Source organism: Phascolarctos cinereus, unplaced genomic scaffold (genome assembly GCF_003287225.1).
Source record: "Phascolarctos cinereus isolate Bilbo 61053 unplaced genomic scaffold, phaCin_HiC Scaffold_2;HRSCAF=192, whole genome shotgun sequence".
Classification (NCBI taxonomy): domain Eukaryota; kingdom Metazoa; phylum Chordata; class Mammalia; order Diprotodontia; family Phascolarctidae; genus Phascolarctos; species Phascolarctos cinereus.
In genome coordinates, this window is record NW_027555625.1 from 95,348,416 (window position 1) to 95,486,323 (window position 137,908).

General features: G+C 39.5%; 1 protein-coding gene across 2 annotated transcripts; it reads right to left on the bottom strand.

Moving 5' to 3' along the window:
- Nucleotides 1-10,334: 10,334 nt before the first annotated feature.
- On the bottom strand, nucleotides 10,335-94,590 carry LHCGR (luteinizing hormone/choriogonadotropin receptor). 2 transcript variants are annotated; one of them, XM_021001328.2, is made up of 11 exons: nucleotides 93,979-94,589; nucleotides 62,655-62,726; nucleotides 60,353-60,427; nucleotides 55,568-55,642; nucleotides 52,862-52,936; nucleotides 52,696-52,773; nucleotides 32,199-32,267; nucleotides 25,770-25,844; nucleotides 22,538-22,723; nucleotides 15,217-15,297; nucleotides 10,335-10,478 (listed from the first exon to the last, which is right to left on the bottom strand). In XM_021001328.2, exons 1-11 carry the CDS (start codon nucleotides 94,107-94,109, stop codon nucleotides 10,460-10,462), a joined length of 936 nt encoding a protein of 311 aa, XP_020856987.1. In that variant the 5' UTR covers nucleotides 94,110-94,589; the 3' UTR covers nucleotides 10,335-10,459. The 2 variants fall into 2 exon arrangements, with proteins under 2 accessions (XP_020856987.1, XP_020856983.1); XM_021001324.2 differs by lacking the exon at nucleotides 10,335-10,478 and adding an exon at nucleotides 11,699-12,920 and having other exon boundaries at nucleotides 93,979-94,590.
- Between the last annotated feature and the right edge of the window lie 43,318 nt (nucleotides 94,591-137,908).

The following is a 137,908-nucleotide window of genomic DNA, read 5'->3' on the forward strand; positions in this document are numbered from 1 at the left end:
TAAGGAAAAGTCCACTTATGCTTTCAAGTATTTTTAAAAGTAGAAACCTGTGTTGTATTTTGTTGAAGCCTTTTCCACATCTATTGATATAATCATGTGATTTTTAAATTATTTTGGTCATTAATATAATCCAGACCTATACAACTTCGCAGTAGGTAGGGGCCAAAATTAAAATAGGCTAAACAACTTTGAGGCTCAGGTTTTCAGTGGCTTACTTTCCAAGTAAAGGTATAATTAGTGATGAAACTATTTTGCAAATAAACCATGTTAAAAAAGGGAAATTTCAATTAATGTCAATTAATTACATTTATTACTTAAGATTATTTATCATGAAATCACATTAATGTTCAAAAAAATTACTTTGCTAAGCAGTACAAGTTTTAATACATTTTTCAGTTTTTCTTACTGTTTACATTTAGTTAATGGGGCTTATTACACTTCTTGTCAGCAATCAGTTTATTGTACTCTAGAATCTTGTTTGGAATCTATTTCTTTAGAAATCTGAAAACTAACCTTAGTAGCTGCCTCATTTTCTGAGTTTACTTTCTTGAAAAAGTTATATCCCAGTGAGATTTTTCAACAATTTGGATGCTTTAATTTGTTTTTCATTGGTGTCCAATTTGCTTAAGTCAGGATGTTGTGATTTGAAATGGCGACGAAGATTGTATTCCTTCAGAATGGCTATTACTTCTTGGCAGACAAGACACAGTGTTTTGTCTCTTGTGTCAGTAAACAAATAACTGTTCACTCCAGATTAAACGTTCTTTGTTCTGCTTTGATCTTGTTTCTTTTTATCACCAGTTTTACAAAGTCAACCCAAAAACTCTAATGTTAAAACCAAAAAAATCTCCACAGCAACTGCTTACATACATAGTGAACTGAGCGTCTGACCTTGGAGAGAGCGCCAGACACTCATGTAACTTGGAGGGCAGCCTTGCAGCAAAGGAAGGGAAGAAGCCCTCTCCTTATTGCGGCTCATCACATAGCGGGCATCAGCTGCATTGGCGCGTGGCTGCACTCACTTTGTCCCTGTTCAGTGCCAGTAACAAGCGAAAACACAGTGAAAAGATAACGACTATCACTCCTCTCAGACTAGAGACAGACTGACCATGGTTGGTTGTCGAGGGTCACATGACAAACAGGAGAGAGTGCACAGTGGCAACCCACCCGCCAAGTTACGTAATGGGCACAATGCTGCCTAATGGAGGGCCTGTTAAGTGGGGCATGGACAAAACATTTGTTATATTTTTACTTTCTTTTACATCCTCTATGTTTTTGCTGCCCAAAATCCCAAGCAGCGCACGGGCTGTATGTTGTGCAGGCTTGATGTAATCTATTATGTCTACAGGTGTTTTTTTTTTTTAATGTCGAACCAAACCTGCATTGGTATAAATCCAGCACAGCCACATTGGATAATCTTTTTTAATATGTTGTTATAGCCAGATTCAATATTTTATTAAATTTTTTGGCCAATATTCATTAGGATATTGATTTATAATTTTCTTTCTGAACAAGTCAGCAAGGTTTTAATAAGCATTATTTTGTGCCAGACACTGTGCTTAGCACTAGGAATATAAATACAACAAAAACCAGACAGTCCTTTCCCTCAAGTAGCTGACATTCTAATGGGGAAAGGCAGCACTAAAAATGGCGAGGGAGGAAGGTTTCCACACAGGACTGGATACAGGGAAAGAATGAACACAGCTGCCCTGGGCAAAGGAACCTTCAAAATGAGGGTTCTGGAGGAAGTTATCAATAGGAGCAGTGAGCCATCAAGTTGGAAGGGATCTTCCAGAGTGAGAAAACTACATGGAAGGAGAGATCTTTGCTTTGTCTTTGCCTGTCTTAGCTATCAAGACTATTTGCCTCAAAGAAAGAGATTGCAATAGTCATTTTCCAATTTTTGCAAACTCTTTACATAATATTAGAATTGTTCTTTGAATGTTTAGTAGAATTCACTTGAAAAATCCATCTGGCCTCAAGTTTTTTTTCTTTGAGAGTTCGTTTATGTCTTGTTTAGTTGTTTAATACTGGATTAGTTAAAAAAATGTAAAACATCTAGAGTAAATGAAGAAATAGATCATTTAAGTATACATTTTATTGACATTATTGACTTTGTTGGCTAAAAATAGTTTCTGATGAGTATCTTTGTTTCCTCTTCAATTGTGAATTCACATTTTTCATTTTTGATAACCATTTTAACTCAGACTAGCTAATTGTCAGACTAACTAAAAAACTTAGATCCTAGGCTTTTTTATTTTGTTTTCGCTTTCAATTTTGTTCATCTTTTTTTTGGTTTTTAGAATTTCTACTTTGGAATTTAGTTAAGAAGCTTTCATTTGTTGCTTTTCTAATGTTTTAGTTGTATGCTTAGTTCATTTATTTGTTCTTTTATTAAAAGAGCATTCAGAGATATGAATTTTCCCCTTAGGATTGCTTTAGCTGTCTCCTATAAATTATGGATTGTTGTTTCATTATTAAAATTTTCTTTGCTAAAATCTATCGTTTCTATGATTTGTTCTTTGACCTATCAGTTCTTTAGGATCAAGTTAGTCTTCAATTAATTTTTGATTCTTTCTTCAAAGGTCTTTTAGTGAAGATGTATTTTTATTACATTTTTGTCAGTGAAAATGTAGTTAGTATTTCTATCTTTTTGCATTTGTGAGGGTTTTATGTCCCAGTATATAATCAGTTTTTGTAAAAGTGCCATGCATAGCTGAAAAGATGTAAACTTCTTTCTGTTGCATTTGCCAGAGAATTGCCTCTTCTAATTTTTCTAAAGTTCTATTCAGTTACTTTATTTCTTGTTTAACTTTCTGTTAGATTTGTCAAAGTCTGAGAGGTCCTCTATCTTAACTTTAATTTTATTTCTTCCTGCAATTCCATTTATTTTAAGTATTTAGTTGCTATGTAGTTTGGTGCATTTATATGTTAAATATTGATTATTCATTCTCTATGCTGCCTTTAAGAGTAACATAATTTCCCTGCTTTATTTTTTTTTATCATGCCCATGTTTATTGTAGCCCTGTCTAAAATCATGATTTCTACTCGTATTTTTGAGTTCAGCTGAAGTACATTAAATCCTGATCCAGTGCCTCATTTTATTTGTGAATCTTTATTTTTCAAGTGTGTTTTTTGTAAACCACGTGTTATTGGGTTCTGTTTTCTAATCCATTCTGCTGTCTTTTTCCATTTTTTGAGTGAGTTTATCCCATTTACATTCAAGGTTTTGAGTATTAATTATGAATTTTTCTCCATCTTCTCTTCTTATACTTTCCCCTCTCTTTGCCTTTTACCTTTACTTTACAAAGTCAATTAAATTAATTGAATGAGCATTAATTAAGCACTTAATATTTGTTGGGTACTGTGTTAGAAGAACATGGTAAGAGGAGTTTGCTCAACGTTGTGATTTATAAATGACATTTCCATCCCATTGTCCCTCTTCTTTTTCCCTTATCCTGCCCCAATCACAAATTTTACTGTTTCTTCTCTTTAAATTCTCCCTTCAAGCTCCTCACTCTGATGTTAGAGTTTGTTTTGCTTATGCCCACTCCCTCACTTATCTTGCCCCCTCTTTTACCACTCTTTTGCCCTCTTGATTAAATGAAAAAATAGATCATTTAACTAATCCAGTATTAAACAACTGAACAACCTAGGTGTCAGACTTTACATTGGCCCCTGTTGAATTTCATCTTACTTGATTAATTCCAATGCTGTAGCTTCACAAGATTGTTCTGGGCTGACACTGTCATCTAGTATGTTAACTGTCCCTCTCAGCTTTGTTTTTATGAAATTTGATGATTGATCCATCTTTGCCTTTAGCTAAGTTGCTGGCAAAAACCCCACTTGCTTCAGTCGTTGTAGAACTCAAACCAGGTACTTCTCATGAAGAATTACAAGTTCTAGAATTGTCATAACCTCATTGCCGGGAAGCTCTTTAATGTAACTAAATATATCCTGTTTCATTTTATAATTTTGAAAATGCATGCCTTTCATATAAGTTTTCCAAGTTGATCAGCTAAGCATTCATTAAAGACTGTGTGTCAAGCAAGATGTTAAGTACCAAGGAGACAAAATAAGGTCAAAACAGTCTCTGACCTTGAGCTCACATTTTAATGGGAGAGACAACATGTAAATAGTAACCAGTTATAGAGAAGATACATACAGAGTACATAGGAGGTCATCTTAGAGGGGAGGGGCCAGGGAAAACCAACTGACAAGGGCAGAATTGTATTTTAGACTTATAGGAAGCCAGGGAAACTAAGATGTGAAGATAGGAAAGACAAAATTTGGCAATGGGTTAGATCTATAGGGTCAGCAAGAGACAGATATTAGAGATAGTACTGGGGTTATGATCAAGAATGACTAGAAGGATGAGTGTCATGGACTGAAATACGGAAACTTGGAAAAAGGGTAGGTTTTGGGGGAGATATGAGGCTATTTTGGACATGTTGACTTTGCTATTCCAATGGGGATTCTAGTTTGATAGGTCAAAAAGGTAATTGGTGATGAGGGACTGTATCTCAGGAGAGAGACTAAGGCTGGATATATAGATCTGGGAATCATCTGCATAGAGATGGTAATTGAACACCTTGGTAGCTGATGAGACATCACCAAGTATGACTGTATTGAGGGAAAAAAAGAAGAGGTCCCAGGACAGAGCCTTGGGCAAGAATTCCCATGAATAGTGGGTGTGGCATGGATGAAGACCCCACAAAGGATACCCAAAAGGAACAGTCAGGAGGAGAATGAGGAGAGAACAACAACATCTAAGTGTCACATTGGTAGAAGACATATATCCTCATTTTAGCGATGGATTAAATGAGGCCTATAAAGGTTGTATTTTTCTCGGCGTGAGACAGTGTAACAAATGTCCTGACTTTTATTCTAATTAACCCTTCCTCTATCTAGACTCTCCTCTTTTGGACTGGGTCAGCTACTTACTACTAACACCTGCTTTGCCTGTTTTATTTAATATGCAGAATAACTCAGATGACACCTGTAATATTTGTACATAATTATGTATGCAGCTCGAACAACCTTCATAGGGGTAATAAGACTCAAATTCCAGTTGATACACTCATTTTTGGAGATTTAAGCTATGTAGAAAACTAATAACTTTCAAGTAAACAGCATCAGTTAATTGGGGTGGTGAAGTGGGAAATTTAGAGGGGGTTTTGTTTTGACTATCATGTCAGCAGGTTAATTTTATGCTGTTTTTCATGTAAACACACTCCAAAGCAGGTGGGAAGACTGATTTATAATTGCAAAGCTAAATTATAAGTAAGATGCCCATGGTGGTACCTTTACTGAAAGAATGGAAATGGTGTATAATGTTGTATGCCTTGAATACTACAAGATAAATTTCTGATTGAAATGTTTATGAACACTGTTATATTGGAAACTTTGTGGTTTAAAGATTCTTAATTTGCGTGTGAAGTTAATGATAGATGTTTGCAGGAACTAAAGCAAGTTTCCCGAAGTGTCTCACAAGTGTTGAGTGGAAGAATGTAGTATCTCTGATATTCCATTTCTATAGCACTTAATCTGGATTAAGCTCTTTTGAACTATATCACGTCTTGCCAGGGTTGATACTCTCTGTGGCAAAAACCAAGCTAAATATTATGTGAGAAAGTGGTAATATGAACATTCTTGTGCAGCAACCATTATGTTCTTTGTATATAGAAAGTACAGTTTTGTAGAAATTATGTTGGTTGAGGAAATTCACCCTACTTGTTTTAATCCCAGCCTTAGTGGTGGTGGTGGTGAGGATGAGATATTTGAGTATCATAGGGATTCCATTTAATAAGGTTTTGTTGTTTTTTTGGTACTTCAGAAATAAAAACTGACCCAACTGACAGATATTAAGCATCAGTTATGTACGAGGCACTGTGGTAGATAGAAAAAGTATGATATGATACCTACACTGAAAGTTTATTCTCTATTCAGGGAGATAGACATATATGAAAAAATAAATACAAAGCAATATATAAATGCCAATTTGTGGCACAGGTTAGTTTTAAAGGATTTTAGAGGAGAGATTACTATGACCTGGGGTGCTTAGAGAAGTTTTAATTGGGTTTGAGGTAGGCTGTGATAGATGAGTGGGATTCACATGGAGAGAAGCGAGGGATAGGGTACCAGGTGAAGGGAATGGAATGAATAAAAACTCAAGAGACAAGGAATATTCAGCACAGAAAAGGTGGGCCTAACTGGAGTGGAGGCTTTATTTAAGGGGAATAGAAAAAGCTAATGTTGGGAAAGTATGTTGGGGCTAGATTGTGAAGGACTTTGAATGCTAGCAAGGAGTTTGGGGCAGTTGGGAGGTGCAATGGATACAGTGCTAGGCCTGGAGTCAGGAACACCTGAGTTCAAATCTGGCCTCAGACACAAGCTGTGTGACTCTGGGCAAGTTCCTTAACCCACTTTGCCTCAGTTTCCTCATATGTAAAATGAACTGGAGAAGGAAATGGCAAACCATCCTCGTATATCTTTGCCAAGAAAACCCCAAATAGGGTCATGAAAAATTGGATACAACTGAAATGACTGAACAACAACATGACCTTATGAAAGCTAGCCTTCCTATCTCTGCTCCAAATCCTGTCCCTTCTTCAGGGAACTGGTCATCCCTTCTGTCTTCTGTAACTTCAATTTCTCCTTTCATGGCTTTTCTTTTTACAAACTTGCCTTTCCTAAAAAAAAAACCCAAACAAACATGAACCCCCAAATGACCTTACTTTTGAATTACTATCCTATCATGGCCCTTTTACTGCCAATATCTTATAAACTTCTGGAAAGCGTACACTGAAATCACAGCCCCTACTTCATCTCCCACTCCTCAACCCCTGCAATATGGCTTATGTCCCAGACATTTTACCAACTCTGTACTCTCAGAGGTCAGTGACTTCCCCATCACTTCCTCATCAAGGCTAGTAAGGTAATGAATTCTTCTCAGTCCTCATCTCCTAGAATAGGACAGCCATAATGATGAAGAGCCTTAAGTCTATGCCAGATGAGAACTGACTGAAGGAAGTGGAGATGTTTAGGCTGGAGAAGAGAAGGCTAGTGGGAAGGGCAATACCATCTTCAAACATTTGAAGGCTCTCATGTAGGGGAGGGATTTAACTTGTCTTTTTTCTGTTGTGAAAATACTTGCAAAATATGAACAAGGGATAGAAGCTGCAGAGAGACAAACCTAGACTTGATATCCAAACACATACATACACACACAACCTTCTTAATAATTATAGCTGTCCAAAAGTGGAATGGTGGAAGTAGCGTTCCTTATTGGAGGTTTCCAAACAGAGGTTGGATGAACATTTATTTGCTATGTTGTGGTGGGAATTCTTCAGATATGAGTTGGACTAGATGGCCATGGAGCTACCTTCTGAGGCTGAATTCTGTGATTCCTTGACCTTCCTTCATCATAGGACACTAATGATCACCCCTCCATAATGAATATGGATGGCTCCTGTGGCTTTTGTGACACCATTCTGGATCTTTCTACCTCTGATTATCTTTCGATGACTTTTATTCTTCTTCCATGCCCCTTGATGTAGGCTAATGTTGTGACCCTTTCCCCCCCTCTACATTTTTTTCCTTCATGCCCTCTTTTCACCCAGTAGTTTTAGCTTTCACTCCTATAGAAATGACTCCCAGTTTTGTATTTCTAACCCTGAGTGTCTTATCCATGCTCCCTCTTTTCCCACTTTGTCAAAAAGAGGGTATGATGATCCAAGTCATTTTCAGAGAATGCTATGTTGTAAGGTGATCACCACATCAAAGGACTAGGTAGGAGTGACAAAGGAGTTTGTAGCAGCAGTCCAAAGATGGCAATTGCAGAGCAGGTCAGGGAAAAAGCGCACTATGGAGAGAGCAGTAGGCATTGGGGGGAAGACCATTTTTATCTCACAAAATGGGATGAAGAGTTCTTTAATTGTAGAAGCATGTTGTCCATACCCCTTCTTTGCTCTGATGTGGTGTGATATTACCGTGGGCCTAGACTTCATAACTGTGGCATATCTAGACATTCGCCATAGGGGTCTCAAACTCAAGAAGATATTATCTCTCTGCAACCCCCCATAAAATCTCATTCTTCCTCTCAATTGTCCTTTTTTGTTAATCACACCATCATTCTCCTAGTCACCTCTGCTTTGCTGGACACTTCAGCCATTCTTGACTCTACCTGCTCCCAAATCTAATTAGTTGCTGAGTTTTTTCAGAATCTTTTGTCTCCCTCTACAGGGTCTCCTATGTCCACTCCCTCTATTCCAATGCTGCTGCCTCTACCTCCACTTTACATCAGACCCTGATTCCTTTTTGCAATCAATCCTAAGCAATTTCTCTTCCAATCACAGGATCATAGGATCATTGATCTAGAGCTAGGTGGGACCCCAGGGGCCACCTAGTCCAACCCTTTCATTTCACAAAGGAGTAAACTGAGGCCAAGAGAGATGGACTGTCTTAACCAAGGTCACACAGGTGGTAAGTGGCAGAGTCAGATTTGAGCTATTGTCTGATGACAGAGCTGGTACTTTTCCCACAGTACCACCTACACCATCCATCCTACACAGCCCTGTTGGGTTGCTCTTTGTAATGCCTGTGTCTAATTTTGTTAGTCCTTGCTCAGAAGGCTCCCCACTGCCTAAGTCCTAGCTCCTTAGCTTTGCATGCTAGACACTGCGTGTGCTGGTTTTAATTTCCTGATCCATTTTTACTCCAGAGCATTCTCTTTCACCCATAATAGATATGAGTTAAACTGGAACACTCTTCCCTGAACATACCCAAATTTCCCCACTTCCATTCCTCACTCTCTGGACTTTAGTCCTATACCCAGCAAGAGAGTTTTCTCTTTCCTACCTCAGCCTTTTAAAATATCCTTTTATGTTTTATCTTCTCCCATGAGAATATAAGCTCCTTGAAGTAGGGTCCTACTGCCTTTTTGCTTGTGTTTGTATTGCCAGCATTTAGCACAGTGCATGACACATAGTAAGCACTTGATAAATACTTACTGCCTTGACTTGACACTATGCTTCTGTTTATGTGATGCCTTGGTGGTTCAGTGGATAGAGTCCTGGACCATGAGGCAGGAATGGGTTCAAATCCTGCCTCAGACACTCATAAGCTGTGTGCCTCTGAGCAAGTCAGCCTCCCTCAGCCTTAGTTTCCTCAACTGTAAAACGGAGATATAATACTAGTACCAGTCTCAAAGGTTGTCATATGTAAAGCACTTTGCAAACATTAAAGTTCTACATTAATGCTAGTTGTTATAATCATCATCATCATCATCATCATCAATTTTGTTATTATGCCATTACCTATTCCCAGAATACTGTCCCTAACATCTCATGGGTTATGCTTCAAGGCTCAACTTGAATGCAACTTCCTCCACAAAGCCTTCCTTGTACCCTCAGCCAGAAGTAGTCCTTTCCTCCTTTGAATGTGTACTTATCTTTATGACATACAAATTAAGATATGAAAGTGTATTTGTGTATGTATTAGCTTTCTACTAGTATACTATAAGTCCTTTGAGTTCAGAAGAGCTCAGAACCTTGCATATAGCAGATGATCAATAAATGTTTGCTGAGTTTAATTGAAAATAGAATTTTACTGAGATTCTGGTAGCAGTGTTATGGGATATATCGAGGGTAAATACTGGAGGCAGTGAGGTTACTTAGGAAGCTTTTGATAGCAAAAGTCCAAGTGTGAGGTGATGGAGTGAATGAGAGTGGAATTAGTCGGAAAGAAAGGAGTTGATACATTCCAAATAATATGAAAGAAGAATAATAAGACTTGGTGACTTGAGGGGTGGGGGAGAGAGAGAGAAATAGGGTAGTGATGAGTCATAGATGACTTTTCAAACCAATGTTGGAGAAAATGATGGTATATTTCTTATACTTGTTGTAATATAGCATAATACAGATAATCAAGATTAATGTGTGTCCAATGTCATGAAAGTAATTTTCAATGTAGGCATACAGATTTTCACCTCTCTATATATGTCCAGTTTAAAGTAAATTGAGGCCTATTTCACGTGAAATACCTAGAGAAGAAGGAGTGTGATTATATTTTCTACTTTCTTGCTTACTTTGTTGTTTTGGGTCTTGAATTTATATATGAATCAAAAAGATTATAGTATATTATTATAGAGGCCTGAGAAATTAGCATTTTATTTTCATGTTATTTCAGGGAGAAACTCTTGAATGCCAGCTCATGAGGGAGACATTGAAGAATGTATTTGGATAAAGGCAGTAGACTGTTAGAAGCAGAATATATGAAAATAGGAAAAAGAATAACCACAGAAGAGATTTAAAAAATCTCTTTATTGATGTGTGTGTTTTTTAATATTGCTATCGGCTCCTTCCTTCCCCTCCGTAGAAGCTTCTCTTATAAGAAGGGACTGTACTTAAGTAAAACAAATCCTGTATGTTTCCCCCACCTCTTAGCAGAGGGTCAGCTGTTATGTTTCACTCTCAGACCTATGAAAGCAGGAGAGATCACTGCATCACCCAGAGCTGTGAAGTTGCTTAGTGTTATTTTCCTTTACGTCACTGTGGTCATCATGCAGATTGTTCTGGTTCCATTAACTTCATCCTCTCTCAGTTCCTACAAGCATTCCCAGATTTCTCAATTTGTCACATTTATCATTTTTTTAAAAATAATTTTTATTGATATCTTTTGTTTTTTATATCATTGACTTTCCCACTGTGTCCCTCCATCCAGAGGGCCACTCCCTATAACAACGAATAAAAAAAGAGGAAGAAAAAGTTCAACAAAAGTAATCAATACATCAAACAAGTCTGACATTCTATGTGGTGTTGCACACCTGTGGTCCCCAGCTCTGTAAAGAATTGGGGAGAATGGTCTTCTCATGTCAAGAGAGAGATTTTTAATAAGAATACAATGTATATAAAGAGACAGTTTTTGTTGTGCCATCGAATAAGGATGAGGGGGGTAGAAAAGGTGTGTTGAGAAACAGCTAAGTAGTGATGACTATAATGTATTTAGTGAAAAGTCAAAAGAGTCTACAAAAAACCCCACTTCAGATGAAAACCAGTATGTCACATATAGTAAAGATACTATCAAATAAAGCCCCTGCCTACCAGAGATTTAACACATTTGTATTAGTTTGCCACCAAAAAGTATAAAAATTACAGCACATCAAAGTTTTCTTCTATTTAAAGTCAAAAGATGGTGCCTCTAAAGAAGATCTATTTTCCCTAATACATTTCGTTTACTAAACAACAAATATAACATTTCCATATCCTCAGGGCGCTTAAAAGCTGCACAGAGCAAATAAGAGATGTTAAATGCTTTCATTGTTATGAACATCTTAGAAGTATAATACCCTATGGAAGGAGAATGGCTATGATGTTCTGGAGGTTTAGTTCAGCCCTCTGAGTCTAAGACAAGGTTGGGGATAAGACCTGTGATCTCAATAGTATAGAGATCTCTCAGGTGAGGAAATTCCCTTCACCAATGCAGGTTGGCAACCTCTTTGTATCTTACAGTCTTAGAGACCTGTCCATTGCATTGAGAGCTTAAAAGATTTGCCCAAGCCAACACTGCCAAAGTATGTCAGAGGCAGGACTTGAACGCATGTCTTCCCAACTTTAGGTCAGCCCCTTATCCACTACTCCACATGGCCACCATTAAGAGCAAATGATTGTGCAAAACAAATACTTTGTGTAAACATCCCTGATAGCTAACAAAATTGTAGAAGCATACTTTAATTTCTGTAGTATTAATATAGCTCTGACCCTACGGTGCTACAGTTACATTATAGCTAGCATCCTTTGCTACAAGTCTCTCCCAGGACCGTAGTGTACAACTTCAGTGTGTTTTGAGGGGCCTTATTTGCTCCATGGGAGCTATTTTTGCAGTTGGAGGTATAAGCTGAAAAATTCTCCACTCTATAAAGTTCTGCTCTGTTTTTACAGTAGCCAAACTTGCTCAGTAAAAGAAAAAAATCCCTTCGGAAGGCCTTTGTGAAAATTGCATACAGAAATGGATTTGCACAGGAGTTAACTGGGTAAAATAACACCAGTAAAATTTTGGAGTTGGTCACTGTGATGAGAGGTACTTTGAAAGCAGCTGAGATGGCAAAAAATGAGATAGGTGCCATGCAGGTGAAATCAGTGAATATTAGTATTGCCATTTTCTTGGCAATCTTTGTATCCTTGTTGGCTGCTACAAGCTCTGGATTCTGGACTGCAAAGTAAATTTTAATATAACAAGCACAAATGATGATGAAGGCAGCCACATTGATTACCAGGATGATCAGTATGTATGCTTGGGAGAGTGTGGTCTCAATATCCATGGGGAGACAAATGCTGACCTTCATGTAATTGCTAATACCCACAAGGGGCAACACTGCAAATATCGTGGAGAAAAGCCAGCCTCCAAGCATGATCAGTACGGCATGTCTTAATTGTAGCTTTCGATCTAGCTGCATGGCATATGTTATAGTGTGCCACCTTTCTAGAGTGATTACAGTGAGTGTATAGACAGAAAGTTCACTTGCAAACACAGTGAAAAAACCAGCGGCACTGCAACCACTTCCTGTCTGCCAATCTATGGCATGGTTATGATATTGGCCTTTGGTTTTAGAATCGACTGAAGCAATAAGCAGCAGATAGAGCCCCATGCAAAAATCTGCAAAAGAGAGATTGCACATGAGGAAACGGGGCACTGTCATTTTGTAATGACTGGTCAGCAAAACAAAGAGGACAGTGAAGTTTCCCATGATTGCTAGGAGATTTATGAGCCAAATGAGGACTCTAAGGAAGTCATAGCCCATGATATCTTCACAAGGATTAAAGGCATCTGGTTCAGGAGCACATCGAAGTATTTTAGGTGAGCAGAAGCCATAGTCATAATCCCAGATACTTAGTTCACTCTCCGCAAAGATGGCCGAATAGCTGTAAGAAGAATATCTTAATTGGTTGTAAACTTAAGAAATTTTCTTTGGTTCTGAGTACAAAAAATGCAAGAATTATCTTCAGTACTGTTTTTTAAGCCAAAGAAACAAAAGGAAGCAAAACCACAACAAACCCTGTTCTACATTTATTTGTTAAATTATCTCAGAACTCTGAATTGATGTAGGAGTTCTTTAAGAAAAAAATAAAACATCATTTAGACTTTTTTTTTTATAGATTGTGCACATTGATGCAAAGACTTAACGAAGCTGTTTACAGAGGATGATTTTCTTTGGAAAACAAATTTAGAGACACAATATATGCTTACTAAACTCGAAAGAATCCTTTCTTGGCATTTTCTTAGCTATTTGTCTCATTTATTTGCCAGCCAAACTACTATCAAGCTGTTATTCTGTAGTAGAGTACAAGCCTCATTGCAAGGCTTATATTGAAAATCTGCAACAGCTCCTGGTAGACTTGTCTTCCTTCAAGATTTCAAGATTTCTTGAACCAACAACAGTGTAGTATGTAGAAGTAGGATCAGTGATAGATCAGGAGATATAGGAGGCTGGGTAAGGCCATGGATGATGGTGAGAGATAAGTAAAAGGCATGGTGAAGAGTGTGTGTCAAGCAAAGGGAGACTATGAAAATGGTTCTACTGCCTAAAGGACACATTTAAATGGAAAGAAGTTTCTCATCTGGACCAGGTAAAAAAGATGGCTCTAACTCTGAAGGAGTTGCTATAACGCTCAGTGTTTGGGTAAGATTATAATACTATGATGCACACAGGCCCAATAAATATTCCTTTTGGTGGGGAGGAATAGATTATTATTAAAATAGTGAGGCCATAGAAGCTACTATTATCCTGTCAAGGTCCTTGCAAATATCTTAAATTAGGGTTGGTCACTTACACTTTTCTTCTTTCCCCTGCCCCAACCCAGTAATCTACCTTATGAAATAAGAAAGTGATAGGGGAAAAAGTTTTAAGAACTGGGCCTTTAAAGAGATGTTTGATGTGAATAATAATATAGAGAGCAGTTTGGAAAACAGATGTTAACACATGAGAGAAGGGAGATGCTCACCAAAGGGATACTACTCTCTAAGTGCAGTTATGGAGATGAAAATAACTTGATATAGGAATCTTTGCCTCTTTATTAACTGTGTGATGTATCAGTTCCCATATCATACATTTCAATTTTAATAAGGTTTCTGCCTTTAAAGGTGTGAGACAGGGATAAAAAAAGATTTACAAAAGGAAGAGAAAAGAGTGAACTGAAAGAGAAGAAAATTAATGATATAGAAGAACAAACTAATTATCTTGGGGGCACTTGGTTTTGGTTTTGCATGTAATGGTAATTCTGAACCTCAGAAAATGTAGGGATGGAGCAATGATTATTTTTCTGAGGCAGTAACATCTATATTTGAAGGAAAGTCTATTAGAAATAAATAGTTAAGATATGTCAACAGACATGTAGTTACAATATAGTATAGATGAAGTTAGAGGATATGGGTCAATAAAAGGCACACTTTATTAAACTATGAGTGCCTTGCCACATATCTTGGAGATATTTCTTCCATGTATAAATGCCCCCAAGTCTCTCCCTTCTCCCTAAATTTCCTTGTATAGAGCTGTTAGACACCCATTTTGGTCCATAGTCTCACTGCCAACGATGACTCAGGGGGATGGGGCCTTTGGTGAATGGGGAAATTTGGTTTTGCTTTCATTATGAAATGACACAGGGAAAACATTCCTTGTTTCTTCTGCTTGTTTTCCTCTGCTTCAAAATATTCAGACCCCAGGATAAGTCACTGAGACAACTTTAAACTAAGGAGGTTGGTGATTTAGCTAGCCTAAATCCCTATTCAGAAAGATGCCTCCAGGGTACTTATATTGATGACTTTGGAAACCGTCTAGAATTCATTAAAACCAATTTATGACTTATCTACTACACACACCAAATGGAGAAAGGTCTCTCCTAGTCAAATCATCACAAATTAAGTTATCATCTGGCTATTAGTGACTTCAAAATAGGTTTGAATAAATCCATTAATTTTTGAAATATAAGCAGTGATCAGTTAGACACAATGTGCCATTTTTTGTGTCTTGTCTAGCCCAAGAGAGGTGTCACTTAATAGCACAGGTGACACTTGAAAAGAGAAATTCCTGTTTTACAACTATTAAAACATCCTTTGCAACACTCTTCCCTTCCAAGATTGATCTGATATTAAAAAAACACCTTTGTATCAAAAATAATGAAGTGCATTCAGAATTGTATTTCTTTGCATGCAAATACTTACAATGTTTCATTATTTGGTTTCCTTGCTGTGCTTTCACATTGTTTGGAAAAGTTTTCAAAAATGGAAAGTGAAATATTCTGGCTAAAATAGAAGAAAGAAGGAGTTAAGCTTTTGGTCTTTAAACGAAATCTGATCATGTCTATTTATGCTTTGTTCCTCCAGTTCTTTACCTATTACACCGGCATCTATGTTCTGCACCATTGTCCTAACTGAAGTGCTTCCTGCTGGGAAACTAAAGGCTTCTGAATTGTCATTATAGTATTCTCAGCTTAGATAAAACACTCCTGAATGCTAAGTATTTTGTGTGGGCTCTAGAGAGAAAAAATCTTGTATTTGTCACAATGAAGCATGGCTCTCTCAATGCTCATTAAAAGCTTCCCTTGTAGTGTATTAAGGCTTGCTGTTCACCACTATCCTCTCTACTTTGGCCTTGGTAAGTAGGTAACTAGTAAAAGTTCATGGCTTTGAATCATCTTGAGGTCTGTTTTGCAAAAACTGAACAAAAGTTGAGGATTTTGGACCCCTACATTCTAGTTTGGATATCAATGCTTTTATATTTATGGACTGAAATGTTTTCTACCCACTCCGCCACCCCGCAAGTCCCTAAATGGATTAGCCAATGGGCATCTGGAAACATAACAATAACATAAAAGAATATCAGTATTTGCAAACCTAAAAACAAGCTAGGGCTAAGCACAAAGGGAAAAAGGATTAAGTAAGATGTGAGAATAGCAGTATTTCCTTAGAGAAGTGCAAGATAACCTTTACATCTTTTTCAGCCATGTTGACTGGAGAAGTCCTAATATAAACCCTGTTGTACAAAAGTGAGGTGGGTTAAGTGTCAGAGTTAGGAATGAACTATCCTTTACAAAACTATGGATGGGTGCCTTTCCGTGTCGACTTGTAAGATTACACTTCATGGATGCAGAATCACAAAATGTTAGCGCTGAAAGAGACTTTAAAAATCATCTAATCCAATTGTCTCATGGATGAGGACACTGAAACCCAGAGAATAAAGGAATGAAATAAATTTTAAAAATCTAAATATTTAGTATTTACACTGTGCCAAGTACTGTGCTAAGTATTGGGGGTACAAATACAAAAGGAAAAACAATTTCTCAAGGAGCTTATAGTTAAACAGAGGGGAGAGAGGGAGGAGCAACATACTAGAAAGTATGTTGTACCAATGGTGAGCGAGGCCCCAGGGGAAAAGACACATTCCATCCAGGAACGATGTAAGAGTTGATTTGATGATGGTTCATGGTTCCAGAATTGGAGTGGGGGTGGTGGTGGAGCAGTAATCGGATTGGCAAAAAGGCTGTGGTGGAGGTAGCCAGAAAGGAGAGAGTGATGTATAGTGATGTGATTGGGGCTTTTGTGAAATAGAATTCTGAGAGAGCAGTCACCAACCAGGAGACAGGTGTTCCAGGGCAGAAGTTCCTCCAGAGCATTGTGGGTAATAGCTTGGTGAGGAGGTTATGGAGGAGGTACTCCAAATATGTCCAAAACAAGATTCATCTTTCTCCCCAAACTGTTCCCCCCCCCCCATTTCTCTATTATTGTGGAGGGCACAATCATCCTCCCAGTCACTGTCTCTCAACTTGACTTCTCACTCTCACCCCCTACATACAATCTGTTGCCAGAGGGCTGTCAATTCTGCCTTCCCATCTTTCCAATAAACATCCTCCTCTCCTCTGACGCTACCATAACTCTAGCATAGGCAGGACTACTGCAGTAGTCTGGTTGGTCTTCCTTCCCCACTCTCTCCCTGCTTCAATCCATCTTGAGCTGTCAGAATGATCTTGATAAAGTGCAGGTCTTTCTACATCACCTTCTACTCCACTGGGTGCCTATTACCTCCAGGATCAAATATAAATTCCTCTGTTTGGCTTTTAGGACCCTTCATCCCAGGTCCCTTCTTACCTTCCCAGTTGTCTTATATTCTATTCCCCTCCACATATCTTTTGACTTTTAACCCCCATGCCTGGGAATACTTTCCCTCCTCACCTCTGTCTCCTGATTTCCTTGACTTCCTTCAAATCTCAGCTAAATCCTACCTCCTGCAAGAAGCTTTTTACTGGTTTCCCTTAGCACTAGCTCCATAGCTACTCTGTATGTAGTTGTATGTTATTACTTCCATTAGAAAGTAAGCCCTTTGAGAAGAGGGACTGTATTTGCCTTTTTTGTATGTCTGATATATAGTAATCATTTAATGAGTGCTTTTTGGCTGACTAGTTAGAGAGAAGGGCATGATGACCAGAGTTACAGAGCTAGTGAATGTCAGTCAGGACTTGAACACAGGTTTCCTGACTCCACTTCTGATCTTTCTGCTATATCACAGCTGCTGCCCCAAACCCTGGATCAAATGTTTTGGGACCTTCCAGTCCTTATACTGTATTATGCAGGTATTTGTGTTCTCTAGAGACAAATCTGCTATTGAGAAGAAATGTGAATGTTCTTGGCTTTTAGATGCTATCCCTTGGCATCACTCTCTTTATCTTTGTGAAAACCTTAATGAAAGATACCAAGGGGCCTTTCAGGCCATCTGCTCAATACAGCTGTATGTTATCTAGTACATTGAAGCTGCAGGTCAGGGTTGTGACACCAAATTGCACAAACATTCCTTTGGCATCCAACTTAAGCCCTTCAACACCCAGCAGCATCCAAAGTGTTAGTGCTTCAGTCCGGAATCCCGATCTAAAGAATCTTTCCCTTTGAAGCTATTTCCTTCTCAGTCTGAAATTAATATAACAATAGCTAGCATTTGTGCAGTGCTTTAAATTTTGCAAAGATCTGATTGTCTCATTTGATCTTCACAACAACCCTGGAAGTAGGTTCTGTTATTCTCATCTCCATTTTGCAGATGAGGAAACTAGGGCCTAGAAAGGTTAAGTGACTTACTTGTACAGGGTCACATAGCTAATAAATGCCTGAGGCAGGAGTTGAAGTCAGGGCTTCCTGACTCCCAGGCTGGTGCTCTATTTACTGCAAAACCCAGTTGTCTCTAAGGAAATGCTTGTTGACTTCCCTGGCAGTGTAGGCTTGGAAGTGTAAGATTAGGGAATCATCATCATCATTATAAAAAAATTTTTTTTAAAGTACCTACTTAATTGTATATGATCCTATGTTAAGCATTATGTCTGTCTTCTTTTCTCCCAGCTCCTTAAGGGCAAAGTTTCTGTCTTAAATTTATTTGTGTTGCCAGCACAAAAAATTCCCCTTTCCATAAACATGGCTCATATATGTCCAGTTTTTCCTTGAAGACCTCAGATGAGGAGGAGTCCATGACCCACTAATGCAGCCCATTCCACTTTTGGATAAGTATGCTTGTTAGGAAGTTTTTCCTCATATCAAACATAAATTGTCTTCTTTGTACCTTCCACCCATTGCTACTTGTTCTACCAGTAGGACGTATTTGTAAAGCACGTGGTGCAGTGCCTGGCACGTAGTAGGCACTCTGTAAATGCTTATTCATCTGTCCCCAACTTCCTCTCTAGAACCTAGAACAACAAATCTGATCCTTCTTTCACATTATTTCATATATTTGAATATAGCTATATAGTCTTCTCTTCTTCATTCTTATTTCCTTCAACTAAACCTCACGGCCCCAAGACTCTTCATTGTCCTGATTGCCCTCCTGTACTCTTATTAATGGGAGCAGCTGGGTGGCATGGTGGATCGAGTGCCAGGCCTGAAGTCAGAAAGACTCATTTTCCTGAGTTCATATCTGGCGATAGACACTTATTAGCCATGTGACCCTGGTCAAATTGCTTAACCCTGTTTGCCTCAGTTTCCTCATCTTTAGAATGAGCTGGAGAAGGAAATGGCAAATCACTCCAGTATCTTTGCCAAGAAAACCTCAAATGGGCTCATGAAGAGTCAGACGACTGAAAAGACTGAACAATAACAATAATCACTGTTATTAATGTAATTTCTAAAATGTGACACTCAAAACTGAAGACAATCTGATCTGATTTGACACACAGTATAGTAGCACTATCACCTATCTAGTACTGTGCATTGTGCCTCTTAATTCTAAAAAATTTGTGTTAATCTTGGATGCCCTAATACATTGTTGAACTTGCAGTCAGCTAGTCTAACCCCTTTTTCCTTCTCTTCCTTGCACCTAGATCATTTTTCAGATGAACTGCTATTTAAATACCATCTTCCTTTATCTGGTAATTGTCAGTTAGTCAACAGATGCTTATTAAGTACCTACCTCGTGCCAGGTACTGCACTTAATACCGGGAGTCCAAAGAAAGACAAAAGAGTCCCTGCTCTCAAGTTGTTCACAATCTAATGGGTAGACAGCATGCAAACAGCTCCATGTAAACAAGCGATTGGTAATATAAACTTGTGAAGTTGCTTTTTTGAACCAAGTATGAGACTTTCCATTTATACCTAGTAAATAATCTGGCCCATTGTTCTATCCGATTCAGATATTTTAAAATCTTTCCCCTTCTATCTAATGTGTTGGTGATCCCTCCCACGTTTGTGTCAACAGATCATTGATACAAATATGAAGTATTCCACTGGAGACTTCTTTCTAAGTTGATATGGGACTACTCTCTCTAGCCAGACTTTCAACCACCTATTCCACACAGTTTTACAATCCAATTTTTCACAGCAGAGCACAGTAGATTCTTAAATGTTTTACTAGGTAAATAGACTTTATTTACAGTGTCCCCTTATCTACCAGTTTAATAACCTTGTCAAAAAAGGAAAGAAAGTCCTCTTATTGGTGAAGCCATGCTGGCCTTTGTTAACCCTCTTTTTGATGCTGTGTTCTAGATTTTTGTCAGGAATGAAAGTCATTCTCCATGGCCCATAGTTTGCAGGCTTCATTCTTTTTCCTTCTTTCTTTTAAAAATCAAGACAAAATCTTCCCTTCTCCAATCCTACTAGTCTTTCCCATTTTCCAATGAGCATTGACACTGGCTTATTAATTACCCTTCACCAGATCGTTCAATAAGTGGGATGTAGTTTATCTGGGCCAGGTAACTTGAACTCATCAAGGGCAGGTAGGGGCTCTCAGTGTCTCCATAATTATCTTTATTAAAAAATGTGTATTGGTCATTTTTGCTGAGTCCCTTTTAGTGCAGAGATCTTTCTTGGCAGAGAAAATAGAAGCAAAATGAGAACTGACTCAGCTTTGCCTTTTGTCTGAATTAAGTTATCTTTGCCCTTTCCAATGGTCCTCTCCCTTCTTTGATTCTCCCCTTTTACCTCAATGTAGCTAAATTTTTTTCTGACCTACTTATATAATCTCAGTGATGATCCTGTGGGTCCAATTGTCTCCACGGAAATGACTCCTAAGTCTGTATATCCATTCCTAATTTCTCTAGTTCTAGCTCCATATTACCAATTATATATTAGACACTTCTATCTAAATGTCCCATAGGCACCTGAAACTAAGTATATACAAAATGGGGCTCATTATCTCCCATCCTAAATCTATCCATTCTCCAGACTTCCCTATTTCTGTTCATAGAGCAACCATCTTTCCAATTGCTCAGGTTGGCAATGTATGTGTCATCCTTGACTGAAAAGCAATTTCATTTATTTCCCCCACCCATCCAATTAGTTGTCAAGTCTTGCTGATTTTCTCTGTGTGACATCTCTTGTATCTTTCCCTTTCTGTCCACTCACAGCTACCACCTTAGTTTAGGCCCTCATCACTTTTTGCCTGGACTGTTATTGTTCCTTCCCTCACCAATCCATCCACAAATACTAAAATAATCTTCCTAAGGCACTGATCTGACCATGCTACCACTCACCTCCTCCCTCCAAGACCTTTTGCTGGTTCCTTAGGCCCTCTAGGACAAAGTACAAACTCTTCAGCCTGACATTTAAAGCCCTATGAAGTCTGGCTCTAGCCCACATTTCTAGACTATTTTCACATCACCTTTTTATGTGCTTTTTTCATTCCAGTCAGGCTAGCTTGCTTGCTGTTCCGCGAGTACAGTATCTCATCTCCCACCTTAGTGCTCTCCAAAATTTGGGGTCTCTAAGAAGTCTTAGCTTCCTTCAAGACTCAGCTCAGGTGTCACCTTCTCAGGGGAGCCTTTCTTATGCCCCCAGTTTTAGTGCTTTTCAGGAAAATGCTGGATCCTTCTGTAAAATATAAGTCCCTTAGGTCAAGGGCAGTTTTGTTTTTGTCTTTGTATTTCCAATGCCTAGCACTGTGTCACGCTCCTCGTAGGTGCCTAATAAATATTTGTTGATTTGAATTCACTTAAATCTATTTCTTTTTCTACATAGCTTCTGATTTCCTCCCAATTTGTGCCGGAGCACTTTCCAAAGTCAAGAAGGAGCAGGTCCTATGTCTACGTAATTAACACCCCAAGATAGTGAAGAATTTCTTTCTCATTGTGTCACACAGAGGGCAGCAGTGAGAGGACAGTACATTTCATTCCAGAGCCCACCCATGAACATGTTTGTTGTGGTATGGAAGAGGGAAGAGACAGAGAGACAGAGAGAGACATAGAGAGACATAGAGAGAGACAGACAGAGAGCTGATGGCAATGGTGGATTTCTGTGGAAAGTGTCTCATCCTCCTCCTCCTGCCCTTCTCCACCTCTACACCCCCCCCCCACACACCCATTTGCTTTGGGTCCTAGGTCTGGTCTCTGAGAATAGGGAAACAGGCACAGAAAGCTTCCTTCCCCCAGGGAAACTGGAGAAGCCGCAAGCAGTAAAGGGTCCAAAATTGGAGTAAACTAAATCGGTGGCCCTTATCAGTTTTGTTACTTATTAAGAGAATTAATCATGGGTGAGCTTCTGTGGGCTCCTGATCTGGGGTTTAAAGAAAAAAACAACTGGGAAGCACTCATCAGCATGCCTGGGAGAGGAATAACTGAGGAAATCCCCTTGCAGTATTTTGTGTCTGTTTTACTTAGAAGATTAAGACACTGTGTTAATTTAAACCTCTTTCCCCCTGCTCCCCCCCATCCCCCAAGGAAGTGGTGAACTCTGAGGAGGCATGGGGCTGATTAGACTTTGACGAGCCCGAGTTATGTCCTCAATCTTGCAATGACTAAATTAGGCTATAATTCAATTAGCCTAGAATGGTGACAGAGGCATTGAAGACATAGGGGGAATTAACTATTTGGCAGTAGTGTTCCCCCAGGGGAAAAGTTCTTTTCCTTTTCTTACTCTTCTCCCTCTCAGAGACCCCACTCACATGCAGCTGCCTAACACACACTCTAGGGGGTTGACATTGGCTAGTCTGAAAATGTGACTTTCTGGAACAGCTACAGTTGGTTTTCTTTTCTTTTTTTTCTTTTCTTCTTAAACAACAACAACAACAACAACCACTTACTCCTTTGTTGGCAGGTTTATAAATGCACAGCAGTGGCTAGGGTAAGTTAAGGTGGCTTCCAGAAGACTGACAAATTTTTCCCGGGGTGGTAATTTCTTTAGGGAATAGGATGATGTGGCAATTAACACCTGAACGGACTCCAGCCCATAGCTAGGTAGTGCCTCCAGCTTGGTAGAAGAAATATCCCTGTAGAGAAAGAAGATAACGTGTTTGTTTTATCTCATTAAATTTTCTTATACCTCACACTTTCCCAGGATGATGATATCATTCTGATTTTTTTTGAAGTTTGGGAGTTTGCCTTTTTGTTTGTTCTCCATAGTATCTCTGTCAGTCTCACTGAGTATAAACTTAAAGCAGTGATATCTTATTTTTAATTGTCTTAAGAAGCCATTATTCTGTCCTGTAAGCTTTTGTCTCAAGCCTCTAGCACCTGCTTGTGCCTGCATCTGTACATAACATTCAGCATTTAGGAGAAGTGAAATTACTTGTATTCTGAGATGGCAAGTTCATGCAATGCCATCATCTTTTGTATGCTACCCCAGGGAAAGCATTCAGGGCCTCTGAAGCCTTGCTCCCTGATTGATAAAGCTCAGTGGGATAGGTTTTCGTGAAGTACAGGTTTGTTATTCTATTAAGAACCATTGTATGGCATTAGCCATCTTCTACCCAGGAAGCAAGATGCAGTCTCCAAAGCAACCATTCCTCTAAACTCTTTTTGCAACTAATGCTTTGCTCCCAGCAGAGCTATGTGAAAAGTTCCCAAATAGGAAAAAAAAATCAGGCTGTATAAGCAGGTTCCTAATTCTCAAAATTTGCCAGACTTGTGAAAAATATCAAGATAAATTTCAGGTATCCAAGTCAAAGGGATTTCAAAAGCCTGTCCATCCTTCAGAACACAGTTGAAATCCCATCCCTTATATTGATGGCCTTCACTTTTCACCAGCCTAGCCCAGAATGGTCTGTCCCTCATCTGATTCAGAGCACTTAGTGTCTGTGCCATTTGTATGAACTTAATCACATACTCCCCTGTGGCTGCTTATGTTTTGTTGTTGATACGTGGTAGTGGATAGAATGCTGGGCCTGGAGTCAGGAAGACCTGAATTCAAATCAAGCCTCAGGAATCTACTTGCAGTGTGACCCTGGGCCAATTAATCAGTCTGCCTCAGTTTCCTCAACTGTAAAATGGGGATCATAATAGCATCTATTTGCAAAGGTTGCTGGGAAGATCAAATAAGAGAAGATTTGTACAATTCTTGGCACAGTGCCTGATACGTGGTAGGTGCTTAATTTTTGTTTCCTTTTTTCCCGTGCGTGTCCAACTAGACAACAAATTGCTTCTGAGCAGCATACCTTCTTGAAATAATGTGTCTAAAACTTCAAAAGCCTTAAAATGTTATATAAATGTCAATTAATATTATTATCATTTAATTTATATTCCCTCATGACACCCTTTACATGTAACGGACACGGCTGAGAGAATTTTAGAGACAGTTTGGCCAATTCCTTAATTTTACAGAGAAGGAAACTGAGGCCTAAGAAGGTTAAGTGATGTGCCCATGGAGGGTAGTACAGGGCAAGGGCGAGGTTGGAACCCAGCTTCTCTGGTGTTAGATTGTTGGAAGTAGAAATCTTAAAAACAATGATTGTTGTTTTCACAAAAATGACAAATCTTACAAAACCATTCACTTTTTACAAGCTTCATGAGTTGCTAGTGAAATTTTACGTTCAGTGTTCTAGTCTTATCATGGGCTTAGATGGGTAGGCTGATGCCTTGTTAACTCTTTGGGGACCCAGTTACCCATTTGTGTTTTAAAGAAGATAACATGTTTCCTACTTTCAGTTTTTTCACTAGTTCTCATCAGTCAAAACAAAGAATGAACATATAGGAGAGAGCACCAGGAGCAGGGCAGTGGGCATTTTCATCACTTTCCTGCAACCTGGTTACATGTAATACTGGACTTATTCTGCTTGTGTGAGGGGACGCGTAAGGATCAAGAATCAACTGTCTACAAGGACTCTGGCTGGTGAGCATCTCGTCTCCCTGTTTGTTGTAAGGCACTATAAACTTCCAGGATGAAGGCTGCGATGAAGGAGAAGATATGGAGAAAAGTGGCAGAAGCGAGATAGGTCCAATGTTGGCTTTACACACAGGAAGAGGAAGCTGCTCATGTGAGATGGTTTCAGGATATTTCCTCCACTGACTTTCACTCATATCTAAAAATTTCAGCATGATAGGATCATTCCTTTGGGTTAAGGCCTTGTGTTTTGCCAAAATATGGAATAGCATATGAAGCTATTCAGTATTAACACTTTGGGAGAGATCAATTTATTAGATATTGTAAGCCTCACCTGGTTGAACCTAGATCATTTTAGAGTTCTACAACTTACTAATTTAGATAGAGGAGGCAGCTGGGAGAGGGAGATCTAAAGATAGGGAGGACAGACCTGAGTGAGACATTGAAATAGAGCTCTCTGGGCAACTGGAGGCCCTGAGTACCTGGCATCAGTCATTCAACAAGCATTTATTAAGTACTTAGTATATGCCAGGCTGAGAGCTGGGGTTATAAAGAAAGACAAAAGATTAGTCCTTGCCCTCAAGGAGCTTACATTCTAATGGGAGACACAACAGGTAGACAGCTATGTACATATAAGATTATATACAGAGTTGATGCAAAGGAAATCTTAGACTGAAGACACTAGTGGGATTTGGGAGACTTATGGGGGGGGCAGGAACAGAACATGGAGAGGAGAAAAAAACAGCATAAGGAGAGGCAAGGAGACCAAAGACCAAATTTTCCAACCTCACAATTTCACTGAGAGATTTACCACGTTTCCCTGTTGCCTTCCTGAGTGTTCTCTTCCTGGGTACTATTCCATCCATACCATTCTATAATGATGGAGCCCCTCAACTCGAGGAGCAATAATGAGACTATTATTCTGGGGCGGGGGAGGTGTGTGACATGAGAACAGAATGTTCCACATGTCATGAGCAGTCTATACCTGGCCCTGGCTAAGTGGTGTAGATACTTTTAGGCAGGGAGACCTTCTTGATCTTTCTCAAATATTCTCTGCCTACTCCAACGTATTCTCAGGCTTCCACACCACATTTCTGATAGGGTCTACGTTGTCAACAGCTGCATCATCAGGTACAAATTGAGAATGGTGAGGAGGGTGTGGGAGCAACTGAACCCTGATAGGGAGGGTGTGGTAGGGGATGCTTCACCATACTCACAACACATTGGGTCCAGTGGCCCCTCTCAAGGCATCGTTGTGCATTTTCCTCAGGTTCTTATTCTCCTTTAAGTCCCTGTGGAAGAGAATGGTGTTTCTTTAGGACTTCATCTTTTTAATATTCCTGAGAAATGCTATGTGTATGTTGTGCCAATATTGGAATGTCAGTATATGCCCTCATACCCCAAATTATGCTTGCTTCTGCATATGTACCAATACATACCCCTGCATAAAGAGAATAGGGGGAAAAGAAAGAAGAAAATAGGTGAAGCTATCTTGCCAGATGGAGGAAAGATACTGCAGTCCAAAAACTCTTCCTTTGCCTGCTCCACTCTCCCAGCAAGAGATAGTTTGATTTAAGGTCCAATATAAGCTAGCAGATGCCTGGGAAATTTGTGCTCTAGGACCCCTGGAAGGCAGATGATGCCAGGCTAATCAAAGGAGGCAGGGTACAGCCTAGACTGAGATACTAAAAGCTATTTTGAACAGATAAGACCATTTCCCTTCCTTCTTCATTTCTTCCTCCCTCCTCCTGCTTGACTTGTCTGGAACTGCTGGCTCCTGGGGATAGGATGATGGCATGGGATGGGGTCTCTTTTCATTATGTCAAGAATTAACCAATAGGAAGCATGATATAGTGGAAAGAACACAAGATCTGGAACCAGAACCCTTGGCTTTGAGTGCCATCTTTCCCACTGACCACCTGAGTAAACTTGGGCAGGTCTTTAAACTTCTCTGAGACTGAGTTGCCTTATCTCTAAAATGGGAAAATATTACCTGCAGTATATTCCTCCCTGGCTTACTGTGAGGATCAAGTAATAATCTATAAAAATCACTATATACATGTAAGTTATTAGTATTAATAATGCTATTCAGCTCTGGTCCTTGGAAAAATTAAGGAGCCCTTTGAGAGGTATCTTCTAGACTCCTAATCTCCCTCCAGTCTTTCCTGTTTCCTGATCCCCTTGGTAAACATCTCTTACCCTTCAATGTCAGGTCCCAAGTTCCTCCTCACTTTACCCTCCCACTTTGTTTATACTTTATTGAAATTTTATTACTACTTTTCCTTTCTCATGACAAGAGAAAATGTGCATTATAAATCTAATCTTTGGGAACCTAAAAGCTTAGCCTCCTGTTAAGAGACCTCAAACATCATGAGGGAGATATTTCTGAGGCAAAAAAGGGTTTTCTCTGAACCCTTGAAATCATATTATACAAATAGCCGCCTTTTCATCATTGGTGAGAAGTCTTCAAGTTACTAATGATGAAGTAAAGATCAAGAAAGGAATAATGGAAACCAGATTTTTTCCTGATACTCCTCTTTTAGCCTTTTGTGCCAGTAAACTGGAAGTTGGCTAACAGGGGCCCAGCCCTTCAAGTATACATAGCCTGCTCTGCCTGGTGCCAACTCGTGCGGATATCTGGGGAATTTGTTTCTGGAAATGCACAATGGCGCATAATGTAGGGACCATGTCCCCAATTTAAAGCATGTACACAGGCATTCTGTGACTTTTTATCTGCTTGCTGAGAGGTAAAAAAAAGTCTTCTTTTGGGGTACTAAACTGGAACTGAGAGTGCGCACAGAAGGCTCCAGTGGAAGAATTCAAGCTCAATCTCTGCTCCAGTGGCCCTTATTTCCCCTGTTTTGGCCACCTACTTTGGCTATCACGTGGTCTTGTGCACATGGTAGTTTTATGTCTTCTCTCTCTTTTGCATTTCATCTTTCCCCCCTGATATTAAATGAATGAAGGTAAGAGACAAACAGACCAGGATATGACCTGATGAACTTTGAAAAGTCAGAAGAACCAACAAAAGTCAAAGAACTAAGTTAAACTTTCAGGCCTTCCTGATGAGGAGTCAGCCCTGAGGCTCACCTGTTTGACCTAGCCCGGCAATGAACCAACCTCACTTCCTAAGCACTATATCCTGCAATCAAGGGTGCAACTTACCCACTGACTATAATACACTGAGAAGGGCACTTGATGGGGGAAATATTTGTAGCAGTCACATTAAGATCAAGCACACTCTCTCCAGGGTCCAAGGTAGTAGAAGGAGAGTGTGATTTAGAGTGGGATATATTTGTGTTTCTCTTTTTCCTCTATCTTCTCAGTAAATATCTCTTTGTAAAAGTTAATTGGTATTAATCATTTATGATATTGAAGAGATCAGTTGTTGAAGTAATGGGGTGATAGTAACTGGCACTGACAAATAATACTGGCGTAAAAATAATAATTTGATACTAGGGAAATATACCAGAGGGGATCGTGAGCTGAAAGCATTAGAAGAGCCCCGCTTCCCCATCCGGGATACCGTTAGGCTCTTGGAGAGAGATGGGGCAGTGGCCTAGCTCTGGTGATTTGATCCATTAGTGTTAAGGTAGAGCTGGGAGATTGAGCCCAGAGCCTATAAAGGCTTCACCAATGATTTTATCTCCTCTTTCCTCTAATCCATTGGTGTTTCAGGAGGTCATATCAGAAGACATAAGATCACATCATCATTCCGTAGTGGCTGTTCCTATGCCATGAGGGTCAGCCCTTCTGTATGAGGCTACATAGTGTCTGTTGGAGCATCAATTGTGAAGTGGGATATTGTGAGGGAGGAAAAAAGCAAAACCCAAAGTCCCAGACCTCTTCTTCCTGGGTCACCTAGTGAATTCAGGTAGCTCATTAAAAGTATAGATTGACTAGGCAGCTTTATTGAACCTGTGTAATTTTTTTGAGCAAATTCACTTAAGCAATAGTTATGTTTTCCAGATTGCAGATAAGAGTTGTTTAAAAACACAAATCAGTGTGGGCAAAGGAAGATGTCTAGATGAGCAAGAATTCTATCTTTTTGTATCAGGGCCAGCCTTTGCATTGAAAAGCATTGCTGTCTCACAGCTCCTATGTTGTTCCCAGGCCAGATGGCCAGTACTACTGGCTGAGGACTACCCCTGCTTAAGGTCTCTGGGCAAGGTGATCTGGGCAAGTCATGATGAAGCTAGGCAACCAGGAAGGAGGGAAGAGCTATGGTCCCCGCTCTGAGGTCCAATGTCCAGTAAATCTAGAGGAAAGCATCAGGAGCTGAGAGAGGAGTGTTATCAGCCAGTAGAGGTCTATGGCAGTAGCTACTTGGATAGCTTGCCTGAGGATTTTTGCTGCTTTTTTAAACTAGAGCTTAGTTTTAAGTGCTTAGTGCTAACTTGTCTAATTTGGCCTTGTGAGTTTAAAAGACCTCCTCACTGTCAGTGTACACTCTAGAAAGCATTTCTTCTACGAGCAGATGGGAATCCCAGTGCCCTAGTGGTTCAAGCCTGGGTTCTCCAGTCTTCTAGATGGCACAGTGGATGAAGTGCCAGGCCTAGAGTCAGGAAGACCTGAATTCAAATCCTGCTTCAGACACTTACTGCTATGTGACCTTGGGTAAGTCACTTAACCTTGTTTGTCTCAGTTTCCTCATCTGTGAAATGGGGATAATAGCACCTACCTCCCAGGTTTGTTGTGAGGATCAAATGAGATAATAATTTTAAAGAGTGTAGCACAGTGTCTGGCACCTAGTAAGTGCTATATAAATGTTAATCAGCTATGCTACTTCTCCCTGTTAATGTCATACTTCCAGAGTAGGAAAGGGAACAGGGTGCCTTGGACCCTGATTATAGAATTCCAGGTTACCCAGGAAGACAATTGACATCCTTCTAGTCATTACTACATGGTAAACAGCCCTGTAGTGAAGCCTTTCTATGATGTCTCATTGTAGTGAGGCAGCGTACAGGGCAGAGGGAGGAACAGATCCTAGGACCAAGCAGAAATGACCTTTAAATAATTACGCTTTTGATGAATCTAGTATTTGTCCTCTAAGAACCAATGTGGTTAAATCCCCAAAGGTTGGATTATTGACCAGATGACTTTTTGGTCAAATCAAGTCATGAAGATCCTCTATTAGTGTGCAGAAGAGGGTTGGGGAACTATATTGTTGGAGGGAGGACCCACTCTAGGGCAAGCAGGGGGCTTTAGAAGTCTTGAAGTAAGTAATGATTGGCTATTTAACTGGGCATTAGTCTCAAAGTGGGATGCTTTATGTCTTCTTCCCTGTCTTTCTGATGGTCTCCAAATCATTCCTGTCATCTAAAAATCATCAATACCATGGCAGCCCACTCCCCCAGGGAGTTTTTGAAATGCTTCTCCTAAGTGTGTTGCTGTGGAAACCTTCACTCCTTTCATATGTATCTCAGAACGCACACATTTTGCACATTCCCATCCCTTGAGTATAGTTCGACTTTCAAAGAGATCAGGTTGTCAGAGTCAATTGCTATTTGAAACCTAAATCAAATGGAGTTTCCTTTCCCAATCTGCCGCAGTTCTTCCTCAGCTTTCAGTTTGTTTTAATTATGTTCAGTTATGATCGTAAATCTTTCAAATTGGGCTATGTGAGTAAATAATCCCCATGACAACCAGTTCAAATTAATTGTTCACATTTTCGCAAGAGAGAGCTTTGCATGGTTTATTAAAGCTAGTTCTCTTCCATCTACCATAATTTTTTTTTATCTACACATTTTGTAATCCAGTCAAAAACCAAATAAATCGGCCATACTTTCCTGCTTTCTGCTTTGGGGAACTATTCTGAATGGAGGAGAGAGTCTCTTTGGTCTGCCAGCAGACATCACATGACTACCTTTTAAAATTCAATGGGAGAGGCTAAAAAAAAAAAAAGCCAGATCGTCCCATAAGCCAGCAGAATGCTAGGAATGGTAGATTCTGGTTACCTGAATTTTCTTTTTTCTTTTTTTTTTCTTTTTGGTTGGGCAATTGGGGTTAAGTGACTTGCCCAGAGTCACACAGCTAGTGAGTGTTATGTGTCTGAGGTCACATTTGAACTCAGGTCCTCCTGACTTCAAGGCTGGAACTCTATCCACTGCACCACCTAGCTGCCTCCTGAATTTTCTAGATAACTGTGAACAAATCAGAAAAACAGCAGCAATAATAATAATAGTAACAGACAGCACAGTGCCTGGCACATAGTAAGCACTTAATAAATGCTTCTTGACTGACCAATAATATTTCTACTGCACTTTAAGATTTACAAAGTTTTCCCTTTTTTGTGTTTAACCCTTTTCAATGAAAATGTTCTTAAAATCTTTCCTGACTTAAATATAGTCTAGTGAGCATAATTGAGCACATACTTGCTGACCTCAGCTCTTTCTGAGGTTTAGTATTATTGGTTCCAATTATTAGATAGTTGGAGACTGGATTGAATAAGTGCTGAGCATGGGGAATTAACTAGATGGTTTTTTTCCTTTTCTTTTTTTAAACAAAATCCTTACTATTAACTTTCTTCTTTTTCTTCACAGGTGGAAATTGAATTCTGATTAATTGGGATTTTGTTGAACCAAATATTAGACAAGGCATGAGTATCTGTGCATATTCATGGCAGAAACTGATCTAAAGAACCCAAATGAACCATGAATTAGATATGTCAACTGGACTCCTGCATGTGTCTCTTTAGATATTCAAACCATATGTATCTGTAGATACAGCTGTATATAGAAAGAGGCAAAAGTTATCATTAGGTGTGGAGAATCACATAAAAAACCATTTGATTCCGGTCTGAGACCAAACTAAGTTGCTTCTTTTATGGAGTTTTAACTTGTCATGAGGTCAAGATCTGCATGATTTGTTTAGTAACATGGGTAGTCTCCTTAATTTGTTTTATTTTTGTTTTTTTTTAAATAGTCAAGTTCTTATATAGATATACTTTCTGCAAGATAGTTTTTTTTTAAAAAAAATACCTTCCTGTAGACATTCAGTATGGCAATGCTATTTTAAAACACATTTTGTTTAACTTATCTTTCATCACTGGGTCATCAGCTTCACATGAGATCTATCACTGCATTTTTCAGGAGGCCAAGGGACCAAAGAAAAATGAAAAAGAAGGAGGAAACATGGCTGGGGCATGATTCTTCTGCGGAGTTAAAGGTGAGTGAGCTCTCTCTAAGCAAGGGTTGATCTAGGAACAAAGTGCCATGGTGGCAACTTGGAATTGAACATTAGGACTCTTGTCCAGCAGGCTTTGATTTCTCTACGATGGGGTCTAGAAAGAAAGCTCTTCAGAATAATTTTTCATCCTAAAATTGTGCCTTCTTTGAAATACCATCTATCTGAAAAGGGGCTTATAGAGGGAAGTTGTGAGATGAAGAAGGTATGAAGTGGGGCTGCTGAATGTTTAGCAAACTGTCAACCTCTATGTAGGGAGGCAGCCTGCTCTATCTTTGAAAGTAGGGTGCTTTGGGGTTTCTAGCCAGTCAGTTGCTTGGTAACATATTGAAGTGCTGATGACTAACCACTTCAAAGTTTATTTTTACCTACAGTTAGTTGCTGGAGATTGAATTTGATCTGGTCTCCAGATTAATGTTTCATTTTTATTCATGAGCTATGGGAATAAGGAGAATACTTACAGTGAAATCAGTGTCGTCCCATTGAACGCGTGGCTTTGTATTTCTTCAAATCCATTTCCATATAGTTTGCTGCAGAAAAGGACGAGGTGAGATGGGGAGAAGGGACAGAATAGAACCCAAAGAAATGAGATTAAGAAGTAGAAAACGAGTCTTCTTTTGGGCATTTGGTACTAAGGAAAATGACTGTAATTCACCATATATCTAGTTAACGTCTCCCTGACAGGGGGATGGTTTTTTAAGATCATCAGCTTCCAGAGGCCAGGGAACATCCTTTGCTTTAGTTTAGTTTCTGTGTATAGTGTTGTGGGAATGTGGATAAGGGGGGGAGTCATTTTGAGATAATTTAATGAAATAGAATCAAATAAGCTTTTACAGCTAAAAAAAAATTTTAGAGATCAACATGGTGCCCCATTGGAAAGAATAGTAATTGTGGAGCAGAGAATCTATGGTCAACTCTTGGCTTTGTTGTTTTTGACCTTTATAACTTTGGGAAAAGTCATTTAATCTAGGTGTCAGTTTTCTTATCTACAAAACAAAGGCTCTAAGCTGAGGTACATAGATTTCCTACGAGGTCCATGGAGAGATTTCAAAGGTCCATGAACTTACATGGGGAAAAAAATTACACCCTTATTTTAACTATCTGAGATGTGCATTTCCTTCAAGTATCAAAAGACATTATTCTTAGAAAAGGTCCATAGGCTTCATGAGGCTGCCAAAGGGGTCCATGATGCAAAAAGGTTAAGAACTCAAGCTATAAAATTTGAGGGTTGGACTAGATGACTTCAAAGGTTTCTTCCAACCCTAAATTCATCATCTACTCCAATGCCTTTATTTTACAGATGGGGAAATTGAGGCCCAGAGAAAGGAAGTGACACAGCTAGATGTTTTGGGAAAAAAGTTTCCAAAACATAAATTATCGAGGAGTTATTTGCATTACAAAATAACTCATGATTGTGAGATAGAGTTATGAAACAGGTTGTTAACTGTTATAGCAAACTTTCAGAAGGCAGTGCAGCTGTACCATATATCTATTTTAGGGATATTCTTCAAAGCACCCAACTGGTTTCCCTATTCATTTCCAGTTCAAGTCGCACTCATTATCCCTAGGGAGCTTCCCCTGCTTATTTATGTCAGCTCTCCATGAATTCTCTCTCCTATGAACTCCTGTAGAATTTTGCTCTGTGTTATAGCACAGCACTCAGATAATATTCTGAGTTGGGCTCCCTGGTGGTCTACTGGAGCTAGTCTTCTCTCCCCAGTTAGACTGTAGACCCTTTGAGAAGAGGGTCCATGTCTTGTGCTCCATCTGTAACTCCAGAGGGCCCACCACAGGGCCAGACTGATGGCTGGAGGTCAATAAATGCAAGCTGTTTACTCAGGTTGCCGTTATCAGATACCTTATCACTCAGTGCCCAGCCTCCTGGTGGGGATGAATCATGGTGAATTTGGCTTGGCTGATCCTGAGAAGGCATGAATAGCCTGTTCTGGGGAGCATTTTCAAAGACTTTCCAGTGCACTCCTCTAACAGAACAGATGCTTCTTGAGGGCAGGGGCTATTTTTATTTTTGTCTTTGGACCTCCAGTGCCTAGCACAGTGCTAGGTACATAGTTGGTGTTTAATACTGTAAATGCTTATTGATCAGACAGATTGATTAGGTGGACCTCCTGTGGAGGATTTATTGGAGAATATGGGTAAGAGTGGCATAGAATGTGATCACAGAGGTCCATCTAAGTATGGGCAGATGGTAACCTTTGTTTAAGGCTCATTAATTACTCGGTAAAGAGGTTGCAGGAGAAATATACTAAAGCATATAGGAATTAGTTGGAAATGAAGATGTGGCTTCTCCAGAATTACGCATATGTTTGTATATTGTCTCCTCCATTAAATTATGAGCTCCATGAGGGCACAATTGTTTTTTGCCTTTCTTTGTATTTCCAGCACTTAGCACAGTGCTTGGCACATAGGGAACACTTAATATGTGCCTATTGCCTGACTGACATTCTGGCATGAACTTTTTTATAAGCTATACCACCATGTTCATAGGATCTTTAGATCATAGATTTAGAAATCAGGGGACGTTAAAGGTCATTTATTCCACTCTGCACCCCCACTCATTTACAGATGAAGAAATTGAGGACCTGAGTGGTTCATATAGAGTTTGTAGTACATAAACCCCTAGTCTGTTCCTATGTGAATTTCTAAGCCTTTCCCTTTCTATAAAGGTAGAATGGATTTTTTGAGACCTAAATGCAAGACTTAACATTTATCTTTGTTTAAATTGAATCTTTTTAGTTTTAGACTGTCATATCTGGTCTTTCATGATCTGTCATCCAACATAACTATCTCTTCCAACTTTGTATCATCTGAAAGACTACACAAATAACTAGGAAAAATAAAGCAAGAGATTAAATGATGAAACAAAAGCTCTGGAGGAAATAATTGGAAAAATAAATATCTTAGAAGAGAAAATAGTAAAGCTTAAAGAAGTAATGGACTCTTCGAAAACTAGAAGAGATCACACAGCATTCAATGACTCCATGAGACATCAAACAATATTAAAACAAAGCAGAAAAAATGTCAATTATAAAAGATGATACCTAGGTTGTAAGCCTGAGCATGGTGGAACTTTCAGCAGTAATAGAGAAGTTAGGAAATGAGTTCTGTTTTGGGCATGTTGAGTTTAAGATGTCTACAGGATGGGCATCTTAGATAGTTCCAATAGGCAGTTGGAGATGTAAGACTGGAGGTCACCAGAGAAGTAAGGGCTGGATAAGCAGATCTGAGAATCATCTGTATAGAGATGGTAATTGGATCTATGGGAGCTGATGAGATCACCGAGTGAAGTAGTATAGAGAAAGAGAAGATGGCACAGGACAGAGCCCTGGGTCACCCACTATTAGTGAGTGTAACCTGGATAAAGATTGAGCAAAGGAGACTGAGATAGATCAGTGAGATGGTAGGAGAAGAGCCATGAGAGCAGAATTGCAAAGATCTAGAGACACAAGAGTATCAAGGAGAAGAGGATTATTGACAGGGTCAAAGGTTTCAAAGAGGTCAAGAAAAATGAGGATTGAGAAAAGGTCATTAGATTTGGTAAGTAAGAGATTGTTAGTAACTTTGGAGAGAGTTGTTTCCGTTGAATGATGAGGTCAGAAGGCAGATTGCAGAGTCTAGAGAGTGAGAGGAAAGGCAGTGGAGGTACTTATTGTAGATGGCCTTGTCAAGGAGTATAAACACAAAAGGGAGGAATAATATGAGAGTGAAAGGGAGAAGCGCTATCAGGGATGGATGGATCAAGGGACATCTTTTTTTTTTCTTTCTTTAAGACGAGGGAGACATTACATCACAGTAACATTCCATTCCATTAATGTACCACAATTGGTTTAGCCCTTCCTCAATCGATGGACAACCTACTTTGTTTTCATTTCCTTGCTTCTACAAAAAGTATTGCTATAAATGTTTTTGTGTATATGGAGTCTTTCTTTTTTGTCAATGACCTCCTTGGAGTATATCTTTAATAGTTCAATATTTGGGTCAAAGGGTAGCCACTTTATTTGCATATTTCCAAACTGCTTTCCAGAATGGTTATACACAGCTGCACCAACAATGCATTAGTGTGCTTATCTTTCCAAAACCTCTTCAACATTGACTATTCTCTTTTTTTGTTATTTTTTTTCCCAATTTGCTGGGTATGGAGTGAAACCTCAGAGCTGTTCTGAATTTCTTTTATTAATGATTTGGAGCATTCTTTCATAGTTGTCAAGAATTTGTAATTTTTATTTTGAAAATTGTTCATATATTTTTAGTACTTATTTGTTGGGTAGTACCTTTTTTGTTTACCATATTTCTCTTTGTTGTCTGTGTATTTTGGGTACAAGTGCTTATCTGAGAAATTTGAACTTTTTTTTTGTCCGTATGACTATTTCTTTTCCTGTCTTAGTTGCATTAATTTTCTTTGTAGAAAAGGTTTTCAATTTCATGGAATTAAATTATTTAGTTTACTTCTTGCAATTATTATTTTTTTTTTTTATCATTTTTTGGTTAAGAATTCAGTTTTCCATAGCTATGAAAGGAATATGATCCACTTCTCTTTCAATTTTTTTCATCATATGACTTTTAATATTCAGGTTGCTTATCCATTTTGGATTTATTGTGGCATATGGTGTAAGGTGTTGGAATAAGCCAAATTTCTGCCAGACTGATTTCCCATTTGTTCTTAACAAATAAGGGCTTCTTTTCTAAGAAATCAGTGTTTTCAGGTTTATCAGACATTGGGTCATTGAGTTCAATGATTTCTTATTCTCCTTTGTCTAGTCTGTTCCGTTGAACTACTTTTCTAATTTTTAGCCAATAATAAAAGGTTTTGATAATCGCCACTTTATAATTTACTCTGAGGTCTGGAAGTGCTCTTCCTCCTTCATTTCCACCTTTTTTATTATTTCCAGTGATGGTCTAGATCTTTTGCTCCTTTAAATGAATTTTTGTATTATTTTGTTGAGTTCTATAAAATACTCCTTTGGTAGTTTGATTGGAATAGTATTAAAATTATAAAATAACCTTGGTAGTATTGTTGTTTGTGTTATATTGTTCCAGCCATGAGCACTGAATATTCCTCTCAACTATTTAGATTGTTCTTTATTCCCTTAAGAACATTTTATAATCTGATCTGTTCAAATGTTAAGTGTGCTTTGGTAGATTGACTCTAAACTATTTTATGCATTGTGTACTTCTTTTGAATGGGATTCTCCTTTCCATGATGTCTTCTTGGATTTTGTTATTATTAGGTAAAAGCACTATTGGTTTTGTGGGTTTATTTTGTATCTTGTAGACAGTTGGGATTCAAAAGCTTTAGCATCAGGATAAATCCAGTAAGATGTAATTCAATAGGAATAAATATAAAACTCCTTATAGGGATTAAAAAAAATCAACATCCTAAATACAAGATGGGAGAGGCATAGCTGGACAGGAGTTTGTCTAAAAAAAAATCTAGGGGTTTAAGGGGACTTCGTTCTCAGTGTGAATCAGCAGCGTGATGTGGCAGCCAAAAAAAGGCAACCCACTCTTTGGCAGCATTGAGAGGAAGCACTTTCAGGAACAGAGAGGTGACAGTCCTGCTAGACTTTGCCCCTGTTGGATCAAATTCATAGTATTTTGTTTCTGTGTTTGGTTCTGGGTGCTTCCCCTGAGGAAGAATGTTGAGAAGCCATAGAGCATTCTGAAGAGGGAAGGGCCTCAAGTCCACATCCTATGAGGATTAGCTTAAGGAGCAAGGAATGTCTAGCTTGGAGAAGATTCATGGGGTGACATGATAGTTGTGTTCAAGTATTTGAAGGAATCTCATGTGGAAGAGGGTTTAAACTTGTCTGTTTAGTCCTAGGGGATAGAACCAGAAATAATGGGTGGAAGCTGCAATAATGCAAGTCTTAGACTGATGCCAGGAAACCCTTCCTAACAATAACAGCTGTCCGGGCCCAAAGTGGAATGGGCCGCCTCAGGAGGTAGGTAGTGGGCTCCCCAAAGTGGAAGGCTTCATTGACAGGCTGGATGACTATTTTTGTGCTGTGTTGTAGCAGGGATTCCTTTTTGGGTATGCATTGGACTAGATGGCTTCTGACCTTCTTTATAACTCTAAACTTCTCTGATTCATGTTTACAAATCCCCAAGGCCTCCAAAAGTGACCTGATAACTGGAGTAACGTGACACACTGTTTTAGATATTAAAGTTCTAGATGATGTTTTTGTAAATATATTTTCATACTTGCACACAAATAGCACATTCATAAACAAAGAGGACCTGGCATTAACTCTTTTCTTGTCTGTGTAAAGTACTGCTTAAGTTTCCCAGCATATTAGTGCTCTGTTAGGAGACCCAGCTTCTTAAATGAATAAGCTGATTACTTCCTGCTGGCTTGTGATAAGTTTTTCTACCCTTGCTCTTCCCTTTCTTCCAGAATGGATTCCTTTTCCCTCTCCCTTTATATTACAAAATCACTTCCAGGACCTCTGTTATATTTAATCCTTCCCTCCATCCCCCAATGGTTTTTGGAAAGCCCCTACAAAGCCAGTTTATTAGTATATTTATCTATGTAAGTGGTCCTTACTTTTCACATTAACTATGGGCATGAAAACTTGTGGGTAGATTATATTTTCATAAGGCTGGAATAATATGTAGAGCATAGTTCTTCAAGTTAGGAAGGCCTGAGTTTGAATCCTGCCACTGAAATTTCTTAACCATGTGATCCTTGGCAAATTATTTAAACTTTCTCATTCTCAGTTTCTTAATCTATAAAATGGGGAAAATAATACCTGCAGCACTCATTTAAGTGTTGTTGGGAGGATCAAATGAGATAATGTGTGTAAAGTGCTTTTTAAACATCAAAGTGCTATAGAAATATCTATTATTATTTATTGTTATTATAGCATTTAAATGCTTCGGGAGAACTTAATGTAAGGAAATCTTTATTTTTGCACTTTTGCAAAGTGAATCATTATTGCTCAACTAATCCAGTGGCTAGCATAGTGCTTTACACATAGTAGGCACTTGATACTTGTCTGTTGAATTGATTTAAACGTTGCAAATGCAGATTTTCATACATCAGGGTTGCTTCCAGTGAAACATATCTGTATGTATTGAAGGTAGGGGGAGACAGGGCTTCTGACCAATGCAAAAATGCATTCTGTGACTCATAATCGTTTACTTTTAGGGAGATATTGACATGAAAAACTAGACTTTGTTAAGCTAACTCTAGTGAAACTAACATATCCTATGCTTTCTGGCATAACACTTGCTTGAAACTCCTAATGGCAAAAGATTCTTTTCCCTAACTCCTTGCTCTTGACACAGGGTAAATGCTTTCTTCCTCAGCCTGGGCCAGAGTTTAGCACTGGAATGTCCTTGGCTAGCTAAAAGGAGACTCAGAAGATGAGCCACTCTGAATAGCTGGGCATTGATAATGATGTCATATATTTGAGTAGTAAAGACTGTTCATATACAGTCCTTGTAGCAACACCATTACACATGGTCCTCATGACTCTGAGAGGATCAAGGGCAAATTCTGGTTGCGGCTTGCCCAAAGTTACATAGTTAGCTCACAGAAGAGTCAGAGAGCTTCAAGCTTTGGCTTGGAGCAAGGAAAGACTGTCTCCAAATTTGAGCTGTCCAAAAGTTTAGCTTAGGCTGCTTTGGAAGGGAGAGGTTTCCCTCTCCCGGGAGGGTTTCGAGATGAGAATGGATGATCTGCAGCAGAGAGGCAGTTCAGGGCCAGGCTGGACTGGAAGACCTCTAAGGTCTGCTCCTGCTTCGAGATTCTATGACTCAGGACTAAAGCCTAGGTCTCCTGACCCTTCGTCTAGCCTCATTTGATCTTTATAGTACTGTAAAACCTGGGTTTTATTCCTAATTCTGGAGTTCTCAGCTAAGATGCTCCAAATTAAGCCTCTTGGGACCAGAGCCCTAACTAAGGAGTCCTACATGTGGGGCAAATACAACTGAGAGGAAGGGGTGAATAGGCTTCTCTGTGGTTGAAGTGGTTTGGGGACAGAGGTCCTTGAAGTTGGGGAGGCTGAGGAAATAGAAGGCCAAAGTATTAGAAGTGATAAGACAAGGGTGGGGAACCTGTGGCCTTAAGGCCACGTGTGGCCCTCTAGGTCCTCAAGTGTGGCCCTTTGACTGAACCCCAAACTTAACAGCACAAATCCTTTTATTATTATATTTTATTACTTATCTATTTATTCATTGTATTTAAAATATTATTATATGTCATTATTATAATCTCTTGAAGAGTAGAGAAAAACAGAGCCAGGTACTGAACTTGTTTGGGAAGAGGAGGAATGATTTGGAAGTCATAGATGACAGCAACAAGGTTCTGGAGAGAATGAAGTGAGCCTAAAAGGAGAAGAGATAGTAGCTAAGGGCCAATGGTGCAGGAGAGCATGTCTAAAAGTGGCAGCAGGGGATAAAGAGTATGTTGATATCAAAGTGTCTGACCTCGCTTGGGTCAGGAAGACCTGAGTTCAGATGCAACTTCAGACACTTACTAGTTGTGTGACCTTGGGAAAGTCACTTCACCTCTATTTGCTTCAGTTTCCACATCTGTAAAATGGGGATAAATGGCACATCACTTCCAAGACTGTTATGAAAATCAGTGGAGATAATTTATTTGTAAAGTGCTTAGCACAGTGCCTGATATTTAGTAGGTAGGCTATAAATGCTAGGCATTATTATTATTATTATTATTATTATTATTATTCCCAGTTCTTTGTGTGAGAAAAGGGACATTCAGGCTCCAGGCCTTGCAGTTGCATGTGGCCTTCTGCGTCCTCAGGTGTGGCTTTTGGACTGAGTCCAAGTTTTACAGAATAAATCCTTTTATTAAGGGGATTTGTTCTGTGAAGTTTGGATTTAGTCAAAGGGCCGCCCTTGAGGACCTAGAGGGCCTCAAGGCCACAGGTTCCCCACCCCTGGATAAAGGAGGAAACTATTGGAGTGGACAGCCAGATGGGACAATTGAGAAGGATGGTCTGGGAAAGCAGGGATTGGGAAGAATTAGGTAGGACTGAGCTTGCGACTGGGACAGGGAATCCCCATGGCTACTTGTCCCTGCCTCCTTCCTCACTGTTCTCATGCATATCCTGGCTGAGTCGAGTGGAGCGGCTGAGGTCAAGAAAGGGGGCAGGTGGTAAGAGCTCCTTGATTTCAAAGCTAATCCTCTCCCTGGCTGCAGCCATGAGGGTCTCCAAGTCAGGTGGAGCTGGGCCTAGAGGGCTGTGTGTGGGGCGGGATGGGAAATGGGGTGAGAAAGCAGGTCAGCCAGTGTCCAGTACTATGGAAGGGGAGGGGGAAGGAAAAGAGATCTCAGCTTTAGGGGGAGCCCCCCAATGAGAAACCTTAGATCGTCATTGTGATCTCCTCTTCTTACAAGAGAGAAGATTGGGGGTGCTGAATGAACTGTGGCACCATATAGAATGTGAGAGCTATACAAGACTTTGAAGATTATCTAGTTCATCCCTCTGATTTTACAGAAGAGACTGAGTTCCAGAATCCCAACGTTACACAGCTAATCAGTAGGAGAGCCAATGCTCGAGTCCCTGTCTCCTGGCTCCCAGTCTGTAGCTCAGGATCAGGGCAGATGGCTTCAGCTGTGATGCAGCTCAGTGACTCCTGATTAGTCTAAGAGATCAGTTTAAAGGCATCCTCTTGAGATGCCTGCATGAAAATCAAACATAGCCATATAGGAACATTAGCACTGACTTGCACAGCCCTGGCATTCATCCTACTGAGCTACTCAAGCATCTAGTGAAATGTTTTGTTTTTAGCAAATGAGCTTGGAGTTGGTATGGATTTGGGCTAGGGGAGGGGAAGAGGGGCCACACAGAGTGCAAAATCTCAAATACCACTAATGATGAGAAGAGAAGGTTTGCTCTTATTATTTTCTAATTATGGAGTTGAGCTTTAGAGCTGAGAAACCGATGCTTTTCTCCTTAAGCATAATACCATTACTTCACTGGGGTTCACTGCATGATCCTTCACTCACAGAAGGGCCTATTCACTTAGAACAAGAGGACTAGCTAGGTAAATGACTAATCTCTCCCATTCCAATTGATTTGCTAATCTCTGAGGAAAATGGGAGCCATGATGCCACCGTGGGCCATGATGGATATGGCAGACTCGTCATTAATTTTAGAGGCAGGGCAATTACATCCCATGGGGGCACATTGATAGCCTTACAATAATAACAATAATAAGTTAATGGCACCACAATAAGAATATTGTGCAGTGTTTGTGTGGAGGTGTGGAATTTTACAGTAACAAGAATTTCCCATTACCCCTTAGATGGAGTTTCCCTGATTGAGTTTCCCTGGAGTTATTTAACTTGTGCTAGTGCCTTTCCCCTTAAATTATCTTGGATCATCTACCTATAGCTATACATGTTATCTCCCTATGCTACACTGTAAGCTCCTTGAGGGCAGGGACCATTTCACTTTTGTTGCCCCACCCCCTACCTGGTACTAATAGGTGCTTAACAGATGCTTACTGATTTTTTTTTAATCTTTTTAAATTTTTTTTGGCTAGGCAATGGGGGTTAAGTGACTTGCCCAGGGTCACACAGCTAGTAAGTGTTATATGTTTGAGGTTGGATTTGAACTCAGGTCCTCCTGAATCCAGGGCTGGTAGCTCTATCCACTGAGCCACCTAGCTGCCCCCTAGATACTTACTGATTGAATTAACCTGTGACAATCTGCTACTATCCTCCTTTTCTTTTTCTCCTTCCCTTTCCTCCCTCCCTTCTTCCAACTCTGCATCAAATACTAATCCTTTTAGGTTGCATTATGTTAAGTTGCACTATATTCCCCTGCATACAGTTATCCCTTCTATATCAAGGGGGTTAGGGGCATGGTGCCTCGGAGATCTGGAAAATCTGTGTAAACGTTTTTGGCCCTTCCTTCGTAGCAGAGAAATCTGAATTTTTAAATTTTTCTTTTATGATGGTGTTTACAGTACCTTACTGTAAAATTTGGGTTATGTATTTGGTCATAGGCTATGTTTCATCTGTGGTTTCCAGAAAACAACCCCCAAAATTCCCATTTAATTTCTTATGCTGACCCACTATATAATTGAAACCATGATGGGGAGAGTCATGATATGGAAGGGATAATTGTATACTTTATATCCCTTTCATTTTTCAGTTTTTATTCAAAATCAGATGGGCTAACATAGGGGTGGGGACCTGTGGCCTTGAGGCCACATGTGGTCTTTTAGGTCCTTGGGTACAGCCTTTTGACCGAGTCCAAGTTTTACAGATAAATCCTTTTATTAAGGGGATTTGTTCTGTGAAGTTTGGATTCAGTCAAAGGGCTGCATGTGAGGACCTAGAGGGTCACAGGTGGCCTTGAGGCCGCAGGTTCCCCATCCCAATCGGTGGGGCCAGGCAGTTTTGCTGGGGGAACAGGAAGGTAGCAGTTGTTTCCAATAGAGCTAAAGAGAGCATTAACCTTTTCTTGCTTGGAAGCTGCATGTAGACAGTTAATGAAAAAACAAACATGCAGTATTTCTGGTCTACTGAGTATCGAGTTAATTGTCTTGATAGGCAAGTGAGAGAGAAAGCAAGGGAGGCGGTTGAAACTTCTTATGTGCAGTAATCTGTGTGTCTCTAGGGACAGCTCATGTACCGGGCTGTGCTATAAACTGCCTGAGGTGTTGTGCATGATGACAGCCTATTACAAGTTAGTGACAGCTGAGCCCTTGACCATGCTTCCTGAGACTTTATTCTCTATGGCAATGGTATTAAATTCAAATAGAAACAAGCAGGGGGCACTCAACTATACATATAGGTCTGTGAGGGCTGCATATTGACTTAGAAAAGTACATATTAATATTTTTGTTGTTGTTCAGTCATTTCCGTCATGTCTGATTCTTTGTGACCCCTTTTGGGGTTTTGGGGCAAAGATACTGGAGTAGTTTGCCATTTCCTTCTCCAGCTCATTGTACAGATGAGGAAATGGAGGCAAACAGGGTTAAATGAACAGCTAGTAAGTGCTTGAGGCCAGATTTAAACTCAGGAAGATGAGTCTAGTCTTCCTGATTTCTGGCCTGAAACTCTGCACACATTAGCTATGTTTTATTGTGTTTTTATTTATTTTGTTAAGTATTTCCCAATTATATTTTGATCTGGTTTGAATGACACTCAGGAGTGTTATATGCCACATGTGGTCTGCATGTGTTTGATGCCTCTGCCCTAGGGTATCCTCAGTCAAAGGTGACAGGGCCAGATAAAAGGTAGATGGGAGGCTTTTTGAGGTTTGAGCTGGGAAAGCTTTGAGTGTTGTCCCAGTGAAAACAAAGATCATGAATTTAGAATTAGAAGGTCCCTTAGAGGCAATATAGTTGAAACCTTTTACTTTAAAGATGAAAAAATTGTCTTAGAAGTTAAATGATGTGCCCAAGGTCATGGATTTGAACCTAGGTCCCTTGACTCTTGCGCTTTCCGCTGAATTATTTCCACTGAACTATGTGTATTGCATCTACTGTCTGAGGACCAGCTTACCTAAATGTGAAAGGTTTATCACTGGTAAGCTAGCCATTTAGTGACAGATTCTTTGGCTATGGCCATTCAGGAAGCAAAGAAAAAAATGCAATTTAGCCCTTAGTTCTGTGCAGCTACTTTCTGCTTTTGCAGTGATGATGGCAGAATAGTGGAAAAAGAGAAAGAGGTAGCTTAGAATTATGTAATTTTAAAATTGTCTATGGGCACTAACCTAACTGTCAGTTCCCTAAATATGAGATCCTTGTCCAGAGGCCAATGAGTAGACATACTGCTGAAGGAGTTTATTCAAATTAATCTTGATATTCTTGCTATAAATGAAACCAGAAGTCATAATGGAAAGATGCAGCTTAATGGAAAGATGACTCATAGGTCTTTCTTGGAGAAGCAAATTAGAAGCTGGAGGAGTTATATCATATGTCCAAAGACAAGAAGAGGCATCATTTCACAAGACACTTCATCTTAGTTGGAGTGTTTATGATGAGCATTTATAAAAAGACCACCAAAAAGATAATTGTATCTTATATGCCAACATTTAATGTAGATCATGAGGAGGTAGAAAAATTCTATGAGCAAGTGAATAAGGCCTTCTAAATTAAATCCACATATTTTAAAATTTAATGACTTCAATGCAAAAATGGTAATGGAGAAGAATTGTGAAAAAATATATTGGAAAATATGGCTCAGAATAAGTGACAAAACCATCAATGGCTTATAGAGAAGCCTTGCACACCTATTTATCACAAGGGCTTTCTTCAAGAAAAGAGTTGGAATGTCTCTAGACTTGACAGGCATAACATCACAAAAATGAAATTGATTATATCTTAATGGACAGGAAATTACTAGTTACCAATGTAGGAATAATTTCTGAATGAGCAATGAGCATACAATCAGATATCGACTTATTAGCACAAAGATAAAAACCAATGCAAAATTAGAATAATGATTAAAAATTAAAAGAAAATATGGGATACAAATGAAAGAACTTTATTTAGTCTATCTGAATAAGCTCCATACCACAAAATGAGAGGTGATGGGGAAAAAAACATGAAATCATATTATCATTCTTTAAAAATATTTTAACTGATGACCCATCACCATACTGAAGAGATCAAAAGGGACCCAAAACTGTCTCAGTCAGCAAAGACTTTATTTCTGTGCCAACTAGAAACATATGGCATTCAAATACAGCACTAATTTAGCATATAAACTCATTTATAAAGTCTCATGGAAGAGGACACTGGAGGATTATGTGCAGTGTAGTCCCAAATAATAGCAAGAAATATTGCAGGGAAAATTAAATTTATAAGAAGTGTGGCAAAAAATCCAAGTAAGCCAGACCATCCAAAGAATAATAAGGAATCAGACTGTAAGGAAGCCAGCAGATGAGAAATGTAAAACATCTCTCAGATGACTGTGACAAACTATTCTGTCCATTAATGACACTGGAGCCACCATATTTTCATTCTAACATAATGTTCCTCAGTGTGCCACATGAAGAAGTAGAAATGGTATTTAAGAAAACAAAGATGAAAGAGCAGATGATTTAGCCCAAATACACACAGAAGACGTTCATGCTAGAGGTGACAAAAATTTGAAAGCATTGAGGGGTCAATTGTCAAGATAACTGAGACAGAGGAGGATATGAAATACTTGGAAAAATAATATTCCTTGTCAGGACTGAGAAAATTTGGATAATTACCAACCCATAGGCCTGCTTTCCCAATTGTATAAAATCTTTATGAGAATAATCCACATGTATGTTGAAGACATCTTTGATGAATATACAAGAAGGCAACAGAAAGGATTTTGTAAATAATAATCTATAGCAGATTACATCTTCACAGCCATTAGTCAAGGCAAGTCAACAAGCATTCATTAAGTGTCTACGATATGCTGGGTACTATGTTAAGCACTGGACTGACTGAAATGCATGGAGAGAATACAAGATCCCACTCTGCTTGTTGTTTATTACTAAAAATTTGATTCAGCAGGGTATAAAGCTACTCTAAAGGCTCTTTTTCCAACAACGTATCACCCATACATATGTCAAAATCACACAAAATTCATTGAAAGTCAACATAAGAGATAGCATACTTTGATCCTCCGGTTGTCAATATCAAGTGAGGTATAAAACAAGGAGGTGCAAACTTGCCAGAGGAGTTTGACATGGTCATGAAAGATGCACAGCAAAGGATCTAAATTGAAGAGGATTCTCTATTTACAGATAATGAGGTTCTCCAATTGCTCCTATTTGTAAATGACCTTGTGCTGACTGTGTCAAACCCTGGAACGTTGCAGAGCCTTCTCCATGAGGGCCATAATAATTTAAAAGAGTTTGATTTAACAATTCACACAGAAAAGCTAAGTGGATAAAGTGCTTATTTTTCAGAATATGATAATGTATTGGCTGAAAAGCCCATAGGTATCCAGGTTTATTCTGGATCTGAAGTTGGGGAGACCTAAGTTCAAATCCAGGCTCAGAAGCTGACTAGTAGTGGGCAAATCACTTAGCCTCTTTTGGCCTCAGTTTCCTCATTTGTATAATGGAAATTGCAATAAGGACATGATGAGATAATGTAATAAAGTGTTTTGTACACCTTAAAGCACTATGTAAATGCCAGCTATTATAACTCTGTTGCTGTTATTAATACATTTATCTTGGAATACACTGCAGATGGATAATGAACTGGAACCAGAATTGAATAGAAGGAGACTGGGTTACACTGCATTTGGGAAATTATATTGTATTCTTAATGGCCCAAATTTTTTTTTGTAAAACAAAGGCCCATATTTTGGACATCTGTTTTTCCAGTAATGCTGCATCATGGGAAAATATGTAATATCATAGTCTACAAAGAATGAAAGTTACAAGTCACCCAAAAGACAATGGAGAAATACACAGTGAACATTAGCAGGTTGTTGCATGTTACACAATGAAGAATTGTACAAGAGAGGCAGTACAGAAAGAATTATTAAAAAACTGTATGATTAAAAAAGGAGATGGGCCAATAACATAGCGAGATCACGAGATAATAACCCATATGGTCCACTGGTAGTCACCCAATATCAAGAGATCTAAAAGAAGGCTGTTTGATAGCATGGCATTCGCTATTGAAGATTTATGGGAGGGATATAGAAGACAAGAGTCACACAGGAAGAGAAGTTGTGAATTGTTTCGGTCTGTACTACAGTGGGTGTTTCTACTTCAGGGAGATCATAGATCCATTGGAAACAATGAAATATTCAAGAATGAAGTGTCAGTGTAATGGAAGCCCCTCCCTAGGTTAGCCTTTAGCCACAGTCATTCATTTAAAATCCTTGTCCTGATATTTAATGCCCTCTGTAATCTGGTCCTAACCTGCTTGTCCAACCCCTGTTTCTCATTACTTTCCTTTTCCCATTTTCCTCAAATATCCCCTTCACATGCCATAGTCATTACTGCCATTCAACCTCTCTGAGTGCAGTTTCCTTATCCATAAAATGAGGGAGTAGGACTCTATGATCTCTAAGGTTTCTCCCAGCCCTGAGCTGCTAGGATTCCCTGACTTTAAGCCTCATCTTCTCCATGAAGTTGTCCTTGACTATTCTTAGGCTCCCTTCATTGAAGTCTGATAGCCCTTGTCTTCACCATACAATTTCACACTGTCTTGAATTACTTTCCCCTGATTTCATATATTTATTCACTCACTCAAAAAACATTGACTGAGTTCCTCCTAACATTTTTCTGGGCCTTGAGATATACGTGAAGATGAATATGGCACAGTCCCGATTCTCATAGGATCATAGATCTAGAACCAAAGGGAATCTTATAAGATATTTAGATTCTTCCCATCCTCTTACCCCCATTTTACAGTTGAAGAAACTGAGGCCCAGGAAGGTTAAGTGATTTGATTGTGGTAATATGAGGAGGTTTCCAGAGACAGGATTTGAACCCAGTTTCTCCAACTCTAGACCCCATGCCCTGTACCCTGCTTCCTCTTTCTCAAGAAGATTTCAACCTAGTACATAAGTATTGATTTCCTCATGTAGGTTGTGAGCTCTTTGAAAGGGGTCTATACCCTAGATTTCTCTTGTCCTCACTTCAGTGCTTACTTAATACAGTATATATGTAATAGACACTCAGTAAGTATTCCATTTCATGGATCTTCACTGCAGAGCTGGTAAAAGGCATCATGCATTCTAGACTGGGCTTGAAAATTCCTATCCCCACAAGTTCTCTGTCTTAACTGTTCACCAGATGCTTTGACCTTTCATTGTAATGCATGCAACTTGACTTATTACAAAAACAAAACAAAACAAAAGCATATTCTGTGTGAATATAATTAGTTCTAACATTGAAAATAAATTCACTCCTGAAAAGTAATATTTAAAAGTGACCCTTGTTTTCCCAGTTGATGAATGGTCAAAGGATATGAACAGGCAGTTTTCAGATGAAGAAATCAAAGCTATCCATAGGCATATGGATTAGAGAAATGCAAATTAAAACAACTCTGAGGTACCACCTCACACCTATCAGTTTGGTTCATATGACAAAGAAGGAAAATAATACATGTTGGAGAGGATGTGGGAAAATTGAGACAGTAAGGCATTATTGGTGGCGTTGTGAACTGATCCAACCGTTCTGGAGAGCAGTTTGGAACCATGCACAAAGGGCAGCCAAACTGTGCATATGCTTTGATCCAGCAATATCACTACTAGGTCTGTATCCCAAAGAGTTCGTAAAAAAGGGAAAAGGACCTACCTGTGAAAAAATATTTATAACAGCCCTTTTTGTGGTGGCAAAATACTGGAAACTGAGGGGATGCCCATCATTTGGGGAATGGCTGAACAAGCTGTGGTATAGGAATGTAATGGAATGCTATTGTGCAATAAGAAATGATGAAAAGGCAGATTTTAGAAAAACTTGAAAAAACTTGTACGAACTGATGCCAAGTGAAATAAACAGAATCAGGAAAACATTGGACACAGTATCAGCAACACTGTGTGATGATCAACTATGAATAACTCAGCTCTTCTCAGCAATACAATGGTCCAAGACAAGTGCAAAGGACTCACAAGAGAAAGTGCTACCCACATCCAGATAAAGAACTGATGGACTCTGAATGCAGATCGAAGCATACTTTTTTTTACTTGCTTTATTCTTTTTCATGTTTTTTTTTCTCCCATTTTAATCTGTTTCTTCTTTCACAACTGTGACTAATGTGGAAATATGTTTAACATGATAGCACATGTATAACCTATATTAAATTGCCTACCGTATTAGGGAGAGGAGAAGGGAGGGAGAGAAGGAGAAAAATTTGGAACTCCAAAATCTTGTAAAAATGAATGGTAAAAATTGTCTTGACATGTAATTGGGAAAAATATAAAATACTATGAATGAATGATTGAATTAAAAAATAGAGTAGAAAAAAGTGACCCTTGTACTTTCCCAATGTATTGCCCCTAGGAAATAATCCAACTTGTCTATTCCTACTACCAGCTCTGCCCAAGTGTGTTAGAATCACATAATCCTTAGGTGGGAAGCCACCTATCTTCTCTACCTATAGGTCATTTTATCCAAGTCTAATTATGATTGTTCTAAGTCATTCCAGGTGCATGCATCTAAGTGTATCTCTCCTGTTTTAAGAGATCTCTTAGGAAGAAGAAACCACATTTTCCCACCGTTAAGTAAACATTCACTTTATGTTGCCCAGAGTCAGGCCTCCATGCCACTTCTTGGCCATTTCCTCACATGCAGCTCATGCTCCAGTCATCATTCTCATCTCCCCACTACTATAACCTTGGACTTTGCCTCTGGGTTGTCTAGCTCTGATAGCTGAATTTTGCCTCATCTTGGCCTTTATGCCGTCTCCCAATCATCTCTACACCATGCCGAGGCACATATCCTTTCCCCCTTCTTTCCCCACCTCTTTCCATCTCCTCTTTCTGTGTTGTTTTCCCCCATCAGAATGTAGGATCTTTGAAGACAGATACTGTCTTACTTGCTTGTAATTGTATTGCCAATTTTTAGTATAGGATCTGGCATACAGCAAGTACTTAATAAATGTTCCATCATCTATCTATTTTTCTATCTATCATTGATCCTATACCTCCTATGTGGAAAGCACTGTGCTAGATGCTAGGGGGATATAAAACAAAACAAAACAATGCTTACCCTCAAGAAGCTTGCATTCTATATGTGTATTCATGTACACATGAGAAAATATAATATACCTATATATACACATAGATGTACAAAATATATTTTGTTGTTGAATTGTTTTAGTCATGTCTGACTCTTTGTGACCTCTTCTGGGGCTTTCTTGCCAAAGATACTGGAGTGGTTTGCCATTTCCTTCTCCTGCTTATTTTACAGATAAGGAATCAAGGCAAACAGGGTTAAGTGACTTACCCAGGGTCACACAGCTAGTAAGTGTCTGAAGAGAGATTTGAATTCACTTTCTGACTCCAGGCCCGGTTCTCTGTCCACTGTGCCACAGTGGATACCTACACATTAAAAAGTTTTGGATCTGTGATTCCATCAGCATAAATAGTTCCTGGTGAAGCAACTCTTCCACCAATGAAGAGCTGCAACTGTTCTGCAACTTATGGTCTTAGCCATAAATTGCAGAGACTGAGAGGTTGAGTCTTGGCCAGGGTCAATGAGCCAGTGAGTGTCAGCAGTGGGATTAAAACCTAAGTCACCCTTATTCCTGGGATGGCTCAGTAACCATTATGCCATGCTGCCTAATGCAAAGTCATATCAAGGGGAGAGAATATCATCAACTGGGGGAGTCAGGAGAGGCCTTTTGTGGAGGTGGCACCTGAGCTGTGTCTTGAAGGAAGGTCAGAATTCTGAGAGGTAGAGGTGAGGAGGAAGTACAGTACACACATGCAGGTCTACTTGTTCAAAGGCCCAGAGGTGGCAGATAGAATGGTGTGACTTGGCAACAGCTGGCAGTCCATTTTGACTTGGAGTGGAGAGTGTGTGATGGGAAGTAATGTGAAATAAGATTGTAAATGGAGTTGGAAGCCTGATTGTGGAGGGCCTTAAATGCCAGGCTGAGGATTTTGTAGTGTATCCTCAAAACAACAAGGAGATGTTGCAAATATTTGATTGGGGAGTGGGAATAGGAATGTGATGGTCAGATGTATGTTTTAAGAATATAGTTTTGGCAAATCTGTGGAAAATGAGTTGGAGAAGGGGAGACACTGAAAGCAGCGAAATCATCAGGAGGCTATTGCAAAAGTCCAGATGAGAGGAGAAAGGGTTAGCCTAAACCATAACAGTGTCTGTGTGAGAGGAGAGAAGAGAGTAAAAGGCAAGTGTGTGGAGATTGTTGAAGCAGTAAGATTTGCCAACTGATTGGATCTGGGGGATTTGGGAAAAGGAAATTTCAAAGATGACTACAAAGTTAGAAAACTATGTTACTCTGAGGATGGTACTGAATTCAAGAGAAATAATGAAGTTTGGAAAAATGATGGGTTTACAGAAATATAAGTTCTGTTTGGGGCATGTTGAGTTTGAGATTCCTATAGAACATCCAGGTAGAGATAGCCAATAGGCAGTTTGCAATATGAGATTGGAATTCAGGGTATAGATAAGAAATGAATCTGTAGATCTGTGACTCATCTGCAGAGATAATTATTGAACCTTTGGGGAGTGCATGAGATCACTAAGAGAGTAGAGAGAGAGAGGAGAAGAAGGCTCAGGACAGAGGTTTGGGGAAGCTTTTGTTTAGTAGATGTGAATGATGATGATCCAGTAATGGAGACAGAGCCATTTGAGAGAATCATGAAAGAAATGGGATTTAAGACTGACAGAAGTCAGGTAAAAATAATATTCTAAGAATAAAAGAATAATCTGTGATTTCTTCAGTGTGGGGGAAAGAAACTCTAGGTGCTGTAATTCCTTTCACTGACATAGATAGCAACCCATTTTGATTTAGTAGCTAATTTATAATAATAACAATACACTACCAAGGTGGCATAGTTCATAAAATGGTGGACTTGGAGTTGGGAAGATTTGAGTTTAAATCCTGCCCTAGTAGGTACTTACTAGCTGAGTAACCTTGGGTAAGTCACTTAGCCCCTACCTGCTTTAGCTTCCTCATCTCCATACTAGTTAAATGTGAATACAAAAAGTTGAAGCTGTGTCTTTTCAGTGCCTAAACATCTCACCAATGCTACAGAAGAAAAGAGTCAGTTAGCCAGATCTGTTATCCAAATAACTCCTTTGACTAAAGTTCACACTGAACCAACCCATTACCTTGGGATCATTTGCTACATGCACAATTTGAACAGATCATTATACCTATTCTTTGCTGTTAACTCCATGTACAGGACAATGTTAATAATGAGTGTGAATTTTAGTTAAGAAAGAGAAACCTTCCAACCAGTGAAAACCCTTGAGCTGGAGGTGAGAAAAGTACTTATGGTTGCCCAAGAGCCACTGGGTCTTGGAGTTTACTTACAGTGTAGCAGATTCATTATTCATCCCTTGGAAAGCATTTCCTGGGATGGTGGTTATGTGTAAATTATCACAAATTTCCCTTGAGGAGAGAAATAAAAAATATTTACTTTCCAAATTTTGACAACGATTGTGAAGCTGTTATGCATAGCAATTAGCTTAGTACTTACAAAATAAAATTAAATTCAGCTGAGAAAATCTTTGTAACATCTGGGAGCTTTTGTATGCCTGTGTTACAGATGCTCCTGCAAGAGAAAGGTGAAGGGGGTGGGAGATTAAGGCATTAACGTGAGAAAATGAAAAGAAAACCTATGAAAGACTCAACTTCACATGAAGTAAAAGGGGAAATTAGACTGTGGAGTTTGACTTCAATACTGCTTTTGGTTATGCAGATTCTCTGAGCTTAAAAGCACCAGAGCATTGAGGGAAGGTAAAGTTCAGATAGATGTTGCAGAAATGAAATCTAATCCCAGATTTTCTGTTTACTAGCCATGAGACCTTGGGCAGCATGAGCCTTAGTTTCTTCATCTAAAAAATAGGTGTTTAATAATATTTGCCCTGCCTACCTCAGAGGAAAGGAGATTGTGAACTGTCATATGCTATATAAGTATGAATTATTACTATGAATAACAATAATCATGGTGATGACCACAGACTCTGTGTAGTATTCCAGTAAGGCTTTGCCTAGTGTAGAGTATAGCTGAGAGATGACTTTTTTCCTCTGCCCTAACCCACCCAGCAGGATGAGTACTATGGCTGGTTTTAGCTCACAGTGAGCTGCTGGTCGGCTAAAATTTTATAAGTCTTCTACATAATTTGCATTATATTTTTCGCCAGAATTTCCCCACCTATTTTTATGATAGTAGCCTCCATTTCCAGTCTTCTATGTCTGGAATTCTTTCCCTCCTCATCTCCAGTTATTGAAATCCCAGCTCCCTTCAAAGCTAAGCTCACACAATCTCATAAATGAGACTTTCCCTGATGCCTCTAGTTTTTACTACTCTCTTCTTTACATACATTACTTGGTTATATCTTGTATTTACTTTTCTGTGTAGGTGTTGTTTCCCCCAGTAGAATATAAACTCCTTTTAGATAGGGATGATTTTGTTTTTGAATTTGTACTCCAGGACCTAGCACAATGCAAAGTATAGAGCAGGTGCTTAATAAATGTTTCTTGAATGAGTGAAGTCTTGCATATGATTGAGAACACTCATGTGTAGTTTAAGTGAAGCTAGGTGGCACAGTGCTAGGGTGCCAAGCCCGGAGCCAGAAAGAATCGTCTTTGTGAGTTCAAATCTTGCCTCAGACACTTAATAGCTTTGTGACCCTGGGCAAGTCACTTAACCCTGTTTGTCTCTGTTTCCTCAATTTAAAATGAACTAGACGAGAAAATGGCAAACCACTCCAGTATTTCTGCCAAGAAAACCCCAAACTGGGACATGAAGAGTTGGACATGACTGGAATGATGGAACAAACCACAAAATATTCTAAAGGGGTCTAAGTGGACAGGTGGTCTCTACTTTTTATTTCTTCTCCTGCCCCCATGCCTTTGCTCTAGTGGTCTTCCACATTTAGAATGCGCTCCCTAAACAATCAATGAGCATTTATCGAGTGTCTACTGTGTGCCAGGAGCTGTAGGAATTTATATTTCTTTGTACAATCTCGATTTTCTTTCAAAGCACAGCTCTAGAGGTATCTAGTGGCAGTGGATAGAGTGCCAGGCCTAGACTGAGGAAGACTCATCTTCCTGAGTTCAAATCTGGCTTCAGACCCTTACTAGCAGTGTGACCCTGGGCAAGTCACTTAACCCTTCTTGCCTCAGTTTTCTCATTCATAAAATCTAGGCCTTTCCTGATCCCCCATCTATTAGTGCTCTTACCATCTCCTGAAATCCTCAGTTATTTTGTTTTACATTTATATATGTGTGTGTGTGTGTGTGTGTGTGTGTGTGTGTGTGTGTATATATATATGTGTGTGTGTGTATAATATATATATTATACACACACACACACATATATATGATTTGTATGAACCTACTTGTATACCTACTGTATCCCTTGAGTAGATAATAAGCTCCTTGAGAGCAAGGATTATTTAATTTTAGCCTTTGTATCCCCAGTATTTTGTACAGTGCCTGGCACATAGCAGACAGTAAATGCTTATTGAATTGAAATGAAGAAAATCTAACATTAAAAAAAATTGAACTTAATAAAAAAAGAGGGAACAATTATCCATATAGCAAAAGGATTATTCTCCTTAACCAAAGGATTTAGCATTACATTTTTTTACTCCTTTTCCTCAACTGTAAAATGGGGACCATAACAGCGTCTACCTCACATAGCTGTGAAGATCAAATGAAATCATATTTGTAAAAGGGTTTAGCATAGTTCCTGGCACATAGTAGGTCCTCTATAAATTCTTCTTCTACTTTTTAGATAACTGGCTCCTCTAGTGAATTGAAGACGGGCTTGAAATGACACCCAGATTTTCAGGACCAGGCCTATGAATAACTTGAAGTACACCTGTCTAATGCTATGGGGCAGTAGAAAAAGCACTAAACTGAGAGTCAGATGGCCTAGCTTCTGGTCATTTTGGCTCTGCCACTTACTAGCTGTGTGACTTTTTGGTAAATCACTTAAATTCTCTGGCCTCATTTTCTTTACTCTTAATATGGGAATGGGACTTGATAATCTGTCAGAGCTTTTCTGGTGCCAACATCCTATGACTGTGAGCCTATGCATAAGGCCAAACTTACAAGCAGTGCTAAGTGCATTATTATCATTATGAAATAGCTTCTTTTCAACTTTTTAATTGATTTAATCTTTATTGGAAAGCAAAAAAAAATTCCTGTTTTTGAGAAAATGAGAATTCCTTACAGATATTTTAACCGTGGAAGGTTTGTAAAGGCTCCAGGCCCGATGTACACCAGATTTTTGGTATTCTGGATCAATCTGTGAAGATAGGGAAAATGCGTAGTTATCTAATAGATACATGTACTTCTGAATACCTGAGACTCTAGAGCACCAAAGGCAGCTGGCTGAAAAGGCGGGGACCAATCTAGCATTTTTTCATATATCTGAGAGGAAGTACTGAGGTTCTGGGGATGGTAAAAGCCATTAATGAGCACATTTCCAGTAAGCTTTCATCCTATTTTCTTTACAAGGCAGGAATCTCCCTCCTATGCTTTGCTCTGCTGTGGAGGGAGCCGTTGCCCAAAATTTCAGCAGGAAATTTGTTTTGTGGGAAGCAGTTCCAGCCCAAAGGACAGCAGGGATTAGTTAAGATTGGGGCAATTCCAGGGCTCTGTAACACAGCAAGTGATGTTTATGTTGTATAGAGTCTGTACACTGAAGGTTATGGGAAATTCAATGAACACCGGACCGGGGAGACCCATGAGTTAGCCATTTTCTGTCTGTTTCAAGGCAGGATGCTTCCAATGTGGTCGTACGACTTACACTTTAAATGTACAATGTATCTGTTACAGCAACAGTTCTCAAAGATTAGTGGTCAGGGACCTCTGGGAGGCCCCAAGATCCTTTCAGGGGGTCTATAAAGTCAAAACTATTTTCATGGTAATACTAAGACACTTTAATTTCTAGTCCAGTAAATATCCATAGTTATATCCCACATAAACAAGAGCTCTTGGTGGTGGTGATAGGGGATTCCTCAGTAATTTTTAATAATATAAAAGGGTCCTGCCACCAAAAGTTTTGAGAATGGCTGAGCTAGAGGAAAGGAGTTTGGACCAATATTCTATAAACCTGGGCTCTTTTTTTTTTGTTTGTTTTTTGGTTTTAGGCAGTTGGAGTTAAGTGACTTGCCCAGGGTCATACAGCTAGTAAGTAAGTGTCAAGTATTTGGTCTGAGGCCAGATTTGAACTCAGGTGCCTCCTGACTTCAGGGCTGGTGCTCTATCTACTGCACCACCTAGCTGACCCTGACCCTGGGCTCTTAATTGTGGCTTTGCAGTTAACTAGCTTTGAGACTCTGGGTAAAGACACCCATGCTTTCTGTAGATGATAGCCACTGTTGTTACCAATTCAGAATGAAAGCCAAAGGCAACTATGATGTAACGGACTTGGAGTCAGGAAAATCTGATTTTGAACTCAACTTCAGACACTGGAGTGAGTGTCTCATAGAGGCAGCTAGGTGGTGCAGTGGGTAGAGTGCTGGGACCTGGAGTCAGGAAGTTCAAATTTAGCCTGAGAAACTTAATAGCTCTAAGACCACGGGCAAGTCACTTAACCTTTGTTTGCCTCAGTTTCCTTATCTGTAAAAGGAGGATAGTAATAGCAGCTGTCTCACTGGGGCAGCTAGGTGGTGCAGTGGCTAGAGTGCCAGGCCTAGAGTGAGGAAGACTCATTGTCCTGAGTTCAAATCTGGCTTCAGACCCTTACTAGCAGTGTGACCCTGGGCAAGTCACTTAACCCTTCTTGCCTCAGTTTCCTCATTCATAAAATGATCTGGAGAAGGAAATAGTAAACCACTTTGTCAAGAAAATCCCAAATGGGATTGAGAAGAGCTGGGCATGACTGAAATGGCTGAACAACAAAACATAGGGTTGTTGTGAGGATCGGATGAGATCGTATTTGCAGAGCACTAATATACAGAAAGCACTTAGCAAACCTTAAAGCACTATATAAATGCTAACTATTTTTCTTACAGTGTCTGTAACAAAGTGCCTCAGAAAGTACAGAACAATCATGTAGGATGTTAGGATTATTATCCCTACCTTGGGCAGGTGCTTCCAAAGTGGCCCTCCCCTCTGAAAAGTCACTAGATAAGGCCTTTCTGTTTCTCTCTGCCTTCTTTCAGATACAATCCTTACATTTCTAAGGCTTCTCATCAGTGTGAATCCTCTGATGCTGAATAGGGTTTGAGCCATTACCGAAGGTCCTCCCACAGTCATTACATTTGTAAGGTTTCTTATGAATTGGTATGGAGCCTCTGGTGCATAATGAGTTGTGACCATTGACAGAAAGATTTCTAATATTCATTACATTGCCACACTGACCAAACTAATGACCTTGACCTTCTACAGGCCTCGAGGGATCTCATTGTTGATGACCTTTCTATTGTTATTTCTTGAGGACTTGAGTTCAGACTGATAATCTTCAAGCTTTTCTGATCACACATTCCACCAATTTAAAAAATTGGCACATGTATCCCTAATATGTGTATGTTTACATATTTATAAATTACATGTGTATATACTTACATATGTATACTACTATACTAACAAATATGTAAATTATGAGACACATTTCTCACTGGGCTATACAACTTTGGGACTTCTTGAAATGACCTCTCCACCATTACCCTCCCCTATGCCTTGTTTTCTTTTTTCCTCACTCTTTTTTAGCTTCCTTTGGTGTTTTTCTTTTCCCCATTAGATTGTAAGTCCTTGAGGGCAGGGATTGTCTTTTTTTATATTTGTATCCCCAGCACTTAGCACAGTGCCTGACACATAGTACGTGCTTAATAAATGTTTATTGACAACAAAATTGGCATATTAAAAGGATGCAATAAAGATGAAATAATATTTGATTCTAGAGTCAATAAGGAATCCTTGGAGTTTACTGAGAGAATGATATGGTTAGATAGGAGCTTTAGGAAAATTACTTTGGCCCTTGTGTAGGGGAATGGTTTGGCTAGTAGAGAGAGAAGGCAGGAAAGCCATTTAGGAGGAATAGTCTAGTGGAGTTGTAAAAAGGGCTGAATTAGATTGGTGGCTGTGTAAGTAGAATCTTTCTGTTCAGTCAAATGCCCCAAATAAGACAACACTTTACTGTATTTGTACATACTGTACAGTTCAGCATCTATGCAACGCTGTCTCATCTGCTAAGGTCTAAACTCCCTAAATACGTAGTGAGTGAGCTTCTGGGAAGCTGCAGTGGCTGCACGTTGGAAGCCCTAGGGGTATTTAGCCCAGAAAAGAGATGACTTGAGGTAGAGGGGTGAGAGGAGGAAAATGATAGCTGACTTCGAGTATTTGAAGGGCTGTCATATGGAAAAGGAGATAGACAGACTTGTTCTGTAGGAGCAATGAGTGGAAGTTGCCAAGGGAACTGATTTAGGAAAGATGTCAGGGAAAACTGCCTAACAATTAGAGCTATCTCAAAGCAAATGGGCGATGGTGAGTTCCGTTCACTGGAAATCTTCCAGGAAAGGATGGATGATTAATAATAGTTAACTTTATATAGTCCTTTAGGGTTTGCAAAGTACTTTACATGGACTGTCTCATTTATTCTTCCCATCCACCCTGGGACATGGGTGCTATCATTATCCCCATTTTACAGAGGAGGCTGAGCGGTTAACTATCCAGCATCATAACTAGGGAATATTTGAAGGCATGATTCAAACTCAGGTTTTTCTGACTCCAAGTCTAGCACTTTGTTTATTATGACAGCCTGGTGCTAGATGCATCTTATTGAGTGTGTTTTGTGTTGTAGAAGGAATTCACTTTCTGGAATGGGTTGGGTTAGTTGGCCACTGAGTTTACTTCTAACTTGAAGTTCTTTGATTTTGTGATTGGAACTTATCCTTCTCCCCTGTCCCTCACAGTCAGTCAGCTAGTAAACTAAGCATTTATTAAGCACCTGCTATGTGCTAGGCGCTGTCCTCTGACTGATTGACTCTCATAGTGCTTACAACACTACTGGAAACATACAGGCATATTTAATAACCATTTGTTGGATGACTCATCTAATTATATTTTGAAAATGAATGTCTAATTTTTTTGCAAGTGTTAGCAGAAAAGGATCATAGATTTAGAGCCGGAAAAGACTTTAGCAATATCCACAAAAGGTAGGGCCAAGATGCTATTTAAGTTTTGGACTCAGAAACTTCTGGCACAGTGTGGTAAGAAGAGCACAATCCTTGGAATCACAGGACTTGAATTCTTATCCTGGCTTTTCCACTAACTAGCTGTATGACCTAGGGTCTCTGGGCCCTAGTTTTTAAAACTGTAAAACATGAGGATCAACAAAATTATCTCTAAGGTCCTTTTGCCCCAAATTTCAAAATGAATCTACGATCTTGGAATACAGAGATTTTTGTTCCACATTTACAATAAGATGGAAGGAAACCTGAAAGTGACCCTCAGCCCAAATTTCCACACTGTCTGTTGCACTCCAGACCTAGAAGGAAAGGCATCATGGTCTGCTAGACTAGACTTGGAGTTAGGAAGACCTGGGTTCAAATCTTGCTTCAGACACTAGCTTTGGGACCCTGAGCAAGTCATTTTACACCTCTATATGCCTCTGTTTCTTCATGTATAAAGTGAGGGCATTGTGCTTGATGGGCTCTAAGACTCCTTCTAGCTCTAAATATGTTATCTGTGATCCTGTGACCCCCCTCCCCCCAACAGAGAGATGGAAGCTGCAGGCTGGACTCTGACATGTCAATTTTAATTTCCAACTTTGTTTTGTGATGTTTCAGAGTTTATACAGCACCTAGGGAGAAGCAGTTGTCACCATAGCAACCTCTAGGCCACTGTGGTGAGAGAAATTAGAGCCTGCCCAAATCCAGTAATTGAGGTAGTCTTTTTTTTTTTTCCTCTTGGATCCTTGCAGCAGGTGCCTGAATACAAATATGGAGTGGGCTCTAGCTAGCAAGGGTACTAGTGTACAGCAATAAACTATCTGTTAGCCGATGCTTACATTTCAGACAAATTGAGGAGGCTGTCAAAGGCATTAGCTTCCATCCTTTCCAGCGAGTCACTCTGAGAGATTTCACTGGGGGGAGAAACAAAGAACACAACATGAAACAGATGATCATGTCTACATGAGAATGAGCTGTGCGTGACATGAACAATTGGGGTAAAAGAAGCGAATATGTGATGTGTTTTCTTTGAAAAAGAACAGAAAATTCGAGGCATCATAAAGTGCTAATGTCTCCCTTTAGGAGCTTGGGTGAGTGAGTGCCTGCAATACAGGTATAGTTGAAATGCACATTTTTCAGTTCCCATTGCAGCTGTCGACAGCCCAGCTTTATAGGTGATTGTGTTTCTTGCTCTGCTATAAATGAAAGAGCATTAAAATTTTGTCCAGATTAATCATGACACAACTTAGGACTAAGTCTCCTAAAATGGAATTCTGATATGCATTTAGATGATGACCTGGGATAGTTGTTCTTTGGATACTGAGATCAGTGCAGCTGGCAGAGTGCCTCAAAGCATGTGTCTGGGTATTTCTTATGACCAAAGACCAAATGCAAGATCATATCTGTAGCCAGAAGGAAAATAGCAAATTGATGCCATTGTATTTTTGTATGCTTTTGTATTCCTAAGGCTAATGGCTCAGTTAAAGGCTTGTGCTTTGACAAAATCCAGAAAACGTCCATTATGAACAATAGAGTCTATACAGAGCCTGTTCTCAGCTTGATGATTCATTTATTGAACCTATGGCTGCTCTTCTAATTAAGGGTTTTGTCTTTGTCTCCCCAGCCCCTAGCTCAGTGCCTGGCACACAGTAGACACTTAATAAATGCTTGTTGATTGATTGACTAAAAGAGAGATAAAGTGTCACTGGAAGCTTTGGGGACAAACATCGCTTGCCTCAATATAAACCTTCAATAACTTTCCTGACTCCTTCCCATTTGCACTAAATTTCTTATAGTTGGCATTTATTCTGGAGAAATTTTTAAAAAGTGTCATCAGAATAGTAGCAAGACCTAACATTTAGAGTTGGTAGCCTGGGTTTGAATCCACCTTAGACACTTTTTAAGTATGGTGTTGGGCAAGGCACTTAACTCTAAGCTCGGTTTCTTCATCTGTCCAATAGCAGTAATTATGCTTGTGTTATCTACTAAACAGAGTGGTTGTTATGAGGAAAGGGCACTACAAAACTTCAAGCTATATACATTTGCATTGTTGTTATTAATGATCTCCATATTTTAAAACTACTCCTCAAAGGAAGCTAGATATCCCCACCTAGGCTGCCAATGTGGACTTATCATCTTCTATGGATATGTCTCCTCCACTTCCACTATACTAATCTAATATACTGCCTTTAGGAGATGAATTTTGGGCTGCTGCTAAAACTATCATTAAGAGGGGAGGTAGAAAAGTTTACCTCTCAAGAAGGCTCTGTCTACAGTGGCTGCTTGAATTACTCACCATAATGTAGTTTATTATTATCGTGAATATTAAAGTACAAACAAGATGCCTGCCTAGACCTAGCAATTGAGGAGTCTTTTTCTTTTGAATTGGCCTAGTCAGTTTGTACCTTTCTGTTTCTTGCAATGTTTCCTCCTGGCCCCCTAAAAAGAACAATATGTGGAGTTTCACTCTTTTCAAAATTCTAAGCCATCTGCTATACCATGGTCATGGAAGGAGACTTTGGTCCTAGAAGGCCTATGTATGTGGATGGAGGCTTGGGTCTAGAAAGATGAGGCACAGGGGACAAAGGAGGAAAGGTCAGATCTGAGAGGACACAAGATAACATGGTATTATCAGGCTGTATTATACTTTTGATAAATTCCTTTCATCAATATGGCTATAAATATTGTGTTTTTGTCATAAACTTATTATATTTTAGATACAAAGATTATTCTCAGATGCACAATAAAATACCAGACACATTTTCTCTGATGTGGGTGTTATCTAAAAACGTGTCATGGGGGAATAGCCATTCTATTGCACAAGAAGAGTTTTTATGATTGGAATCTATCTCCTTTTCCACTTGGGAAGTTTATCATCACTTATCAAAATGCATTCAGTTCTCTGAAGCGAGGTTAATTATCTGGATTTTAATGACTCCTGAAAATCATACCTTTCCTTCAAAGGTCCCTAGATGCTAGCTGTATGGATATAGACAGAAATAATAGGGTTTACTTTCCTAAACACATTTCCCCCTCCACAAAAATTATCCCCTTTCAGCCATGCTTTCTCTTACTGCTTTGAAAGAAAAGAAACAATCATTGCAGTTGTGAGTGTCATTTTGCATAAGGGAACCAACTTACATTATTAAGACATCACTAAGTCCTCTGAAAGCTTGTGAAGGGATGACTTTGACAGGGAGATAGGTAAGTGATCTGGAAAGGGGAAAAAAAAAGCAGGCATTTCAAGATTGGATGCTTTTAGATTTTTACATAAATGTGGCTTTGTGTGCCTTCCTTCCTCTCCCCATTGCCCCCCATCAGACCACCTGGTTCTCAAGCTCCCCATGACAAAGCTGATCTTCTCTGAGTAGTGTAGCAGTTGGACTCTTGACTGCTGCTTAGACTTATTCTCTGTTAAAGGCAAAGGTCATGGGCCCAGCTTGGTCTCTTTTGAAGAGCCTTAAATCTGTGCTGATGTCAGGTTACTTCAGGTAGGGAAGGAAGTTTGGGAGGGGGTGGTGGTGTTTGATTTCTTAGAGGGAAGGTTGGAGAAAGGCAGACAGGAGTAACATGATGGAGGAAGCAGGGGTTTTTGACAAAATTTCTCCTACCTTTGGGACTTCCTCTTTATCTCCAGGAACCCACATCATCAACTAGGGATGCTTCCTTCAGGTCATTTTGACCTTGGAACACCTTCATGGAGAGACAAACCTACAGATGCATTTACTTCATTTATCTATCCAATTGTTCATTGGATAAGCATTTATGGATTGACCAATCTATACAGAACCTTGTAGTAGGTACTCTGGAGGGGAGCTAGAGCTGCAGAAGAGATGAGAGGCAGCATGCTGCAGGGACAAGGATGTTTGCCTTGGAGAGAGAGGGCAGAGACTAGGTTTGTAACCTGCATCTGACACTTACTAGCTTTGTGACCCTGAACAAGTAATTTAACCTCTCTGATGCTGTTGTTTCATTTGCAAACATGGATAAATACACCTGAAGTACCTATCTCACATGGATGGTAAAAGGATCACTTTATACCTTAATAAAGAACAGACCTTTGCTATCTTCCAAATCAGACTTCTTATATAGAAAAAGATTAGCATAAGGAAGAGGCAAGGGCTATATTCTATACCCTAGACTCTTGGTTGAGAGTAACATTCAGAACTTTCTATTTGCACATATCAGAGAAATCACAGAATTTAGAGTGGAAAGGATCCTTGGATGTAATTTAGTCTAACTCCTTCATTTATAAGAAAATAGACCAGCAACATCTGCTGCCACTGAGGGGGAACCACAGACTGATACCTCCTCCAACCAACACTCATTTCTCCAATAAACAATTCCTACCAAATGCAGGATACCCACTATTGGCTCGGTACCTGGAGATATCCCAGAGCCCCACTCCATTGTAACTGTTGAACCCCCTGACCCTTTGGTAGACCATCTGCTCTGTCATTACTCCCCAAGATCCCCTTAGCCTTGTTATTTTCTCTTTTATTTTCCTTGCTTAGGTACCATCTGGCCTTTCCATTTTCCATGAAGTGAACATAAACGTGAACTCTCCAATGTGTTGCCTGTCCCATTAGATGTGAGCTTGCTTGAGAGCAGCTCACTCTTGTGTGAGCTCCTTGAGAGCAGGGAGCATCTCAGATTTTCCTTTTTGGATTCCCAATGCTTAGCACAATGCTAGGCACATAATATGCACTTAATAAATGCCTTCCTATTCCATGAATGTCAGAGAGGCTAAGTAACTTTTTCAAGGTTATATACATCTATAGTACCTGGCTCATGGAAGACCCATGACTAAAAATCTGGATCTCCAAGTCCAATGTGCTTCCCACTACATCACATTACCTGCAGTTAAAGGCCAGCTCATCAGATGCTTCTATCTAAACACAAAACCTGTGAGCATGTAACAGATGGGTAGTTCCACTCAATAGCCTTGCAGGTAATAGGACCCCCCAACAAGAGGCAAGCAAGGCTTTGTACTCTAATTCCATTTCTGAAAATGGCCCCATTAAATATGTCTTTCAACACTTGGAAATATTTAACATGGATTAAAGTAAGAATAGTGACGACGGGGAAGAAAAAGTCCCCTTGTTATGGCATGTTTGCTTCCTATATTTCTTCTGAATCATGTCTGCTTGGCTTACTGATTAAAAACACGGTTTTATTGCTCTCTGCACTGCCAAGCCCATAAATTTCCAGAAGAGAAAGCTGTATTCTACTGTACCCCCTGCAACATCAATAAAACTGACAGCCAAGTTCTGATCCCAGAATCTTTATTACTAAGGGATAATGTAGAACAGAACATATTTTGGAGAGAGTTTATATAACAGCTTCAGCCAAACTCTTCAGAGCTGTTTATTCATGCAAATGGGAGCAAAACAGTCCCAGCCTCTCTGCAGGCAGCCTGGGAGAAGGATGGCAGTGAGTGTAGGGTGTGATTCCCAGGAGGGCTGCAGAGCTCAGGTGTGAACAGGGAGGTTACTGGAAGGTACTGATAGATAGAAGCCAAGGGGGCTGGGAGGAAGGACAAAGGTCAGAAAAAGTAGGAGAAATGCTGGATCACTAGGAACAATGCCGCAGAGCTTTCCTGGTGCCAAAATGAAGCTGGTCTCAGGTAATGCTGATGTCAGGGGGCAGAAAAAGCAGCAGGAATGGAGGTAAAGATGAAGAGAATGAGGGGGGTTGATGCTGACCTAAGAGCAGATGACCGGGCAGGTGACTCTGATTGAAAAGGAGCTGAGTATCAGAATCCTTGAGCAGAGCTGCAATGATACACCTGCACCCACTTGACTCAGCGTGTGTTTCTTAGGACGCTGTATGCAAACTGAATTTTTGTCAAATGAATCTTGTGCTTACATTGCATTCTTGAAATGTTTGTGAATTAAATCGGTGGCTGGGCCAAAGCTCTTCTGTTTAAGAAGATTCAGAACAGAACAGAAATCGTTAGAGTGTGAGCTCCTTGAAGGCAGGGACTATCTTTTGCCTCTCTTTGTGTCTTAGCACAGTGCTAGACCCGTAGGTGCTCAATAAATACTTGTTCACTGATTGAAATCAGAGACAGCATAAAGAAAACAAGACAAAGGTAAGGAAGGGGGGGTAACTGCTCAGGGGCAGAAAGACAATGAGGGAGGTTCTAGAAAAACAAAGTGAAACAATTTGGAGGGGTTGTTTTGGGGCCAGAAATGGAGATGTAACCAATTTTATGCCACTTAATACCCAGAGGAAAGAACCAGGTCTGGTGTCCAAATAGTATGATGACCATATAGAACAGACAGTTTTCAGTAGGTAAGAGTGGGAATCGATGGTATCAGTTACAGATTCATATTCCCCCCATTTAAAGTCAGAGGGTTCAAAACACCTATTTTTCTTTTCTTTTTTTTGGGGGGGGAGGGGGTAGAAGTTGGAGGCAATCAAGGTTAAATGACTTGCCCAGAGTCACACAGCTAGTGAGTGTCTGAGGCCACATTTGAACTCAGGTTCTCTTGACTCCAGGGCTAGTGCTTTATCTACTGTGCCACCTAGCTGCCCCTTAAATACCTATTTTTCAAAGGAAGGGAAGGGAAGATAAACCTGATCCTCTCTTGGATTCCATATCTTGGGGGATGAGAGGTCCCTCAAAAAAACCCAAGTGTTTATGAATAAAATCCCAAGATTGGAAATTACAGATTAAAAAAGTACTATCTTTAGATAAACCTGATTAGTCCAGATGAAATAAGGCCATTTTGGTCATTTGGAGAATTTAAAAATCATTTACCTCCTCCCTTAGTACAGTTTCCTCTAATTCCTATTGCTTAACCTATTTCTATTGCTTAATTGGATGTGACTTAGGAACCAGTGATGTGGGGGAGAGAGTACTGTTGTAGAGTCAGTAGATGTGGGTCTGAGCTTCAGTTCTGCCTCATACTAGCTATATGAGCTTGAGCAAGCCATTCTTCCCTGGTTCTCTGTTTCCTCATCTGTAAAACGACTTGATTGAACTCGATGATTGCTAACATTTCTCTAATTTTGCAGCTCTCGTGTTCTGTAATTCCCTTATTTCCCTATTTATCTCTTTCTTTCTCTTTTCCTTTTCTCCTGGGGTGTGTGTGTGTGTGTGTGTAATGGTGGTGGTGGTCGGGTTCATCTCAATTAATGTAAATACAGAAGGTCAAAACTTCTTGAATGAACCAGTCAATCAGAAGTGTAAACTAGATGCAAACAAGGCCTTAATCAGCTTGGAAGAAGTGTTTTGATCATTGGATGAAAATGGATAGTATCATACAGGAAATGCCTCCATTGGGCTCTTATATAACCCAGCAAGCTAGTTTGGCACCTGGCATTCTAGTCTAGTGATGGAGCAGCCTCTGAGAAGGAGTTATTTGGAGGAAGAGGAAGAAAGGATCACTATGTCCTTCTTTTCCTATATGAAGGTAATTGTGTGAATTCTGTCCCTCAGTGTGCTTGGAGAGCAGTGGTTGAGGGAAGCTTCTATATTGGGTGCTAAGATGTGACACTCAATTAAGACTGAAGACAAGCCAGGTACATTGAGGAAAGACAGCTTTAAGACTCTACCAGGTTACCAGCACTCCAAGCCCAGTAGAATGCTGTATTGACCTAAGGGGAACTTTATGAAGAATCTACAACGGCAGAGAAGGACTTCCAGTAACCAGGAACTATAAGTTATCTCATTTTTAAAATATTTTATTTTTTTCCAATTATATGTAAAAACAATTTTTAACATTTGTTTTTTTTAAAATTTGAGTTCCAAATTATTTTCCTCCTTTCCCCTTATTGAGAAGGCAAGCAATTTGATATAGGTTATCCATGTGTAGTCATATAAAACATGTTTTCATATTAGTCATGTTATGAAAGAAAACACAGATCAAAAAAAAGCAAAGAAAAATAAAGTAAAAAAAGTATATGTAACTCTGCATTCAGATTCCATCAGTCCTTCTCTTGAGGTGGAGAACATTTTTCATCATAAGTACTTTGGAACTGTTTTGGGTCAGTGTACTGTAGAGCAGAGCTAAGTCATTCACAATGATTATCATACGATGTTGCTGTTACTGTGTACACTCTTCTGGTTCTGCTCACTTCACTTTGCATCAGTTCATGCAAGTCTTTCCAGGTTTTTCTGAAAGCATCCTGTGCATCATTTCTTATAGCACAAGTGAATTCCAACACAATCATATACCACAACTTGTTCAGCAATTTCCCAGTTGACAGACATGCCCTCAATTTCTAATTCTTTGCCACCACAAAAGTGCTATACGTATTTTTGTATGTATGGGTGCTTTCCAAAATCTATTTGGGATATAGACTAATAGTGGTATGGCTGGATCAAAGGGTCTACACAGTCGTATAGCCCTTTGGACATAGTTCCAAGTTGCTTTCCAGAATGGTTGGATCAGTTCACAACTCTACCTACAGTTCTTTTATACCACATGTATGCCTCACCACCTTTGTACTTTAAGCTTGTGCCTACTATACTAATGAACTCTGAGTATTAGTTGTAGGAGAATGTGCCCCAAACTTTTGGGGGATTGTCTTTTATATCATTTTTCTTAGAATATCATCTCATTAAATATTTTTTTCCTAAAAGCTTTTCTAAGATATTGACTTAATAATTAATGAGAAATGCAATGACTGGGGGTTTGTGGGTGACAATTCACTACTAGAAGTCCTACTCCTTCAGTGTAACTAACCTCCTAGAAAGAACCCTGAGGAGAAAAGTAGTTTTCTACCTTGCGACCCAGCTTGCCATTATGAATGAGAGTAGGGAAATTCGAATTTTCCCAAAGGTGGGGCATATTTGCATTTTCTTCTCTCTCTGTCTATGTCTCTGCCACACATTCTTACTTCCTGCCCCCCCCCCCACATACAGACACACAGATTCTTTGAGAAATACTCTATTCACTGACTTTTAAAAAAATAGTTTCATACCAGTCTCACAGCTATACATCTTCAGAGGGGATAAGGCTTCCATGCCAAGAAAACCTGAGCTATGAAAAATACTTACAGATCAACCCAATAAATTAAGGAGTGTTCATCTGTATTTAGAAAGTAATCTTTTGTAAAACAAAGATTTATTACAGGCTTTCTTTAAATAGGAAACTCTTCACTTGGAAATATGGCTCAACTTCCAAAATCTGTCTTACCCTAACCTTTTTAGGAAGGTGGCCATTAAATAATGCATGTTATAACGGTGGGTTTGGAGCTAGAAGGAGTCTTAGCATTCTCCTCAATGAGTCCAATACCTTCTTTTTTATAGGTGAGGAAACAGGTCCGTAGAGGTGAAGAAACTTGTTCCTATCATGCATGTCATATTAAAGTCTAAAATTTAAACCCCAGCTCTCCAGTTCTTTTGGCAATGTAGCCTGCTTCTTCTCTTGCTCAAACATGTACAATGCAAATAAGACTGTCAGGAAGATAGGTTTCCTAGAATTTATAGATGGAAGAAACCTTAGAGATAAGATCATAGAGTCAGAACCTAGAAAGGACCTTATAGGTCATCTAGTCCAGCCTCCTTGTTTTTCCCATGAAGAAACTGAGGCCCGGAGAAGGAAAAAAGGTACCAAGTATTTATTAAGCACCTGCTGTGCTCTACACGTTATGCTAAGTACTTTACAAATATGATTTCATTTGATCCTCACAACAATACTGGTAGGTAGGTAGGTGTTCTTTTATAGTTGAGGAAACTGAGGCAGGTAGAGATTAAGTGACAAGCTTAAGGTTACACAAATAGTAAATGTCTGAGGTAAAACTTGAACTCAGATCTTATCCACAGCCCCGCCTAGCGGCCAGAAAGATGAAGTATCTTACGCCAGGTCTCTAGGTAGTAGATAGCAGTACCTGCATTTGAGCACATGGCCTCTGCCTCCAAATCCAGTGCTCTTCTCCCTGCAACACACTTCTTTGCCAGACTCTTGTGAGGAAAGTGCTTTGCAAGCCATAAAATAGTACTTAAATGACAGTTGTTTCAGTGGGATTCTGAATTTATAATTCCATCTGTGGTGGTGGTGGTTGGGGGAATTTGCCAATTCTATACTCAGGGGGTTTCCTGGGGGCGCTGAGAATCAAGTTACCTGTCCATTTATACCCAGCTAGTATGTGTCAGGCAGAATTTGAACCCACCTCTTCCTGTCTCATGGCCCTGTCTGTACAATATCATGATGCTTCTTATGGTGAGGGAGCCCGCCATTAACAAAAGCAGCCCTTTCTGCCTCCAGATAGCCTTAATTTCTAAGAGTTTTTACCTCCATCAAGCCAAATACAACTCTCAGCAATGTCCAGCCATTCATTGCCTTAGCGATGCCACTGGGGGTAAGGAGAACAAGTATGATTGCTCTTACACGTGACAGGCCTTCAAAGCTTGGAGATAGTTAATGTAAATTTAAAGTCCCTTTTCCTTTAGAGTAAACATCTCTAGTTGCTTTCACTGAAGTTCACCAACAATCCTCTCTCTACTCGTCCAGAAAACCTCTCTGGACTTGGATGGGCTGTCTCTCATGCCTCCTCCCCCGACTCTGGAACTCCCCATATATGGCATCTTCCTTGCTGGAGAAATCTACCTTTCAGATAGGCTCCCTGAAAATGACATCAGAATTGTGCCTAATTTAGCTCAACCCTTTGATGTTATAGCCAAGGGAAGGGAAGCTCAGAAAAAGAAGTGGTATTAGCCCAAGATCTCATGAGTAGTAAGAGGCAAGGCTGGGGTTCAAACCCACATTTCCTAACTCCCGTATTTGGTGGTCGTTGTAGTCTACCATAAGGATGAAACAGCCTGTGGTCCACAAATCCAGAATGAGAGGAAAGGAGAAGGGCTAGGCAGATAGGAATCATGGAGAAGGATAGAACCAGCTCCCTCAGTGGGACCTGGAAGCATTTACCAGCTACTTTGGGCATTCTTTCTTTTTTTGTTTCACTCCTCTCTCTCCCAGTTCTAATTTCTCTGATGAGGATGATGACAGACATCAGATTATACAAAAATGGCAGAAGAAATTGTTCCTCTTTTCATTAATGGATCTGCATGTGCAAAGCTGGCTTTGCTAGGGATGATGCTTCTTGGGCACAGTTCTCCTCTCCGTTATTGGATGTACAAGACACCAGAGTGTCACGGTGGGGATGGGGTAGAAGGACAGTTTTGTTGGTAATGAAGCCCAGAGCAAGAGAGTTATTCTGACTGAGGTATCCCATTGAATGTGGCATCATTATCAATTGGGATGACACGCAGAAAATCTGACATCGTGCTTTCTACAACGAGCTGGTGGTATCCCCTGAGGAAACCTTGTTAAGAAATTCTTTTAAATTCCAAGGCCAACAGGGAGAAGATGACACAGATTGTGTTTGAGACTGTCAGTATCCCATCTGTGCATATTTCTTTTCAGGTTGGGTTGCCTCTGTATGTCTCTGGCCATACCACTGGTATTGTTATGGAAACTGGCAATGGTGCCACCTACACTGTGCCCATCTATGAATGGTTATGCCCTTCCCCGGGCCATCCTTTGTCTAGACTTGGCAGATGTGGGTGAGCAAGCAGGAATATGATGAATCTGGCCCACCCATTGTCCATTGCAAATGCTTCTAAATGGACTATAAGCAGATGTGTAGATTTGCTGAATATTTATAAAGTGTAATTTTGTCCAGGCAAATATACCCTTCATGTGTATATTATTGGGACATATGCTCATCAGTGGGAATTCTCATTATTCTGTAAGATTGAATCAGTCTCAGCACTCATATCTCATCAGTATTTTCCACCCCTCTGACTGAACCCTCTGACTTGAAGGCAGGACCATGGGCCCCAGGGCCTTCACTTAAGGAAGGGACCCAGCAAAGTCTTCTCCTCATTTCCACCAGCTATGCTGCTTTTGGACTTCTTTGGACTTGTCCATTATGGCCCATGCCGGGTACCTTCCTCAGTGTTCCCCCTCCCCATCCCAACTCCTACCCCTTCTACTTTTCAGCTTCCTTTTCTGTCTTCCCCCATTAGCTCCTTGAGGATAGAGACTGAATTTTTATTCTTAGTTCTTAGTACAGTGCCTGGGACATAGTATGTGCTTAATAAATGTTTATTAACTTACTAATGATGGAGTAAGCTTTCTTTGAAAAGAAACTGGTCCGTGGGGCAGTCTGCATTTGATACTGGACAAATATTAGAACTTTTAAAATTGTTGAGCTGTGACTGATTTGACCTCATTTCCCTTGGTGTACGTTTTAGCATATCTTATATATATCTTTGATCTCAACCCTGATATGGGTCACTTCATGTGACAGACCAAGCTAAGAGTTTACTTCCATATTTGGCTGGTTGACATTCATCAGCTGTACGGTTTAGTTCTATTAAAGCAACAGATCTGTACAGGGTATCTAAAGGTCAGATTTCCAGCATTTAAAAGAGCTGACTTCCAGAATTTCTCTTCTAAGGCTGGCAAGAAAGAATTTATTAAATGGATGTTTCATCTTGCCACCATTCTAGTAGGAATCATAATGAATCTGAGCCTTAGGAACCAGTTTTCTTTTGACCCATTGTTTTCCCCCATTGTCATGGGGCTCAGTTACTCAGTGTTGAGTTGCAAAGCAGTTTGCCTTTACACACCTGTAAATTTGTGCATCTAGCTAATTTGTTATTATTTAATGTCGTCTTAATGTGCTCCTATGACAACAGAATACCAAAATTGTAAGTCATCCTAATTGTTGAGAATTGTCATGCCCAACTCATAATTGTGTAAGGAAAAATAAAAGTGCTCTAAGTAAACAGGGAAAAAAAGAACAGAAATGTAGATCTTGGGTGACAGAAGGTAGCAGAAGATCATCTAGTAATTCTCTTATTTTATTGGAGCAGCTAAATGACATAGTTGCTGGGCCTGTCATCAGGATGACCTGAGTTCAAATTTGTGATCAGATGCTTTCTAGCTGGGTGGTGCTGGGCAAGTCACTTCACCTCTCTTTACCTCAGTTTCCTGTAAAATGAGGATAATAAAACCACCTACCTCTCAAGGTTGTTTTGAGCATCAGATGATATAATAATTGTAAAGCACTTAGCACAGTGCCTGACACGTAGTACGTGCCACATAAATGTTAGCTGTCATTATTACAGATGAGGAAACAGATGCCTACAGATTTGAGGTGACTTGTTCAAGGTCAATCAGTCAATCAAATTGCATTTTTAAGAGGCACCAGGTTCTGTGCAAGGTGTTGGGGACACAAAGGCGAAAAATAAGACAGTCCCTGATATCAAGACATTTACATTTTATTGGGGTACACAACATGTTCATATGTAAGTATACAAAAAAGAATGTGGTGTAACTTTTGAGAGAAAAGCACTAGGACTTGGGGGAATTGATAAAGCCTCCATATAGAAGGTATCTTCTTAGCTGAATCTTAAATGAAACTAGAGATTCTGAGGGGCAGTGGTGAGGAAGGAGGATGTTGCAAGCAGAGAGAGCAGTCAGTGTGAAAAGCCTGGAGATGGGATTTGAAGTGTCATATGTGAGGAAGAGCAAGAGAGCTGTTTGACTGGTTCTTAACTTAAGAGTGGGAAAGGCTGTGAGGCTAGAAAGGCTAGAAAGGTAAGGTGGCACCCAGTTTTGAAGGGCTTTAAATACTAAACAGAAGAGTTTTAATTTGATCATAGACATGATGGTGAACAGCTGGAGTTTATTGAATAGGAGAGGACATGGTCAGATCTATGCTTTTGAAAAATCACTTTGGCTGCTGTGTGGACAGTGGATTAGAGATGAGAGATATTTAAGTCAGGAAGACCAATTAAGAGGCTACTGCAACAGCTCAGACAAGAAAGAGAAATGCAGGCTGATAGGGTGGTAGCCATGTAAATGAAGGAAGGGGACTGATGTGAGAAATTGTGAAGATGTGGAAATGAGAACATTTGGCAACTGAGTGGATATTCGGATTATGGAAAGGGGGGGAGTCCAGGGTAATGCTGAGGTTGCAAACTTGGGTGATTGGAAGGATGGTGATACCCTTGATAGAATAGGGAAATTCAAAAGAAGAATGGGTTTTTGGGAAAGATGAATTCTGTTTTGGATATGCTGAATTTGAGATGTCTCTGGGATAGCCAGTTTGAAATGTTTGTTTGGTAATTGATGATCTAGGACTCAGAAGAGAGACTTTTGTTTTGTTCAGTCATTTTTCAACTCTTCATGACCCATTTGGGGCTTTCTTGGTAAAGATGCTGGAGGGGTTTGCCACTTCCTTCTCCAGCTCATTTTACAGATGAGGAATCAAGGCAAACAGGGTTAAGTGACTTGCCCAGGGTCACACAGCTAGTGTCTGAGGCTGGATTTGAACTCAGAAAGATGAGTCTTCCTGACTCCAGGCCCTGAACTCTATTCACTATACCATCTACCTGCTCAGGAGAGAGACAAGGACATGATATATAAATCTGAGTGGTCATTTGCATACAGATGATCGTTGCACCCAAGGAAGCAGATAAGATCACCAGTAGAGAAAGTGTAGAGAGAATAGAAGATCCGGGACAGAGCCTTAAGGGTTCTTCCACACTTAGGAATTGTGGTGTGGATGCTAACACAGGAAAGGAGACTGAGAAGGAACAAACAGATTGGAAGAGAACCAAAAGAGAGCAGTGTCATGATGACCCAGAGTGTCCAGGAGGGCCAGGGTAGTCAGCAATATCGGATACTGCAGGGAGGTCAAGAAGGATGAGGAACTGAGAAAAGGCTATTGGATTTGGCAGTTACAAAATCATTGTTAGTCAGTGGCAGAGGGAGGTGGTTAAGTCCCAACTTCTAAACTCCAGTTGTGGTCTTGGACTCTATTCCAGAAGTAAAGAATCACCAAGCCTTAGTTTGGAAGGGAACTCAGAATCCATCCAGTATGACCTAAAAAAGACCTAAAACCTAAAAGACCTAAAAACCTAAAAAAGACACTCCTTGAAGAAATCTCAACAATGTTCACCCACCCCCACCCCACATGTAAGACCTGCCCTACACACAGTGGCAGTGAAGTACTTTTATTCGCCATCCTGTAATTGTTTTTAAAAGCCATCTATATTATCAATTTAAGGAAGCTGAAAAGATTCATCCATCTTTCATGGTCAATTAGTTTATTGCTATAGTTACAAACCCTGAATTTTAAAAAGTACTCCTAAAATGAGAAAAAAAAAAGAAACAGAGAAAGGATCAAATATGCGCAAAGCATTTTTGTTTAATGAACGTGGTGATATGGCAAGGAGGAAATCTTCCCTTATTTTAATTCACAAGAATAAGATTTTCATGTTTATTGTATAAGACCTTGTTCTATATTGAACACTACTGAAGAATTTCTGTGCTCTTTTTTTTCAAAACTGCTCATATCTTAGATTCTAAGACTTAGAACTTAGCCAGAAAATGACTTCCCACTTTTAAAATAATATGAAATCTCCGTGCTTTCAAATAGATGAGACACATTAAGCAGGTACTAACTGCTATCAAGGTGAATGTCTTCATTTGCAGGCCTTTAGAAACCTAGAGTAGAGGAGTTGAGGCATTGGCAATAATCAATCAGTATTTTAAAGCATTCATTATGTACCAGACACTGTACTAAGCACAGAGGATACAGAGAAAAAGCGAAAAATGAAATGCCAGTCCTCAAGGAGATGATCTGATGGGGAAAAAAGAGAACATTTGATAGGTATTTATGAGGTGTGTAGAGAGCAGATAAAAGGGAGCCTGAGATAAGAAGCCTCTAACTAGCCAGGTAGACCAGCAAAGATCTTCTGTCAAAGATGGTGTTTGAGCTGAATCTTTTTTTGTTCATTTGTTTTTGCTTTTTTTTTTTTTTTTGGTGAGGCAATCAGGGTTAAGTGACTTGCCCAGGATCACACAGCTAGTAAGTGTCAAGTGTTTGAAGCTGGATTTGAACTCAGGTTCTCTTGACTCCAAGGCCAGAGCTCTATCTACTGCACCATCTAGCTACCCTAGTTTAAGCTGAATCTTGAAGGAAGCCAGGAATTCTAACAGGTAGGGGTGAGAAGGAAGAGCATTCCAAGCATGGGGGACACACAGGATCAAGGCCTGGAGATAGGAGATGGAACATTGGTTATAATAATTACCAAGTAGTCCAGTTTAGGTAGATTGTGTGGAGGAGAGTAACATGTAAAAATAAGGGAAAGGAAAAGACCTGATTGTGAAGGGTTTTAAATAACAAACAGGAGAATTTATATTTGATCCCATAAGTCAAGCTAATTGACACCTAAGCAGGTAGGTGGTGCAGTGGATAGAGCACTGGGCCTGGAGTCAGGAAGACCTGGGTTCAAATTTAGCCTTAGATACTTACTAGCTGTGTGACCCTGAACAAGTCACTTAACTCTGTTTGCCTCAATTTCCTCTACTGTAAAATGAACTAGAGAAGGAAATGGTAAACCATTCCAGTATCTTTGCCAAGAAAATTCCAAATGGAAAATCATGAAGAGTCAGCCATGACTGAAATGACTGAACAACAAAAATTGCTATCTGTTATTCTTTGTGGATAGATAAATAGACATCTATATGAGGTTCTAGATTTCATTGCCAATTCCCATCTCAGACTTTGTTTGATATAAATTTTTGTAATTCTTTTCCCTACAATGTAGTATCTCTCTTGGTGGATATGTGTCAACAGCTTTCTTTTCCCAACCCCTTCCTTTTTCAGTTTAGAGTGTCCTTGATTAGATTTGTATGACTCTAGGCAAGTTTATTTTTACCAGTCATTATTGGGTGGAGTCCATCCTTGTCCAAGAGCCTATCATTCCTATTTTTTGAATGCTAACCCAGATATCAGAGTCAAGCTCTCCGTTACCATCTTGATTTGGAGTCAGAGGACATGGGTTCAAATCCCAGTGCTGCTGCTTATTAATAGATGACTTTAGATAAGTCTCTTGACCTCTCAGTGCCTCAATTTTATCTTCTGTAAAATTAAGGAGTTAAACTAAAAGATCTCTGTGGTCTCTATCATCTCTGTGATCCTGTGAGCCTATAAACTTCCCAACCAGCTGTTCAATTCCCAAATTGGTTTTTCTTTCCTGAACTCCTTTCCTTTCCTTAGCAGCAGTGGTGAAAATAGTATTTGTACCCCTACGGACTTCAGTTTCTTGCCCAAGACTTTATAATCCTCAGGGATGTTGAATAGTTTCCTTCTTGCACTATTATTTGTACCCAAGTTAATCACCAGAAATAAGTAGTAGTTGTTTGACAAGTCTTGGAGGATAGATGTTAAGAACCCCAATCCTAGGGAAAAGGCAGACCTCTTTACTGTTGATGCCTAAGTAACCAGTAGCCACTTCAGTATTGAGTCACTAGCTGACACTACTTATTTCTCCTCTTCCTCCTCCCCCCCTCCTCCTCCTCCGTCATCGTCGTCATCTTCTTCTTCTTCTTCTTCTTCTTCTTCTCTTCTTCTTCTTCTTCTTCTTCTTCTTCTTCTTCTTCTTCTTCTCCTTCTCTTCTCCTTCTCCTTCTCCTTCTTCTTTCTTCTTCTTCTTCTTCTTCTTCTTCTTCTTCTTCTTCTTCTTCTTCTTCTCCTTCTCTTCTCCTCCTTCTTTCTTCTCCTTCTTCTTCTTCTTCTTCCTTCTTCTTCTTCTTCTTCTTCTTCTTCTTCTTCTCCTCCTCCTTCTCCTCCTCCTCCTCCTCCTCCTCCTCCTTTTCCTCCTCCTCCTCCTCCTCCTCCCTACTATAACTAGATGATCTTTCACCTTTTAGTGTCTGTAGATCCTTATCCTTCTTCCCTGGAGATTAAGCAAGGTGGGTAATCCCTCTTAGACAATCTCTATTCCCCCTTGTAAGGAAGAACTTCAAGAAACTGCCTATGAAGGCTTTCAGATTGTGGTTTTAATTCAAAGAAATTGGTAAAATAACATTACAATTTTGATTCTTGGAGTATTTGAAACTGTTCCCTCCAGAGTTACCAGTGATCTCTTATTGCCCAATCTAATGGTCTTTCCTAAGGCTTCATCATTCTTAACCTCTCTGCAGCATTTGATACTATCAATCATTCTCTTCTTCTGGAAACTTCCTCCATGTGGTATTTTCATTATACTGCTCTCTCTTGGTTCTCCTCCTACCTACCAGAGCACTCTTTCCTCAGTCTGGATGTAAATCCATATCACAACACCCCCCCCCCCTTCCCTCTAACTAACTTTGGGTTCAAGACTCTGTCCTAGGCCGTCTTCTTTTTTCTTTCTGTATTCTCTCACTCAGTGATATCATCAGTTCAATTATTATCTCTATAGAGGCAACTCACAGATCTATAAATTCCCACCTCTCTCTCCTGAGCTCCAATCTGGCATCTCTAACTGCCCATTGGACATTTCAAGTTGAATACCCCACAGGCATCTCAAACTCAACATATTGAAAATAAAATTCATTATTCTCTCCTCCCCTCTTCCAGATTTCCCTGTTACTATTGAAAGTACCATCTTCTTGCCAATCACCTAGGCTTATCTTTGTCATCTTTCTGACTCCAGGCCTAGTGCTCTATCCACCATACTACCTAGCTGCCTAGGTGTCACTTTGCCTAGGTGTCAGTCATTCCCAACTTATGAGATCAACTACAAACCCACCTTTTCAAAATATTTTATAAATATTAACTCTTTTGATCTTCTCAACAGCCCTGGGAGGTAGGTGCTATTGTTATCACATATGCAGAAACTGAGGCATATGGAGGTTAAGTGACTTGCCTGGAGTCACACGGGTCTTCCTGACTATAAGTATAGTCTTTTATCCACTACCCCACATAGCTGCCCTGCTAAACAAATGCACAAAATATGGGAAATGTGGAATGTGAACTACAGCTACTACAGTAAGAGACACATTTGGCCTCATAGGAATCATTGATTTGTTAAGGAGAAATAAATGACTGGAATATGACTCCTCAAGGTAAAAATTTATGCAAAAAAAAAAAAAAGAAAAAAACCAACACAGGTAAAGGGATAGAGGAGATCAGAGGGGGAAGTAGTATTGTATTTTATGAAACTATACTTGTATGAGGAAATCTAGGAACCTGAGAGGGAAGCACAAAATACAGCGTTTGGGTAAAGTCTAATGAAGGCAGAAAGAGAAGTGATGTCATCATCAGAGTAAATACTATGTACTACCTGGACAGAAAGAAGACACAGTTTAGTAGTTTGAGATACAGAGCACAGGCTCGCCACAGAGGCATAAGTGAGCAGAATGATGAGTGGGACTTCAGTTACTTGGACATTTGTTAGAACACCCTCTTTGCCCAAAGCAGAGAAGCTAATAATTTTCTGGTTTTCCTGAATGGTAATTTCTTTCTTTGGGAAGTGAAAGAAGCAATGAGAGGAAGTGCTACTCTGGACCTCTTCACCAAAAGGAGGAATCAAAGTTGAAAATCTTTAATTTTGCTTTTCCTTCTTTTTAAAATTTAATTTAATTTTTTCAAGGTGCCCATCATTTCTGAAAAGGATGGTTACAGAGAAACCTGAGAAGACTTGTATGAACTGATACAGAATGATCTTACATTCTGTATCTTACAGTTTCAAATACTCATTACAGAATGAAAATCTATTTTGTTCCCCTCCCACACACCCCTACTCTGAAAAAAACCCAAATCCTTGTAATAATTATGTCAAGCAAAACTAATTTTCACATTGCCCATGTCCAAAAATGTCTCATTCTGTACCCTAAATCTGTCACCTCTCTTTTAGAAGATGGGTAGTATGCTTTATCTTTGATCCTCTGGAATCATGGTTGGTCATTGCTTTGATCTGAGTTCTTAAGTCTTTATTTTATTTTATTTTATTTTTTTTAGTTCTTAAGTCTTTCAGAGTGTGTGTGTATATTTATAGTGTTGTTATTGTATAAGCATTTCTCTTGGTTCTATTCACTTCATTCTGTATCAGTTCATACAAGTCTTCTCAGGTTTCTCTGTAACCATCTTTTTCAGAAATGATGGGCACCTTGGGCGGAAATAGCTACTCTATTATAGAATTTGTGATTGAGGAGAAGTAATATAGGCTGGGTCTAATATTTACTGGAGATTTTAGGGAGAATGAATTTCAAAAGTTTCAGAGCAAGGATGGGTAGGATTCCCATGAAATAAAATTCTTCAGGGGATGTCAGTTCAGGAAGAAAGGTAAGCTCTTAAGAATAAGATCCCCAAAGAGAACTGAGCCAAATTTATAAAAATAAGGGCGATTATCCATTTGATAAATGGTCAAAGGATATGAACAAGCAGCTTTCAGAAAAATAAAAGCTATCAACAGTCACATGAAAAAATACTCAAAATCACTATTGATTAGAAAAATGCGATGTAAAACAACTGTCAGGTATTACCTCACACCTATCAGATTGGCTAACATGACCAAAAAGAAAAAAATGACAAATGCCAGAGGGGCTGTGGAAAAACAGGTACACTAATACACTGTTGGTGGGGTTTTGAACTAATCTAAACATTCTGGAGAACAATTTGGAACCATGCCCAAAGAGCTATAAAACTGTGCATACATTTTGTCCCAGCAATATCACTACTAGTCTGTATCCTAAAGAGATCAAAGAAAAGGAAAAAAGACGTACATGTACAAAAATATTTATAGCAACTGTTTTTGTGGTGTTAAAGTAATGGAAATTGAGGAGATAGCTATCAATGGGGAATGGCTGGACAAGTTATGGCATATAACTGTGATGGAATACTATTGTGCTATAAGAAATGATGAACAGGATGATTTCAGAAAAATCCGGGGAGATTTGTATGAAGTGATCGAAAGTGAAGTGAGCAGAACTGGAGAACACTGCACCCAATAACAGCAATGTTATGATGATGATCAATTGTACAAGACTTAGCTACTCTGATCAAGGCAATGATCCAAGTCATTTCCAAAGGATCCATGATTAAAAATGCTGTTTACCTCCAGACAGATCTGATAAACTCGGAGTACAGATGGAAACATACTTTTTAAACTTTGTTTTTTTCCTTTTTTTTTTTGAAATGGCTAATATGGAAATATGTTGTGCATGATTTCACAAGTATAATTATTATTATATGCAATATGTTTGCCTTCTCAATGGGTAGGGGAGGGGTGGGAGAGCACAAGAGAATTTGGAACTCAAAATTTTGAAAAAGAAGGTTAAAATATATAAACTAAAAATAAATTTAACAAAGAATAAGATCTCAAAGACACAGAAAAACAATTCCACAGAAGAGAAAAAAGAGGATTATCTAGAGAACTTGATGTATACGCACAGGGAATTTAGATTTTAAAGACATGTGGAAGGTATATTGAAGAGCAGGGAATGGGATGAATATATAACAGTCATGTGGTCCTCTAAGAATAGTTTCAGGATCACATAAGCTCAGAATGAACTGAGGCTGGGAAAGAACATTAAGGACAATACAAGAAGGTTTTTCCCCCCCTGTATTAGAACAAAGAAGAGAATCAAAATGCCAATAAAACTGCTTTTTATTCAGGGTTAATGGGACAGTTACTTTTGATCATGAGAAGCCTGAACAGCCCAGCTCTCCTTGTGGTTCTGTGTTTTTTTTTTTTCCTGCCAACATATTCTCTTTGCACTGGAGAGGACACAACAAAAATGGCTAATAGAGAGGTGAAACCCAAGATAGTAAGACTGTAAGAGAGAATGTAACTTCTTCTGGTAAGTTCAAATCTTCAGGCATTCTATCCCAAGATGAAAGAATTTGCAGTTTCTTGAATACAACACTTCATCTCCTCACTCCCCACCTTTTTCCCCAGGCTTTTCATTGGCTGCCCCCCATGCCTGAAATGCTTTCCCTCCTCACCTCTACCTCCTAGCTCCCCTGACTTCTTTTAAGGCCCAGCTCAAAATCCACATTTTGCAAGAGGCCTTTCCTAGTCCTCCTCAAGGCTAATGGCTTCCACTGACATGATGCCAAATTTTCCTGTATATATCGCCTATGTACATAGTTGTTTGCCTGTTGTCTCCTCTATTCAATTTCGAACTCTTTGAAGACGTGGAGTCTTTTTGCTTTTCTTTGTGGCCCTCGCTGTTAGCCTCATGCCTGGGACATAGTATATGCTTGATAGAACCTTGATGACTTGAGTGGGACTAGTGGGAAAGGAATAGAGTCTGCAAACTCTAGGCTCTTTGCTTAATTTTAGATCCTGGTAAAATTTGAGAGGAATAGTTAGTGAAAATCTACAAGAGGATGTGATGGCCACAAAGGGTCAACATGGCTTCATCAAGAATGAGTCAGTCTGGATGATCTAATTTATCAACTGATTTCACGTTCTCGTGGATCATTTTCCAGTCATTTCACATATGTACATCTTGGCCCTCCAAGAGCACTATAAAATTCCAGAACATGGAGGCTGTGTTTTATTTTTCACGACTCAGCTTGTATTACTCCTCCTCCAAGGAGCTTCTTCAGCTTACTCTGGCCCGTAGTGATCTCCACTCTTAACATTGAACATTGTAAATGTCCGTGGTCTTGACTTATTCTCTGTGTCAGATCCCTGGGCTTTAATTTTAGGGAAGTTACTTAACCTTTCTGAGCTTGTTTCTTCTGTGAAATGAAGACAATAAGATAGGTGCCACGTACTTCATAGCTTATCATGAAGGAAAGTACTTTGCGAATCTTGTAGTGTTTTAGAAATATTGAGAGTAGAAGTTGTAATGATAAGTTAGGGAATTGAGTGTCAATAAATTCATTCTTAAAGTATATTCATTGAGTGATTAATCATTTACTGTCTGGGGACATTTCCTCCATTACTGTATTGACCTGTTATTTATCACTTGTGTAATTATGTAACATTTCACATATTTAGAGTGTATCTCCCTAACTAAATTGTAAAATTCATGAGGCATGGGTCAATCAATCGATTAATCAACCAGCATTTGTTAAGCACCTACAACGATTGATTTATGTTCTTCCACCATAGCACTGTTATCTGTTGTAGGCTCTCAGCAAATATTTGTTGATTGATAACTTAATAATAATAAGTTATGATATTAGAAATGATAATTTATATGTTACTTTAGGGTTTGAAAAGGCTTTACAAATATCATCTTGTTTTATCTTCATAACTCTGGGAAATAGAAGCTAATATTATCCACATTCTATAGATAAGGCAACTGAGGCAGACAGAGGTTAAATAGCGTGAACAAGGGTCACGTAGCTAGTAAGTGCCTGAGATAGGATTTGAACTCAGATCCTCCTGACTTAAGTCTAGCGTTCTATCTACTGTGCCACTTGACTGCTTCCTAACCAACTCCCTCCTTCTTACACCCCTTTCTCAGGCATTGATACTCAAATCAACATTACCTTTACCACAGTGAAGGGAATAACTGTCTACTGCCCTATAACTCAATTCAGAATCCTTGTGGTTCTGAATATGGACTGCCTACACTGAAGCTCCTTTCTCTAATTACCACTCTGTTCCCTTCCACTCCTCCTTGGTAGACCCTTTCTTCTGGTATTGGTATCTTATTCTTTCCAACCTTTCTATCATACTTTCTTGAACCCCTGGTCTTTCGTTAATGTATTAGGGGACTGACCCATGAGAGCTCCATCTGCAGAGCATGGACAGTATGATCAACCTACCTGGCTAGTTCATCGGGGATCCTACTTTCAGAAAGTCATGATGGCATGTAAGCGAAGGGCCCTACTTTCTAATTTGTAGCATGTGTAGACATTCTATAATTCATTTCAGTCATCTCACCATGTGGTGAAGAGTCAGACTTTTGATTGGCTGGTAAGCCTGACCTGGGATGCATTCCAAAGGCACTAACTAGACAGGGGAGAGAAAGAGAGAGACAGAGAGACACAGAGAGAGAGACACCTTTAAATGGAGAGAGGCCTTGGGCCCTCAGAGGGCCAATATATGGCCAATGCATATGGGCCTCTGTTCTTGCTTCTTGTATTTACTCTTTCCTGATTTTGGACGAAAAGACTCTTGGAGATGGCTATGACCTAGAGAACTTCCAAAGATTGGAATGAGCCACCAGAGGTCTGGGAGCCAGAGTCTGTGCTAGATTTTGTGGCTAGCTGAGACAAGGAGGAAAAATGTCCTGAGTCACTTGTTCTATTGAGCATAGATTGAAGGAAGCCCAAAGGGAAGAAATAGCTATTCATCCATTGGCCATGCTGCATTTAGAAGTGAACTGGTGGGGCTGATGTCTGATGGCAACCACTTTGAGTTTGAACCCGCCATTCCCACAGATGGAGGTGGAATAAGGGTAAATGTGCTTCAAGGTGTTGAGGGGAGATTTCTATTCTTGCTATATATTTGCAGTGAATATCCCTTTGTAAAAGATAATTGAAATTTGTTGGTTAAAATGAAATTGGAGTACTAAGCACTGCATTTAACATTGATGAGAATACCCTGGAATGGAGGCTTTAGCCAGGGGTATCTCAGAAGACACATCTCCAGTCTCTCAGGGGATTCCCCAGGAACCTTGAAGGGGAGAGTGCCATGCTCACTGACATGCCACTTCAGGATGTGAGTTGGGATTAGGATTCTTAGATTTTTCAGAAAGACTATATTAAACAGCAACAACAAAAACAAAACAACCTGCCCTTCTTATTAAATCTGTGCCCTGCCTCTAGGAAATTATTTTGCATATAATTTATATTTTTTTATGTGAGTACATCTTGTTTCCTGTCAATAGAATAGTATTTCCTTGAGGGCAGGGACTGTGGCTTGCCTTTGTATTTTTAGCACTTAACACAGTTCTCAGCACATAGTAGGTGCTTAATAAATGCTCATTAAATTGAATTGAATTAATGCCCAGTTTTATTTCTTTTGCACCTTCCCTTCTCTCCTCAGCACTCAGTTAGTGGGTCTGGCACACAGAGAAGGTACCCAAATGAAAACTTGTTGAATTGTAGTGAATTGAATTAGAGAAGGGGCAGCTTTCCCTGAGGCTGTCCAGTCTACTATACCCACAGACTTCCTTCCTCTCTGCTTTCTTGCCCTCCCCCAAGAGAGGGCAATCTTAGCAGGGTTACTTCTACAGTACAAACCCCATTGCTTGGAGATGAATTTCCCCACCGGGCATGTTCCCTGTTTCCACACATAAGGCACAGCACTACTAACAGCTGTTGTGGCCATATAATTAACCATTAACTCTATTCTCAGTGACAGGCACATACTCTTAGTCATTAGTAAAGCTGTCAAGAGTTGGAAGAAGACCTTCTTTCTCTTCTTCCTTCCTGAGCCTTTCCTGGGTGGCTAAGTAACAATCTCTAACTAATCCCTGTGAAACAGGAAGAAATATAAAGTCAAGAAAATAAAACTTTCTACCCTTATTCTTTCCTGAAAGTAGCGGGGAAGTCACCTTGGTGCAGTGGTAAAGAAAAGTGGTTTGAGTCTCAGCTCTGCCTCTGGAATCTTGATCAACTCAGTGGACTTCTCTGAGGTCCAGCTCCCTCAACTGTAAAACAGGGCTGATCATACACAATTCACCTCTGGGGAACCAATCAGGCAGCAGGGGCTCATGTAAGCTCTCTGTTTAAAAAGAACTGAGCCAATCAGAACCCTTTCATTGTCTTTTGTATTTGGTTGATTGAGTTGACTGTCAACCATGACAGTCTTTCTAGAGTACCTAAGAGAGTATAGATAATTCCCCCACTATAATGTGAACAAAGACATTCTATCAAGATCCTTTGCATAATAGCTTTTCCAAGTCATTTATGTAACATCTAAATTTTAAAAAAAAGCCGGAGAGAAAAATGGTAAATACATCCAAGCACATTCAAAAAGAGCCATTTAAAGTCTAATTTTTAAAGAAACAAAACAACCATTCCAATCCTTCTCTCCTGCAAACCAGAGCTCTTCCAGCAATAATATGACATGACAAGAATAACTCTGGTAAATAGAACTATATGTTGAATTCTCCCTGGGGAACATCTGCATCAACTGTAATGACTTCTCAAAAGTATTTTTCAGGAGCAGAGAATATCATTATGTTGTCATGTCAGTGACACTGCAGATATGCTTCAGGATGCTCTTTCATTACAAGTCTCTGTTTCCAGACACTTAAAACTTTTGGAGAGATGTATTTTGTGAAAGTTAGCTCCACCTTAGTGCATCACAAGTTATTAATGAGTTTGAAAATGAATTTGGAGAGAAAATACCATTATACATCCAGTACCTGAAGGATTACCTTTTTTATTGGATTGTTAGCAGTCTCTCTATGTTTTCTGGGTCAATGTTGTCTAATATATCACTGGCTGGTGGAAAAAAAAATTGGATAATGGGGTCAGAAGCTGGTTTGCTTCTGAATTTTCGGGGTCTGCCTTCAATACTTCTACTTTATATTTAAATTCATCCAGAAATATTTGTTCAGCTCCTATAGCATGCAAGACAGTGGGGTGGGCAGTGATGAAGCTGTAAAAGAGAATAACACGTGGTTCTCACCCTCAGCGAGCTTATAGTCTTGGAAAACTAGTCTTATCAGATAATTGTGTGTTATCAGGATGCCGCAGTGCAACTTTATCCTTGAAAGCCCAGTTCTTTTTTCTGTCCAGCTGGTAACCTCTCTTTTCTCTGAGTTCATATGACGCTTGGCACAAATTACTTTAAGAGGCAGCGTGGCGTAAATGGACACGGAGTCGAGACCTGGGTGGTACTGGCTCTAGGATGGGCAAGTCACTGAAACTGTTTTCTTCTTTGAATATACATAATAACAGTTACACCCAGCTCGCAGGCCTGTTGTGAGGAAAGGACTTTGTAAATCTTTAAATGCTATAAAATATCAGTTATTATTTTAAAAGGCTTTCTTAAATATGAGTCATGTATGGCCAAGTCCCACTCAAAACAATAACGCTATGCCTCAGCACAGGTCTAAAAGTCAACCACTCTCCAGCTGTCAAGGTGGCTGTGTTCGTCTGTTGCTGGATCTTTGTGGGAGAAATCCTAATTTTGAGATATGTGTGAAACCCAATTGAACAAAAATCCTTGTGTGGTTACCCTAGTAGATTAGTTTTTTGAAGGTTACCGTTTGTCTGTTTTCAAAGAAGGGATGGTATCTACAGAGATAAAGCGGGGGTAGGAACAGGGACTTAAAACAATCTCTCTGGCTTTTCTGCTTTGGGATTCAGGAAAAACAGGAAAGAAAAGAGTGACCAAAGGATCACTAGAATGTTCAGCCCAAGAAGGACCTTAGAGATTCTATATAATCCAACTTCCTTATTTTACAGATGAAGCCTCACTTTACAGATGAAGCCTCACTTTACATGGGGATCTGAAGCCCAGAATGATTTAGTAACTTGCTTCAAGGTCATACAGCCACAAAAGGGTCAGAGGTGGCCCTATAACCTTGGTCTTCTGATTCTTTGCACAGCATTATTGCCATCCCTGTAGTTAGACAAAATGTCTAAAGCTGAAAAGCAGTTGTGCGGCTTTATGGTTATTTGTGGTTTTCTGTGAGATTTTTAGGGAGTCTGCCTGGGGCTTTAAAATGTCCTGTTAATGGGCCACAGTATAGAATCTCAGAATCTTAGAGAAAGAAGAGACCATCAAGTATGGCCTATATTTGGATATCCCTTCTACAGCATCCTGGACGTGTGTGTGTGTGCGTGCGTGTGTGTGTGTGTGTGTGTGATGGGGGGAGAGGTCCCCATTACCTCCTGAGGCAGCACCCTTTTGGACAACTGCAGTTTTTAAGAAGAATTTTTTTCTTTCTTCCATTAAAGCTTAAACCTGCCTTTTTGTTATTACTACTTCTTGCTCTTGGTCAGTCTTCTGGGACCAGTGGAGACCATGATCATCCTGCTTTGGACACTAGTTTAATCCCTGTCCTTCCAAAAAAAGTGGCGTGACCCACACCGAACATAATACTTCACATGTTGGTCTGATCAGAACAGAGCATACACAGCAGAGTCTATTATGTCTCTTCATCAGGGCACTTTCTCTTTTTTTGGCGGGGGGGGAGGAGTTTGGAGAGGTGGGAAAAGAGGAGGAATGGGCGATTTTATTCACCTGGATCTTGATTTCATTTAGATGGAGAATTCTGAATGTAGAAACTCTTTCCATTATTACGTATAGTGCAACTCCTCTGTAGATGGGAACTTTTCTGTAACATGGAATCTTGTAATAGTTGGAGGCTACTAAGATAGAGTTGCCCTGTGATCACAAAGGTAGTAGAGGAAGGCCTTAACCTGGGTCTTCCTGTCTCCCAGACAAGCTTGTTAGCCATCTGCTGTGGTTTTTCTCATACTGTTCTTAATGCAGTCTAAATTTGCCTCTCACACCATGACTGCTATTCAGCTTGTAAGGCACTACAACCTTCTGCTCTGTTTCACAACATGTTTTCTTGTCATTCTTCCCCCATCTTGTACCTGTGAAGTAGTTTTTGAACCTGTGTAAGACTGTATATATGTCTATTAAGTTTTGTCTTACTAGATTCAGCCCCATTCTGGGCTTTTCCTTCCCCTAAAGGATATCAAGTACCTTGTGAAATAGGCCCATAAGAAGTCTCATAAAGAAGTCTAAATATCTATTTGTGTGGACGGCTTGACTTCCTGTGTTTTGATTTTCTTGGATTTGCTTTTCTCCAAAATGCTAGGCTTGGTTGGTTCAAATCTAGGATCCAGGTAAAGAAAGGCTATTTCTCCTAGACAAAAAATGATACGCTTTGGTTGCTTTCTTCCTTCTCTCTTCCTCACCCCAGGACCCTTTGATGGATAGCGCCATTGCCAATTTGCCTGGAGTGTATGTAACTAAGAAATGTCAAGCAGAGTGGTGGACGATGGGAAAATTAATTGGTGCAAAGCCTTGAGAGCTTTGAATGCCAAGCTAAGGAGTTTGGACTTTAATCCAGAAGGTAATGGGGAGCCATTGAAAGTTTTTGATCAAGGGGGTAAAATGATCATAACTGTATTATGAAAAGATTAATATGGCAGTAGAAAATAGGATCTGGTTAGTGGAGTAAGACCTAGAAAGTGGGAGGAGTGGTTAGGTAGGAGGTTTTTGTGTTATGCTAAATATATTGAGATCCTAGACTAGAGTGGTGGCATTGTGGGTTGAAAGGGGGGAACAAATTCAAGAGATTGAGTGGGATTGATGTGATGTGGGAGAGAAAGAAGAGGGCATATTACATGTTAATATTTTTTCATCCTGTGTTTGTATCTGCGTGTGAGCTCCCAGCACAGAAAGTTATTCCATAGGTGTCAATTCTCCTTATCTTCTTAGGAAGTTACCTGGGGGACCTGAGAATTTATGTGACTTGCCCATGGTCACACAGCTAATACGTGCTAGACTTGATACAGGACTTGAACCCAAGCATCCTGGCACATCCCGGGCACTTAAAACTACTTACTGATGGACTGACTGGCTGGATAAACTTTGAGCTATTTCTCTTTGGTTTTCTTTATCATTGTTTCTTTTGGTGCATTTTTAGAGCTTTCTTGACTCTTTGTGACCCTATTTTGGATTTTCTTGGCAAAGATACTGGAGTGGTTTACTGTTTCCTTCTCCAGCTCATTTACAGATGAGGAAATTGAGGCAAACAGGGTGAAGTGACTTTCCCAGGGTCACACAGCTAGTAAGTATCTAAGGCCAAATGTGAAGTCAGGAAGATGAGTCTTCCTGACTCCAGATCTGGTGCTCTATCCACTGTACCACACAGCTGCCCACTTTTAGAGATTTACTAGAGTGTTTTTTTGGGGGGTGGGGTAGGGTCTGTGCTTTTCTAGGTCTTAACATGCTGCCATCTTCCCACAATTCTCTGGTACTTGTATTTCTGTCTTTTATCAAAAACCTCTGATAGGGGGAGACTACAGCTATGGAATTCTTTAGTATATTCCTCTGGGTTATTAAGTACTTAAGGCTTTTTGACCGTGAGCTTGCAGGAACAGCTTTTGGGTGCTAGAATAACCTATATATAATCTACTTGCCTCCCTTCCCTCTCCTTACTCCCAATAACTATTGAGCACCTACTATGTGTATGCAAGGTGTTTGTGTGATAGACACCCTCTGCAACAGCTGTGATGGTCTCTCTGAAGGTGACATTCTTATTCCCATCTCCACAATTCCTACTGTTCCACATCCTCTCAGCCTATCAGGAGCCTGCCCACCTTTTCAGGTAAACGTCCTACCTTGAAGCCTTCCCTGATTCCTCTAGCCCAATCTGACCTTTCCTTTCTCCAAATTCATTTGTTACTTAGTATTAGGCCCATCAATCTTGGTTCTGTGCTATTTTTTTTTTTTTGGTTCAGACTTGTGCTTTCATTGATGCGGGAGACTCCTGGAGAGGGTACTGCCTGCATTGGTTCAGATGGATAACAATAGCTAGCACTAATACAGCTTCTACTATGTGCCAGGCACTGTGCTAAGCGCTTTACAAATATCTCATTTGATCCTCACAACAGCTTTGGGAGGTAGATGCTAATATCCCTATTTTGTAGCAGAGGAAACTAAGTTAAACAGAGGTTAAGTGACTAGCCCAAGGTCTAGTGTCTCGGGCTAAACTTGAACTCAGAACTTCCTGCTTCCAAGCTCAGTGAGCTGTGCCAACTAGCTGCCAGCTTAGCAACTGTTATGCAAATTATAGTCCTAGCAGGTTTCCTGGGGGCACTGAAGTTTAAGTAATTTGCTCATTGTCACACAGCCGATATATATCAGAGGCCAAAATGGTAGCAAGGTCTTCCTGATTGACTGGCCCTAATCCACCACATTTTCTGTGTTGTTCTATGAGTCTCCCAAACCAAAATGTAAGTTTCCTTTTTTTTTTTTCATAGCGTCCAAAATAAGCCCCATTTGGTTTTATCCATAGTATCCAGCACAGGACTAGGTACAGAGAAGGTGCTCAGTTAATGAAATGAATTGAAGGTAAAAGAAGAGAAAAGAATTCAGTAATGATGTCAGGAGGCTGACATCATTCCATTACTATGGAGCAATGCATACAGGGAACCTTGTACCCATCTAAAAATTCATCATATTGTCTTCCAATAAAGTCAGGAGTTTAATCTTTCAATAGGCACAACACACAAAGAATAAAGTGCCATAATTATTATTAGCATTTTCCCACTAACAGATTTTAGAAGCTGTTTCCATATCAAGTAGATCAACCTTTCTGTTGTCATAGAGACAAAGATCTTTATATAACTACGGGCAAGGTGAGAGTTTTTTCTTTCCCTCTAGTTGCCTGGAACTAATGAGAAAAGAAAGAAAAATTTAAAATCAAGCCTCTTATGAGCTACAAGTTCATCTTTTCCCCCCTAATTAAAATGAACTAGAATGTGGGAATCCATTTCTTGGTATCACACTGGAGGAATCTCTAAACTCTGTTTTTGTATTTCAAATATCTAGAATTTAAATTAAATATGAAAAGGGAAGCAAAGACTTGAAAGCTACTATTTAAAATATTTGTTATCAGTAATCTTATCTCAGTGATGATAGGCAATTCTGCTCTGAACACATTTTTAGCACCCCGTTGTTGTTAACTTTTGGGGTCCTTTGATTCTACTCATACCTGAAGTGATGAAGACACTTAAAAATTTATTGAGACATTGTTATTTGACTGTATTTTCTCTATAACGTATACCTTCTCAGGGAACTTCCTCTTCGCTCCCAATATCCTTCACCCCAGTAATTGTTCTACCCAAATAAGCAATAGGTATAATGCAAAGACCCTGGTTTGGGAATCAGGAGGCCTGGGCCATACTGCTTGTTTTGTGAACTTGGATAACAATAAAAGTGGTTCATTTATTTATGTTGTAGATGCTGCAGTACATTTTGTCACTGTGGGAAATTCAGCAGCCCCAGTGATGCCATAGAGAAAATTGAGTCAACAGTAGAACTCTTGAACTAGTAACAGAATGGGAAGGAATGACCCCGTGGAAGCATGGAAGGAGTGGACTGGAACAGAGCATGTACAGTCTGAATGGGAACAATCACCATCCAGGAGTCCTTCCCAAGGGCAAAGCCAGGCACCGGCTGAAAGGAGAAAGGGCTGGCTGGTTTCACTCCACCCCCATCCCTACCCACAAATCTTCTGTAGACTTTGTGTGCACTTCCATCCCTTTCCAGAATTTGGCATTCCTGCTTCTGATGCCCACTGGATTTAGCTTCCCTAGTGGCAGCCCTGGGGTCTCTCCAATTCCCATACAGATGAACTGTGCCTGTAAATAGATCAATCAATCTATATAGATGCCTATCTATATTGATAGATTTATCTAGTTATCTATTCCTACATCACTTTAAACTTTATAAAGGGATTTATTCACAAGAAGGCCAAGTATTATTAGCTTAATTTTAAAGGATTTGAGGGAGCTGCTCACTCCTATAGCTAGTAAGCAGGATTTTAAAGGAAATTGATAAAACTCAGCTCAAATACTACCTCCTACATGAAGTATTTCCTTGCCACCCTCTGTCTCCCTCCCACCAATTAACTTGAATGTTATGTAGAAGTGTATAAATGTCAATGTAGTATAGAGGACAGAAAACTGGTCTGACAGCTAGAAGGACCTTGTTCCAAGTCTCACCTCTGAAACAGAGTGGCTGTGTGACCCTGGATGTCACTTAACCTCTTAGTGCTCTAGGCAATGCTCTCTAAGAAGACCCATCAGAGAAGGTACACTGGTCAAGGAAGGTTTTTCAGTTCCAGAGTTTCCTATACTGATGAAATCAGAGGTCTAGGCCCTATCCCTAGATATGTGCATTCTCTCTCTCTCTCTCTCTCTCTCTCTCTCTCTCTCTCTCTCTCTCTCTCTCTCTCTCTCTCTGTCTCTTTCTGTCTCTCTCTCTCTCACTCCCTTCCTCTCTTTCTTTCTCCTTTCTACCCCCCCCAAATGAATGTAAATTCCTCTAGACTAGAGACTAATTTTATTTTTTGTCTTTATGTTGTCAGTTCCTGACACAGTTCCTGCTACACACAGTAGACACTTTATAAATGCTTGTATCAATCAAATTGATTGATAAGTGGGAAATTGTCCAGAGTGGGGATAAATAGGAGGTTCAAGGGCCTTGAGTTAATGCCATGTGAGAATCAGTTGAAATAACAAGAGATGTTTTAGCCTGGAGAAATCTCAGGGGGAAGAAATGTTAGCAGTCCTCAAGGATTTGAAGGGCTGTCACCTGGAAAAAGGATCAGACTTGTTCTGTTTGGCCCTAGAGGGCACAATTACTCACCAAGGTTGAAAATTGTAAACAGGCAGATAAAGGGTTGAGATTGGGTGGGGGTAGGGGGTGGGGGGAGTGGAAGTCTTTGAGACAATTAGAGTTAACTCAGAGTGGGATGGGCTGTCTGGAGGGGATGAGTTCTTTAAGCAAAGGTGGATGACCATTTATTAGCTATGTTGAAGAAGGCATTTCTTTTTTCACATTTGTGTTGACCAAGGTAACTTCTGAGGCCCTTTCAAGCTTTAGATTATATCTATGATATATAAACTGGAGGAGATAAGAGGAGGTCTTCCAAAGGATATTCACTGGGTAGTGTATTTCTCCTATCTGAGGAGGATGAAATTTATTTAAAAATTAAACTTAAAACATACATACCTTCCTCCACTTTTTTTTGGGGGGGGAATGGAGCAGAGATCTGGGGTTGCATTTAATACAATTGTACCCCCACTCCTCTAAAATATCTCTCCACATATGCCAAAATTCCCTCAATAGAGACAAAGCCTTTCTTTTTGTGCTCATAGTTAGACTAAGCTATAAAATATCTCTTAGGAAAGTTATCTTCTAGTGACCTAAATCCACTCTAAAAGGGTGAATGAATGGTATAAAAATAATTTTCAGAGAATAGGCTTGAATAGGGAGATGGAAAAGAAATCACAAAGACATTGAGGAAAGGGGTCCCATGGGGAAAGGGTGCATTAAGGTGAGCTTGAATTGAAGCAGGAGGGAGTTGAGGACAAACAGATTATGCCAACATCTGCCCTTGGAGAAAGTGGATGGTAAATGTGGCCAACCTTCTCCACTTTCTTCGATCAATAATATCCTCCTCAGTCTATCTATTGTTCCCCCCTCCCATTTCCTTTCCAGCTAGGTCCTAGGTGGACCCAGTTACTAGGTGGAGGGTTTGAACCTAGTGCCCCGTGCAGCTGAGTTGGTGCTTACAAAGACCACCAAACTAACTGATTTGCTGGCACACAAAGTTGGAGGAGGTGGTGGTAAAGCTAGATTCTCTCCTCAAAAGGTGAAGGCTGAGCAAGCAAAGGAGGTGGAATGAATTGGGAGGGTTTCACATTGCTTAGATTGGGAAGGGACCTACCATGGTCTTAGTCTTCCCCAAAGAGGAGAATGTTGTGGTACAGAGTAAAGCAGGGATTAGAGCTAGAAGGTCATCTGGTCTTAATCTAGCTGTCATTTTACCCAGGAGGAAACTGAGGTCCAAGGAGGTTAGGTCACCCACGAAGTAAGTGGCAGAGCCAGGTCCTTTGAAGTCAAATCTGCTCGTTCTTTGCTTCTGGGAAGCTAATGGGGGCAGGAGGACCAAGGCAGCTCCACCGAGAGGCACGTCCTCATCCCTCCTCTCCGCTTTCCTTTCCTTTCCTTTCCCTCCCCACCCTAGGGCTGCCGGCTGAGGTTACTCACAGCCTGGTGAAGCCGGGGCCTGCGTCGGGGCAGCTCAGGGCGCCGTCGGGTTTGCAGCTGCAGAAGTCGGGGCAGCGCGTTCTCGTAGGGGGAGGCCACAGCAGTAACAGCAGCATGGGCAGCAGCCCCATTGTCTGGCTCAGAGCCTTACACCCATGGTCTGGGCTGCGTGAACAGCGCCTCCAGTCTGGGATCCTCCTCCACTCCTTTCCTTGTGTCAGGGAGGGGAAGCGACTCCTCTCTTGCCTATGCTCCGGGTTTCTCTTGTCCCGGGGTGTCTGTTCTCAATCGGGCCTCCCTCCACCATCCAATCCGAGGGATCACTAGTTTCTGCTTGGGACTGGGACCTTGCCAGCTTCATCCCTCTCAGCACCGCCCCACTTTGCTCCACCTCTCCTCGGAGCAGATTCCTGGGTAGCCCAGAGTGGTCCCAGTTATGGGAAGCAGCCCAGGGTTATGGGATGAGAACTGGAAGACGTCTGGAGACCTGGTTTCTTCTTCCTGCCTTGACACTGGCTAGTTTTCTGTTTTTGAGAAATAGTACAAAGTTCTGCTACCCTCCTCTGAACCTCAGTTTCCTCATCCGTGGACTAGGGATAGGAACACCTCCAACTCTGAGGATTATTGCAAAGATTAAAGAGGTCATGAATTTGAAAGCACTTTAAAAATGCATCTGAGGCCTTGAACTGGAACTAGATCTCCCAGTGACTGAAAGATAGCACCCTCACTTACTTGGAATGTAACTGCTCTTCCCTTCCCCCTCCTCTTCTCGAAGAAAAGGGTTTCTTTCCGGGCTTGTAAGTGGAGGGATCCACAACCCCTGGGAATCCTAGAAGGCTGGGATAAGGGGGCAGACTTGGAGGCCTAGGGACTGGAGAGGTGTTTTAATGTGTTTTATGAAGTACCTATTGTATGGTGTACTAGATGATACAAGGAAGCATGTATGTTAGAGGCTAAGGAGAATCAGGTACCTTGCTGTAAGAAACTTGAGGAGGGAGATAACAACAATATCTTCTATTTCTTTGACATGTTATAGTTTTCAAATCACCTGATTCTCAAGACAAATGTTAGCCAGGATAGGTATCCCCATTTTATAGAGATTGAGGCTCAGAGATTTGAAGCCCAAGGTTATGGATCTAGTAAATGAGAACCACAGAACTCTCAATTCCTTACCCAATACTTTGGACATTATACCATAGTGAGCCTCTTACTCTAATGCAGAGATTTTTGTCTTAGTTCATTTGTACTGTGTATGCTGGGTCATGTAGTCCTTTAGTATATAAGTATATAAATGCTTATATATGGATCTGGCTGTAGTTTTATAGATGTGAGTGTACCCCCTCCCCTGTCATTCTGTGCCTGGTGTCTTGGAATAGTCTGTTTTCTTTTCTTCACTGATTGTTGATCATGTTAATTAATTGATAGATTAGAGGAATTCTGCAGACGTTTACCAAAATTTTAGCAAATCAGTTGATAAAAGTACAATAGATAAAAGTACAATAAGATGGATTTGGAATTGCCATAATGGCTAGACCCAAATGGTTTAATGTCAACTTCAAAGGAGGTCTACAGTGCAGTGCATCAGGGGTCTGTGTGTGGGTTTGTGCTATTTTACATTGATACCAATCTCTTAGATAAAGTTCTGTGATTCTCTTAATGCTACATAAAATCACCTTAACTTTTTTGCCCATGATATCGCTTCGAACTCATATTAAGCTTTTATCTGCTAAAGTCCCAAGATCCTTTTCAGAGGAATTGATGTCTAGCCGATGACCCTCTCCCTCTCATTTTGTGTTTGTGAAATTGACTTTTTTGAACCCAAGTGTAAGACTTGACATTAATCTCTGTAAAATTTTATCTTATTACGTTTGACCTGAGGTTCTACTCTGCCAGGACCTTTTTGAATTCTTACTATCATCCAAAGAATGTGTGTCATCTGCAAATTTGACAGGCATGACTCTTATGCCTTAATCTGAGTCACTGATAAAAAATGATAATGATATAAAGTCAAGCACAGGTACCTGGGGAACTCTACTGGAGACCTTTATCCAAGTTGACATGGAACCTTTGAATAACTACTCTTTGGATTAGAACACTTAAAAATTCTAAATACCACTTATGGAGTATTAACCAACTTACATTTCTTTATCTTATTCTCAAGACTCAGCTCAGACACCACTTTCTGCAGGAGGCATTTCTTGGTTCCCTGAGCTTCTAGTAATAACTCTTTAAGGCTACTTTCTTCTTTCTCTGTGTATATCTTGAAGGTACCTATTTATTTACATTTTGTCTTTCTCATCAAGTAAGCTCTTTGAGGGCAGAGACAGTTTTTTGCTGAGCAAGGTTCCTGACACGTGGTAAGTGCTTAATAAATGCTGGTGGGTTAGGAGATTCTTGTTCAGGCCACGTTGGTCAGTGAGTACATGTTATTCTGCTTTAGTCATGATAAAGAGCAAATTAGCAGGGAAAGGGAAGAAAACCCTACAGTGTTTTTTCTCTCAGCTTCTTTTAGGAGAAAGCCTGATTGGAAAAGGCAAGGTGAAAAAGTCCCAGATGTTCGGAAAAGTGAAGTCCTTCATCTCTACTATATCACCTGCCATCTCCTTACTGTACTTCTGCACCCTGGCCTTGAACTTTATTTCTCTAACTTCCTCCTCTTGCCCTCTTCCTGACTGCCTCCCTTCCTGGGATGCCAATCCTTGGTTTCCCAGCTGTGATAGATGAACTTTTGCTTTCACATCCTTAGAACAAGACCTCCTAGCACCTCCACACCATCCTGCTCACTGTGGCACTGTGTACTGACTCCACTCTGGGAAGCACCCCTTTATGTGTTGTCGTCTCCCATTAGAATGTCAACTCTTTGAAAGCAGCGCTTAACTTGTTTCCTTGTATTTGTATCCTCAGAGCTTAGTCCAGTGCCTGACTCATAGTAGGCGCTTAATAAATTCTCTCTGTGTGTCTGTATCTCTCTATCCATTTATCTTTCTGTCTATTTATTTTGCTTCCACTCTAAGTTTATGATGTATTTTCCAAGTTCATCATCTTTCTGTCTAGTCTGTCTAGGGTCTCATCCCACTAAATCACGTTGATACATACAAAGTGAAAATTGCATCCTTGTGTTAGGATCTCTAGTTAACTTTTCTTGTTCCTAAAGGGTAGATCTGATGTCAGCCCTCTGCTCAGTTAATTTCACTGCATCCCTTTTACCTCCAGGATCCAATATAAAGGCAGTCAGGAGGAGGTTGTCATTTAAAGCTCTTCCCAACCTGGCCTCTTCCTACCTTTCCAAGATTCTTAGATTCTAATCTCCTCTGAACATTCTGTGATTCAACCCCACACAATGCTCCACCTTTGCCTATATATGCCTTTGCACTGGATATTCCCCATGCCTGGAATGCTCTCCCTCCCAACCTCTGACTGTTAATCTCTCTGGCTTTCTTTAAGACTCAGTGCAAGCACCATTTCCTCCAGGAGGCCTTTCTGGTCTTCCTGACTGCTCGTACCAGCTCCTCCAAGACTACCTTCCACCTACATTGTATTTATTTTGCACATTCGGATTTATATGTGTTGTCTTCTCCTTTAGAGGGCAGGACTGTTTTTTATTGTTCTTTGTATTCCAAGCACTTAGCATAATGTCTGACAGATGGGAAGTGCTAAATAGTTGGTTGATTGAGTGATACTCTATACATTTATGTATAGATGTTGATCAGTCAACAAGTATGTATTAACCACCTGCTATATTCCAGGCTCTTTGTTAGGCACTAAAGATTTAAATACAATGAATAGAGCAGTTCAGTCTTGCAAGGAGCTAACATCTTAATGGGGGAGACAACAAATAGAAGCATGGACGAATAAATACAAATAAACACAAAATGTTAACTACGAGGTGTTTTGAGAGTGAGGACAATGTTTTGGAAGAGATCAGGAAGGGCTTTATGTAGAAGGTAGTGCTTGAATTTCATTGTAAAGGAAGAGAGGGAATCTGTAAGGTGGAACTGAGCAACAAGTACATTCTAGGTATGAGGAATGGCCAGCGCAGGGGCACAGAGAGAAAGCCAGTTTGGCTAGATTGAGGAATGTATGGAGGGGGAATTAGTTTACTATGATTATACATAGCATATACATATATACATACATAGTATATACATAGATTATTATGAGGCTGGAAAGAGTTTTGAGCCCAATTGTAGGAGACTTTGAAGGCTAAATGGAGCACTTCACATTTTATCCTGGAAGCAATAAGGAGACACTGGTGGGTATTGAGTAGAAGAGGGATATAGTCGCATCTACAGTGAAGAAAGATCATGTTGTCAGCAGTGTGGAGGATGGACTGGAGTGAGGAGAGACTTGAGGCAGGGAGATAATTAGGAAGCAACAATCTAGCTGAGAGGTAAGGAGAACTTGAACTAATGTGGTAGCTGTATCAGTGGTGAGAAGGGGTCAGCTTGGGAGAGATATGGAGAAAGAATTTACAAGACTTGGCAACTAATTGTATGTGGGTGGTAAGTGAGGAATCTAGGATGAACCTGGGACTTTGAACCTGATTGACTAAAAGGATGGTGGTGCCCTGGAGAGTAACAGAGGGGAGGACTTGGGGGGAGTTCTGTTTCTGACATGTTGAGTTTGAGATGCCTACATGACATCTACTTCAAAAGTAGGACTGGATAAAGGGATTTGGGAATCATCTCCATGTGAGTCAAGTTGAACCCGTAGGAGTTGCTGATATCACCTGGTAAGAGAATGTAGAGAGAGCAGAGGGCCTGTGATAGAGCCTGAGGGATACCCACAATTAAGACCAGCTGGAGATAGAAGGTAGATGAAGATGAGAACCAGAAGGTATCAGGAAAATAAGGACAGCAGACACAGAAGGCTGCTTACAGAAGACAGAATTCAGGAGCTGCCAGGAATTGTATACGATCAACAGGCAAGCTTTGCAGATGTTGTAAGGGATTATTGGGTTGGACGAGAGGGCTATTGTTTCTGGAAGCTATTGGGAGGAAAGAAGATTAATTCTTGGTGTGAAGAGCTGATTAGGTTTGTCACCCTTTAGTACCATCTACACTTGAGAGGGGAAACTCAGCAGTTGTTTACCTGTATTGCCTTTTACTGCTTTCTGTGGTTTGAGAGGAAGAAGTAGAGGGGGAAAGACAGGCTTTGCTATCTCTGCCAGTCGATTTTTGCTAAAAGAACCTAATATTTTCTCTGTGCCTTGCCAATAATATATTTAAAAAAAGTTTGACATTGCTTCAGTACTCCAAGAGTATCAGGGAAACAGCCTTGCTTAGCAGGCTCCATCTTATCAAATCTCCTCTTCCTTCAAGAGGCAGTTCAAGCACCACCTTCTACATTAAGTCTTTCCTGATCTCTCCCAAAATACCAGTAGGACAGATGAGGGGCCTGGAAGGGAAACAGCTAACAGAGAACTGGTTTTCCCAGCAGGTAATATGTGTTAGAGACTGTTCCTTAAAGAGATCAAGGATATAAATATCTACAGTCTAGGGTTGTGAGGTGCCCTTGGCACATGGATTTCTTTACTCACTGCCTCACTGCTAGTTTTATGTAAATGTATGGTAATTCCCCTCCCCCTCCACCCCCAACTGCCACCATGGAACCCGTAATGGTGGGAGAATCTACACAGATTTCTGGGTAGACTGTGATGTTTTGATTCATCTTGCTTTTGCCCCCTCTTACATAAATGTTATGACTTTTCTTGCATTTGTTTTATGGATTAGTAAAAATTTCATGTTTAGTGGTTGCCCCTCCCCTCTCACTCTGGGAGAAGCTCCCAGACCTGCCAATGTGAGTGTAGGTTGGGGGTGACTGAGTCAACTCAGAGAGGAGGAAGAGAGAGGTGCATGTGCCATGCCCAAACTACAATTAGATTTGTAAGACTGAATGCAAACAACTTCTTACTAGTCCTTGTTAGGTGTGCTCCTTCCCTGGCTAGGAGCTCACTATTTTCATCCCTGGTTCAGAAATCCAAATCTTATCCAAGAAATTTTGTCCAGAAATCCAAATACCATCTCTTGTTAATTTTGCAAATGTGCCATTATCTTCTGAAATCCTATCCTTTGACTGAAAGCAGGGAAGAAAAAAAATGAAATACTTATACCCCTAAGGTCTTTGGGTTCTTGACTAAAATGCTGTAGTGTTGAGTAATGTTTCCTAGATATCTTGGACAAGGATCCTTCATGCCAATAGAAAATCACCAGAAGTAGTTAGGAGTCATTTCACTTGACAAGTCTTCAGAGGTTCTCTGTTATGAACTAACTCACTCTCACTCTCTCTCTCTCTCTCTCTCTCTCTCTCTCTCTCTCTCTCTCTCTCTCTCTCTCTCTTTATCTGGAATTTAACAGACCCCTTCACTGTGATTATTCAAGTCAGCAAATAACTACCTCAAAACCTTTCAGCAAGGACTAATTAAACCACACTGCCAATCTCATCATTCCTCTGATCCTTACTGTATGGTGTCCACCCCCTCACAGCACTTAGGAATATACATCATCATTTCTTGGAGGACAAGTAGCTCCCTCCTCTTCAGAAAGAGTCTAATTTCTGTTGCTTAATTCCCGATACTCAGTGGTCCTTCTTTCCTCCTTTATCCTCTGTGTGGCCTTCTTCTACCCCCTAGCTTCCTGATGCAGGTCAATATTTCCTCTGTATTTCCAGATCCTTTTTCTTCTCTGTTTTCACATCAAAGCCCTGCTGTTTTTATAATTTTTAAAAGGAACACTTTGTTCTCCTAATAACCTGGAGAGTGGAGTGGCATATTTCTAGAGCCTCTTTGCCTTCTATCTAGGAGGGAGACCAGTCTGTATTTTGAGTATGGATTACAATCAGTCACTTGGGCATGAAAGAAACACATATATCACATATTCTATATAGAGCACTGCAAAATTTTGCCTTTCACTCCTTCCTCAGGTTATTGAAGTCAGCATTGTCAATCCTTGGTCATTCCTGCTAGTAGCTTCTCTTAAGAAGGTTAAGAGACTTGTTCAAGGTCACAGAGATAGTAAGTAACTGAACCCAGATTCAAATCCAGGTCCAGATCCAGCACTTTTTAGTACCCTGTGATATTTCTGGATGGGAGCAAGTGATTCCCCTTGGAATCAAGTTCCACGTTTTCCATTGCTCAACTTTAAGTAGAATGCATTGACAAAATTTAAGGAGACCCAACTCTGCTCTCACATTTCTTTGTGCGTCATTTTTTTCCTCTATAAAATGAAGGGATGGGATTAGATCATCTGTTAGGTTCTTTAATGTCATATTGCTGGCCCCAGGAGTTAGAATTCTATTTACTCACTTCTTATTTATAGTGCCTATCAGACTAGATTCTAAATCCCTTTTTTTCCCCAAGGAGTTTCTTGTTCTTTTAAAAGAAAGATTACAATTAGATGGGATTTTCATAATGCTTTTCTTTCCAGTGTTACTAATTATATTCAAGATCCTAATTGCTACCATCATTACGATCATTGTTATAACATTATTATATATTGTTATAACATAATTGTTATAATGAGTGGACTGCTTATTATAACAAAATTATCTGACATCAAATATACCCTACACCAAAAGTTATAATAGAATCCAGTCCTACCTGTTTGTGACTTGTCCTACTTGTTAATGTCTGATAGGCTTAGATGAATCAACTTATTCAAAATGGACCTGTTATATAATCCTTGCTCACTTTCTTGCCTTCTTTCTCTTCTCACCACGCCACTACTCTTCCCTTCCCATCCTCACTGGTCCCCATTACAGGACCAGTAGCAATGGTATATATCTTAAATTCTACCAGCCTGCTGATTGTATTTAACGTGACTATAAATTAGCAACCCTTTCAGAGGATTATGACTACATAAGTAATTGCTCCTTCCATTTTCCTGACAATGAGAAGCAGGGAGGTTGCTATAGACCCAAGTTCATGTCCAGACACCATCAAAACTTAGAACAGAATAAGGATCTTCCAGTAACACCTCTGTTTGGGTGTTTTAGAATGTTCTTGAATGAAATCAGTCTCTTGGAGGTGAACACCAGAGGAGGACTTCGTAGGACCCTGGTTAAAATCTAATGTGCTTGTGGGTTCATCTGCAAGATGGCAAAATTAACTGAATCTTAGTTAATAGCTTTTACAAAATAGAAAATCATTATTGTCATCATTCCAGGAGCAATTTCAGAAGACCAGAGGTCTTTTAAAAAAATCATTATGTTCTATAAGGCTCAAATCAATTTAAAGAGTATTTGGTATCACACCAAGACCTCGAATTAAGAGGAGGGAAGAAATGAAATTAAAGCAAACAAACAAACAAACTTGGAAGAAATAGACAAAGGAATTTTTGGTTCTTGCAGGAAGTGCCCTGGTAGACCTGGCACGGAGATCACTCTACCTTTCCCAGAACATATTTTTCTGCATTTTCATTGGAATAGAAGGTGGGAGTGTAGAAATGGGAGGGGATGAAAAACACCCCTCTTCTCTTGCTTCATCACATCTACCCAGCTTGTCTCCTAGAATCAAAAGGAAGGATAAAAAATGGCTCTTTGAAAGTTAGTTTCATAAAGCCTTTATAGTTTTCATCGGGAATTTCATACTCAGACCCAGCTACCCATATGTCTGTGAAACCTGTAGGTACCTACAGTTTTGCTACCTTCCAAATTTTGCATCTGGGGGCAGTTTAGTTCCCAGCAAAAGTTGGGAAGATGTAGCTTTGAAAATGACACCTATTTCAGTGGTTCCATATTGATTCTAAGATAAAATACTCCTTTATTTAGCTTTTAAATAGCCTCAACCTATCTTTCTAACCTCATTGAATTTTAGTTCTCTTCTTCCCTACCCCTTCTCCCCACCCTACTTACGCTGAAATCTAGCTAAACTAACCTTCTATTAGTTCCTCACACTTGACACTCTATCTCCCATCTCCACATAGATATACACCTCTGTACCTCTGCCCTGGCTATCTGTAGTGCCTGGAATTCACTCCCACCTTACATCTGCCTAATTGAATCTTTTCCTGGTCCCCCCACCTGCCAGTGTTCTTCCCAAACTACCTTACAGTTAACTATTTTTTATTTATTTGTATTTATTATTTATTTTTGTTCTGTATACACACTTACATACATATGTTTGTGTGTATGCAGATAATCTAAGTATATATGTATATAAATATATGTATATACACATATTTGTTAGTATGCATATATATATATATATGTATATGTATATTTATGTCTCCTCCATAACTCCTTGCAGGTAGGGATTATTTCAGTGACTGTTTTTTATCTCCTGAGTGTCTAGAACAGTACCTGACATATAGTAGATGCTTAATAAATGATTATGGATTGTTAATTGATGTCATGGTAGGTTATTTGTGTTCCTCCTGATTAAGTGACTGATTGTACTTTCCTCACTTTCCAGTTAGTCAAGAAGCCTTTAATAAGCTGCCATGACATGTCAGGCCCTGTGCTAAGTGATGGAGATATAAAAAAGGGCAAAAAAACCCATTCCTGGCTCTTAAGATCTTATAATCTAATGGAGGAAACAAAATGCAAACAATTATATATAAACAAGATCTATCTATCATCTATCTATCTATCTATCTATCTATCTATCTATCTATCTATCTCTCTATCATCTCAGATGGAAGGCAGTAAGATTAAGGAAGAAGGTTTCTTGTAGAAGGTGGGATTTTGATTGATATTTGAAGAAATCCAGGAGGAAGAAATGAGGAGGGACTGGGTTCTAAACATGAGGGACAACTAGTGAAAATACCTAGAGTTTGGGGATAGAATGTCTTGTGGGAAGAACAGCAAGAAGCCCATTGTCACTTGATTGCAGAGTATGTAGAAGGGAGTAAGGCTTAAGAAGACTGGAAAGATAGGAAGAGTCAGCTTATCAAGGGCTGTGAAGTCAAACAGAGGATCTTATATTGGACTCTGGGGGTAAGAGGGAGCCACAGAAGTTTATGGAATAGGTGGGTGGGGTGTTATGTGACATAGATTGCATTTTAGGAAGATCACTTTGGCTGCTGAGTGGATGTTGGACTATGGTGGGGAAAGATTTAAGGCAGGGACACTAACAAGTGGGCTATTGCAGTAGTCCAGGTATGAGGTGGTGAGGACCTGCACCAGGGTGGTGGCAGTATCAGGGGGGAGAAGAAGGTGTATACAATAAATATCGCGGAGGTAGAAGAGATAAAACTTGACAGTTTATTGAGAGTGAGGAGTCAAGGATGGCACCTAGATTGTAATTCTGGGTGACTGGGAGGATGGTGGTACCTTTTAATAATAACACAGAAGTTAGGAAGAAAGGAAAATTTTTTTAAGGGGGAAGATAATGAATTCAGTTTTGGACATGTTGAGTTTAAGATGTCTACAGAATATCCAGTTCAATATATCCAAAAGGCAGTTGGAGAATTGAGACTTTCCCCAATCCCCCTTACCATCTTTGAGATGTAGCATGGTGTTATGGGAAGGACTCTAGAACTGGAGTCAGAAAACCTCAGTTTCCTTATCTATACAATGAGAGGATTGGACCAGAAGATCTATAAGATTCTTTCCAGCTCTAAATCCTGTGGTCCCACATAAAAAGCCTTCAGTCTAGATCCAGCTCTGCCATCTACTTAGTTTTGTAACTTTGGACGAGTCACTTTGACCCTTTGACCCTTGGTTTTCTCATCTGTAAAAGGAGAGAGAGAGTCACTGACTATAGGGTTGTTGTGAAAATCAAATGAGATAATGTTCATACTGTAAAGCTCTATGTAAATGTAAGTTTTTATTATTATTCCTTATTAGACACCTGCTGGAATTTCAGCAATTGCAGATGGGCACTGTTTTAAGAAAACTAGATATATGGATATCCAATTATGGTTCTTATTATAGCTCACAATATAAACCTCAGAATTCAATGGTCTTGCAAACTAACCCTAAAGATAAATCCGAGGATAGAATAATAAAATTATAATTACTGCTACTGCTAAGGAGTTTTTACCTTATTAAAGAATTTGCTGAAACTTTTTTTTTAAATTAACTAGGGAGCTTTTAAATAAATAGGGTTTGAGTCACTTGCTAACTGTGTAACCTTGGACAATTCATGTCACTGATCTGGGGCTTAGTTTACTAAAATTTTAAGCTAGGGAGTCAGACTAAATGACTTCTAAAGTTCCTTCTTTAATTCTTAACTTTCTTTTTCCATGTTAGTTGTCTGAAGACTGTAGAACTCAACACTGAAGTGCTAGGCCCACAGGGGTGGGGAACCTGCAGCCTCAAGACCACATGGGGCCCTCTAGGTCCTCAAGTGTGATCCTTTGAATTCAGTCAAAGGGCTGACAAAGGGCCGCACTTGAGGACCTAGAGGGGCCCCATGTGGCCTTGAGGCCCTAGGTTCCCCACCCCTGTTAGGGGACATGGTCTATTGAAGAATTATCAGAAGTGAAAAGACTAAATCTTTGAAATGATGATACAAGTCAATATGAAACAGAATTTGATTTGCAGAAGCAAGATTTATAGACAGCTTTCTGGAACACAAGTGTTGTTTGGGTCAAGGTACCCCTTTACTTATCTGGCCCACTATATACATATATATATACGCACACACACACACACACACACATACATACGTACATGCATACATACATATATATGCTTTTGTATCCCCAGGGTTTAGCACAATGTCTGGAACATAATAGGCACTTAATAAATCCTCCTTGACGGACTGAGCGATTGGAGTACAAGGTGAATGATGTGGTATGATTTCAAGGGCATTGGGAAGGAGTCTCCTTGTTCCCAAATATCTCTGCTGCTCTGTTGATTCTGTGATTTGGTGTTCTACTTATAGTGATCCATTTCTTCTGGGTAAGCTTTGCTCTCTCTGCATACCTTTTTCTAAAACCTACATATCTCTGGGATAGAAAACAAGAATCATAGAGTAAGCTAATAATAATAACTTGGTGTGAATGATTTTCTCCTTTTTTTGGGTCTGGGCATCTGCGATTTTACTCTAGGAAAGTCTCTGTTCCAATGCTGTGCAGCCACAATTCTTCAACTTACTGTTTTTGAGACAGTAGCCTTGGGGTACGGAGAGGCCCAGGACTGGCTCAGGGTCACACAGTTAGCATTTGTTGCACGTGGATGAATTTTCTAAGGGGCTTCAATAGCACGAAGGCAATGTGCACATACAGAGTAGAAAAAGGAAACTAACTAAAGGAGATTGGGGGAGAGAGGAAGGCACATTTTACTTATGGCATATTTTATTCTTGACCAATTCTGCTAATAGCAGTTAATTACATTCAGAAGGAATGGGTTCATTGGATCACAGAATCCTAGAGTCAGAGGTAACCTCTGAGGTGTTCTGGTCTAATGCTGCCATTATCATGTTGAATGCTAAGAACATGGAGAGAAAACATGCAGTTTTCTGTTTTTTGCAGTGGGGTTCTCAGTGCATTCCAGTGCCCAGTGCTCAAGAACTCTAAGAAGTTCCACTTATTTTCAGTTCAGGCTCCATTAGAGATGCATAATCCATTCTCCCACTGCCGACAGCATCTGTCACATTGAATTATGCCTCCTGGACTTTAGGCTTCACCAAGTAGACATATAGACTTATGGCAGCAGAGAGACAATTTATAACTCCAGGGCTCACAAGTGACTAGATCCCTTATCTTTAGGGCAAGTCTCTTTCAAGGTAGATTTTTAGAAATGACAGCTATTACAGAATGGCAGATATTGAAGGATGGGTTGTCTGGAGTGAAAACAGCTAACGATTCCCAATTGGATTGGTCTTAGGAAGAGCAAGTAGCCACTCTTTTGGTATGAGAAAGTCCCTCTGTTTTCTAGATTATTTTCTTTACATCTTCCAGTCATGCTTGAAATTCTTTTAAAAGGTGTAGGGAAGGCTTCCCTCCTCCCAGCTTGTAGCATAGGAGTGCCATTTTGTGGCTGTAAAGGAGGCAGAATAGACATAGCTAGCCTCTTCTCCTCTCACAGTTCTCCAAGGGAGATTTAATTTCTTCCAGGAGGGGAAACAGGAAGTTGGGGCCAGAGGCCACTCTGCTGTCTTCTTCTCCCGTAAATATTGTTCATCTAGGGGGATGAGGTTTTTAGTTTCAATCTAACTTCTAATCACTGTTTCATTATGGGGAGAGGATGTCCCCAAGCTTCATAACCAAGGCTTGACCCCTTTCCCTTCAAATATCAGTTCCACAATGACCACACATAGCAATTATCAGAGAAAACCCATTTATTCAAATTGATAGCAAAACAAAAATCAGAGAAGGCATACATAGGAGATACAGAATGATGGAGTTCTCCCATTGGGAGAGGAAGGTAACTCAATTCAAATCAGAGAAAGAATCCTGGATCTCATGCAAGGGGAAAGTTCCCTGGAGTCTCTAATATACCAAGCTGGGCATAGGGACATGATGGAGACTTCCAGCTCCTCACACGTCTTCCTAGTCTTTGCCTTCAGCAACTTGAAGAGGAGTTGACCTTGTACATCATCCCTCTTGAAGCTGGAAGCCAGAAGTACCCAAAGAGACTGTAGGACCTGAAATGACTGGAAGCTTGAAGAGCCATGAACAGCTCTCCTCACTTCTACTCTCATCAAGTCCAATCTACCCTTCATGCAGGGCAGAGCAGGGCATCTCTACCAATTTGTAGAGAGTCGCATACCAATGGGCTTTGGGACTAAGGTTACATTCCTCCCTTGAGCCAAAACTCTTTTCAGTCCCTTGCAAGATTAGTTGAAGCAAATCCAAAGCCTGTAAACACACAGTATAAATATAAACACCAGTGCTTGAAAACGACGTGTGATTTTCGTGGCATCTCAGGTAAGCAAACAATGACTTTCATTACACAATGAGAGATGAAGCTCAGATTTTGTCCCAGCTTTTCTTGTTTTACTTCCCCCACCTATAGTCTAACTGTTATTCCGACAATGAGTCCAGGAATATCCAAATTGGGCTATTGCAATAGTCTCTCTGTTTCATTTATTCGTTCACTTACTCTGTGCTCAGTTATATGCAGCAACACATAGGGGAAAGTGTTGGCTTTGGAGTGAGGAAAACCTGGATTTAAGTCCTGCCTCTGACATACTAATTATGGACTAATTATGGACACATCACCTAATTTCTCTGTGTTCTAGGCCACAAGTGTCAAACATGAGGCTGCTAGAAGCATGTGACCCACAACTCTCCTGAGTATGGCCTGAACCAGATTAAAATGCAGTTGGGAAATATTACCAAAATAAATGAAATACAACAAAATGTAAATGATCTTACATTTAAAAACTAAGTCAATATGTGGCCCACAGGGATCCTTATGTAGGCCCCTGTTTCTACTTGAATTTGACACTTACTCTATGCAACTTTTTCAAGCTATAGGTTGCAGAGAAGGTGCCGACTTGCATTGGTAGAGAGAGTTTCCTTTCCTAGGAGTTCCTTACACCAATAAAATCACAGGTCCAGTCCCTGTCTTTGTGTGCCAGATTCCATCCTGGGGCACCTCTCCTATTCTCCACTATCTTTCAAAGATCTTTCAATGCCCCAGGCAACAATTTGATACAGAGAGGGGATTTCCACAATGGGTATTCTACATGGATGAAATCACAAATCTGGACTCCCACTTCTCTCTTCCCAAGGGGAGAAAAATGGGTTTAGCCGGTGCCTGGTGTTGAAGGAGATTTAAAGATGTAGGTGATGAATTCCCTTAGGGAGTGTAGCTAAGTCATGTCTCCTCCCCACCACCACACCTGACAATCTGTCCTATACTCCAGGAACCACTTTTATAAAACATTATCTTACCCCAAATCTTTAATGTCTCCCCATTGCCATAGAGTCGAGTTCAAACTCAGGAGCCTGATTTTAAGGCCCTTCATAAATGGGTTCCATATTTTTCTAACCTCATCTACTACTACTTCAGTTGTGTCCCTTGTACTTCAGCCAAAGTGGAAGACCCATCATTTCCCAAACCTATCCTTCACCTTCCTCCTTCTAGGTTTTGTTTATATTCTTCCCTCCTGGTATATCCCCCTCTTTTCCATCAAAATCCCTCCTAACTTTCTAGATGCAGGTCAAGTGCTACCTCCTCCAAGATGTTTTCCTTCCTGGACTCACCAGCTCAGAGAAATCATTATCTCCTCTGAATACCCACTAGATTTTTGTCTGTAGGTCTACAAAAGCATTTATTTCATTTTCCTTTGTATCATAGTAATTTGTGTATGTGAAGGGGGTGACTCTTTACATGTGGACCCAGAGTCTCTGGGTAATGCCTTTCCAGCAACCACCACTATTGGGACATTTCCAGTATGGTTTTGGTTCCAAACATGGCCCAGATCTGTTGGCTGGGTAGAGCATAGAGGAGGAAGCAACAATGTTAATTTGTAAATATGAGAGAAAAAAGATATGAGACATTAATGGCCACTTGGAGATGGAAGGCTCCTAGTTCCATGATTCCTCTGCCTTCAGCTTGATGATCTTGAGGATTAGCTAGCCTTGTCTAGTCCATCTCATTGACCTTGAAGAAAATCTTACCCTTCTCCTTTCCAAATGTCCTACTTCCTCCACTCCTTACCCAGCTCCCTTCCCTGAAGTAAACTACTGTATTGTGGTGTCTTCTGGAATAAATGATCTTTTTTTTTAATTGTTTGTGTGTGTGTATGTGTGTCTGTGTATGCTTGTCCTTGTTTGAGGTTGGGATCTAGGGATTCTTTTTTTTTTTTTTGCTAGGCAATGGGGTTAAGGGTCACACAGCTAGTAAGTGTCAAGTATCTAGTCTGAGACTGGATTTGAACTCAGGTCCTCCTGACTCCAGGGCTGGTGCTCTATCCACTGCACCACCTAGCTGCCCCCTGGGTCTAGGGATTCTTAACTTGGTGTGATGGAATAATATCTACTAGCATTTTCTCACAATATGGATTTGGCCCATGCTGTGAGAAGGTGTCACCTTCCCTCAGGTGGCAGGGAATATTTTTTGCTAAATGAGATCAATTGGTCCTTGGGACCTTATTGGTCCCTGCTTCCCTGATGCAACTTCCTGGTCACCTAAAAGTATAAAAAGTTCCACTCAGATTGGGTCAAGGTCTCTCAAACTTGATGGGTGCCTGAGATCATGGGAGTCACCATGCCTTACCCTGCTGACCTTCTATAAGGAAGTGAGGGAAGCCACTTTAATCAAAGCTAAAGCCAAGTGCTACTGTATCCGTACTGCATAGTCATGCTGTAGTAGGGCAAAGTAAACTTTTTTGTTAACTGTTCAATGACTTAGGAGTGCTTCATTTCAACCCAAAATTGGACTTGAACTAATAAAGTTCTGGCATCAGGCCCACCTCTAGCATCTGGGGCCCACGCTTTTTTTTTCCAGAATATTTTAAATATTCCATGTAAATATAGTTGGTTTTCTTTGTAATTCTACATATTTTATTTTATGCATTTAAAACCATCATCTTGAGAAAAGATCCATAGGCTTCATCAGACTATCACCAAAGGATTCCATAGGACAAAAAAGGTTAAGCACTCATGAGCTAGGGTGAGGTTGAATCCACTAAATATTTTTTTCTTCACTTTGATTGTTCCTCACTTTTCTCTGAATTATAATGGGAGTTTAAAGGTCTTTTGTTGTTGCTACTGTATTCCATCTTTCATCCTTTGGTGTGTTAAATGCCAATCTGGTACACATAGTACCTTATATGCTATTTTAATATTGTCGATATTTGGCATTGTCATCTTGCTGGTGTGTGTGTGATTAAGACTCACTGTTGTTGAATTGTCCTGGTGTGTTGTTATTGAGCCGGACCTAAAATAGAACCATGGCTTGTTTAGTCACTGAGAAATTGGTGCACAAAAAGTGGGAGCCCCATTGAAGACTGTTGATTTTGCGTGTGTCTGTTGATATTAATGAGAAATAGGCTGAAAGCACTTTGTGTGATTCTGTGCATAATTTGGGGAGATGTTAGGTACTAAGGTGGACAGGGAGGAAGACAAAACACCATCTGGATTTTGTAAAGGACTGGAAACAATGGTACATTCCAGCTTCCATAGCGAAATGCTTTGTCTGACCTATGAAGCAGTTATTAAGCACCTACTGTGTTGCCAGGCATTGTTCTCAGTGAAGGAGCTTATGTTCCATCTGGAACATAAAAAACATACACATAAAAGTAAGAAAATAAATACAAAGAAAACACAACATAACTAGGGGAAGGGGGGTGGAGGGGGCAATACTAAGAGCTAAGAGGATGAATCAGGGAAAGCCTCATGGAGAAGATACCACTTGAGTAGAGCGCCAAAGGAAGGTAAGGATGCTAGCACATCTAACTAACTAATCATCCCTTTAAAAATATGTTTTAGAATTTCCCGAAGAATCCAAGTCAAGCTCGTTAACCCAAAGTTTGCAGATTCCTTTGCCATCTATCCTCTTTTTAAAAATTTGGGACGACACGTGTCCTTCTCTGATCGTATGGTACCCTTCCTTTTTTCTGCAGTCTTTGAAATATCACTGAGAATGGAGCAGCAATCATATCCACTAATTTTTCCAGTATCCAAAAGAATATAGTTCATCTGGGACAGTGACAAATTTATCAAGGATGCTAGGTACTTTCTTACCATCTTTTAAACTCACAGTGGGTATCAACTCCCTATTAGTCATTTTTGTTCTGTTCTTTCCAGTACAAAGGTCATTCTTTTTCACAGAAAAAATGGAAGCTAAATAAAACCTTATCAGTTCTGTCTTCTCTCTGTTGTCAGTTATCCAATCTGCTCTGAGCTGCTATGCTATCCCTTCTTTGAAACTTCACTTTCCTGCTATAGAACTTAAAAAAAAATCCCTTTTCTTATCCTTAGCTTTTCTTGCCAGCCTCAGTTTATTCCAAGTGTCTGCCATGATTCTTATAGGATTGTGCCCTGTTTTTATATTCATCCTTTATCTTCCCTTGCTTCCAACTTCTGTGGGTATCCTTTTTAAAAAATCTAAGTTGTTTGAGGAGTTATCTGTGAATATCCTTTGGAAAGTGTAAGGTTTTAAACATGTAGATGATACTTGGATATTTCAGTCAGCATGAGATTACACTGATATGGCTATTTCCTCCAATAGTGAAGATTGCAGTTCATCCAGACCCACTTAGTCTACAATTCTGGCTATGCTGTCCCATAAATCTGCCAGCGTACACTGCTCGGCATCCTGAGCGCTTTCCTCTCATTCTGCTGATGTGTATCAGAGTACGTAGCCTGTGGATTGGTTATCCCCCATTCTCATTATACGATTGACTCAGTTTTTCTTCTGGTTAACCATCTCCAAAATGATATTGTTTAAGCTCCTTCTCTGGTGTGATTCTTTGCTGTTAAGGTGCTATGTCCTGCTTATTTCTGCCATTTGCATTTCTGTGGTCCTTTGTAAGACACTTAACTTTAATTCTTGAGACTGTGGCATTACCTGACTTGTAAGCATGCATCATTTTTGGTAGAATATTAAAAATAATAATAGCTAGCTTTATGTAGTGGGCTAAGGTGCTTTATACGTATTATTTCATTTAATCCTCACAATAACCCTATTATGATCCTCATTTTTATGCTTGGTTTTGACTCTACAAACATGATGGGTATCACTGCATGGTATATCCTACTTGCTTTTCAGCTTCCTTTTGTGTATTGTCTTCCTCTGTCAGATTATAAGCTTCTTGAGGGCAGGTACTGTTTCTTTTTTTCTTCCCTATTTGTATTCCCAGAACTTAGCACAGCACGTTAGTAAATGTTTATTGATGGGACTGACAGTGAAAGGTTAAGTGACTTGCCCAGGATCACAAAGCCAGTAAATATCTGAGTAAGAATTAGAACACAAGTCTTTCTGACTAAGGTTAGTCCTCTATTCATTATACCACAAGGCTGCTTTCAGATTATTATTAGAAATATATTTTAGAGAAAAGCTTAGGCTTATTCTACATATTGTCTGTACTGTACTGTATGTACTATATTATATATAAGTACTGTATGATTTTCTGAAGGTAATCCAACCTGTTTTTCTCCTCCAGTTCAGCTGTAGGCCCAGCTCATCGGACACTTGCAGAATCTATCAAAAATGTACTGGTATGTACTGATACACCACCTTTACAAATTGTCTAACTGCATGTCTTGGTCCTCTTTGAAAATGAAGGACGAACAACAACATGGACAATAGTCCAGCTTTTCTGAGAGATTATAGATTATAGATCTTATTTTGGAGGATCTACAATGTTTCAGGGCATGATATAACCAGTATAGTATCATCTGCAAACAAGAACATTTGTAGGACCTCACCAACTACAGGGAATCTCTTTTCCCTTTGGACTCTGCACTCCAAGTCCTCTATGACAATGGCAAATGAATGTGGTGTGCATATGTCTCTCTATTTTAAGGCCTTGGTTAATATTGATGTTAAGAAGTTTGTAGAACAATGCTATCATTATATCTTTTCGGCTCTTGCTTGCTACATCTAACTAGATTACTAGAGATCACACCAGAAAAGAATTGACATTTAACTTTTCATTCCCTGTCCTTTCTTGCATTTTCTTTTTATTTTGCTTATTTTCAATTCTGTTGTTGCTGTTCTTGGGAGCATTACTTTCTGAACTCCCTGAACCATGTACTTGCTACCCAGCCCCCCCTCCTTCTCCTTTCTACCTCCTGTACAGAGAACTATAATCAAATGACCCCCATCTTTGCCTCTGGAAAAGGTATGATAATGGATGGCCCTTTTGTTCTACTCTATAACCTGCCTGACCAAATCATCCTTCTCTTAATACCCGCTCCGTTTTGGGTTGTTTCCCCCCGACCTCGAGGTCTGGGACTATTTTGCTTTTGTATTTTTGACCCTGCCATTCCGCACAGTGTTTGGCACATAGTGCAGAAAATACTTCACAGATTTTTTTTGTTCATTCATTCAAAGATTCTGGTATGATTTGTAAATGCGCACAGGATGCATGCTATTGAAGGGGAGCCTTTCAGGGAGTATTTTACTTGTTCAAGTGCAAAGTATTATGGTGAAATCGCCCCTCAGGCTGAACAATTACAGATTTTTTTTGCCTTTTCTCGAAGGGCTTGATTTCCAGTCTCCTAACTTCCTCTCATTCTCTTCCCTATTGTTTACCACACTCTCACCGTTCCATATTAGGTGTAGGACTCAGAACTAGGGATAGGATCTGTTTGACCAATATTGCATTAGAAAAGAGGACACACTTATACCTCTTCCATGATGTCCTCTTATTTTTGAACTGCAGGTAGTCTGTGTCATTCAGCCTGCCTCCAAATCCCTAGCCAGATGTGGCTCTTCAGTGTTTTGCTTTCTTTCATATCTAATAAAGTCCCTGTCTATTAGGCCTCAAGGGGCCACTTGTCTTCAAATAAAAAAGTTAATTTTGTGATTAAAAATTAAAGGTGTTTGTCTCCTAATATTCATATATTTGATCACTAGAAGAAACTATTTTTTTTTTCTTCTCCTTTTTTTTTTTTTTGGCTAGGCAATGAGATTAAGTGATTTGCCCAGGGTCACTCAGCTAGTGTTATGTGTCTGAGGTCACATTTGAGCTCAGGTCCTCCTGAATCCAGGGCTGGTGCTCTGTCTACTTTGCCACCTAGCTGCCTCTAGAAGAAACTATTTTGATGATTACTATTTTGCCTAAATTTTCTGGGCTTTCATTTCCTCGTGTTCAAAATGATGGGATTGGATTAGATGAAGACTAAGATCCTTTTAACTCTACAATTTTTTTTCTCTTTAAAAAATTCAAATGAAAGATATTTTTAAAAATTAATTATTTCTCCCACCTCCGTAGAGCAAATTAAAAACAAATCCCTTAATACATATTTACACAGTCTGGCAAAGCCAATTCCCACATTAGCCATGTCTGAAAATGTATGTCTCTTTCTGCATTTTAAATTCGTCATCTTCAGCATGTGTGTCATTTTTATGCTTTTGAATGTGTGGTTCATCATTGTGTTGATCAGAGTTCTAAAGTCTTTCAAAGCTGTTTTTTCTCTATAGTGTTGCCACTGAATGATTATTCTCCTAGTTCTACTTACCTTATTCTCCATTAATTTTTAAAGGTCTCCCCAGTTTCTTCTGAAAAGTTCCCTTTCATCATTTCTTATGCCACAATAATATTCCATTACATCTGTAGAATGTGTTCTAGTGCACTAGTCATTCCCCCAAATAGCAGGACAGCTTCTCAGTTTCCAGGTTTTGGTTGCCACAAAAAGAGCTGCTATAAATATTTTTTAAAATTTAGGTTCTTTCCCTCTTTCTTTGATTACTTTGGGGGTAAAGGCCTAGTAGTTTGTAGCTGGGTGAAATGGTTTGCACAGTTTTGGTGTACATTTCTTTTCAGAATGGCTAGAACAATTCAAAGCCCCATCTAGAGTATACTAGTATACCTGCTTTCCAACAGACCCTCCAGTATTTGTCATTTTCTTCTTTTATCATCTTCTCTATCATACTCTGATAGATATGAGGTAGAATTTCAAAATTGCTTTAATTAAAATTTGTTTGATCATTAGTCATTTAGGGCATTTTTATGTGATAGTTTGGATTTCTTTCTTTGAAAACTGCCTATTCATTGGGGCGGCTAGGTGGCGCAGTGGATAGAGCACGGCCCTGAAGTCAGGCCAAACACCTGAGGCTTCCTAGCCATGTGACCCTGGGCAAGTGACTTAACCCCACTTGCCTAAAACAAACAAAGAAACAAAAACCCTACCTCTTCATATCTTTTGACCAGTTATCTTCTGGGGGATGTCCCTTAGTCTTATAAACTTGAATCAATTCGTTATATAAATCTTGAACATGAGATCTTTATCAGAGAAACTGATCCCCCCACCCCATTTCCTTGTTTCCCTTCTAATTTTTACTACATTAAATTTGTTTGTGTAGTATCTTTTCAATTTTATATAATCAAAATTTCCCATTTTATCCTGTGTGATCATCTACATCACTTGTTTGGTTATGAAATCTTATACTTTTCATAGACCTGAAAGGTAGTTTCTTCCTTGATCCTCTAATTTGTTTACAATGTGAACTTTTGCATTCAGAGTATGTATCCATTTGGACTTCATCTTGGTTTATAGTCTGAGGTGTTGGTCTAAACTTAATTTCCACCAGACTGCTGTCTAGTTGTTTATTTTTTTTTAATCAGCTTTTACCAAATAGTCTTGAAGTTACTGGAATATTTGGGTTTATCAAATACTGTGCTACGTGTTTATTTTGTTTGCTTCTGATTATTGTATACCAAATTTGTCCAAGTGATGAACCTCTATTAAAAAGTACCAAATCATTTTAGTGATTACTTCTTTGTAGTATAGTTTGAGATATGGGCCTAGTTTTAATGATTACTACTTTGTGTAGTAATAGTTGTAGTTTGGGAACTGGTACCAAATCACCTTCCTTTTAATTTTTTCCCTACATTTTTGACCTTCAGATTCTTGACCTTTTGTTTTTTCATATGAATTTTGTCATTTTCCCCTAACTCTATAAAGTGTTTTTTGGGAATTGGTATAGCAGTGAATAAATGAATAAATTTAGGTGATAATATAATTTTTATTGTATTGGATTGACCTATCCATGAACAATTAATGTTTTTTTAAAAAACATATTGTCTACCTTTTTTCTGCAAAGAGTGTTTTATAGTCCTTAGATGAATCTTAGAAAATGTGCTCCCAAGTATGTTATAACTTCTGTAGTTCTTTTGAATGGGATTTGTTTTTGTAGTTCTTCTTGCTGGATTTTGCTGATACATATACGAATGCTGATGATTTATGTCAATTTGTGCTATATTTTGAAACTTTGATGAAGTTATTATTTCAATTAATTTTGAAATTAACTCTCTAGAATTCTTTCAGTACACTTTCAATATCATGTGCAGAAAGTGATAGTTTTGTTTTCTTTTTGCCTATACTTATTCCCTCAATTTATTTTCTTGTATTATTGCTATAGCTTGCATTTCCAGCACTGTGTTACATAGTAGTGGTGATAAAAGCGTCTTTGCTTTCCCTCTGACTGACTGGAGAGGACTCTAATTTTTCTCAATTACATGTATTTGTTCTTGGAGTTAGATAAATACTATTTGCTATATTAAGGAAATTTATTCCTGTGATTTTTAGAGTTTCAAAGAGAAAAAAATGTTGGATTTTATCAAATGCATTTTTGGCATCTATTGATATAATCATATGGTTTTATTATTTATATTATTGACATAGCCTATTACATTTCTAGTTTTCTTTATGTTGAATTGAACATTCAACTGTGCAATTGTACAATTGCCCTTATGGTATAAACCCATCCTAGTCATAGTGTATAATCTTTCTAATATGTCATTTTAGCTTACATGTCAATATTTGATTTAAAAATTTTCCTTCAATATTTATAATAGATGTTAATTTAAAGTTTTCTTTTTTTTTGTCATATCCCACTGGTTTAGGACTAAAAGCCATATTTGTGTCATAGAATGAGACTAGATGGGTCCTTTGTTTTCTTCTTATTGCAAATAATCTATTAAATATTAGAATTCATTTGTCTTTAATTAAAAAATTAAATGTTTGATAGAATTTACATGTGACTCTATTTGGTGCTGGAGTTTTTTTTTCCTTTGGAAGTTTATTATGGTACCTATCTCTATGATTCAATGAAACAAGCATTTATTAAGCACCTACTATGTGCCGGGTATTGTGCTGAGCAGTTTACAAACAGTATCTTATTTGATCCTTACGATAATCCTGGGAGATAGGTACTATTATTTTCCCCATTTTACAGTTGGAGAAACTGAGGCACACAGGGTGATTTGCTAAGGACTATAAGCTACTAAGTATCTAAGGCTGGATTTGAATTCCATTCTTCCTGATGCTATATCCACTGAGCCACCTTGCTGCTCACTTAAAGTGTTTTTGGTGGGCCCACCTTCAGTACTAATGAAGGTTGGACCCCCAGCAGCTCCTTGCTGCATTGCCCTTTGTTGTTCCCCACCCCTGGGGCTGCAATGCTTCTTTCTTCCACTTCTAGGCTGTCTGTCCTCTACTCCAGGCATCAGGGATCTTTCTGATTGGATCCTTTTCTCTTTGGTTGGCCTCTCCTCCACTCTTGCCCTCCCCAGTGTCGTTTTTCCTTCCCTAGAACCGTGGAGGGAGTAACTCCAAATCCTGGCTGGTTGTGAGACAGTTTTTTCATGCTTCTGAGGCCAATATGCCCCTGGGCTTTTAAAAACTTCTGTTGTTTTATATTCAGATCCATGGTACTATCCTTTCACACAAAGGTTAATAAAAGAAAGATATGAACCATTCTTCCCTGTACTGCTTTATTGAATCTCTTATTGTTCCACTCTGTGTTTCTTCTATGGCAATCACCTGTACTCAAGGGAAAAGGGCCTATCTGAAGGGGAGGGAGGTCCTTATAGGCCATGACAATAAGATACAGATAATTAATAGCAATAGCTAGCATTTATGTCAGGCACTGTGCTAAGTGCTTTATAAATAATTTCTCATTTGGTTCTTACAATAACTCTGGAAGGGAGGTGCTATTATTATCCCCATTTTACAGATGAGAAAACTGAAGCAAACATTGGTTAAATAACTTGATCAAGATCACACAGCTTGTAAGTGTCTGAGTCCACATTTGAACTCATGCCTTCCTGACTCCAAGTCTGGTACTTTATCCACTGTGCTACCTAGTTTTCTCTAGAATACTTATGAGTTTGTAAAGTCCCTTTAACTCCATGTGTGAAAGATAACTGATTGGAGGCTAAGTGATCATCATCATCATCATCATCATCATCATCATCATCATCATCATCAGCAATAGCATAAATAGTACATTTTAAAAGGCAGCAATGCAGCTATTGTGAGCTGTTATGCATGCTACAATCATCTATTATTGTGATAGAAGTGTTCTGGGGACCTGGTGGGAGTCTCGTTATTATTCCATATCAATATTCACAATATTCCAGTGATGCTCTTCAGATCTCATTATGCCTATTCAGATTAAACCTTTGAATTTCAAGATATTCTTGGAACTCTCAACGAAATTCCACTCTGACTACATGCTCATAGATATATGTATATTTTTTATTGTGGGCTCATGATATGAGTTTATAGCTCAATTTCTTCCTCTAGACAGGCTTTATTGTAAATGGATCTACTGTATCAGCTTTAGAAGCTTTGTTTTTAACCAGCTTTGCTTCCCCCAGCCCCTATAAATGCACGCTTCTTATTTTTTGCATGTTGGATCATAAATTCACATATGTCTCTAATGGTATAATCCTATTATTTTCATTTTTTACCCTCTTGATTTGACTTTAAGGAAACGCATGATATAAACCAAGCAACCTCAGACTGCCAATTTAATGCACATCAGTGGGCTGGAATGTTTTCATGCATCTATGGTCTCAGCATATGCACCTGTTTAAAATGGGTTCCTCTATTGAATGATTTAAATGCCAAGTGATAGAATTTGCTAATTTATAATGTACCTTTATAGTGTAATTTGGAAAACACACTGGTTTAAAAAATGAAGAATTAATCCACTGGTTTTTTTTTGTCTACACAATTCCAGATCATTGCCTCATGGGGTTGTTGTGAGAAAAGCACTATGTAAATGTAAGTTAATATTATTATTATTACTTTTACAATTTAATTTTCTTGAGGATTTAAAAATTCCTCCTAGGGAAGGAACTATCAGAATCACCAGTTTTTAAAGCTCTGCCTCAATAAAAATAGACCATTCCAGGACCAGGGTTTTAAGCTACACAAAATTAAAAACTTTTTCTTCAGCAGTCTTATTTAAGTTCAGTGCATGCATGTATGCTTGTATGTAAGTGTGTGTGTGAGTATAAAATATTGCCATTTTTCTAATGATTATGATTTTGTCCCCAGGAGAAGGCTGAGATTCTGGGAGCCAACAGATCTTCCCCTCCCAATAGAAAGCTGACTTTCCCTAGTCCCAATGACTGGGTATGTGATGGTCCTGCCTTTTAAAACTAGCTCAGGCTTAGAGTTTGGGTTTTAAGCTAAAAGAGAGCCCATTTCTCTTATGGGGAAGAGGTAGCACCTCAGTTGAGCATTCCAGCTGAAGCCCATTGAGAGGCAAACAGAGACAGGTAGTAGCAAAGGCTACTTTCCTAGAGTTACCATTAGTTCAGCAGAGCCAACCCAAGCTGAGCTCTATGCTTGTCCTGACTGACCCTGTTTCACTGGTCTTAAGTGACTGCTGTGACCCACCTCATGTCTGAGGCTACTGCTGAATGAATTCCTATCAGTGGAAGTGAGATTAACAGGCCACATTGTTGTTGTTATTATTACTTATTAAGTGTCTACTAAAAATGCAAGTACAGTTTCCATTTTGGGAGACTCTGTGTCTAAGGAGAAGAAACATTGCATTAAATATGGTTTAATGTAATCCTTTTTGCTTACATGTGTTAATAGTTTGCTTTTAAGCATAGTAATTTGTAACCTCACAAGTTTGCATGCCAAAAATTGAAGTTTTTTTTTTAATCCTCTTTGTAACTTTGCATCCTCACTTTATCCAATTCCCCATATAGATTCTGTCAAGGTCATTCTCAGAATTAGTACCCAAGTTGAAAAGATTAGCTACCCTGAGATAACCGCCACCTCTCAATGTTTCAGACTATATATCATCTTTAGGCTAATTATGAAAGCTGTTCCATTGTAATTTCCTCCCAGACAGTGTGTGCCTACATCTAAGGCCACCAAGGCACTTGGATGTATGCCTAAGCTGAAATGCCTCAAAAATCAATCGTGATTTTGGAAAAGACTGTCCACGAGCTGAGGTACATGTACCCTAACTAATTAGCACCCTTAAATCTTTAAGAAAACTCACTGAGTGGGGGCCTTACTGATAAAGAATGAAGCAAGACCTTTTCTCTATATAAGCAAGAACAAGCCCAAACTTTAATGGCTCTGCTGCAGGTGTAGAGAAGGCTGATAGAGGAACAGGAACTCTGTAGTCCTGGAGGAATTTGCCCCTCACTTTGAAGCACATGAAGAGGCTTCAGTAGCTTCTGTACTTCCTACACTTGTTATTTTTCTAAAATTTGGCCTGCTGTGACTAAACACTTCTGGAATATATGTGAGGTTTATGTTGGATTTTAGTTTAATCTTTTAGTGGGTTAGAGGTAATGCTTGCCACATAATAATTCATTTAGGGAGCATTTGCTGTTAAAATGTTGAAGAATGAGTATGAGAGCCTAGTGATCATTCCAACCCTTGGGACTGGCTCCGTAAACCTAGGACAATGTCATGTTCCTAGCAGAGACTAAATGTTATGCTCAGTGAGGAGCAATAGAGCTTGGTACTTCTTGGGAAGTGGGCCTTATGAGAAAAGGGCAATTACATCACCAGAAGATATCAGTGGCTTTGAACAATTAGAGGTGTGATTTGCTTCTCCAGACATATGTCCTGGCCACATGTATTCCCTATCTGTGTGCCTCTCATATGGCATACCTTTGCATGTCCACTCTGAAAATATGCATATTTTATAAGACAATGAGCCCTAGGTTTATGGAAGGAATATTGTATTGCTATTTTTCTTAACATACTATTTCATTAAATACCTTTGTTTTGAATTAATTGCATCCTTTGGGTGACTAGTAAAAGTTCCACACCTTGGAGGGGGTTTATGGTTTTGAGTTGGTTATAACCTTCCAGAATACTTTGAACCTCGGGTGCCCAAGTGCAAGTAAGGGTGCCTTTCCCATGTTCCCACGGATAGCAAGAGTCAGAGCTAGTTCTCTAAACCAGTTCTTCTGATTTTTAAGTCTCAGGCTGATGACACTACACCATTTTTCCTCATATAATTGTAGAAGAAACATCTCAAGGTGGTATTTGTCAAATGAGAGGAATAGACAACTCAAGCTATGAGTTCAGGGTTTGTATATCAGAGGAGAAAAATACAATTTATACAGTGCTCTAAAGTTTATAAAGCACTTGGAAGCCAGGATTTACACTCTGTTCCTAATTATTCCCAGGCCAAATCCCTATCTACTATATCAGAGGTGTCAGACTTAATGCTTGGCTAGCAAAACTCTCAAGTAGGGCCAGAACCAGATCAAAATGTAATTGGGATATGTTTAACAAAATAAATAAAAATGCGATACAACACAGATAATGTTCATTTGTGGTTTTTCTAAGTCAACATGAGCCTTGTAGGGATCTGTTTCTATCTGAGTTTGACACTGTACTATATCACTATCTCATAATAAGATGACTAGCACATTCAAGTTCACCCAATAAGGATAATTTTGCCTTTTTGATTCCCTTGAAGAAAGGAATAATGGGTTCATGAGCCTCATATCTTTCTTGGGATTCCCAAGACTTCAGGGAGTCTTGATGACCAAAGAAACTTCCTCTAGAGATAGACGTCAGGCTGTTGCTGGATGCTTGTCAGAAAATGTGAGTGATCGCAAAACAAGAAAATGATGAATGTTGGAGATGTGGGAAAATTGGAACATTAATGCATTATTGGTGGAGTTGTGAAATGATCCAGACATTTTGGAGAGCAATTTGGAACTATGCCCAAAGGGCATACCCTTTGACCCAGCAATACAACATCTAGGGCTGTATCCCAAAGAGATCATACAAATGGGAAAAGGACCCACATGTACAAAAATATTTATAGCAGCTCTTTTTATGCTGGCAAAGAATTGGAAATTGAGGGGATGCCCATCAATTGGGGAATGGCTGAATGAGTTGTGGTATATGAATATAATGGAATATTATTGTGCTATAAGAAATGATGAGCAGGCAGACTTCAGAAAAACCTGGAAAGACTTGTATGGACTGATGCTGAGTGAAGAGAGCAGAACCAGGAGAACGTTGTACACAGTAACAGCCACGTTGTGCAATGACTAACGTTGATCGACTTAGCTCTTCTCAGCAATGCAAGGATCTAAGACATCTCTAAAAGTCTCATGATGGAAAATGCTATCTACATCCAAAGAAGAAACTATGGAGTTTGAATGTAGATCAAAGCATACTATTTACTATTTTTTTCTTCTATTTTGTTTTATTTCCTCTTTCTGGTGGTTCCTTCTATTGGTTCTAATTCTTCCTTACAACATCACTAACGTGAAAATATATTTAATAGGAATGTGTATGTATAGCCTATATCAGATTGCAGACTGTCTTGAGGAGGAAGGGCAGGGGAGAAAAATTTAAAACTCAGAAGCTTATGAAAGTGATTGTTGATAAGTCAAAATAAACTAACAAAAAATAGATTAAAAAGAAGAAAATGCGAGTGGATTCAAGAATGATTTCAACTTGTCCTTTGCCCCTATTTTGTTGTTTCTCAGGCTGTGCCTAAATCAATTGTCAAAGAAGCTTATGCTCCTGTTAGATAAGCAATAAGACCCTGTAGGCAAGGGATTGCCCACGGATTGGGAGCAATATGAGATGACAAATGGCCAGAGATGTCAAGGCACTTTCCATGTTGAAAAGGCTGGTCTCTCCTTTCACTCTAGTGCTGTAAATTGGCCCAGCTCAGTGAGATCTGGTGTTATACCTACTTGGGACCTGATTGGGACAGCTATGAAAGAAACCTGTTGCATTTCGCCAGGTCACTTGGAGAATAGTGTTCTCACATTTTGTCTGTTCCTCAGAAACAGAAGCAAGTGATGGAGAGGGCTAAGTAGTGGATTCAGAAGGAGATTGAGGTGAGGGAGAGATGGGGGAAATGGGGAGGGGTAGAACCCTGACTGATCTTGGGTGAGTCCGAGCTTCTGTATAGGCCTTAGTTTCTCCCTCTGTAAAATGGCCATGGAAGTAGGCCGTATTTTAAGTAGATCTGAAATAGGAAATTAGAAACTTCAGATATTCACACTACAATGTGGTTTTTCATTTTGCAAAATCAATAGACATTTCTTAAGTGCCTGCTATGTGCAAGGCATTGTGATAGGTACTGGGGACACACAAAAGAGCAAAACCAGTCCCTGTGCTTAAGAAGCTTACAATGTAATATTTTCCAAAAGATTTTCTATTTTGCCAAAGGATTCTCCATAGGTTCTCTGTGAAAGCAGCCCCTATATATTTAAAATAGGAGTTCACTTACACAATTTACCTATAATTTCAGCAGCCCATTATCATAAAAAGTGATTCCTACATCAACAAGCAATCAGTAAGCATTTATTAAGCACTTACTGTGTCCCAGGCACACTGTGCTCAGAGTTGAAGGTACAAAGAAAAAGCAAAGATGGTCCCTACCCTCAGGGAGTTGATACATCTTAATGAGAAAGACTGCAAGCACATTAATAGTGCATGTAAGATGCCTGCACAGTAGAAGGAAGGTTCCCCTAGACCGGGGATGGAGGAAATGGGAGGGGCCTCCCACAGGATCTGCAACTAATCACCACCCTTCTCCTTCATGGAAACTGCAAAGAAAATGCTTACAATGATGTTTAATAGATTTATGTGTAGAGCATTACAGCTATTTACATGCATATTATCTCAGCCTTTGCCTCTTATGACCTTCAGCTTTGCGCAAATCTAAATAGTGCATAGGTAATAACCTGTCCTCCTTATCTGGCCTTAGACACTTACTAGTTGTGTGATCCTGGACAAGTCATTTAACTTCTGTTTGCCTCAGTTTCCTCATCTAAATGGGGATAATAATGGCATCTACCTCTCAGTGTTGTTGTGAGGATCAAATGGAGTAATAATTGTGTAACTCAGCACGGTGATTGGCACATGGTAAATGCTATATAAATGTTAGAGATGATGATGATGATGACCATGATGATATTGAAGAAAAAGCTGATAGAGACAAAGAATATGCCCCTGGGCACATATTGTCTTGATACTTTTTTTCTCAGCCATTCATTTTGCATGAGACCCAGTAGGAATCTGGGAAACATGAATGATCCCCATAAATTAGGGTGAAGTATTTCACTGGGGAAACCCAGTTCTGAATTCTAGCTCTACCCTGGAGAGTAGAAGGAGAGAGGCTTCTGCCAATCCTAGGCTAAGGGTCTGCCCTCTTTGAAAGGGCACAGTAGCACTCAGCTAGAAAAGCATTGTAACAATCCAACTGATATGGTTCAGGAGAACTCAGCCCAGGCCTCACCAAGGACCTGGAAGTCCAGAGGATCAATCTGTTCAGCAGAGAGGAGCTGGGCCAGTGCCTGACCCTGTCTGGCACTGGATGGGCCTGTCTCGCAGAGGCGATATACCCTGGGAGAAGCAAGCCCGGCTGAGCCACCTCTTAGTTGTGACTGTGTCATCTGTGAGGAGCTGGCTCAGCTTAGCACTGGTGCAACTTGTCTACCACCATCACTGACCCTAGGCCCCTCAGTGGACTTCAAGAAGTATCTCCAGATATAGAAAGGAACCCTGTGGCATTCCTGTTCTGGTTATGGCCTTGGCTGCATGTGTTCTGTCCCTGGTGCCTTGGTGCCTTTATACTTTATCTCTGTGTTCTCTATCTTCCTTTCATCCCCACCTGGACTCTCTGTGTCTTGTGGGAGTCTGTCCCAGGTTGTTTTTCCTGGGGGGAAACAAATGCTTTGTAGCTACTCTTCTTGATGTGCATTTAAAGTAAATGTCTTTTCTAAGAGTCCGTTGAGTCTATTGGCTGTTAATGGGAAGCAGGGTCACTCACTGGGTTACCTTGAACCTGGGAGGTGTCATTTCAGATCTCTGGGGACCCAGCCTGTCACTCTGAACACAAGCTGAGGTTGCAGCCCATTGGTCATTGAGTCAAATAGCATTGCTTGACTCTGTGTGCAGGGAGCCATCATTCTAATAGAGGAAATGGCATATAAATAATTAAGTAGATAAATGTAGGGTAGATAATAATAATGTTGTTGTTGTTGAGTCATGTCTGACTCTTCATGACCCCATTTGGGGTTTTCTTTGGAAAGATACTGAAATAGTTTGCCATTTCTTTTTTTCCAGCTCATTTGACAGATGAAGAAACTGAGGCAAACTTGCAGTTTAAGTGACTTGCCCAGGGTCACACAGCTAGTAAATGTCAGAGGTCAGATTTGAACTCAGTTAGATGAATCTTCTTGGCTTCAGGGCTGGCATTCTATCCACTGTGCCACCTAGCTGCTCCCAAGATAATAATAACTGGCATTTGTGTAATACTTTAAGGCTTGTGAAATGCTTTACAAATATTATTTCATTTGATCCTCACCAGCAATCCAGGGAGGTAGCTGCTATTATTATCCCAACTTTACAGATGAGGAAACTGAGGCAGACAGAGGTTAAATGACTTCCTCAGGTTTATACAACAGTAAGTATTTGAGGTCAGATTTGAGCTCATCTTCCTGACTGTAGTTCCAGGAGGCACACTGTGCATCATCTATCGACCTAGATCAGAGATGGAGATCCTGCAGCCTTGAGGCCACCTGTGGCCCTCTAAGTCCTCAAGTGCAGCCCTTTGACTGAATCCAAACTTCACAGAACAGAGAAGAACACTTGAGGACCTAGAGGGCCGCAGGTTCCTTACCCCTGACCTAGATGAAGGGAATCCGATAGAACTGGAAAGGGCCTCCTTCAGGAGGTGCAGTTTGAGCTGAGTCCTGCAGGAAGCCAGAGAGGATATTACCCGTGATTTAAGGGTAACCGAGAGGCCCCGTCCCTCCCATATATACCCCTTTTATTAGATGCATATTGAAATACCTTTCAAGAGGTATAAAGCTTTTCAAATTATAATTAGAGAAAGGCTCAAAATGCAAATCCTTTAGGGTGGGAAGCAGAGTGACCTAAATTCACTTAGAAGCATAAATGATTGAAGGCTTTCCTCAGAACAGTTTTACCTAGTAGGGAGGAAGAAAGAAAGTAGGAGAATAGAGGGTGAATGAAGGGGGAGGAAATGCCACTTGTTGAGAATGTGAAGGGAAAGGGCACTAGAATATGTTTGCTGAATTGAATTGTGATCGCCAAAGAAAAGCGTTGGTAACAGAGTTTTGTAATAGGTTGGCCTTGGACAGTGACTTAATCAGCATCAGGAAAAGAACTTTCTTCTGCCACCTCCCCCCTTTTCGAGTTGCTTCCAGAGATATTGTCAGAATTATCCAGTGTTTCAGTGTCCTTAAAAAACCATATGGACTTCTGCAGAAAAGTTTCCTCTTCACTCCTAATGCATTGAAGAGATTTGTCTGATCTTCACGTTGTCTTTCCTCAACTTTTTTAATGAAGAGGTAAAATAAATATGCTTGGTGAGTTTTTCTGCTATTCAAACTCAGTATTTGTGCACCGTTTCCCTGTTCTGTTTCACCACCTTTTTTTTTTTTTTCAAATTTAACCTCCACTTATCCACATTTCAAGGGCAGATTGCGGGGAGGTTTGGCTGAAAATCATCTGTGAAGCAGGAGGTCTTTATCTGAGGAGGAGTAGGTTGGGGTCATTGCAACTGAAGCTCTGTTGATAAACTAGGATTGGGAGCAGGTGGGGGATTTCTTTGCCAGGGATGACCCATGATTCTCTGCCTGTTCTTCAGGCATCTCTAGTCTTAGCCATTTATTTTTTTTCACTCTGGGAGGTGGAGATGAAAGTGAGTTTGGAGTTTAATTATTTGCTGCATTCTCAGATCTCTGTCCAAGGTTATAAAAAACAAATAACAACAACAGCAAAACTGCCCCAAATCTCACTTGGAAAATAACCAAGATTATTTAGAATTGAGCAAAGACTTTGGAGATCCAAGATGTATGATTGGCTATCATAGGCCGTTAATCTCCAATGCAGTCAGTTGTGCTATAAGGAGACATGCATGTTCCTGAGAATCACCTTGATTCACCTTGCAAAACAAAAACCACAGGGCTTATTGGGGAAAATGGGGTTAGGGACACGATATTCAAAACCTTTGTCAACATTGCATTGAAAATGATAGGAACTTAATAAAAACACAGTTTTATAAAGCTAAATGGTTAAAAATCCACAAATACATAAAATAAATAGTGGTAGTGTAACTGGCTTCTGGTGAAGTCACATTGTTGCAAGTAAGAAGGCAGAGTCCCAGGGTGGGGGTGGGGAGCCTCAGCTTGGGATGGGGGAAGGGTCTCATCCATGGTGGAGGGTGGGAAATGGGAGAGCAGATCAACCCTCCTCAACCCACAGCACATACTGCACTGAAAGATACACAATAAATACGGCACTTTACCCTGAAAAAGAACTGAAGTTTGCTTGTGGAAGTGGGTATGGGGAGGGTTGCATCTTGTGAATGATTATGAGATGGTGTTATTAGACCTCGCACGACAACACTTGGGGTGAACTGAGGTAACTGGAAGATGTTTGCAGTGTGTGCCTACATGCGGTTTGTGCCTACATGCGGTTTGTGATTGGTTCAGCTGGGTACTGTTTTCTGTATCTAGCTGATGAAATCATGCCTGAGCAAATGTGAAATTTACTAAAATCGTTCCTTAATATATCAATTGTGTTAGAACAAATTTGCTTTTTCAAAACAAGCATTGTAGCAGAATTGACTGTAGTTCAATATTTTGATGGACTCATCTCCTCAATAAGAAGAATAGAGTTTTATATATTTATTTAGCTCTTTAAAGTTTACAAAGCACTTTAAAGACATTTCATTTGATCATCACATGGACCCTGTAAGGTTAAAGCTATTAACCCATTGTACAGCTGAGGAAAGGAGGCTCAGAGGAATTAAGGGGTCACCTGGCCAATAAGTGTCAGAGAAAGGATTTGCTCTCTGATTTTCTTGATTCGAAGGCCAGCTCTAACCACTGTACTTTGCCATCTCTCAATGTGGGTATGCTTTTCTGTGAAATTCTTTTCCCTATCTTTCTGTAACTTCCTCCCTCTTCTGTTCCTCTTAGAGTGTTCACCCAGAATGGTGTCTTTTTTTGAAATGTTTTGAGGGCAGCAGCGCAGGACTCCAGCTGCCTCTCTGTTGACCCTTGCTCTCACTCCATGACCAGCTTTCATCCTTTTCTGTTCTTACATGATCGTGAGGTTATCTTTCACATCACATAGGTGGCAGCTTATTTATATCCACCATGCTTCTACCACTGTTAGTGTCTTGTACAAACTTTGATTCTTTTGAGATTTTCATGATTCATGATTCACAGCCATGGAATGGGAGAATATTGGTGCTAAAAAAGCTGCGTTGAACAGCTCGGGAACATTGACAGCAATTTAGGCTGGGTTCCTTCCTCTTCCCATTCAGTTCTGACCCTGGCTGATTGTACTGCCTGTTCAAGATTTAAATGTGTGTATATATGTACATACACACACACACACACACACACACACACACACTCACACTCACACTCACACTTTCTCTACCCATCCTACAGAAACCTATTCACCCTGGAAGTTCACCCTTTTTGCTTTCTTATAATTGAAGAATCCCCACTTTGGCCTCTTCCTCTGATTGGCTAGTTCCTCCAAGAGCCTCCATTTTAAGGAGGCCATCCAGGCCAGCCATGTCGTCATTTCCGTCTAGGCTGTGCTAGGCCACCTCCTTATGACTTTAAGCTTTTTTTTTACGTGCTGTCTTCCCCTATTTGAATGTAAGCTCCTGATGGGTTGAAACTGTCTTTTGTTCTGTTTTTATCTGTATCCCCAGTGCTTGTCTCATAGTAAATGCTTAATAAAGGCTTCTTCACCTCTCACACGCCCTGATAGACCAACTCAAAGGGTTGCCCTTCCCACTTCATGAGTAAAATGTGTTTTACTAGTCTGGTGATTATGCTGATCTCTTTCAAACAATCATAGAGTTCACTGAGGTATGCACCCTGTAATGTCCTTGGATTCAGTGCAATAAGCACATTGTGAATAGAAACATTTTCTGCTTGTGTTCCACGTAGGACATCATCCAATATGCTCACAAACACCTTAGATTATCATTGGTTATGCAGGTAGTGATATTGTTGCTGAGTCAACCATGGAGCAAATTTCAAAAAAACCCCAAATTCAAATTATTCTATTAAAATGCAATATACATTAGTGGCAGTGTGGCATAGTGGATAGAGAGCTCGTGTGAGTCAAGAAGACCTGAATTCAACTTCTGCCTCTGACATTTGATACTAGTTAAGAAATTTCATCTCTTAGTGCCTTAGGCAACTCTTTCAGACTGCAAAGCCCAAAGGGCAATCAAACTGTGCTTACCTGACTGTAACCATTAACAGACTTTGGTCTTGTGGGGTCTCTCTCTGGGTGACCCTCCAGCACTTACAACTGACATCCAGAAGACAAAGCAGCCTGGAAGACAGAGATTCTACCCCTACAGGTGATAAGATTATTTCAGGAGTCAACCCCAAGTCTAGTCCCCTATTGCATCTACTCTGTTTTTCAAACTAAGATCTGCCAGGATCTTTTCAAGTTGTTGTTGTTGTGTGTGTGTGTGTTATGAATATAGGGTGCTCAGCCTATCCAGGCATACCCAGACACAAGTACGCTAACCAAATTAAAAATGGAGGAATTGAGGAACTAAATGTGTGTATGAAAGAAGGCATAACAGTATGTTTCTGTGACATGAATCCATTGACCAACAAATTAAAAGCAGAAGACGTGGATTTTTTTTGTTTAGTTGTTTTTCAGTTGTGTCTGACACTACATGATCCCTTGTGGGGTTTTCTTGGCAAATATACCGGAGTTGTTTGCCATTTTCTTCTCCAGCTCATTTTACAGATGAGAAAACTGAGGCAAGCAGAGTTAAGTGACTTGCCCAGGGTCATACAGCTTATAAGCATCTGAAGCCAAATTTGAACTCAGGAAGATAAATCTTCTTGACTCCAGGCCTAGTACTCTATCCACGTGCCACTTAGCATGGGTTTGTATCTAGGCTTTATTTCTTACTACCTATGTGACTTTGAGTATATTACTTAGCCTCTCTGTCTCTACATCTGTACAATGTGAGAGTTGAACTTCCTGATCTCTAAGTTTCCTTCAAACTCTAAACACTGTGATTCTATGAATTTATTAAATGATGAAGTGGGACATACAAGAGGAATTGTAGAGATAGAGTCTGCCCTGGTAGACTTGAGTTAGGGAACTTAAATTAGAACTGGAATATGCTGTAAACTAGAAAATTCCACATGAATGTTAGTCATCATTATTATTCCTTCCTATTATTATTAAGGGAGAGCTAGGTGGCACAGTGGATGCAACACTGGGGCCTGAAGTCAGGAATACCTGAGTGCAAATCCTGACCAAAATGCCTACTAGCTGTGTGACCCTGGGAAAGTCACTTAATCCTGTTTGCCTCAGTTTCCTTATCTGTAAAATAAGCAAGAAAAGAAAATAGCAAACCATTCCAGTATCTTTGCCAAGAAAAAAACCCAGATGAGATCACGAAGAGTCAGACACAACTGAAATGACTGAACAAGAACAACAAACATACACATACACACACATACATGATATATATATCTATATATGTATATAATATAAGCTATATTTGTTTATATATAAATTGATAATTGTTTATATATCATATATAAACTGTTTACATACAGATTCTATATGTGTTTATTTATATATGAATTGTTTATATATCTTAGATACCAAGCCCTTATTAGAGAAATTCGATACAAAGATTTTCCCCGTTTGACTCCTTTTCTTCTCGTCCTAGATGCATTTCTTTTTGCCGAAGTTTTTCAGCTTCAAGTAATCAAAGCTATCTATTTATCTTTCGTACTTGCTTCTATCTCTTGTTTGGTTAAGAATATACCTCTTACCCATAGCTGTAAGAGGTATATGATTTGTCCATCTTCTAATTTCCTTATAGTATGATGTTTAATATTAAGGCCACTGTTCCATTTAGAGTGTTTTGTCAAATGTGGTATAAAGTGTTGGTTTAAGCCTAGTTTCTGACAGGCTGCTTTTCAATTTTTTCCAGTGTTTTTATGAAGAGTTTTTTCTTTGATAATTTACTTTTTCACTTTGTCAAACACTGGGTTCTTGAGTTCCATTGTTTTGTATCCTCCCTTTTCTAGTCTATTGCATTGATTTATCTCTCTATTTTTTTTAACTAGTACTAGATGGTTTTGATGACTGCTGCTTTATAATACAATTTGAGGTCTGGAAGAACTATTCCCTCTTCATTTCTACTTCTTTTCATAATTTCCCTTGATATTTTAGATCTTTCATTTTTCCAAATGAATTTTGTTGTTATTTATCAGGATCTATAAAGTATCCCCTTGGCAACTTGATTGGTATAGCATCAAAAATACAAATTAACTTTAGTAGCATTGTCATTTTTTATTATATTAGCGTGGTTTAGTGATGAGCACTGAGTATCCCTCCAGGTATTTAAGTTGTTTTTTATTTCTTTAAACAGCATCTTGTAATTGAATCTGTTCTTTTGTATGCTTTGGTAGGTCAATCCCCAGATATTTTTGCATTTTGTAGTTATTTGAAATGGGATTTCCCTTTTTTATTATTGCCTCTTTTAAAAAATCATTATATAGAAATATTGTTGATTTTTGAAGATTTATTTTGGAACCTGCAACTTTGCTGAAGCTGTTAATTGTCCAGATTACTAACTCTGCAGATTCTCTGGGTTTTTTCAAGTATACCATTATAGCAACCTCAAATAGGAATAGTTTTATCTCCCTGTTACCTATCGTTAGGTCTTTGGTTTCTTTCTCTTGTCTTATTGCTACTGCTAATATTTCCAGAACTATATAAAATAATAGTGGGAGAGAATGGGAATCCTTACTTCATTTTCACATCTACTTGAAAAGCTTCTAGGGTATCCTGAATTGCATATGATGCCTTTTATGCTATTAAAAAAAAAAAAAGGTTCCTCTAGGCCTATATTTTGTAGGGTTCTAGCATAAATGAATATTGTACTTTGTCAAAGGCTTTTTCTGATATCATGTGGTTTTGGATGTTTTGATTTTTTAAATATAATTAGTTATGTTGATTGTTTTCCTAATGTTGAACCATCCTATTACACTTGATCATCATAAGTGATTTCCTCAATAAATTGCTATAGTCCTATTGATAGGTTTTTGTTTAAAGTTTTTGAGTTGATATTCATTATTGATATTGGCTTATAGTTTTCCTTCTGCATTTTATCTTTCTCTGGTTTAGGTATTTAAACTATATTTGTCTCATAAAATAAATCTGGTGGAGTGCTTTATTTCTCAAATTTTGGGAATAATTTGTGAAGTATGGATACTATTTATTCTTTAAGTTTGATAGGATTCTCATGTGACTCCATTAGGACAATGACCTTTTTCCTGTGGTAGTTCTTTTATAGCTAGATCTCTTTCCTCTTCTGAGATTTGGCTACTTGAGACCTCTATCTGATCTTTTGATAGTATAGTTATTCTTATGTTTTTGAAAGTATTCTTCTCTTTCTTTTGTGTTCTCAGTTTTGTTAGCATACAACTATGCATAATATGTTCTGATTATTCTTTTTATTTCTTCTGGTTTTGTTTTAACTTCCTCATTTGCCATTTTATTGATTTGATTTTCTGCTCTCTTTTTAATCAGATTAGCTAAAAGGTTATTAATTTTGTCTTTTCAAAGAATCAGTTTTTAATTTTATTTGTAATTTCTATAGTTTTTTGTTTTCAATTTATCCTCTAATTTTTAATATTTCACCTTCGTGCTCACTTTACATTTGCTTATTTTTGTTTTCTAACTTAAAATGCTTTAGTTCATTAATATTTTCTTTTAATATTTTGTTAATATATTTTAATAAGTATGTGATTTCCCTCCTGAGGGCTGCTTTAGCTATATCATAGTAATGTTGGTATGTTGTTTCATCATTATACTTTTATTTCACATGATTATTAATTGTTTCCATGATTTGTTCTTTGACCCACTCATTATTTAGGATTTCATTGTTAGGATTTCATTGGATCTTTTTCTTTTTTTGTAATGTTTCCTGAACCAATGAATAATTTTATTGGGCTATGCTCTTTAAAGGATGTATTTACTATTTTTGCCTTTTTATATTTGTTTACAATATTTCTGTGCATTAATACATGGTCAGTTTTTGTAGAAGTCCTATGTGTTGCTGAGAAATATGTATGTATATATGTATATAAATACACATACATACACACACACACACACACACACACATACATATTTGTATTTAGTCTCTCAGAAGATGCCATAGGTCTTTTAGCTCTAATTTCCCTAGCAATTTATTCAGTTCCGTATTTTCTCTTTTGTTTATCTTTCTGTTAGACTTTCTGTTAGACTTCTGTTAGACTTATCCAAAACTGAGATAGGGAGATTGAAGTCTTCTGTCACTATTGTGTTACTGTTTATGTCTTCTTGCAGCTCACTTAATATTTCCTTTATGAATTTGGATGCTATGGCATTTGGAGCATAGATGTTTATTATTAATATTAGTTTGTTATCTATGCTTTTTTCAGCATAATGTAGTTTCCCTGTTTATCCCTTTTTATTTTTTGAATGTTTATTTTGTTTTGTCAGTATGGTTGATTTTGTTAGTATAATTGAAATTCCTGCTTTTCTGAATTTACTTGATGCACAGTAAATTTTTTTATCCCCTCTGTTTTATTTTGTTTATGTTTTGGTTTTTAATGTATTTCTTATAAGAAACAGATTGTAGTGTTTTGTTTTCTGATCCAATCTGTCACTCTTTTCATTTTATTGGATTAGTTAATTCATTCACATTTAAAGTTATAAGAGTTAGGTTTATCTATTCCTCCATTTGTCTCTACTATTTGTTTTTCTTTTCAAGTTTTGTTTTTTCCCTCTTCTTATGGAAACAAAGTACAGTGTTATTTCAGTTACTTTAGTTTAATCTTTTAAAATAAATTTATCCTATTCTCACTGGCTGTCTTCCCCTCTCCCTTGATGTCCTCTCCTGTTTGCTATCCCTTTCCCTTTCGGGTTTTCCTTACTATTTCCTTTTACTTTCCTGTTTTTATGTGGTTATAAATTCTTCCTCCTTTCCCCTCCCCATCAGTCAAGTAGATTTCCTTTTCTCTTTGTCTCCTTTAACTAGTCTTGTTCATTAGTTTTTAAAATTTCATTTTTATGCCCCTTTCCAGAGAGGATTTCTCTCACTTTCTTCATTATCCATCCTCTCTTTCTGTCTACTATAGACCTTCACTCTCTGGTTCATGACCCCTTCAATTATCTAATCTCTCTCCTTTTCTGTGTATTCCTCATAGAATAAAAACTTCTAAGGTATCTGTTCTGGATTTTCCCCTCTGAACAGTTTCTACCACTGACTTATAGAGCTTACCCTGAGGATTTCCTTTTCCATTGTGCCTCATGCCCAGAACAATTCCAATTCTTGCAGGTGACAGAGAGGACATGGCCAATGGTAGAACTGTTCCCCTTCCCCTACATCTCTGATTATATAGCCCAACACTGATCTATACCCTGCCACTGGTTACATTCTTTCTAGCACAAGGTTCCCATCTCCTTTCATAGACCATTTTTATTCTTTTATAGTAGGACTCATCAACAGAACCTCCACATACCCTCAAAGCAAATTTTCTCTCCTTTCCCTGCCTCTTCAAACCATCCACATTCATCTTTACCCATCTCTTGAAGTTTCTCCTCTTATTCTTCTTAAGACATCACAGGAATCTCCCTCCCCTCATTGCTAACCCTCAAGTTGACGCAGATACATCACATATTCCCCTTTATTCCCCGGTTCCCCTCTTTTATGCATCCTCTCATTTTGTAGCATAGTTCCACAAAAAACCCCATAGATTCACCTGTAGGGAGAGTGTTTCATGGTTCTGTCCATATTGTCCCAGGATGGTCTCTCCACTGTTTCCTTTGCTTGACCTCTGCCTTCTCCTCTGTATTCTTGTTTACATTTAGAAAGAGGTCTCTTACTGGTTTCTCTGCTGTCTCTGTTACTGTCCTTGGCTGCTGCATTCATTTACACTTCCTAAATTTCTGTTGTCTGGGGTATTTGAAAAGCAAATAATCTATTCAAGTCTGGTTTTCTTTCTAAGAATGTTTTAAACATCTTTTTTGTTATTGAACATCCATATTTTTCTTCATTTATGTCTAAGCTCAATTTGCAAGGTATGTCACCTTGGGCTGCATCCTGAGCTCCATTACTCTTAAAATCATAGTTCCCCATTTCCTTGTGTATTTTCTAACAGATGAAGAATAACTGTATTATCCTAGGAGGATAGAGCACCTGTCCTGGAGAAGGAAGAATCTGGCCTTAAACACTTACCAGCTGTGTGACCGTGAGCAAATCATGTAATCTTTGCCTCAGTTTCCTCATCTATAAAATGAGGATAATAGCATCTACCTCCCAAGGTTGTTGTGAGGATCAACTGAGATGATGATTGTAAGGCACTTAACACAGTACCTGGCACAAAGTGCTATTTATTTATTTATTAGTTTGTTTGTTTGTTTGTTTTTTAGGCAGTTGGGGTTAAGTGACTTGCCCAGGGTCACACAGCTAGTAAGTGTCAAGTGTTTGGTCTGAGGCCGGAGTTGAACTCAGGTACTGCTGACTTCAGGGCCAGTGCTCTGTAATCTGCGCCACCTAGCTGCCCCACAAAGTGCTATTCAAATCTTAACTATTCAAGTTTGCTTTCCTTTGTATTTGAAGTTCTTTCTCTTGGTTGCTTGCAAAACTTGTTTCTAAATCTAATTGTTAAATTTAACCACTATGTGTCTTGCTTGAGGTTGCAGCTTTGGTTTTTTTCTGGAGGCAATCTATAAATTCTTTCAGTTGATATTTTACTTTTTATGTTCAGAAGTTCTGGGCAAGTTACTTTTATTATTTCTTGCATTATGATGTTCAGGTTTTGTGATTTGTCATGTTTGTCTGGGAGGCCTATAATCCCTATGCTATCTCTATGTACCCTGTCTTTAAGATCAGTATATTTTGTTTGTGTAATGAACATATTTTCTTTTGATATTATTGTTTGTTCTTACCAGCTGTGTGACCATGGGCAAGCCACTTACCTCAATTGCCTAAAAAAAATATATTGTTTTTTTCCTTCTCTTCTTCCAGATTGCCCTTCACTTCTGTGTGTTTATATACCCAATAAATTATTCTCCCTTTTGTTTCTTTAGTGAGACTGGCCGTTATAGATTCAAATTTTTCTATTCTGCCTATTATTTTTGCTGTTAAAATACTAAATCCTACTCTCATAATTCTCATTTATCTTTTCAACCACTAAGGAAGAGCATGTTGTGATTCCATATTCTCTTCAAATTTCCTGTGTTGGATTGTTTTCTTTTCTTTCTTTCTTTCTTTTTTGGCACTAGTTATTCATAGATGTTTTCATTTGTTTTAGATCTGGAAAGCACTGTTTCTTCTGTTATTAATGTTTCCCATGTTGATTTATCTGCATATGTTCAAGGTGTTTGAGTTGTCTTCTTCCTACGATCTTGGATAATTTCAGTCTTTTTAAGAAAACTCTGTTTTTGGCCTATTGCTCCTTTTCTAACTCCTTCCCCTCTGATGGTGGTTTCTCTGCATAGTTGGGCAATTCATAGTTCACCAGCCCTGGTCTCTGCCCCAAGTGAATACTGGGCTCTTTCCCTTAGGTTTAGTGGAGTGTTGCACAACCTCTTCTGTCCCCTCTCATTGTATCCTGACGTATTTACTCTATTCCTCAGTTCTCTGGCCTGGCAGTTCATAGTGCTGCCTCTCTGGTGTTTCTGCAGCTGGAGATGATTTCTTTTATTTAGAGTTTGGGTCTCAGAGGACTTTGGAGGAGTAGGGTTTGGGGTATGGGGTTGAGCTCTATTTCAAGCCCAGATATTTGTCCTACCCTATGCCTTCTGTTCCTCCATTTTCCTGAAGAAGAAATATTTTGCAGCATAAAGTATTGTCTCAGTATTGGCTAGTGACAATACAGCAAACTTCTCCAAGGCACTGGAAAGAGGGAGGAGGAACTGGGGTGTGACACTGGGGTTTGTTGCAATTCTGTAGATTGGGTCCTTGGGTCAGCGAGTGCAGCCTCACTGCTGGTAGCGTGGTGCACAGTAGGGAAGGGAGTGCTGTATGGGTTCAGGGTAGGCATCAGTTTGTGATTTAACAAAAACCT

Excerpts from the sequence above, each read along its gene's own strand:
- LHCGR (XM_021001324.2), bottom strand. The coding sequence starts at position 94,109 with ATGGGGCTGCTGCCCATGCTGCTGTTACTGCTGTGGCCTCCCCCTACG. Across the intron at positions 60,428-62,654 it reads CTTAGTGATGTCTTAATAAT|TGAAATCTCTCAGAGTGACT; the intron begins GTAAGTTGGTTC and ends TTCTCCCCCCAG. Across the intron at positions 52,774-52,861 it reads GCTGAATTTAATTTTATTTT|GGAAATTTGTGATAATTTAC; the intron begins GTAAGTACTAAG and ends TCTCTCCTCAAG.